The sequence below is a fragment of the Mytilus trossulus genome, chromosome 3 (assembly GCF_036588685.1).
Source record: "Mytilus trossulus isolate FHL-02 chromosome 3, PNRI_Mtr1.1.1.hap1, whole genome shotgun sequence".
Taxonomy (NCBI): Eukaryota; Metazoa; Mollusca; class Bivalvia; order Mytilida; family Mytilidae; genus Mytilus; species Mytilus trossulus.
Window position 1 is genome coordinate 81,053,542 of NC_086375.1, and position 144,179 is coordinate 81,197,720.

General features: G+C 31.5%; 5 protein-coding genes across 9 annotated transcripts in view; 1 reads left to right on the top strand and 4 right to left on the bottom strand.

Moving 5' to 3' along the window:
* Window positions 1-2,122: 2,122 nt before the first annotated feature.
* On the bottom strand, window positions 2,123-20,975 carry LOC134712581 (uncharacterized). The gene is made up of 7 exons (XM_063574289.1): window positions 20,738-20,975; window positions 14,406-17,396; window positions 13,233-13,376; window positions 12,917-13,031; window positions 10,364-10,482; window positions 4,084-8,890; window positions 2,123-3,518 (listed from the first exon to the last, which is right to left on the bottom strand). The coding sequence occupies exons 1-7, from the start codon at window positions 20,906-20,908 to the stop codon at window positions 3,439-3,441; spliced, it is 8,427 nt and encodes a 2,808-aa protein (XP_063430359.1). The 5' UTR covers window positions 20,909-20,975; the 3' UTR covers window positions 2,123-3,438.
* Window positions 20,976-21,138: 163 nt separating this feature from the next.
* On the top strand, window positions 21,139-119,380 carry LOC134712582 (myosin-VIIa-like). Of its 4 annotated transcripts, XM_063574290.1 has the most exons (43): window positions 21,139-21,338; window positions 24,431-24,537; window positions 29,711-29,773; window positions 35,051-35,194; window positions 37,529-37,637; window positions 48,805-49,379; window positions 50,789-50,938; window positions 55,539-55,631; window positions 58,846-58,920; window positions 59,681-59,731; window positions 61,292-61,528; window positions 61,845-61,984; window positions 63,291-63,408; window positions 63,972-64,127; window positions 65,322-65,433; window positions 65,827-65,933; window positions 66,149-66,306; window positions 82,079-82,298; window positions 86,027-86,815; window positions 87,695-87,811; window positions 88,116-88,337; window positions 88,592-88,723; window positions 89,198-89,427; window positions 89,745-89,934; window positions 90,470-90,564; window positions 90,727-90,814; window positions 91,904-92,311; window positions 92,852-92,988; window positions 94,857-94,871; window positions 98,461-98,660; window positions 103,467-103,592; window positions 105,825-105,991; window positions 106,487-106,563; window positions 108,254-108,335; window positions 108,600-108,681; window positions 109,370-109,387; window positions 110,580-110,677; window positions 110,976-111,095; window positions 112,020-112,087; window positions 112,586-112,754; window positions 113,540-113,623; window positions 113,948-114,067; window positions 115,472-119,380. In XM_063574290.1, exons 1-43 carry the CDS (start codon window positions 21,299-21,301, stop codon window positions 115,628-115,630), a joined length of 6,648 nt encoding a protein of 2,215 aa, XP_063430360.1. In that variant the 5' UTR covers window positions 21,139-21,298; the 3' UTR covers window positions 115,631-119,380. The 4 variants fall into 4 exon arrangements, with proteins under 4 accessions (XP_063430360.1, XP_063430362.1, XP_063430361.1 ...); XM_063574292.1 differs by lacking the exon at window positions 109,370-109,387; XM_063574291.1 differs by lacking the exon at window positions 94,857-94,871.
* A 5,674-nt stretch (window positions 119,381-125,054) lies between these two features.
* On the bottom strand, window positions 125,055-126,717 carry LOC134712585 (alpha-2A adrenergic receptor-like). Its single transcript, XM_063574295.1, has one exon. The coding sequence runs from the start codon at window positions 126,607-126,609 to the stop codon at window positions 125,353-125,355; it is 1,257 nt and encodes a 418-aa protein (XP_063430365.1). The 5' UTR covers window positions 126,610-126,717; the 3' UTR covers window positions 125,055-125,352.
* A 9,979-nt stretch (window positions 126,718-136,696) lies between these two features.
* On the bottom strand, window positions 136,697-138,134 carry LOC134709767 (alpha-2 adrenergic receptor-like). Its single transcript, XM_063569915.1, has one exon. The coding sequence runs from the start codon at window positions 138,022-138,024 to the stop codon at window positions 136,762-136,764; it is 1,263 nt and encodes a 420-aa protein (XP_063425985.1). The 5' UTR covers window positions 138,025-138,134; the 3' UTR covers window positions 136,697-136,761.
* Window positions 138,135-142,831: 4,697 nt separating this feature from the next.
* The window catches only part of LOC134712586 (serine/threonine-protein phosphatase 5-like), a 14,971-nt gene continuing 13,623 nt past the window's right edge, over window positions 142,832-144,179 (bottom strand). For both annotated transcript variants that reach the window (XM_063574297.1, XM_063574298.1), the window contains 3 exons: window positions 143,952-144,171; window positions 143,545-143,626; window positions 142,832-142,973 (listed from right to left, as the gene is read on the bottom strand). In XM_063574297.1, the coding sequence (XP_063430367.1) occupies window positions 142,917-142,973; window positions 143,545-143,626; window positions 143,952-144,171 (359 nt within the window). In that variant the 3' untranslated portion in view covers window positions 142,832-142,916. The remainder of the gene's footprint in view (window positions 142,974-143,544; window positions 143,627-143,951; window positions 144,172-144,179) is intronic.

Genomic DNA, 144,179 nt, shown 5'->3' on the forward strand with positions numbered 1-144,179 from the left:
TATTCAATCTGAAACCATCATTACCCAGATATCAAAGAACCTGGGATGTTGAAGTAGTGCTTAAATATTTGAAAACATTATCACCAGTTTATATGTTATCTTTGCGTGTTTTAACTTATAAGCTAGTTACACTGCTATTATTGTTAACAGGTCAAAGGTTACAAACCATTCATAGCTTAGATTTAGATGATATCACTGTTACAGATAGTAACATATATATAGATGTGAGAAGTTTATTAAAATGTTCAAAGCCAGGGAGGCATTTACAACCAATAGAGTTGCCAGCTTTTATTGAGGATAAAAGTCTGTGTATTGTAACTGTTCTAAAAGAGTATTTAGCTAGAACATCATGTTTTCGGAAAACTCAAAAGTTAATTTTGAGCTGTATAAAACCATACTCGCATGTGTCTAAAGACACGCTTGGACGTTGGGTTAAAATTGTATTGCAATCGGCTGGTGTAGACATAACTATATATAAACCACATACTACTAGATCAGCAAGTACATCTGCAGCACTACGGTGTTCTACTTCAATTGATACAATTTTAAAAGCGGCAGGTTGGTCAAATGAATCAACATTCAGAAAATTTTATGATAAACCTGTATCAAAACAAAATTATAATGATAATTATAGTGTGAAGGTTTTGAGAAGTCATATTTTATCAAATGCTGATAAGTCTCATGTATAACATAATTATGATAATACATATGTTAGATTTACTATCAATGACATTTTGAAATTTAGCATAACGTGCATTATATGTCAATGTGGTTTGATTTAATTTACTTTTGTACTTTGATAGAATACAAAGTTGATACAACATCTTGTGTTTTTTAAGCCTATAATAAATCATGATTGATAAGGCTGTAAATGAACTTGAGTAACAGATCACATATCTCTGAAATCTCATGGTACTCTCAGCATATAGGTTCAATAAAATTGTACAATTAAATGAGACTTACCTTAAGTCGAAATTTGATTGTAATTTTGTTGAACCTATTTATGCTGAGAGTTAACATGCCCTCCCTATCACTCGTATTCCCACCCAGTTTTCTTTCGGTGTATCATGTGCTTATGTGCTCTGTTACATTCTCTGAAAAGTGACCTCTACGATCTGCGTGCGCATCTCATGTTAACTCTCAGCATAAATAGGTTCAACAAAATTACAATCAAATTTCGACTTAAGGTAAGTCTCATTTAATTGTACAATTATGAAGTTTCGTGGTTGAAGATTAAATCAGATTTACCATGCATTTTTAAAATATAAAATAAATATATATCAATTCTGATATAAGCCCTCGAGAAAATTTGAGTTAAATGAATAACATATGGATATATTTAACATTGACTAATGCACAAGAATGTGCATAATCGTTATTATTCATCACAGTATTATTTCTTAAGGTTAACACCTGTTGTCATAGACTTTAAATGAAATTCCTTGGTATGAACAATCATGGTATGAGTGTTATAATCCACAATCTATTGTGCAGAATGATTTTTTAATAAAAGTAAACATGTATAACAATGGTACGTGCACTGAATGTCTTGATGTGAATGATAATCGTCTACACATAACATTCAAATTTTTAAGATTTGGAGGCATGAATATGAATTGGATGTTTTCTACTGGCATAAGATTCTTCCATTCTAGAGGCATCAAAGAACCTTTAACATTCACACACTTTCAAAGCATAATATTGACTAATGTAGATTGGAAATTTGACCAAAGGCATTGAGCTAATGACTGATTGGGCCTTAAAGTTGCACACATAAAACTTGTTGATTTTTTTCAGAAAACATTGAGGGTTTCCCCCCAAATCTTGTGCATTGAGAAAAGAATCTAAAGACAATTGCTAACAGGAGCCAAGTGATAGCAAGAGCTCACTCACACTTATGCTTTGTATGATGGATGAAATGAATGAAAAGCTAGAAAGTGAATTTATTCCTTATGCATAAGTAAATGTGAGACAGTTCTAGCTACTATTCAAACCTGAATGTGTAAATTTCTGCAAATTACACATGCTTTTACAATTGGGACAGAGAATTGCATATCTTTAAATTTATTCTCATGGTTTGGTTTAATGAAATTGGGCTTCATTGAAATTGAGAAAGAAAATCAAAAATAACACAATAAATTTATTGCAAAGAATGTTTGCTCGAACTTGAACTAGAACCCATCATGCAATAGGCCATTATGAGTTTCAAGTAATTTTTTCTTGTATCCAATGTCTCAGCAGAACTTCTAAGGGAATACCATGTATAAAAGTGATTGGTGTAGGAATTTCATGAATATTTATTCACTGTATCTTTTGTATTATTGTAAGAAATTTTATTTGGTAGAGTTAAGATATCATAGTTTTGTCTCTAAATATGATTTCCGGATATAAATAACTTAAGTTTCTTAAAGAAAACATTTTGTGGATGTTTAATGTTGGATAATATCTATCCATGAAATAACCCCAAAATAATATGAAAACTTCAGGGATTTTAGAGATTTTTCAAATGTGCAATATTAAAGAAGGGGTTTATGATTTAAATAAACACTTAGAACACAATTAAGTATCCAATAAGCATGGATTTACTTGGCAAACAATATTTTAAAAACCTTGTAAACTTTAATGTGAACACTATGTAGATCAAATTTGTTTACTTACATTTTACATGGAATTCCATACAATAACAAGCATCTTTAACAACTAACAACATATTTCAAGTAAACTTGTATGTACCCATTGCTTTATTATTTAACATTTAGTAATAGAAATATATTTGGTGGCCAAAGTTTCTGCACATTACATATCTCACTTAGTTATCTGCTAGTAACACTCAGGAAAGAAGCATTTACAACTTATATGAGAAATGGAAATTCTTTTGTAAGCATTGTAACTTGTGAATATGATCACCTATCCAGAATATATAACTAAAATGATGTAAATATTTTCACATGATAAATAATCAAGTTCAGTACTTGCCGATAACAGTGAGGAAAGAAGTATTGACAGTGGAATGGTTCTTAAATTGTGAATAGGATATTTTATAAAGCAATGGGTACTGTAACATGCATTTTATCTCAACAAAAGTTAAAAGTTAATATTTACAACAAATTAAAATTTTCTCTGGTATCCTGTTAAAGACATTTTAAGAAATTTCTTACACTTTAATGTACAGTAAATACTATATAGTCAACTTATGTCTGTCCATATTTAGATTGGTCAATAATTTTCCACAGAGAATCAGGAACATGCAGAGAACTTCCAGATAAGTGTGTATGGTCTATAATCCTAATCAGAATAAACAAAGCACTCTTTTTATAAAACTTAACTTTTTCAAACTTTATTTACACTAAGCATCTTTTGATTGCTGAAAAGTTATAATCCACTTTGATGAAATCTAAATTCACTTTTCTATATGAATCACTTAATTTCCAGAATTTGTCAGTCTGACTCACATTCATCTAACACTTCAAAATCACTTCCCATATCCATGCTTATACCGCTCCCTACACTGGCAGCATCTGAAATATTTATTTTTAAAATGAGTACAAACATTTGAATCTAAACAGGCTATCACAGGCAACAATTAATTTACTATCATAATTATTATACTTTTTATCTATGAATACTTCAATACTTTATAAAATAATGCATAAAATCTCATTAAAAAATGTACCAATTTAAAACAAAATAAAAACTGCCCTATGAACCAAGCAATTTTTTTCAGCTTACAAAAACATGATATATTCACAGCGTGATTGAAATCTTTAAGGTAAAGCTCATGAAAATAATAACCTTGTTACGTCAGGGCCTTAAAATGAACAATTCTAATATAATCTAATGAAAAGAATGTATAAATATGGATTTAGAATGATTATGATTGAACAGGTGTAAATAGAACAAAGGACAAAGATGTGAACCAAAATACTAACAGGTCACTCTAAATCAATATATATATATTTACCCCACAAGTATTTACTTTTATTCCATTGTGTGTTTGCCCAAAATATATGTAATTGAGGAATTCTACCATTTTTCAAAGAAACCAGATCAATTTAAAACAACATTTACATAAAAAATACTCACCCTCATGTTCTAAATCATGTATTTCTTCATTATCAGTCTCATTTCCATCCAATGTTGGCATTACAGCCAAATCCTGATTTAAGCTACTTTCACTGGTGTGTACAGTTAAACTGATTTCAATACTTTCACTGCTATCCTTCATATCAACATCCTTTCCAAGGTCATCTTTTTCAACAACCTTTACAAGGTCATCTATTTCAACAACCTTTCCAAGGTCATCTTTTTCTACATCCTTTCCAAGGTCATCCTTTTCTACATCCTTTCCAAGGTCATCTTTTTCAATAATCTCCTGGCTGCTTGATTGGTCATTTCCTTCAACATTCACATGGCTGCTTAATTCAATGTCATCCTTCACTACTTTTACTTCAGTGAAAATTTCTGTGTCATCCTGTTTAGTTTTAGTTTCTCCACATTTTTTTTGCATGGAATGAACAGTTTTTTCAGGCGATTCAAATCGACACAGACTGTCAATTGCCTCAAGCACAACATCTATTTTAATTTCACTAGTAGAACTTCCATTGTCTGAGTCTCTAGTATGATCTTCTTGCAAGATTGGTAAATGATCGATATTGCCCAATTCTAAATGAACTAAATCAGAAACACTGCTATTTTTATTGCTTTCAAATGAGTCAATTGATACAGATAAATCAGATTTCATATTTAAATTGAATGTTTCTAAATTGTCAATGTTTAATTCAAGACATACTGGTGTCTTTGACTGATTGTTTTCACTCGTCAAGTTAGAGCTATCAGATATTGCAACCATCTGCCCATCAGCAATGTTCTTATCAGGGTGGTTAATGTCAGAGGTTTTCTCTATTTCTATTTTCTTAACCTCAAGTTGATTAACATTTTCTTGCACTTCTTTATTGTCCAAGTCCAAAGGTTTGTTGTTGTCTACTTCATTAGTACTTTCTTCTATTGATTCACTTAAACTTTGTAGAGGAACTAGCTCCTCCATTTCTAAAGGTATAATGTCACTATCATCAATATTAGATTCTGTGCTAGTTTCCATTGCTATTTCTGATGATGTTTGTTCTTCGTTTGCAGAAACAATAATTGCATTCTGGTCATTTTCATCATCTTGTAAGACTTCAAATCCCGAGATAAGCTGATCTTTTTTTGCATTAGCCACATGCACAGTATCAACTATTTCTGATGTTTTCTGATGTTCAAGTAATAGTAATTCAGGTTTTGTTTCTTGTTCAGGATTTTCAGTACTCTGTGTCTTATCGATTCTACCAGAAATGCTGTCAATTTCGTCTGTATGTAATGACTCGGCGGGGATATTGTTTTCATTTTCAGTCTCGTCATCACTGTCTAAATCAATGATTTCAGGCTCAATTGTTTTCTCATCACAGCTTATAATTTCTTTTAGCACACTTTCAATTTCACTTGTATTATCTGCAGATAAATTAATGTCAGTTTCCTTAGTTTCAACCATAACTTTCTCACAAGCCAATGTTTCTGTTTGCAATATAACGCTTGATTGTTCAATGTTTGCTGATTTTGTGTCATTTTCTGTCACAATAGTTAAAGTAGTTGTTTCTTCTCTACTTTGTTGGTTAACAATATCAGCTCTTTCTTCTTCATTTAGCACTAATTCATCTTTAACTACTTCTTCCTCATTGTTACCAGTTTGTTTTTCAGGACCTGATTCCTTGCTCAGATCAATTATCACAACTACAGGTTTTTCTTGGTTTTCAGTTTGTGAAATGACAGTATTATCTATCATAATTTCTGGAGCATTTGAAGGAATAGATAATGTTGTGTTTTCTTCATCTTCTTTACTTTCACTATGTGTTTTAGCAGCTGACCTTCCCCTTCTTCGGGTTGTCTTTAAAGTATCTGGTTCTGCTTCATCGATCTTTTCATCAGATTCATTCTGATCTTTATTGTCAATTAATTCTTCCATATTTTGAATGTTACTTGAAACATCCATAGTTTCCTGGCTTTCCTCAGCTTCTCTTTGCTCTGTATGAATATTCTCCTCTATTTCATTTTGTTTTTTAGCACTTGATCTTCCTCTTCTTGCACCTCTCCTTGATCCACCTCGTCCACGCCCTCTCCCCCTTTTACGCCCTCTTGTTGTTTTGGCTGGAATGTTGTCCTCATCCAACGATGAAATGTCAGTTTTAGAAATTTCTTCTGATGTATCATTACTGTCTTCAACCTTTTGTGAAATATCAATTGTAATGTTTTCAGATTCAGATAGGATTTCATGTTTTGATGTTGTATCTTTATTTTCGTTGATTTGAGTTTCAGAATCTTTATGGATTTCTTCTACATTTTTATTAGACAAATCATCACCAGCCTTAGTTGCTTCAACTGTTGACTTGCTTTCATTACCAATTTCTTGTAGTTTTGGTTTTATTTCAATCTCCTTAGTTTTTACTTCCTCTCCTGTCAACTTACTATCTGTAGATACATTTTCAACATTCTCTGAGCTAGGTTTTAAATCAACTTGATCTTCTTTATGTATGTCAGTGCCTTTTTCACCTTCCTTAGTTTTGTCAGTGATATTATGTTCATCTTTTTTCTCATCATCATCTTTGTTAAAATCACCATCTTCAGTATCAGAAATAATTTCTAGTTCCATTTTCTGCATTGTCCTATTCCCCTGGTTAACTTTAACTTCCATTTCCTCATCAGAATCACCAACTTGGTCTAAAACATTTGCATCATCATTAAAGTCAAAATCAGCAAAATCATCAACTTCACCAACTTCATCAACCATCATTAAATTACTTTCCATTTCATCACTGGATATATTTTCTAGATCATCATCATTGTTATCTATTTCAGAGTCACTGGAGACATTTTCTAAATGTTCATTAATATCTGAAACAAATTTCTCAGATGAGCTTGAAATATTTTCTAATTCTGGATCAGAAAAATCAGATGCACTGTCTACATTTTCATACTTTGCATTTCGTTCTTCATCATCTGATATAGAGACGATATCAACTTGTAAGTGTCTTTTAGGGACATACTTAGTTCTTTCAGACTGTTTTTTATCCATGGACTTCTTTCTATATGATCTAGTTTTCTTAAGTGTGCGTTTTTCTGGTTTAACTTTTTTCTTAATACTTTTAGTTGCAATCTTGGATGTATCTTTTATTTCCTCAATTTCCTCAACTTGTTCTGGATTAACATCATGTAAATTACTTAACTCCCTTGTTCTCGGTATTGCTTTTGGTGCTGGTATCTGAGATATTCTATGTGTCTGAACTACTTCTATTACATTTTCAGGTTTTTTCTCAGTAGTGTCTTTTGCACCCATCACTACTTCAATCATGTTTCCTTCATTTTCATCAATTATTGTTACTTCAGTCATATTTTTTGCATCAGCTTTTTGAGGTCTCCTGCGACCTTTATTTGAAACATTTTGACTAACGGATAAGACTTCTATTTGAGATGCTTGAACTGTATCAACACTAGTGGAGTCGGATTTTTCATTTGTTGATTTCCCATCTATTACCACAGATAAATGTTGTATTTCTGCTGATTCATCATTTTCTTTCACAGCTAAAGGATCAGTTTTAAGTTCAGTCTCTTTATCAACTCCCTCTCCAGTAACTTTTTCAACCTTTGTTTCAGACATTTCTGTCTGTTCATCTGTCTTACTTTCTATTGTTTCTCTTGTCTTGGTAGTGTCCTCATCACAACTCTCATCAGACTGAGAGTCAATGGAAATGACAACAACATCAGAATCCTTTGCCAGTTCAAGTGGAACTGGTTGTTTCTCCTCTATCTTTATGATACTCTTGTTATTGCTATCTTCCTCATCAGACATATATGTGACATTGGCTTGTGCATCAATTTCAACCAAGTCATCAGCTTTAGTTTTTACAATCTGCTTTTCATCAGTTGCTACAATAATTTGTTTATCTTCTGAGAAAAACAATGTACACATTTCCTCAGAAGTGATCGTAGCCATTTTCTCATTCTTTTCCGTAGGTAAAGATAGATTTTGAGTTGGAGGAGGTGGAGGCTTGATCTCCTCAACAGGTATGGAATCATCACTTGTAATGGCCAACATATCTAAATCTTTCTTTTCCTCACTGATAATGATTGGATTTTCTTCTTTGTCTATTTCTTTCTTTTCATCTATTTCAGCATTTTTATTTTCCTCTGCCTTGCTTTCTTTTTTCTCCTCAGCCTCTTTTTCAATCTGATCTAGTGTTTCTTGTTTCTTTGCTTGTACTTTATCAATCAAACTTTGTGCAAGAATCATTTTCCTTTTTTCTGAAACAACTGGTATTTTTTGGTTTTCACCAACAGTTATAAAGTCATCAAGAGAAGGGGGTTCATCATTAATTTCTACAGAAGCTTTTCTCACTGGTTCTACTTTTGCTGCTTGCTTTTTTTGTTCTTTTGAAACAGGGTTCCATGGTGGTAAAACAGGATTTTTCTTTGGAGGAGGGGTGGCTTGTTTAGGTTTGAATCCAGTTTTATTAAGAATGTTTATTTGTATTTTTCCTTTCTCTTTCTCCTTTTCTTCTTCATTTTGTCCATTTTTATTTTGTGTACTGGTAGTTTTCTCTTGTTGTTTGCTATTAATATGTTTATCCCATATGGCTTGCATTTTTTTCTTTTGCTCAACTTTTCTTGCTTCTGCAGCAGGATCCTTTTCCTTGGGTTCTTCAACTTTTATAGGTACATTTTTTACATCTTGTTTTTTCACTTCCTCTTTCTTTGGTAAGTTTTTTTGCATTTTTTTCTCCTCTTCTTTCATTAGTGACATTCCAGCAGCCTTATCAAGATTAAATCTTTGTTCATAAAATGGATTTTCTTTCAGGTAATCCTAAAGATAGAAACACATAATAATTTAATCAATCATATGTAATTATCTCATAAGTTCAGGTTTCCATTTGCATTAAGGTAGCACAATACAAAGATTTTTTTACTTCCAATCACTAACCTTTGAAATGCTGTAACTTTCTTATGAATGCATAGAAAATAATAAAAGAGGTATATATAGATAGATAAAAGATTAATCTTTTAAATGAATGCAATATTTTTATTATGCAATTATTATGTAATTAATTATTATGTAATTAATGGCAATATCTGGGTAAGTTCACTTAAATGAATTTAGCTCTAACATCTCTTTAACTATACAGAAAATTTTAATCAACACACCATGGGCTTCAAAAGGGTGTCTCAGATTGTCTCTATGGTATTCCATTCTCTCATAAATCTCTAATTAGTGTAAACATCCTAACCACATAAAAGAAGATGATGTTTAATTAGGTGTAAAGTTTGTTCTATACAGTCTATCTGAAATCTGAGACACCCTTTTGTAGATAATGGCCATAGGAACAACATATAATAAAATCAACCCTCTAGGGATACCTATGCAGAAGCTAATTTCATTTGAAAGTGGAAATTTGGTGAAAAATATTTTAGACTCGGTCAACATTATAATCCTAACATTGCATTTATTTGATAGAGTAATCTGTTAGCTATCCAAAACTACCACTTTTATAAATTTTCAAGCATTATTAAGAAAGTTACAGCATTTTAAAACTTTGAAGTTGGAGTTATAAAATCTTTGTATTGTGCTACCTTAAGTTTTCATTTCTAACAATGTGCAAATTATTGAATTATATATATATAATTTATTAAAATTTTGGTGATATGTCAATAAAAAGACAAACAAGCAACATAATTACCCTGATTCATGATCTCACTACTTATTCTAAATGGATATAAAAAAGATTGTGACCCAGGAGAATTCTCACGTCATTGTGTTACTTAAAAAATCTACAAGTCACATGAGTAGACAACAGAACAATCATAGACATTTCTGACTAGGGACAACCAAATAAACATTGCCAACAAAATGATAAAATTTAAAATAAATATTTAAATGAAATATGAATTTAACCATTAACCTCTCACATAGAATGTGGATATTTTAGGTTATATACTGTTATTTAACTTCGGCTTCTTGATTAAAATATTAAGAAAGACAGATGCAAAAATATTTTCACCATAACTTGGACTATTAGTATGACTCCAAAGACCCCATAAATGTGTTTTTGATTATCTCCATAAATTATAACTATTAGAATCCTTATAGAGATTGAAATGTTAAACTTACCTTTGATAGATAACTGTACATACTTAACTTCAGTTGCTCAAACATAATTTCATCAAACATCATTGGTAACGGAGCTACATATGTAGTAACATGAATTGAAATTAATAATGAATGTAACAGTGTGGTAAGCATGTAATCAAGCAACTGAAGTTAAAGTATATTCAGCCTTACCTGATACTTAAGATAATGGTTCTCAGTTTTAATGTGATGCTCAGCACTGATATCATCTCCAGCATGTTCTTTACACAAAGTACAATAATAACCTTTTGTAGCCATGAAGAACTCTTGTCCTGAAGTTAAAAACACAATGATTTAAATCTAAAATTCAATATATGTCTATGGATGAAAATGGGGTGCTTTGGTGTAAAATAAAAAGAAATCAGAAATATAAAATTCACCATTGCTGCAGAGTCTTGTATTCTTAAGGACTGCTGCAGAGTCATGTATTCTTAAGGACTGCTGCAGAGTCATGTATTCTTAAGGACCATTTGAATGGCTCATGATTGAATCAGGCATTCGAAAGGACATTTTGAAATATTGAAATGATTGAATCAGCAGGTCTTCTAATTTATAAGGGACTATATGAATGATTGAAATGGTTACTCAGGATACTCTATAAGACCCTTTTAATGACTCTTATGATTGATTCAGGAAGCTATACAACCATTTAGATGGCTTCTGTCTTGACATACTCTGGCGCATTTATCCAACATAATGATACAATAATACCTATGAATATTGTTCATAACCAAAACATTCATTTATATCTTTGTTAAAAAGAAAATATATAACATGAGTATGTAGTTAGTAGAATTTCTTTGCTAAGCCTAAGCTATCCACAAATTAAATCCTTTGACATGTAAGAAACCCTTCACAACTAGAATAACAAACTTAATTTGGTTTAAGCCAACAAGAACAAAATCTAAAGTATAATTAAGGTATGTGTCTGGGACACTAAGTCACACTATGGCCCCAAACAATATCAAATTTTCAGTTTGTCTGATTAAAAAAATGGACAAAAAACAGAGTGTTAACTTGACACCAAAGTCATCTTTATACACTAACATTCCAAATAAAAGCATCAAATCTTATCTTCAGGCATAACAAAAAAATCTGGATGAGTAAAATTTTTAAGGACTGTAAATAAGCCAAAAGAAGGTCCACTGGGTTAAAAATCAAACTTTGTCAGTAGGCCATCATTATTTTCTTAAGTTACTAAGACCAAATTTATGTCACATAAAACATTAAGGCAGCTGTGTACAATACTTAAACAGACACTGTCAACACTATATGCTGTTTCAACTCATTGGAAAGTGCATTTGGTGCAATCAAAAATAAAAGCAAACTAAAGGGAAGTATTAGATGTAAGTATTGGTGAATATGTATATAACCAGCTGTTTACATCCTGTTGACACAGTCACATCTCATTGTTTATGATTGGAAATTTGACAATACCTCAGAATAGCAGTTTAAACTAATTTTAATGTTAATGTTCAAAAATAAAACCTTCAATAATGTAAAAATAAAATAAAGAGCTGATGAGTAACATATTGAGGAAAATTTCATTCAAGAAATTGCATGTTTGTATTTATATGAATCAAATGGGTGTGTCATTTGAATTTATTTTGTTTACAATAGATCCTCCTTTAATATAAAAAGGAAGATGTGGTATGATTGTCGAGTTGAGAGAGGGAGTTTTCCCATCTGACAACCATTTGAAGAGTTTTAATCTTCTTAGACTCATCCAAAAATACCCATACACTATAAATAAGAAGCCTTAAGCAATAATAAGTTTTTCATTTACCAGTATAAAACATTGATCAACTATATAAACATGTACTTTTTTTTAACAAATAGCAAAGTTTCAAAATAAAAAAAATACTGTAAATTCAGAAATTATTGTGAGGCTTTATTTAATATAAATATTGCAACTGGGTGAGTATCACAATAAAAAGAACCTGCATTCTGATATTTAAAACCTATATCTGTATGCAGTATTTCCAGAAATTGCAATAATTAATCTCACATTTTTTTTCAATCTTCAAAATATTGCATTGACAAATACACACAATAATATCTGAATTCACAGTATTCTGATACCAATTTGTCAAGGCACAAACCTGCACAGTCCATTTCAATCTTGATATGGTCAACGTATGTGAATATGTCAGTCCATGTGTAAAAATCAAATTATGGATTAATTTCCAATTCCTTGAAAATTAAGCATTTGAATTTTCTCCAATTTTAGTTTATCACTAAAACAATATTGGATCAAACTGATGTGCTAATGAAATAAATATTTTTTGAAGAAAAGGGAAGAACACACATAATCATAAGGGGAGCTGAATGTTTTTACTCTACATATAAATATGTACAGATTGTAGTGTTCCTGTGCAGTTTTTAAGACTGTCTAACTGAGTGTCAAATATGATTAAAGTTTAAGGTCTGATGATTTTCTTACTATCTTCTTACTTCTTTATATACAATTAATGAATGTATTTACTCTTATTCAGTATAATTTTTATTACTTAGTTGTAAGAATGTCTCTGGTGTCATGTCAAATGTGAGAAGTCTAAGGTGTCAGTCTGTCTGTGCCCACTCTGCTGTTCACAAGATAAGGACAAATGTTTACACAAAGATGTAACCCAGTTATACTGACACCCACACAACCATTGACTATGTAGGTGACAGTACAGAGGTTGTACAATGGAGATTCTGTGAGACCTTTTATTGGAGTAACTTCTACTTTGATATCTTCCTTGTTGTCTGTTTTCTCATTGTTTGGTTTTTGGGTCTTCAACTCTTCTGGCAGCCATGGCCTGTCATACTTGTTTACCAACTGGAAAAAATAATACAAATCAGCAATTTTTTTAAATTACATGTAATAATAATTATTTATTTATAATAGCAAAAGAAAAATACAGATGCATATTTATTTAAATTCTATCTGCTTTCTTTTTATCAAAATGTTTACATGCTATCCTAAAATTTGACTTTTAACGGATAAAAAATAATATTGTGAAAAAAAAGAGTAACTTACATTTTGATGTTTTTTTCCATGAAGATGTTGCATTAAAGATGTCAAACTAGAGCATACAACATTACAGGTACGACACCAATGATTTCCTGGATCAAAGAACTCATACTTTATCTTCTTTACTGGTTTTATAGGTTTGTATGTATCCTAAAAAGATATTGGTTAAGACTTTAACAAAAATCATACATTTATGTACATGATGTATGTGGATTTTAAAATCCTTCTGCATCTAATATTCCAAATCTGATCATGTTACAAATTGATACAAGATTAAATGTTAATATTTTACCATAACTGCATAACTGTGTATAAGTAATAAATGAAATTGTGAAATAGCAAAATCTTAGGCATATCACAGGAGCTTCCAAAAATGTATATATATATGTGGATTGATATCCTTTACTTTTAATGTAAGCCCCAATATACTAACACATTGATATCCTTTACTTTAATGTAAGCCCCAATATACTTACACCTATAAATATCAGAGCAGTATCATACTAAAATATCCACTACAATGTTCTACTGAAATAACTTATTTGGTTTATGATAAGATTTACAACTATTTATTCAGATAACCTAACATCTGAAGATATTTACAGCTGATTGCTTTTCGTGAGTGTGTAGCCAGTAGGCATGGTAGGTAAAGGTAATATCTTTGTTTAGCTTGCTTACTAGCTTAATCGTGAAGTTATCATCAGATAAGGTATACTAGCCTCCTTTCGAAGTAGTCTAGTCCTACAGACAGGTAGATTGGTTATATGTCAGACTAATCTACACACACTGTCATAAAGGAGGGTAGTTTACCTAACCTAATAATGACTTCACAGTTCAGCTAGCAAGCAAGATAACAAAGAAATTTCCTTTACCTACACACTCAATGCAGTCAGCCGTAAATTCTATGCTCCATATTCTACTTGAGTACAATGAACCAATTATATACCAATGACCTTGTACAAGTTATTCTTAAAACACAGATCACTAAAAAAATCTTTACTCTAGAAATTAAATAAAAGATAAACTTTTTAAAACATATGATAATGATGTAAATACTTGACTTTCAATACAACCTCTCATTTTATTATCATGATTCAAGTAATTTCATTGTAATTTACAATTGGAACTGCTAGGCTGACATAAAGAATATCAATGTATATGTATAACACTACTACTCACCTTTCCTGGAGTTGATTCAGGTGCAACAGTCTTAGGTTTTTGTTCCTCTACCTTTGGTTTCTCTTTTTTTTCTGTTGATGATTTAGTAACAGATGAAGATCGACGGTCATCTTGCTTAAGTTTTTCTCTTGAACCAATGTCATCTTTTCTTTTTGGTGTATCTAATTTTTGTTTTTCTCTGCTGCGATCATTATATCTTTTGTCTGTTCTTGGTTTTTTAGCAGATGATTCAGTTGCCAATGGAGATTGCCTAGAAGCTGATGATTCACGAGACCTTTTAGGGGTTGAGGGTGTGTCTTCAACTGAAGCCTCACTCAAAAGTTTTGTTTTCTCTTCTACTTCCTGTTTCAGTTTGGTAATTTGCTTAGCGATTTCATCCTGTAGAATGCTGTTTTGCATTAGTATTGGATCTTTATGTCCATCCTTTTGTCTTCTTCTCTTCCTCATTAGTTCATTCTGTTGTTTACGTAAGGAGGCTAACTCTTGTTCTAATATTTTTAATCTCTGTTGAACATGTTCCTTGTCTTTGACTAATTTCTCTTTCTCTTTTGATGTAAGGATTACTTTAGTGATAGTTATTTTCTGTTTTTCACTAGTAGCCTTTGGACTTGATTTCTCAGGTTTTTTCATTAGAGTTTTTGTTTTAGGTGGCAATACAGTTCTATTTGAAGATGTGGTTGTAGAACTGACTATATTCTCTTTTGATTTTCCCTTTTCTCCTTTTTTCACTTTTCTTATGACTGTTACAGTCTTTGTTTCACTTCTCTTAGGAGGGTCATCCATATTCTTAAGTTCTACAGTCTTCAAATTAGACTGTTTCTTGGGTAGTGATTTTGTTGTTGTTGTAAAAGTGTCTTTCCCTTTGGATGTTTCTACTGATTTGAAGGAATCCTTATATGATGTTGAAGTAGGTGGGGGAGGTCTGTATGGGGAATATCCAGGTGGGTATCCTGGAGGATAACCTGGAGGTGGTCCACCATAGGGAGGAATAAATCTAGTTCCATAGTTTGGTTGACCAGGCGGTGGTCCCCACATACCAGGATGACCAGGGGGAGGCATCCCATATGGTGGTGGCCCTGTGTAAGCTGCAGGTTGGGAAGCATAAGAGGAAAACCCAGATACAGCATATGGTGCTGTTGAGACTGCAGTACTTGTTGCTGGATACGTGCTAGCCACTGTAGACACAGCATATGTAGATGCTGGTGGGTATGAGCTAGCTGGGACTGCATAAGGTGGTGATGGTTGCTGGGAGGCTGGTACAACTGCAGGTCTACTTCTATCATCACTATACACCTCTCTTACAGGTGCATGTCTACTTCTATCATCACTGTAAGACTCCCTTGTATAACCCCTGTCACCTGAAGGTACAGAGTCCCTTCTTTCCCTAGAAGACACAGTATCTATCCTTAATTTTAGTTTGTCACTTGTAGGTGATGTCATTTTTGCTTCTCTTAACAAAACATCAACCATTGATTCTTTTTCAATTTTATTTTTCATGGGGAAAAATTCTTTTTTAATATCATCAGACAGTTCCCCTCCAAGAAATGTTGATGCTTGATCAATACCATAGTGATGAATTTCTTCTTTTGGTTTCATTGGGGTTGGATGTGCCTTTTCCTGCATTCGCTTTGACATTTCAAAATCAAAACCAATGGACTTCAGTATGTTTTCTATAGTGGGATCATATTTGGCTTTCTTTTCTGCTGGGGATGTGCTTTGTGACTGATGTCCTGAAAAAGATGTACTTGTTGTGGGATTTGTCTGTCCTCTTTGACTTGTAAAAATACTCAGGAGATCTGATTCTTTTGGAGGCAATTGCTGTGGAGTACCATGCCCCCTGTAATCTCTTTCTGGGGGATAATCAGATTTGTGTTGATCAAATCGTGGAGGGTATCTATCATCTGATCTAAACCCTGGTTCAGAGGGTCTTTCCTCCTTTGGATAATGTGTATGTTCATTAGGTTCTCTTCTGTCATAGTAGTTTTTAAGTTTAGCTTCTTTTTTAGCTTTGTCCTCACCATCATCACCATACAGAAATCTCTCCTCATCTTCAATATCCATATATGAGGACATTCCTGGGAGACTAGATAACGATTTTGTTGATGGTTTTTGGTATCCTTTTTTACCACTGGCTGTTTGCCCTATTGGAAATATTTGCTTAGGAACTCCATATGGATTTGATGGGAATGGTACATTTTTGTCTGAAGTGAAAGCTGGTTGATCAGGTGCACTTTTCTTCAAAATAGATTTTAATGGTTTATTATCACCAGATCCTGGTGCAGTCTGTTGTGATTGCAAAGAACTGTATGGATTTGGGGATGAGTAAGCTCCTGAATATGCATGTGAAGAATGAGAATCTGGAATTCTGTATCTATTTATAGATTCACCTTGAGAATGTGTGTCCTGTGAAAATTCTTCTCTGACAAAGGATGGTTTGTCTCTTTCATGTTCATTTCTTCTTTGATGATCATATGAATCACTTCTTCGTGAATGGTCATCATATCTATCAACCTTATCTCTACTTCCATGATCTCGCCGATCTCTTTCACTACTATATTCTTTTCTTTCGCTACTGTATTCTCGTCTATCACTGTGGCGATCATGTGAGTCATGTCTTCCACGTTCACGATCTTTTCTATCTCGGTCACGTGATGATGATCGTCTATCACGGTCACGATCATAAGAACTGGGCTTCCAATCACGGTCAAAAGAATCAGATTGACCATGATCATGAGAACCTCTATGAGGTGAGCGGGGACTTTCATACCTATCTCTCCTAGTTTGTCTTTTGTCACGATCATCACCAGATCCACCACCATACAACTCATCATATCTTTCATCTGAATGCTGCTTCATGTCATCATATGACTCATGTTTTTTGGGTGGTGGTCCAAGCCTACTTGAGAGTGGACTTTTGGATTTCCCTTCTTTATATATTTCATTTCCAACTGTGATCCTTAGAGACTCATGTGAAGGTGACATCTCATCTCGCTGAAAACAAAACAAAAATTTAATAACCATGCTCAAGTCATAATGAACTTAAATGTACTATTGTTTTTTGCTTTTAAGCTGGTCTCTGTATTAAATGAGGTATGTATACATTGTATTCTACCATTTTCTAAAACGTACAATGTAAGTTGACAATGAAAAAAAGCCGATGATAACAGGATCACATATTTTTTAATTTACACATGAATACCGACAGGTGTTGTGACTAACAACTCTTAATAATGATCATAATATATATATATAACTTTCAGAAATAAAAGATAGATGCTGTCTAATTCATTTGATGACACAATTCACCTGACATTCATTTGCCTTGAAAGTGTTATTGATATCACTAGTAAAAAGTAGCTGTGTTACATGTTTTGAGTAGATTGAAGATGCTTCTGTCATCCATTCATCATTTTGTAGTAAGTTTGGGATTCAAAACGTTTTGTACATAAGCTTATGCATCACTTACAACTATCTATTTAATTTTACAAATGTACATTTGATGCATTTCAAGTTTTCAGTGCTACACAAAATTTAAATGCATGTTTGCCTAAACTAGGAAAAACACTCTAATTTCTTTAAAGTTTTAGGTTTTTTTTCAAACAATTTTCAATGACATTGGGTTATTTTAATTTGAATGAGTTTAGATTAGTTCTCATGGTTCAATAGAAATATTTGTTTGTGAAAATAAAATAAACTTAACATGATTGCCATTTATAATTTCATTTTCCTCTGTCATCTTGTAAATATAAAAATTAGTAAGGCTTCTGGGGAACCAAATGTCTTGCCTACTCTTGCTGTTAATCACAGGCTCAACAAAAATGAGGAAAAAACAATAAAAATATTCCTCTCCATACTATCTTTTGATTGTAAGAAGCTTCTGTCCACAGTTGGTAAAACTCTGTGATAGTTTATGAATCTTATAAATGTTTTAAAAACTTTAATTTCAGAAAGATTGTATGTGATGTTAACTGAAAGAAAAACCAGTCCATTTATAAGTAAAATACAGGAAAACAGCTACAAAATTTGAACAAAACTTTCTTCTAGATAATTGCTTTTGATCATAAACAAGCTGCTGTCCAAGTTTGGTACAAATCCAGGTTTATTATCGATAGTATAAGAAAGTATTAAAATTTTAAAAACTTTAACCGTAGAGTGAATGTATCTTGTTTCCTGGCAGAAAAAGTACATTTGTAAATAGATATAAGAAGATGTGGTGTGAGTGCCAATGAGACAACTCTCCATCCAAACAACAATTTTAAAAGTAAACCATTATAGGTTAAAGTACGGCCTTCAACACGGAGCCTTGGCTCACTCCGAACAACAAGCTATAAAGTCCATTTATAAGTACATTTTTTTTACAGAAAAATTGTTGTTTTTAACATAATTTACTTCTGGGTACTATTTTATGATCACAAACAAACTTCTGTTCAACTTTAGTAGTAATCCTGCAGGATAGTTTAAGAAAGTTGTCAAAATTTAAAAATCTATAACCACAGAGTGAATATTAGTGGCCAACGCCACCAGAATGTAGGATTGCTATGTATTGCTTTTTCTACTTAAGTTCAACTTTGATGACCTTTTGTGGTCATAAACCTTGTGTTAATTTCATAGATTTCCATTTACTAATTATACTAAAGTTATTGTGCAAAAAACGAAAAAAAAATGCTTATTTGGGACCTGTTTTTGGTCCCTAATTCCTAAACTGTTGGGACTAAAACTCACAAAATCAATCCCAACCTTCCTTTTGTCGTCATTGACCTTATGTTAAAATTTCATAGATTTCTGTTTACTTATACTTAAATTATTGTGCGAAAACCAAGAAAAATGCTTATTTGGGCCCTTTTTGGCCCCCTTATTCCTACATTGTTGAGACCAAAACCCCCTATATCAATCCCAACCTTTCTTTTATGGTCATAAACCTTGTGTTTAAATTTCATAGATTTCTATTTACTTTTACTGAAGTTAGAGTGTGAAAACAAAATGTCTTCAGACGACGGAGACACCAACATGATAGCAATATACGACCAAAAAACTTTTGCAGTCTTACAAAAATCAATTCAAAATCTGGAGGCATATAGAAAATAGTCTGTATAACTTTGATTTTCAACAATTTATCCATAAGTCCATAGCCCATAATTTCCGCAAAAAATAGGCTAGCAGAACAAAACTTAAATTTGATATGTAACTCATCTAGGTTAACTCAGACTCACATGCCAAAAATCATCCCAATATCTGAAAGCGTTTAGAAAAAAAGTCTGTACAACTGTGATTTTCAACAATTTATCAAAGTCAATAGCCTGTTATTTCGGCAGATATTGGCCTACATGTAGCATAACAAAATTTAAACTTGATCTGTAACTCATCTTGGTTAACTCACATGCCAAAAATTATCCCAATATCTGAAAGCGTTTTAAAAAAACTATATGTAATGGTTTGTTGCGGAATGAGGGAATTACAGACAAGGGTAAAACTACATGTATATGGCACAGACAACTTCATTGCAGGGCCATAAAAATACATGTAAAAGACCGATACCTTGAATGACCTTTAAACACCGCTATTATCTGAATAACACAGATGAGGGAATACCACTTGAAATTTTAATATTAGCATATATTCCTTGGTTGCTATGTTATAATTTAATATTTATATAAGTGATTTATATAATTCCAAGGCCGTCAGTCGGCTCCAGAGGCAACGAATCTATTGTGAACGGGCATGCAAATATCCACTTTTTTACATGGGACAAACTTCGACGTTCCACGACCCCAGCTTGTCTGTCAAAACAGGCGTTGGACATTAGAGTTATCTTGGACTAAAAATACACTCACAATATTAATATAAATGTTATATTATTTAATAATTAACATGATCAATGATTAAAAGTAACAAATATGTGCTAATGATGAGACTCCTGGTTTCTTATGATTTTTGCGAGATTGCAGTAATGATAATCATCCCTGTTTGTGGCTGCAGAACCGTAGTTCCTAGGTCCTTATGTTATTTTTTGACTATTTGTGGACCATAAGTTAAGGCATAAGGACCTTAAGAGCTACAGTCCCGCAGCTAGCTAGCCGGTTACCACACAGGCACATGTTTCTATCCATTGGAAAAACCACTATCAACGTATATTTACACGTTGATAGTGGTTCTTCCAATGGATAGAAACAAGTGCCTGTGGGTTACCATCATCCCAAACTAGAAAAGCTATTCAAAGAGTAATTAATATACAACAGATTTTAGGGAAAACTCAAATGTGTTGTGGTCGACTTAAATACTGAGCTGTGGAATGGAAAATTGGATTTTGAAAGGGCGTATATATAATTATGAACCTGCGGTCCAAGACGTTCCAACACAGGCCTCTTCGATACAGGGGAGCGGGAACGATCTCGATCGTAATCATCTTGTTGTCTTTTCTCTTTGCGAGTTGTAGCAGATATGCCTCCACCTTTGCTGCTAAATTGACTCCCTCCTCTACCTCTACCTTTTCCCATAAATACCATTATAGATCAGAATAATTTGCTTGCAATGGAAAGTAACTCGCACTTCATTGTATTTTTGTAGAGCGCATGCGTGTATCGTAAACTGCAATGTCGTAAAATTTCATTGTTATTATCTATTTTTTTGAAATATCTCGCAAAATTTCTATTGAATCTTTCGGTTACATTGTTTTTCATTTCATTGTGGTATGAATAGGTAATCAACAAAAATTTAAAAAATCTTTTGATTGACAACAACCATCAAATGGTCGTGAGAAATGTTGCCTTCTGGGAGTGGCGGTGAAGTTAAAAGCAGTAGACTCATTGTCTGAGTCAGTGTTGTGTATTGATGCTGTTCAATAAAGGATGTAAATAGTGATAGTAGATACACTCGTTGTTAATTGAATTCCAGCAATGTCCTCGGCTTTAGGTGGCCCTGGAATGTCCCACCGTGGTAAGAATTGCCAATTGTTGGTTTTTAATTTTATTCCATTTAAAATAATTAAAAATATTTAATTAATTAAGAATTACAACCAATTTTATTTTTAAACACTGCTGCAGATGTCATGTGTTCCAGAGTTTGGGTTGAACATATTGAAATACATGTTATCATTCCAATTAAAATTTTATTTTGCTTTCTTTGAACATGGTGAATAGATATTAATTTTCTCATTTATCACGTTTTTCCTAATGATGGGAGGGGAGAGGCAGAGGGGTCCTGATCCACGTAATCCTGGGTATAAGAACATGGAATCCTGCGGTCCCAAATTTTAAGAAATGTCAAACCTGATATCCTGAAATTTGAAAAAAGAATTCCTGAATCCCTAACCGACAGTGTAAGGGCTGTATAGCCAGCCAATGTCGTTTAAAACTTCCATTTGTTGTTGAATCCCTAAATCGCAAGCTTAAAAACACAGGATCCCGGAGTCCCAATAAAGGTCCTACTTAATGATGACTTTCTTTGTTTTTATGGAAACTATAGAAGATAGAAGGAATGAAAGAGAAACTGTGTAAAAAACAAGTTATCAGTAAATTGAGAAAATTACAATTAAAAATCAACACTGAACAGTAACCAATATCATCAGACAACCTCTTAAACTTTTATGATATTGAAGGATGATACTTACACATTTTTTTTAAGCAATAGAAAGATAAATATAGATCAAACTGTAGCAAAATTAACAATCACCAAAATAAGATATATACACATTTATCATTTATAACCATGATAAGTTAAATTACTAAAATTATAAGTCTACATTTGTACGTTGATATTGCCCTTGAAAGACAATTTTATCCACTCAACATTATCTGTAAATAGCAAATTGTATTTTTTTATTAGCTCACATGGTCCGAAGGGCCAAGTGAGCTTTTCCCATCACTTTGCGTCCGTCGTCGTCGTTAACTTTTACAAAAATCTTTTCCTCTGAAACTACTGGGCCAAATTAAACCAAACTTGGCCACACTCATCATAAGGGTATCTAGTTTAAAAATTGTGTCTGGTGACCCGGTCAACCATCCAAGATGGCCGCCATAGCTAAAAATAGAACATAGGGGTAAAATGCAGTTTTTGGCTAATAACTCAAAAACCAAAGCATTTAGAGCAAATCTGAAAAGGTGTAAAATTGTTTATCAGGTCAAGATCTAACTGTTGTAAAATTTTAATATGAATCAAACAACCCATTGTTGGGTTGCTGCCCCTTAATTGGTAATTTTAAGGAAATTTTGCTGTTTTTGGTTATTATCTTGTATAGATAGAGATAAACTGTAAAAGGCAAAATGTTCAGCAAAATAAGATTTACAAATAAGTCAACATGACCAAAATGTTCAGTTGACCCCTTTAGGAGTTATTGCCTTAATAGTTAATAGTCAATTTTTAACCATTTTTCGTAAATCTTAGTTATCTTTTACAAAAATTTTCTTCTCTGAAGCTGCTGGGCCAAATTAAACCAAACTTGCCTACAATCATTATTGGGGTATCTAGTTTAAAAATTGTGTCCGTTGACCTGGTCAACCAACCAAGATGGGTGCCATGGCTAAAAATAGAACATAAGGGTAAAATGCAGTTTTTGGCTTATAACTCAAAAACCAAAGCATAAAGAGCAAATCTGGCATGGCGTTAAATTGTTTATCAGGTTAAGATCTATCTGCCCTGAGAGTTTCAGATGAATCTAACTACCGGTTGTTGGGTTGCTGCCCCTGAATTAGTAATTTTAAGGAAATTTTGCTGTTTTTGGTTATTATCTTGAATAATATTATAGATAAAGATAAACTGTGAACTGCAATAATGTTCAGCAAAATAAGATTTACAAATAAGTCAACATGACCAAAATGGTCAGTTGACCCCTTTAGGAGTTATTGCCCTTTTTAGAATTTTTTTTACATTTTTCATAAATTTTTGGTAGATTTTTAGAAAATATTTTCCACTGTAATTACTGGGCCACTTCATTATAGATAAAGATAATTGTAGCAACAAGAATGTTCAGTGAAGTAAGATCTACGAACACATCACCATCACCAAAACACAATTTTGTTATGAATTTATCTGTGTCTTACTCCATTGTTTAATATGCACATAAACCAAGGTAAGCGACACAGGCTCTTGGGAGCCTCTAGTTTTTATTTCCAACAATAAAAAAGGGAACTTGCCATACCTACATTGTAATAAAAGACAGGTGTTACCTGATGACCCCATGAAGGTTGTTGGTGCATGTTCTCACTAATTACAGTTATCTGTAATATCATCATATTTTTCAGTAACGAGTTACATAAATTTGCAGGAAATTGTATCATATGCTTCCCAGATGCAAATTGACAGGAAATCCTATGCTAAGTTACTTATCATGTGTCAGAAAAAATCCTGAAAGAACCAAAAAAAATTCTTACTCTCTCACTCCAGATCATGTCATGATGATGATGTGACATGAGGTTTATTGTCGCCAGGTTGTTAAAACTATTTTTTTTAAAGTACCTCTGGTGCCACCAATGGGAGACTTGCATGTATATTGAAAAGAAGATATGGTATAATTGCCAATGAGACAAAACTCCACAAGAGAGCAAATGAAACATAAATTAACAGCTATAGGTCACCATACTGCCTTTAACAAAGAGTGTAGCCCATACCATATATGCTTCATTTGGGGGTTTATTTATTAAAGTGGGTAGTATTTTTGTAAGGTATGTGGACCAGCAGATAATTGAACAGCAGCTGATTTTTTTCTCGATTTGATTGTTTCCTATTTCTTTAATGATTGAGGGACATTTACATGTTAGAATTAAGTACATACATTGTATATTTGTATACAAGAATTTGCCTAGTATGCTCAAAGAGGATTAAGAAGAAAAGATAACATGAAAATGGCATTCTTTAAGTATATCTAGATGTGTTACAACCATTACCCTTTTTAACTATCTTTTTAAACAAAACAAACTCTGAAAGTAAGCAACAAACATAGTGTGGGTTAAAGATCTCAAAATAGTTTTTACTGTATACAAAGTTTTCCATCATTTAACCATGCATCATGTAACTTCTTGTTTTACTTACAGGGGCCAGGCCTGAGGATGGTGTGCGTGATATGATTATTATTAGTGATATTGATGAAAATGGGATTAATATCAATTTAAAGACAAGATACAAAGAAGATAAAATATATGTATCCTTTTCAAATCTTAATGTTTCATCTCAAACATGTCAGCAAATTAAACAGGAACTTTTGTGTGATATCTTTAATTTCTAGCCATGAGAAACAACAAGTCAAACATTTAGATACATGTATGATTAACATTGAGTTAAGCTTTTTAGAATGATTTTCATATTGGATGTTTGATATATATGTATTGCATATCATAAGATGAAAGTCTTATGTACAAATGTATCTGCATCCAACATGTCCAATCGGATTAAAAGACTGACTTTCACACTTTACCGTAATTTTATAATTATCTTGATCTAAATATAAGTTACATCTCTCTGAAATTCTTAGTCTAAATCTGAGTTCACAATGTTTGTATCAAAAATACCCACACCTAACAAGGTCTGTACAACTATTTAGGTCTGAAGTTTTCCAACAAAAAAGACTACCATCTACTTTAGTTCATGTCTTTTTAATTTTACCTCACCTCCTAATTATTTTGATATACTTTTAAGTCTAAAATATATCATTTTATGAGATTGCTGGCTTTGTAAAGTAGAAAGGTTTTAAAGATATTGGACTTTTGTTTAGAGCATTTAAAAAATCTAAGGGTATACCGTATTTTCCTCTCAAATTTTCCTACATCTGTAACCCATATCCATCTCCATAGTTGTAAACACTATCAAAGAGGGGGGACATGCCTTGGGGTAAATTATTACAATAGTTGTCAGATTATTCTGATCCTCTCTAAAAATAATTGTGTAAAGATTTTATATCTGCAAAGTATTAATTTGTTTATAACATTCCTGATTGAATAAATGGAGATGAACATTTGTATATATATATGTTACTAGGTTGTTTACAATAGTAAAGTTCACTAACATAAAGAATTTAACATCTGTTGGCCTCCTTGATGAAGATTGATAAAGTCAGCAGGAAAGCACCTGCTTGATTCATAACAAAAATACTAAATATTGGCTTAAAAGTCTTATCTGTAAGAGTATTCACAATAGGCTTGATTCATAAAAAAATACTAAATATTGGCTTAAAAGTCCTATCTGTAAGAGTATTCACAATAGGCTTGATTCATAAAAAAATACTAAATATTGGCTTAAAAGTCCTATCTGTCATGTCTGGAAGAGTATTCACAATAGGCTAAACACATTGCGTCGTCGTACAGATATATATATATTTATTACATACACAATAAATTGTCCATTTAAAAGTTAAGAAGGGACTTATAAGTAATAGAATTACTTAAGAATTATACTGAATTCCTTATTATAGTATATTTGTGTAACTTTAATTTCTTAATGTGTCTATGTCACCCACAATAAATACCTGTGTACTTATTTGACAGTCACAATTGTAATTAGTTGTAATATTATAAGAATTTGTAATTGAGAGTCAATAATTTGTTATAAGACCCTTAAAATATGTCAAGTTCAATTTGTTGACCTTAAATAAGTATTTACATGTAGCATATATAGGTCTGTATGTCAGACTGATGTGTTCAAATGAGTAATTGGATAATTATAGTGTACAGAAACACCAAAATTCATAACATATTTGTAAAAAACAAATTGGCTTTTTCTAGATGTTCTCTCTTTTTCTAAAAACATTTTAAAAACAGTGGGTGTACACAAACTCAAACCAGTTAACATTTGTTTTTCTCAAGACCCCCCCCTTTTTTAAGGCTGCCAGTGTATAACTTGAGTAACAAATCAAGCATTGTAACTTAACACAATGTTTTGTACTTAATTCTACATAATCTATGATGTACATCACCAGTTAAATAGATAATCTGATTATATCTTTTCAATGCCAGATTTTACATGTGATACAGATGAAGTGTATAAAAATAATTAAATCCTGAAATCATAGTTATTTTGTTTATCCTGAGATTAAAATTTGTCAAGATGGCATGACTCTGAAGTACAAACAGTGAAACTCTCTTGTCAGAGTTCACCAGATGCAGGAGCAAATCTTTTGATATAGCTAGGCTCCTTCATGTAGCCCAAATTCTGTTCAAAGTTTGATACAAGTTAAATTTTCTTAAACTGTTTGATGCAATGACTTTATTTGGGCCATAATAATTTTGGTTTGTTTATTATTATATAGTCATCTAAGCCTTAATTATTTTGTACATATGTATCACATTGAGCTGTTTTCTACAGTGTTTGGGGGCCAGTTTATGGGCCAGCTGAAGGACGCCTTCGGGTGTGGGAATTTCTCGTTACATTGAAGACCTGTTGGCGACCTTCTGCTGTTGTTTTTTCTATGGTCGGGTTGTTGTCTCTTTGATACATTCTCCATTTCCATTCTCAATTTCATTTGGTTTTTTTTCTCAGTACATTTACATGTACATTGTACAACTATTAGCTGAACTTTAATTTCTATATTGTATAAATATAAATGACTGGATTTCAAAACTTATGTTTGATCCTAATTACATTTTACCCTCTTTCTTTCTTTTTCTCAAATAAAAGTAATCTAGAAAACTATTGTTGATGTTATTTTAAATAGATACATATACAAACAAGTACATATATAGGAAAAAAGCTTTAACATTTGTGGTAATCTAAATGTCTAATCTCCTGACCTGTTTAAGGAAATAAACATTTTTTATTATCCTTTTACAGTAAAACTTTTATTAATATCAGGATGTGAAATTATGTGTAAATTATAAATCTGATTTTTTTCTTTTGGTGGAGTATGCTATCTTTTCTTTAAATTAATTTGTAACTCAGTTAAAAATTGAAGCCCTTGTTACAATTTAGATAGTGCCAGTCTTGAGGTTACTTATTTAACAGAGTGTTTACTTAGACTTCTGAAATAAATGTTCCATTACATAATTTGCAATAAAGATTAAAAGATATGGTAAAATTGTCAGAGAGACAACAAGTTTAAATGTGCACACATTAATGATATAAATCTAACAAATAGTTCCATTTCAACATCATTCATACTTAATGAATACAATTGTGTTCTTTGTACAAGTACAAGAGTCACATTATGAATCTACAGTAATTACTATGTAAAAATTGGTGATATAGCTTAATCATTTAAATAAATAATAAGCATAAAGCAATACCTATATAATGTAAATTAGGAAAGAACCACAATTTTACTTTAACCATTTTTTTTTCATTTCTATTTTTTTTTATCCAGCTCAGATGCTGTAAATTCAAAAAAATGATTAATTAGATAAAAAAAAACAACACTGTGTATTGTGTAAGTTGAAGTATGTTCTTAAAGCAGACTAAAAGTTGAGATGTTTATCAAAAATATCAAGAATTATTTTCTCAAAAAGGCATAATATTACAACATTGAGATAAATGCTTCAATTTACACAAACATTTTGTACAAACATCATTGTTAGGCCTCCTGTTAAGGGTTTATTTACAAAAGTGATCTAAAAATCAGTACAGATTGAAACAGTCAATGCCATGCCAATGAACGCTAGAACTTTATAGGGACATGCAATATCAATTTTTTATAAAGCTTGATAAGTACCCAGGTGCTTCTTTATGATTTGAAATAAAATTCAGAATTTACATTTATTCATGACAATAGACATGACAGAGTATGCTTTCCTTTCTACATATATTGTTTTGATATGACTTGTGTAGTAAAGTTAGATATCACCATTTTAGACCCAAAGGTTATGTTTATCATAAGGATTAAATAAATATGTTTAAATTGACATTAGAATTTAAATTGTAACACTGTTCCTTAAATATTTTCGTTTGCTTCATTAGAGCCCATTGACTAAGAATATGAATGGAATAATTTTGTTTTGTCATAGAATATTCATTTCCTGATGTTTGTTGCTCTTGAGGTTCAGCCTTTTCCTCAATATGCATGTATTTCCTTTCGGTAATTATTGCTGTCAGTCATAATATTGCAATGCTTAAAGAAAACATGTAAATTATGGTTTATAGCCTTGACATAAATCTGAAACACAATTGATCACATCACTTGCAAAGTGGAAGTTTAATTATTTGTCACTTAACTTTTTTCTATAGGGTAGAAACAGAATCTTTTGCAAAAATATCAATAATTAGGTTATCAGGAAATTGGCATTATGACTCATGTGTTGTTACCTGACCAGGTAAATCAATGTCATAAAGCTGATAGCTATTTTCATGCTGTCCTTTTATTTGTAAATCAACTCAACAGTTTTTTCATGTTACCAGATGGCAGATAGAATGCAAAGCTTTATTTGTATAAGTGGATTATTCCATTGGCAGTCTATTTAAATAGGCAAAATTAAAGAAGACCTTTAAATTTATTCAGTCTATTTGAAATCTGCAAAAAAGGTACATAGTAATTTGCCTCAATGCTATGACTTTTATCACAGCTTTCTGAAGTTCAAGGTCTAGATAATTGAATACTTCTTGTGCATGCATTTGGTTATTAGAGTGCAATTATTTGTTTACATTTAACATAAGATGGTACTTATTATAATCTTGAGCAGCATCTGCTTGGGTGATATAGAATTTGGAAAACTTTAATGGAAAGCTTGTCAATTTTGGTTTAAAAATCCAAGGGAATAAAATACAAAGTATAAAAAATATATTCAATTTGATGTACATGAAGTATCAATAAAAAAAATCCTTTTTCATTAATCAATTGAAATATACATTTTTCAGCTACTTTTTTGGTCAATTTTTGCCTTATGACTATATATTTACTTTTTGGGGCTTTTATACAACGCTTACATTTCTAGTTACAGAAACCACATTTATTTCTAGTTGGCATAGTCTTAAAGAAATAAAATAAGGAACACCACTGGTACATATGGAAAATGCATAATAAATAGTTGTACTCGTGAACAAAATGTAACCTGGTAATACTCATGAAGTCAATCAGTAGCCACTGCTAAATCAATGATGGATCTATTAGAAATCTGAAGAAGTCTTATTAAGATAAAATAAAAATTTATATTCATGAATTCAAAAAATGATTAATTTGTTATACTCAAATATATAAGTTTAAAAAACAAATGACACCTCTGCCTACTACTTCCTTCAAATGTTTATCAGTGTTGTTGTTTTTGTGTGAGAGAACATTAAATGTTGACACATTATGATCAACAACGAATTAGCATTTTTTATTATCAATTGCAGACTGTTTTATACTTTAAACTTGTTTATTTGTACTTTTGATATTTTCCTTAACCTGATAAAAGACTTTTACAGGGTCTATATTGGTAGCAGTTAACCCATATAAACAGTTGTTAATATATGAACAGGTGAGGAGACATATACAGAATTATTTTCATACATATGTCATATTTATGAGAAGTCTTGTTATTTATGAGAACCAAGAATCGGTGTATGTTGTGTCCTTTTATATAGTAGACAGTATATGAACCTTGTCTATTTAGTAATAAACCATTAAATGGACAGAGTTTTGACAATTCAATGTATGGCAATCTGTCACCTCATCCCAAATATTTGGAAGCTAAATTGGTCTTATTCACTTCAAAGTGTATTTCATTAATTTTTTTTTACATAAATAAGGCCATTAGTTTTCTCGTTTGAATTGTTTTACATTGTCTTATCTGGGCCTTTTAAAGCTGACTAGCGGTATGGGCTTTGCTCATTGTTGAAGGCTGTACGGTGACCTATAGTTGTTAATGTTTGTGTCATTTTGGTCTTTTGTGGATAGTTGTCTCATTGGCAATCATACCACATCTTCTTTTTTATATTTGTAAACTTTTTGAGAGATTTGTGGTTTGAATCATGAAATCTTTTAACATGTTCATGTAATGGCAATAACCATTGAAAAATATTTGTTAACCTCACTTCAAGACACTTGGCCTTTATCATATCAGAAGTTAAAATCATTTGTATTATATGTCTTGTTTTAAGTGAAATAGAAGCCTTTTTTATTCATGATTATACTGTACTTGTACTGAGTAGGGTTGAAATACAAATATTGATCTATTTCGCTGCAAGATCAAGATCTGGTAGGGTATAAGTAAAAATAGTTTACAGGAAAGACAATTAAGCCTTCTTGGTATTTATCTATATTTTGCATATATGATTTTATGATGCAGAAATATTGTAGGAGTGCAAACAAAGGTAGCTGTGTATTGTCCAACATATTGGAAAGTACACTAAAAAAATGTTCTTTCTGGAGTCAAGTTAAAAAATAATATACTGGCACATAAAATCAAGTGCATTTATGTAAAACCTAGGTCATGTATACAAAAGTTAGGAGGGTACTTGTAACAATATATGCATATCCTGTCTGTATACATAAAATATAAGGTTGTTAGACTTGTGTCAATCTCATTCAGATTTTACTCCAGTTTCAAAATTAAAAATACTCTGATTGAATAGTTTGTTTGCTTTGTTCCGCTAAATACTACAAGTGCTTATGGACTTTAATAGAAATTGTAATTGTTTAATTTGTTATCAAGTGTAAGCTTACAAAGTTATATTGTGTAAACAGGAAATAAATAAAGGTGTCCTTTTAGCATCAAAATACTACAAAGGAAATTATATTAATCATAATGAACTGAATGGTCTTTCCGATGAAAATATTAATAAGCACACACTTTCAAAAAATAATTGCAAATCAATTATAGATTTAGTTAATTTGTATTTCTCTTGTATTATATTATTGGGTAGAACTAATCACATTAATGATGTATTATTTATTTGTCATATGTCTCCATCTGTGTTGACAAGAGTTTTCATGTCGCCACTGGTATGGTCACATTGATTTCTTATCTTGGTCTGGTATCACATTGATTACTTCAGGGTACCAGTATTGATGATGCAATTAATAATTATATTATCAACACTTATTGATGTTATAATTAATAGCATGTAATTCAAAATTTATGGGGGAAAAATACAGAGAAGTGTATAACTGATATATAAACAAATAAGCCAATGTATAAGTCATGTATTAGCAGTCTGACCAATTTTATGTGGTCCTGACAGTATTAGATTTTCTTTAAAGTTATAATATATTATCAGCCCAAAAGTCTTTCCGAAGGCAGCATACTGTAAACCAACATATTTTGCGGATTTATTTTGCATTTTATCCTTTCTAGTCCACTTCACGATTTTCTAATGAACTTGATGTACTTTGATATTAAGGAAAGATACAATTCTGAAATATTCGTGATGATTTATATTTGGTGTTATTTTTTTTAAACCCAAAAATCATGAAAATAAGTTGGTTTACAGTATGGCTTAGAGGTCAAAATCTATAACCCCCTACTGATTTTTACCTTAGAATAGTTTCTGCTGAAACAAATTTTAAAATGCTGGTTTTATAAACAGCAAGATTAAGGGATTTGATATTCTGGGGGGGGGGGGGGGGGGGGGCAGGAGGATTTGTTTTTGATCGGTTATTTATTTTTGTAAACTGAGAGGAAAGATTATTCATTTTCTGCACTATTGAAGCAAGATTTTTCATTTTCATTAAAGCAAGGGACTGATTATTCATTTTCACAACTATATTTATGATAGTCGAAAACATACATTTTTTTTAAATATTTGTTAATTATGAATAATACATGTAAAGTCAAGTCATTATGTACCATTTAATCAGAAAAGATCAGTATCCCCTGCAGAAATTTTAAGATTCAAGATTTATTTCATAACCTCAGACACATACTTGCATGACTTGTGTACAAGAGGACAATATATATACAAATATACTAAGATAATACATAGCGAGACAGGACTAACGAAACACAAATACATAGTAATAAGTATATTATAAAAGACAATTGGTATAATTAGATTAAGTATTTTATAATTTTCTTCACAAAATGAATCATTTATATTCCCAAGCAATATACATGTATTGCATATAACATACATACATAGTGTTAAAGTTAATTTAGTTTGGTTTTATCTAGCCTTTTTCAAAAGTATTGTTAAACATATTTTGCCGAGCGGAGCTATTTTTTTAAGGGTTTTGATACCGCTGAAGGCCCAAGAAGCTATAGACCTGCTAAGTTATTTACAATCCACTAAATTTAGAAATTAAGTGGATGTAATATTAATAATTATAGGCAACCAAACAGCCTCCAACAATGAAAATACCCATACCATATAATCATTTACACAGGCCTGTAGCCAGGAATTTCCAGGGGGGGGGGGGGGCTTATTTGGAATCATGAACTCGACTTTAACAGTCACACTTTGAGCAGAACGTTGACATTAACGGTGCTTATTTGGTTTCAAGGGGGGGTTCTGTTTGTCCGAACCCCCCTGGCTAAGGGTATGTTTATATAAGGCATCAACATGAAACAATATTATTTAGAAAAGTAATGGCCTTATTTATAACTAAATTATTTACAAAACACAAATTATGACAGATATCCACCACAAAACATGTATTTGGTACAAGGTTAGCTACATCTTGCAAAGCACAAATACTATAGTTTGCAATATATCAGAGCTACGAAGCTAGTTAGTCATTGTTTCTAGTCTTTATTCCAAATAATTTACATATAAGGCAAATAATGCAGTTCCAATTAATCCAGGTTGATGGAATAAAATGTAAAACTTGACATTTGTTTCTGTCAAGCTAATCTGAAAAAGACATCTGAAACTGACAAGAAATAATATGATTTCATAGGATTTTATAGCTAGGATAACAGTCATCAAACTAAGGATCAAATGATTAACATGAAATATGACAAGGCTAATGTTATAAATCAGTTGAGGAATTATAAATGACAGATGTCTTTCATCTGTAGAATACCATTTTAAATTGTATGTTTTAGACAATAGCAATCAATTCAATAGTAAACATTATTGGAATAGCTAAAGGATGTGTAATTGTGTACAATTTGGAATCAAGTTAGGGCTTTTTTTAAACCCCTTGGAGGAAATATCACCATAAACAAAGCTGAAGATGTTGAAGTTTAGGGAATATTCCTGTAGTGCATTTTCTCATATCTTAATATATTGTACTTGATAACTGCATGTTCCATGATAGTATTTTGAGGTACAGATTTTTGGATAATTCACAACGATTTATTCCCTAATGGTTGAGGCCTGTTATCTATTTTTTGGATGAATAGATTTCTCATATTATACTGAATGGAGTGGGATATATGAATAATTGATACTAAAAATGCTTTCTCAATAAAATACAAAACTTTACAGCTACTCTATTTGCAAGAAGCCTTATGATTAAAATTAATTGTGTACTGAAATGCTCCTGATGTAAAAAAAAATTACTTTTAAGATTATTGGTGAAAAGAACCTTGATTAGTTTTCCTGTTTGAATGGTCTTACACTATTAATTTTTTGGTCCCTTTATTATAAGCATGCTGTTCGGTGTGAGCTAATGCTCTGTTTTGAAGACTGAACTTTGACCTATAATCAATGGTTTTTCTGTTGCAAATTTATTCTTTGGATGGAGAGTTGTCTCATTGGGCTTATACCACATCTTCTAAAATCTGCAAAAGACAAGAGTAAATTATATATTTTAGAGGTCCAGAACTGTTAGATGTTCTCTTAAAAGCGTCTCAGATCATTTTTGAAATGAAAACTCTATGCTTCACATCTATTACATCGCTCAATACATGTAATTGTTATCAGAATCTTTAAGTATTAAGTATGCAAACATTTAGCTGTTATGGTATTGATGTAGATTGTCTGTAGGGAAATTGATTTGCAAATGCAGTAATAGAGAAATGCACTATAGAGTAAATTGGAGAGAGATAACATTTCATTCATAATGTCAGTACGTTCATAAAATACAATAAAGGGATTCCAAATTCCTCAGTATTACAAAACTCTGTACTTAACATGATATTTGTGTGGAATGACATATCCAGTTTCATATTTTCAACTGTTTTGATCGCACCTTTGTGCATCTATGATATCATGGACAGAATGTTAACAGCCCTTTCTTTTTATGCTTATACAAAGTAAGGAGTATTTTGCATAGTTGCATTTTTTATACCTCACTGTAAATGACTAGGGGAAGTGGGCTATATCAATAATCTGTTAAAAAAGAATATGCTCCTGCTGTATGAAGTGATACCTATATCAGTCATGTCTCTGTTTGTCCAGAATATAAAAAAAAAATGGTTTCTGTTCTCCAACTTAAGTTTGTCTCACCAAATAGACGAAAAACTTCATGACATTGACTGAAAATGGCTAAATGTGAAAATCAGATAGTTTATTGTATCTCAATGTAAAATTCCCCATAGACGTAACTGAAAGTTTGTATGCAATATTGTAGTGCAAATAAAAACTTCATATTATTGACATCTTCAGTGACCAAAATATATATTTTCAACAGTTTTTGAAGCATTTCTGTACAATAAAAGGGTAATGGCATGAATATTAGTTAATATCATCATCCCTGGTAGAATTTAGATTGAATTCACAAGCTTCTGCAATATAGAAATCTATTCTGGATGATTTTTTTTTAAATTACCCATATATTTATGCAATAAGTTTTACTCTGGTCTTTATTAAACAAAAATTAAACTACATCAATCCATAATATACAATCTTATCTTATGAACATTTTATAGAAAGACATAGAAGAATATAGTGGAAAGAAAATAAGCCAAGTGGAACCACATGTGTTCGCTGTTAGTGAGGAAGCCTTCCAGAACTTAAAGAACTCTGGTGTGAACCAGTCATGTATCATAAGTGGTGAGAGTGGAGCTGGAAAAGTAAGCTGCTTATATTTTATAATTCAACAATATATCATGTTGGGATAGTGTGTATAAAGCTTCAAATTAGTACCGTGTTGTCATTGACAAAAATAGTTTTAAAGAGATTGTCAAGCTATGCTTTACAATGAAATGGTTATTGCATGTAATCTGAATTTAAATATCAGTATATATTATCCCTTGTATATATATTCATGCGACAACTCTTTATTATATATCAAAAATATGAATCAATGCCTTGGGGTAAATATGTGAACTCAACACGAGTCAAGCGACTTAGTCAGACTTACAGATCTTGGCAAAGATACATCAAGAAATGGAATGCAACAATGATGAACACAGGACCTATATTAGATATACTGTTTGAAGGATTTTTATGCCCCACCTACGATAGTAGAGGGGCATTATGTTTTCTGGTCTGTGGCTCCGTTTGTGCGTCCGTCTGTCCCACTTCAGGTTAAAGTTTTTGGTCAAGGTAGTTTTTGATGAAGCTGAAGTCCAATCAACTTAAAACTTAGTACACATAAAATTGAGAATGGAAATGGGGAATGTGTCAAAGAGACAACAATGTTCCTTATGATATGATCTTTTCTAATTTTAAAGCCAAATTAAACTTTTGACCCCAATTTCACGGTCCACTGAACATAGAAGATGAAAGTGCGAGTTTCAGGTTAAAGTTTTTGGTCAAGGTAGTGTTTGATGAAATTGAAGTCCAATCAACTTGAAACTTAGTACACATGTTCCCTATAGTATAATCTTTCTAATTTTAATGCTAAATTACATTTTTACCCAATTTTACTGTCCATGGAACATGGAAAATGATAGTGCAAGTGGGGCATCCATGTACTTTGGACACATTCTTGTTATAAGTTAACTATGCCTTACACTGGACAAATTTGGTGAGTTTCATGTGTATACACATGTACAGCTGAATTTTAAAAGTTAATTGATATTTTAATTGGTTGCATAATGTTTGTATTGAAGTTTGCCATCAACCTTAACCTTTAAATTCAAATTAAACTTCTGTGCTAAATAAAACTTTTCACTTCAAATGGGTTGCAACAATTTGCTAAGGAAGTCATTTCTCTGATAATGTGTATTTTTTTTTAATTGATTATATCTTAATTATTTCCTTTCATAGTAATTATATTAATGTAAGGTAGTTTAACCTTCGTGAGAATTAGAGGAAATCTGAATTTAAACATTACATCCTGTATACGATTGTGGTCATGTGCATAACACTTCATAAAGATAATATGAAATGGACTAAATTCTGAAGGTTTTCATTCCACTAATTTCTTAGTAGACTTAAATTAATTAATAGAATCATATGTTTCATTTTCAATTTATTTTTACAAGTATGATTATGTCATGCTCTATCCTTAACATGATATTTTCAAAGCATGTTAGATTATTTTTTTAACTTTAGTTGATTTTTGCCTTTTGTAGTATGATATCATTTGATATGGGACACGATATTCATAATTTGTGACTAAACAAGGATGAGTGAAATTTAACATCAAAGACAAGGAAAAGTATGTCACTAAAGAGTTATTGAACTGAACGAAAGTGACATCTCCAATAAGGAAATATTTATTAAAGAAATATTTATTGACTAAATTGTTGTAATTCATTGAACCCCAAACAAATATTTATCCAGCCCGTGCATTAAGTGTAACAATATTTATATCCAGAGTAATGTAATGCATTAGAATAGTTAGACAGATGGTTATATATAAAGGATCAATACTTGTGGAGTAGTTTGTCCAGAGTTACTCATCCTTCAGGGAACCATTATCTTATCAAATATGCATGACCATTTGTTTTTATCATTATCATATTCTATAATTCCTTATGCAACTATATAATTCCTCTCAGTCTGTGATTTTATCAGTCATTAAGATTTTTTGAAGTTCTTGTTGTTTTAATGCCAAGATATAAAGATTAGGCAAAAGATGAAAAGTTAAACATTGAAAAAAAACCTGAAGTTGTTTGAGGGTCATGCATATGTTAGACATGTAAATTAAATTTATGTTTTTGCAAAAAGTGTTAAAATATTAATGTTTAGTGTCAGTTTTTCAGGTTAAGAAAATTCCCCAAACGACTCTTGCTGTCATGCTATGTTTATAATTTTTTTACAACACGAACTTGAAACTAATTATTAAACTTAAGTATGTACTTAATAAGATTATGATAAATTACTCTGTGAAAGTGAGCCATGCTATGGATAGTTTATAAGATGTATATGAACACATGTGTATTTTAGCATATGCTGTCTGCCAACATACTTAGCAATATTATTTGTTTTTTTTAACAGTTTTAATTTACTTTCAGACAGAGACCACAAAGTTTATACTACAGTATCTATGTTCTGTGACAAACCATACATCGTTCTGGGTGGAGCAGCAAATTCTGGAAGCCAATACAGTTCTTGAAGCTTTTGGTAATATTAACTTGAAAGTTGAATTTTTGAAAGATTTGGAAAGAGAGCTTGTCTATGTTGTTTTTTTATGAAATCAACCTTGTTCATGGTCATAAAAACACATTAAATTCAAACTCCAGTGTAAGTGTGATCCTTAAAACATCCTGTTTATAAAATCAGAATTGTATAAGTTGATGTAAACATTGAATGGAGATAAATAGAAATGAGAATATTATTTTTATTACTATGAGTACTGAGCAGTAAACTTTTTAATGTCGCTTGTCACCCGTCCTAATCAAGGCTTGATTATATACTCTCAGAATTTATGTCTCCATTGCTTTTTTGTTGCAATAGTTGATGAATTCAACTGGATTAGCAATACAATAAAACTGTTGAATTCCTGTGTATTAATAAATCCCTATGGAGAAGAGCAGTCTAGAGTCCTAATGACTTCTGTATATTGATAGGATTCTATAAAGCTTGTTCTTTTATCTGGATTGTGTCCTGAATGTTCTTTTGTTTAATTCATCAGTTTCTGAAATTGACTAGTATACATGTTGCGTGTTGCGTGTTGCATGTTGCGTGTTGCGTGTTGCGTGTTGCATGATGCATGTTGCTTGATCTTGGATCATTTATTTTACAGTTTTTGTAAAATTAGAAGAATTTTTAATTACAAATACTTTTGATAATTTTTGTTATCAGTCATTGTATTTTCACCGTTATGTCTATGACATACATCATGCAGTCTGCACGTTTATTTAAAGTTAAAAATACTGTTCTTGAGCTTAAGTTTGTAAACTATATCTTATCTCTAATCAGTATTTAATTGCTTACAATAACTGATCATAACTTAGTATTTTCAGAAGTTTTGAGATTACTAATTAATTGTTATCATGTAATTTTGCTGTATGAACCATTGACTGTTAATTTGATGTATGGTGCAGCTGTCATGGTTGTATTTCTACTCTAATCATCTCTCATTACAACCCATTTTACGAGTTTTTTTATTTTTATATCCTGTTCCTCAAGTTGTGTGATCTGGAACGGAATGCTACTTTTAGATTGATACATTTCAAAAAGTATCATAGCCCTGGGGCCGTGTCAACGAAGCTGTCCTAGGACTAAGACATGTCTCAGGATGGTCTTAGGACACGTCTTAGTCCTAAGCCAGGTTAACGAAAGTCTCCTAAAATAGGATATGTCCTAGATTTGGTCCTAAAGTTAGGATATACAATTACGTGTCTTAGGATAGTCCTAAAGGTTACATCGTCCTAAAACGTAATAAAAACAACAAATATAGCATTAACTCAATACTAAAAATACTAATACAATATTAAACTTTCATTAGATAAAATTAATTAAAAAAATAACAGTGTTTGATGTTTGATAAAGATTTAATTGTATTATATTAAATTATTTCGTGCTGCCTTTTTTGAAGCCTTAACAATACTATCATCATAAGCAACATATTTTATAATTCAAATATGGGAAAAAGTTTACTTCTTTTTTTACCTAATCCTGATTCGATACATGTAATGAAATCGAGTGGACCTAAGGACCAAACTAGTCGATGTACTAAAATTGCAGCACGAATATCACAAAGTTTTGTGACCATTTACTTTTGTTTTCGTATTAAATTCATTTATATCTTTTATCATATTTAATAACGTATTTATTAGTATTCCGTAAAAAAATAACTTTTATTTTGCGTTAATTGTTTTCTATATTAGAGTCAATCATCCTCCCTCTCTTTACATATAGGTTCTAAAATACAATTCAATCTTTGTCATACAAATCTCTACATATATTTTCAATTAAATAAATGTGTTAGGATGGTCCTAGGACCATCGTACGTAGGACAGTCCTAAGACAGCTTTGTTTTACATCATAAGACATGTCTCAGACACGCCCTAAGACCATCCTAAATAATGTCCTAAGACCTATCTTAGGACATATCCTAGGATACTTCCATTGACACGGCCCCTGGTTAATATAAACAATAAGTTTTAAATATTAAAATGTAAAGAAGTTGAGTATGTAAAGTGACGATTTTCCAAAAAAGGGAAAGGTGGCTGGGATTTGCCCGATAAATTTTTTAACTGTAAGTTGGAAGTTGGCAGAATCTAAATAATTCAAATATGGGGAAAAGTTTACTTCTTTTTTTACCTAATAATACATGTAATGAAATCGAGTGGACTTTGCAGCACAAATATCACAAAGTTTTGTGACCATTTACTTTTGTTTTCGTATAATTAAATTCATTTATATTTTATATCATATTTAATAACGTATTTATTAGTATTCCCTATAAACTTTAACTTTTATTTTGCATGAATTGTTTTCTATATAAGAGTCATCCTCCCTCTCTTTATATATAGGTTCTAAAATACAATTCAATCTATGTCATACAAATCTCTACATACATTCAATTAAATAAATGTGATAGGAGAGTCCAAGGACCATCGTAGTTCAGACTGTCCTAAGACAGCTTTGTTTTTCATACTAAGTAAAATTGAGAATGGAAATGGGGATGTTAGTGAATTACATAATAAAGGAGCAAAGATTGGCGTCCAGAATATGAACCAGCATACAATAATTTAAGTTATGTAAAATTGATAAATGTGTTCTGCTGAAAATGTCAAACGCCATCAGTATAAATTACCCGAAAAAGATAGTGTATATCAGGGTAGGACTGATGGCTGACTAAATAGTAGAATGGGGCTGAATATTGAAATACTACTTTTTGATAAATATTCCTAAAGTAATGAACTAGAGCAGTTCTCGCTCGGACACACACTCCATAATCTAGTATATTATAAGAGCATAAACCTGAAGCACGGGGAGGCACTCTACTGCCTCCACACGGCACTAAAGACAAACTCTGTAAAAAATAAAATTGAGAATGGAAATGGGGAATAGAGAATATCTCAGACATGTCCTAAGGCAGCAATCATTTGATTTTCGGGGGGTATGTTTTTTTTTCTGTGCAAACTTCTTTCAATTTTAGCATTACATACACATACAGTGGCAGCTGAGGTTGAAACAAACACATTTTTTTTATCAGGGTCCAAAACAAATTATTTTTTTCACCAAAACCAGGAAACAAACTTTTTTTCTCCAAAAAAAAAACATACCCCCCCCCCCCCCCGAAAATCAAATGGTTACTGCCTAAGACCATCCTAAATAATGTCCCAAGACCTATCTTAGGACATATCCTAGGATACTTTCATTGACACGGCCCCTGGATGTCTACCAAACTTTGACACAAGTTTGTTTATGATGATAAGAAAGTATCCAGAAGTAAATTTTGTTAAAATAAAATTCCTTTTTTCCCGTATTTTAGTTATAAATTGACTTAGTTTTTTTACATTCACTCTGTGTTTAAGTTTTTAGAATTTTAGTAACTTTCTTAATTAAACTATCCTGGATTTCTATCAAACTTGGATATAAGCTTGTTTATGATCATAAGATAGTATCCCGAAGTAAATTTGTAGAAAAAAAAATCCATTTTTTCGAATTTTACTTATAATTGGACTTTGTTTTTCTGCCAGGAAATATCACATTCACTCTGTGGTTAAAGTTTTTAAAATTTTAATATCTTTCTTAAACTATCCTGGATATGTACCAAACTTGGACATAGACTTGTTTATGATCAAAAGCTAGAATCAAGAAGATTTTTTTTTCAAATTTTGTACCTGTATATACGTAATTTACTTGGTTTTTCTTCTAGAAAACAATTTACTTACAGTCTGCAATTAAAGTTTTAGAAATATTTATCAGATTCAGGAACTATCCTGGATTTTTACCAAACTTGGACAGAAACTTCTTATAATCAAAAGACATGCAGTATCGAGAGGATAACTTTTATCATTGTTTTTTTCTCATTTGGTAAAAAAATAAAATTATAATTTAAACCATTTACGTGTCCTTATTTCCAGTATAAGAACAATTATAATTTGTACAAACTTACATCTTCACTCACAACATATATATGTATATTGCACATTTGGACGCAGCATTGTATCATACTTGCTCAATCCAATAAAGTATTTGATATTTCATAAATTATCTCTAATTAGCTAATTTTTTTTGTAATAATGAAAAACATAAAAAATCTAACAGGTTAATTAAAACTTACCCTTTTGTCTTCCTTTCTCTCTTCTTCTTATAAAATAAACCGTTTCACATGGGCATTCCTTAATTTTAATTGTTTTAATTGTTGTATGGGGTCACTTTAAGTGATCATTTCACCTTCAGCTTGATAAGTTGTTTATTTATTTTAGCTGAATATAAAAATCTCTATGTTGAGAGAAAATCTCTGTCATTGAAAATAATTAACAGGTCATAAACTTCTATCAAATTTTCCCATAGCATCTAATTAATACTATAGATCAGTCTCCAGAATCCAAGTTTTAGTGACTTTTGTTGATAGATTAATTATAAATTTCAGATGAATTAAAGGTTACAGATAGTTTCATGTTGGCCCTTTTTATGTTACCATGCATAATATAGTGCAGAATAAAATTGACTCCTATACATTTAGTTATAACATTAAGGCAGCAACCCTTTGATTATTGTTTTCATATTTTGGAGAAAAAAATAATTTGTTTTTGATTCTGAGAAAAAAAATTGTTTGTTTCACCCTCAGCTGCCACTATATGTAATGCTAAAATTGAAAGAAAAAAATTGTTTTCGACTTGTCGCGAACAAAATTAATTTGTCCAGAAAAAAAACTCATAGCCCCCCCCCCCCCCCGCCAGAAAATCAAAAAGTTGCTGCCTTACCTAAACATTCAACCTGTGTAAAATTAACAAATGAAAATTTAAAAGATTTAGCTATTATTTTTCAGATTCTGTTACTTCAAAATAAAAAGAAGTAAAATTTACAGTCATGCGTTAAAAACTTAAAATACACAAATTTGTTCTGATGGTAATTAATAAAACATCCTTTAAATCCTAGCCATCATTCATCTATCATGTAATGAAGGGTTATATAATCTGAGTGACGCCATTGAAACAGCAATCAAACACTACCAACAAAAAGAAAGAATTTACTTCCCTAATGTACAAAAAAATAATCATTTTAATTTGTCCTTTAAGTCAACATTCAACCCGCAACCCGCAACCCGCAACATGCAACACGCAACATGCAAAATAGCAGTACCCTAAAAATAAGTGATAAAATTATGCAATAGCACAAAACAATTTTAGCTCACCTTGGTCATATTGCATGTGAGTTTGTTATGTTTTGTAAACAGTTTTCCTTTCGTTGCTGAAACCGTATAAAAGATTTCATCCATAATCAAGGCTGAATAATGCTTTGGACACCAATATGAAAAAGTATAATAGACAACCAACATCCCCCTCTGTTGCTATGAAAAGAACTGAGTGTAAAATCAACAAAATATTTTTATCAATTTATTTTTGAATATGATTGGCCTTTCCATCAAACATCATGCATAATCCAAAAGTATTTGAATTTTAGACTCCTCTATGCAACTGTTCCTACAAATTTAGATTGTACCCATCACTGGTAATATCAAGGTTGAGCTTCAATTTATATTCACATTGATTGAAGGATTGTTGGCATTTAACGCCACTTCCTGTGCTACTAGCTATATCACAATGTTCAGTGTTTATTAGTGGTTGAAGCAGAAGTACCCAGGGAGAACCACCCACCTTGGGTAGGTAAACTTGAAATCCTATTTAATTAAGATTGAAGCTTGACACCCTTCCCTGAGCAGATTTAGAACCCACAACCTTGTGTTGACATGCTAGTCATTGCTGAAGACAGACTACTAACACCACTCAGGTACCAAGTCCTACACAGTTTGGGTGACTTCTTTTTAGATTGACATCAGATAGCATAGATCTATGACCTTATTATAAAAAAGTGTGTTTATTCTGTTCACACAAAAAGTTTGCTCAAATTTTATAGAAGACTAGACATTCTGTAGTACTTTTTAAGATTTTTTTATAGTGCTAATAAGTGATTTTGACCTTTAAAATTTGTATTGAATAGAATTCAACTTATTCTCATGGGAAATCATTAAAACAACTTTGATGAGAATTCAATGCAAGAGGCTGACTCTGTCACCTATAAGTTTTGGTATTTATGCTATCCGCTGCTCTTAACCTTTGATTTTTTTACCTTGCATTTAAATAGAGAAAGAAAATAACCACACTCAAACACAAGAAATAATAATAATGGGGAAATGATCTGAAATGGATCAATCATTTATAATTCTGTGGAGATTTTCAAGTTTTGGTGGGACTGCACTTTGGTACTAACTTAGATAACAATATTTTTAATAGTTTTTAGTTGTTCATTACCAGAAAGGACCTCCTGAGTAAACTTGGATACCATATTCCAATAAAGATCCTTACCCCTGAAGTGTGACACTCTTTAATAATGACAAGCAATGATAATGGGCATGGCTTTTCATGTAAATTGTAAGGTTTTATGGTGTTGCAAATAGACAGATTTGTGTATTGACATATATATACACATTAATAGATGTCACATAAGAAGTTAGACCCAGTTAACACATGCCACTGTTTGGGTTTGGTTCAATACAAATAATAAAAAGACATTATTTTTTAGCTAATACTTCAGGAAGGAAACAAAAAAGCTACTTATACTTACATATTGACTCATTTCACAAGTGCATTTATATATAAAGTACTAACTTTTACACTGAATACAGCAGTCATCTAAAAAAAATGACATTTGGTTTATGCAATTGGCAGTTTCAGAATCTAAAGGACTATGGGTAATTTCATTGTTCGTACCCCAAAATAAAGATAACCTCACATCATTGGTTGAATTTCCATTGTTTAGAAAGCTTTTAACCCAGAATGCATTAGATTCTGAAATGGTGTATTAAAGCTTTATGAACTACTCAATTTACATATAATTTTGATATTTTATGTATATTTGCTGTGTTTATATGATGTTGAAAGTCAATATATAAAACTACCTAAAAAGGGTTTTATTGTAAAAAAAAAAAAAGGTTGTAATAATAGGGAGAGATTATCCACTAAGCACTTCCAAGAGACAAAATGAATAAAGGGGGTGTTGTGGGCTATTAAGGTTGTGGGTATAATCAGTGAGACAGCAACTGATCAACAGAATAAGACACTATATTAAAAGATTGATTGAACATTTTATGCTTAACCTTTTGTTTGAAATTAAATACAAGTTTACATGTTACACACTGTTTCATAGTTTAAAGTAGATATCAGTTAGTTGTAACACAATATTCTACTTAAGTTTACATAATAACAATTTCCGCCACAACATCCTCAGACTGTTTAACCTCTTTTAAGTCTACTTTTACTTATCTCTCAATTTGTATATTTTTCTTCCTTTCTTGCAAGTAATTTACTGTAGATCAGTTTTGTTTATTGGGTTCTAATTTTCATTGTTTTCATTGCCAAAGGGTTAAGTTTAATGTTAACCAAAATACAAGGTTGTAGTATATGGTCTCTTTTAATTGCAAACATAGTTAATTATTTCATTCCTTTAGATTTATGTAAATTCTTTTCAAAGATGATTTTTTTTTAAATTGACACTTAAGTGAACAATTGTCAGTTTTATTGTCACTTTGCTGTCATAAAAATATATATATATATATGGAAATTTACATATATATTAGACCACAAAAAATAGTTTCTTTTGAAAATTGAAAAAAAGACATCTTGTAATGGCAACATATCTAAATTAATCTATTTTGGTATTTTTTGCAATCTGGCATTATGATTAAACAAGAGAAGTATGAACCTAAAAAGTAAATTGCAGGGGAAAATTAAAAAAATATATACTGAAACTCTGAGTTATGTCTTGTGAACATCTTACTGATTTTATTGAATTCACTGTGCCAATAAAGTGAAGTTAATCATCATTAGGTTTATAGCCCTATAAATGGTGATCCTTTGAAAAAGCTTTTGATTGTTTTGTAAAATTAAATGATTCCAAATTAGTGAATTGAAAATAGGAAAGAAAATTATGCATCACAGTTTAGTAGGGAAAAAAGGACATCAGTCAGCAAGAGGCCAACAAATGGTCCTCATTGATTGAAAAAAAATCATACTTATGTTGTTTCTAAATGATCCAGTCCAGATAAGCTGTCTGTGATTTCAAATGAGATAACCATACAGTCATAAAAATCAAATTCTGAATATAGATTATTTAAAAAACACCCAAGAGATGTAATGGCAACAACTGGAGAAGGTTTCCATGTTTTGAAAGGTACTCTAATATCAGCAAGGTGAAAAGTTTGGGGAGTACTCCATCCTTTACTATAATTTATACAGATAGAAATTCAAACAAATATATTTATTACTCAACATTTGTCTTTATCTTCTATTCTTTAGATTTTGATTATTTTTTGAAAGGCTAGTTAAAGAATTATAACTTATCACAGTGAAGACCGGTGTTGGTTGGGAGTATAAACACCAGTAAAGTTGACATTATTAAAAATTGATGTTTATATTGTCTGACCGGATGTTACACTTGTAGGATTGAAGAAGGAAGTTTCTCTCCCCGGAAATACTAACAAGTTCACACTTTAATACATTTACTCATTAACTGCAGAACAACCTCTCTCTAACAGATTTTCATTGTTAGCAATTGATCATGGTTCATTACCATTTGAAATCTTGTTTGAAGAACAGGGTGCAATAACTTTTTACTGATATTTGAACTTGTCAAGTCCCAAAGTGACTTGTGGTGTAAGGTGGTGTTGTGAAAATGGGTGGGTTTTGGATGTGCAGGGAAAAGTGGGTACTTTAATAGGTGTAATCAACTACTCCTTTTGGTTTTATTACAGATCCCTGAAACTTCACTTTAAATAGAAAGATTGCAAAAATGTTGGAAGTTGTTGAATTGTTTGAGGAATTTTTACATTTCATATTTCATAAATTTAAATGTCAGTATAGAACATTCACCATTGTTTTTTAATATAAAAAAAAACATACTATGCAATATGGCCATGTGTCTTTTATTTTTTTTTTACATAGTTTTGGACATTCAAATTCTTAATGATATGGCATGAGGGTACAAACTAAATAATTTACCACTTGTTTGTCTTTATTTACTACAACTTTAAGCAAATATCTAGGTGGTACTTGCATGTATACATTAAATATTTTCAATAACAAATGTGTGTGAAAATATGCAAATTTGTTCTTTCTTGTAAAAAAAAGTTGGAAATTTGCTATCTCTAGACTAGTGTGTCAAAAACAAACCAAAATAGGCTTACATCTAAAGTGCACCATACCTTTACTGAAAAAAAAGTTAACACTCAACACCAATATATATGATTAAGAAGAACTTATGATTCCATGAAGTTTATTAAATCATATGATTTCCTTTTTCCTATGATATCATTGTTGTACAGGAAAGTATTATGTGATTTTTATTGAAAATAGAGCATCCTGTATATATTTATATGCATCAGGATATTATTAATTAGATCAAGTTCACAAACTAGGAACTTAGTTTTACAAGAGCCAAAAACTCACCATCTATAAGGATAGGAAATTTATATTGGTATAAAAGAGATATTTCTGGTAAAAAAAGATAATCTAAGTCTTTCTGAAGGCTTGTGAAAGTTCAGCTTAACATCCGTTTACATGCTATTTGTAAACAGTATTATTTGAAAGACATTTGTGTATGATATGTAATGATATAAGTATATGTCCTTATTGGTTTAAAAATAATCCACTAAAAGATCACCAGTGGTCTTGCAATCATACAATGATGCTGGTTAACAACTCAAATGGATAAATTGGTCATCTTTAAAGTATGAGATGGTTTTGAAAAGATTTGATATAACCACTCAAAGAAAAAAATAGTTATACTTGAATTTTGTTTGTCTCAATATACATGTAACTCATCCAATTAATAGACTTTGATAAACATATCTTTAGATTGATAAAATCTTTGTTCCATTCCTAAAAAAATATTGGTGATGCATATCCTTGGTTTCATTAATGCTGGTAATTATCCAAATTTAAGGCCTTGGTAGATACAATATTTGGTGTAAAAAAGCTTGAATATATCTAATTAAAGATCCTTGGAAACAAGAGTATGGTGGAAAAATCTGTGTACATGTATACACGATAACACCCAATTAACATATTCAAAGGACCTTTATAATTTTAGGATTAACAAATCTTATTATCAACCAAAGCAAATGATTTTGGTAAATTTGTTCTCAGATCAATAAATGCTTTTTCTCAAGCCAATTACAAGTCCTTGATATAAATTTCTTTGGGTTGATGAATCCTTTGGTCTATACACCCTATCAGATGTCCTCAGAAGAATTACCTTTGGGTTAATATATTGTACACACCCAATCAGATGTCGTAGGTAAATAATGAAAGAAGTCCATAGTTGACATATCCTTTGGTAAAAATCCTATACACCCAATGAGATGTCCTACTCCTAGGTAAATGCTGAAAGAAATCCTTGGTAGATATATTGCATAGACTTGTCTGTTGTTACACAGTGTATGATGACCTCTACATGGCTTTTGGATAATTTTGTTGTTGGTTTGATGTCTCATTGATGTATATCTAGCACCTTTTTATGCCCCACCTATGATAGTAGAAGGGCATTGTGTTTTCTGGTTTGCGTCCGTCTGTTCGTCCATCTGTCTGGCTTCAGGTTGAAGTTTTTGGTCACCATAGTTTTTGATGAAGTTGAAGTACAATCAACTTTAAACTTAGTACACATGTTCCCTATGATATGACCTTTCTAATTATAATGCTGAATAAGATCATTTTACCTCAATTTCACGGTCCACTGAACAAAGAAAATGGTAGTGAGAGTTTTTAGTCAAGTTTGTTTTTGATAAAGTTGAAATTCAAATCAACTTGAAACTTAAAACACATGTTCCCTATGGTATGATCTTTCTCATTTTAGTTCTAAATTAGATGTTTTACCCCAATTTCACGGTCCACTGAACATGGAAAATGATCCATGTACTTTGGACATATTCTTGTTTTGTATACATTTCAAAATTACAAATAAAGTTGATCAGATACTGTAGGTTAACTCCTGTTTTTCTGATGTTTGGTTAACTACTATACCATGTATACTAGAGTAAGCAATTGAATGAACAACAGCAGCAAGGACCATGTTTTGAGGCTAGTAGACATTTATTAATTTTTTATCTTTATAGGTAATGCCAAAACAGTAAGAAATGACAACTCAAGTCGTTTTGGAAAATTTATGCAAGTGTGTTTTGACGATTCTCAACAAATTAAAGGATGTATTGTACAAGACTACTTACTGGAACAGTCCAGGATTACATTCCAATCTAAAAATGAACGTAACTACCATGTCTTTTATCAGTTTATTGCTGGTGCTGATGCTAGTGCTGAATTCAGGGAACAGTTTTTTGTTCAGCCAATAAATACTTATTATTATTTAAGTCAGAGTGGATGTACAACCTTAAATGGTGTTAATGATACAAAAATGTTTGATAGACTACGTTTAGCTATGAATGTGTTAAAAATTCCAGATCAGATGGTGGATGGAATATTTTCTGTGATTTCCGCAATATTGCATTTAGGTAATTTAACGTTTGAAGATGTAGAAGGAGAAAAAAGTGATTTGACATCTAAGGATAAGGAGATATTAGACATGATTTGTATGTTATTAGGATTTGAAGCAGAACCGCTAATAGATTCTCTTTTATATAGACAAATTCAGGTTCGGGGAACAGTCACAAGCATTCCGTTTAAAGTGCAAGAGGTATGTATTTAAACTACTGGATAGTACTTAAAACTAACTTATTTGGTGTACAAAATACTGGAATGATGTGAATGTTTGTTAGACAAGGCTTTTGTAAGCTTAACCTTAAATTGACAATACCTTAGTCAGTGTTCTGTTTTTGAGATTTGGTCAGTTTCTCAGATATTGCTGTTAATAGTTCAGCCCTATTAGATGCAAATGAATGTCTGTTCAGAATTCAGTTTGCAGGATTCACTAGTCATGGCTAAGTTTTCTTGTTAAGGTCACTTTCTATGATTTTGTAGGAAATAGGTCATGACCAGTGCCACATGAGTCTTGAATTTGCGATGATATGAGAGGTTTTGCACTGAGAAAAATGTCCCAGTGACTTTGACGAAGAACAGCAATAACAGTACTATTCTTTTGATTTTTATTATTTATTTATGTGAGCCTTGGGATTGTATCCAGAAAGAGTTCTTTTCTATGATTCCAACAAGAGTACATAATGATTTAAAGGTGTACATGTCTTTCTGACAGGATTCATCTGACATTTACATCATTTTCATGTAGATTCACTAGTAGACACTAAGATTTTATGATTAGGGTTCCAGGTAATATTTCCAATATATATATGGTGTATTAAATGAGGGTGTACATGTCTGTCTGACAGAGATTGTCTAACCTTGACCTCATTTATGTCAGGTTTTCAGTAATCTCAGAAGCCAATTGAACTAAGTAGTTCATCTGCACTAAGGTTGTGATTTCAAACCCCACATGTGAAAAAGAAAGAATGTAAGGGTTATATATAAAAAAGATGTGGACTGGTATGGTTGCCAATGAGAAAAGTCTCAACAAGATGACACACCAATAGTTTATCTAGCAGCATACGTCATTTTCAGTGATCTTTGATAATGAGCTTAGCCTTACTCTTGTTGAATTTTGAATTTCTTAATTACTTCATCTAAAAATTAAAGTAGACTGTATAGCTAGTTACAACAAGGAGGATTCAGGCTGTTCAGCATTCATTTTAATTTTCTCCCTCAACAAAGCCTATAGACTTATCATTCTAATTATCATGATTATTGTAAATGAATCACTTCATAAAAGCTAAATTTATAAAAATTGAGAATGGAAATGGGGAATATGTCAAAGAGACAACAACCCAACCAAAGAGCAGACAACAGCCAAAGGCCACCAATGGGTGTTCAAGGCAGAAAGAAACATGCACCCGAGGTGGCCCCCATTTGGCCCTAAATATAATTGTGTACTAGTTCAATGAAAATGGATGTCACACAAAACTTCAAAACATATAAATGAAGTGATACGTTTCTATGAATCTCACAGAAACAACATAATAGTATGGGTATTGAATCCCATACTGTAAAAAAACTTGTTATTCATTGTTAAATAATGTCTTATTTTCATTTTAGGCGAGTGAAAATCGTCATGCAATGGCCAAAGCCTTATACTCGAGATCATTTGCCTGGCTTGTAGATGCTATCAATAAATGTACAAATCCAGGGCAACATGAATCAAGATTTTTAGGTGTTTTGGACATATTTGGATTTGAGAACTTTGAGGTATATTTCTTTTTTACAGTTTATAGAAATTAGTAATACATTTTTGTAGATATAAACATTTCATAGATATCAGAAAATGTGGTATGAGTGCCAATGAGACAACTCTCCATCCAAGTCACAATTTGTAAAAGGAAAACCATTATAGGTCAAGTAAAGTCTTCAACATAGCGCATTGGCTCACACTGAACAGCAAGCTATAAAGCCCCCCCCCCCAAACAAATTCATGTACCCTATAGGTTATTATTTAATCTTTTCTTTTGTCATGTTTGTAGGTAAAATTTCCTTGCTATTGAGTATCCAAAATTTGTGTCAAATTCTACTTTCTACAAAAGGGGTTAAAAAACATGTTGAATTATTCATTTTTAAAAAGGACAGGTATTGTTCCCTTAGACCCTAGCATGACAAGATACTGATCATAAGGCATTACACTAGGAGTAGTCTTCAAACTTTTTAAGTACAGAATGAATAGTATCTGGTACATTAAAATTGTAGTACAGTTACGCATAATTTGTTGTGAACACATCAATCAGAGGTTATTAATTAGGTCATAAATTGTCAAGTATATGACATCTTTATTTTAAGGTTACACATTTCAAGTATGTTGTGTAGCATAAAAGGAAAGTGTCCTTAAAAATACTTAGTGATAATTTGCTTACATAGCTGGATTTGCAGTTGTGAGCTTCTGGCTTGACTTTATTCTTTCAAAAAAATATAACTAAAAAACCATAAGGTAAATTGGACCAAAAACTTGGCCATTTTCACTCATTTGTATGTCTCTTGCTACAAAAAAAAATCATCATATTTTTAATGAAATAATTGTTTTTGGAAATCTGATTCATCTATGTTAATTATTTCATCTATCCCAAAATATAATCATAACTTTTTTTTCATGTGATAATTATGAATAATATGACACTTCATTATCCCATATCATCTCGGGAAATCTTACTTTCATTGAACAAAACTTATTTCTGATGAGAATTAAAAGGTTAACAGTCATACATTTTAGAGTTTTTTAACCAGTTCAATTCTTAAAGGGGCACTAGCTGTCAAATTTCTGTTCACCAATTTTTATCAAATTCTCATATTTGATTTATAACAATGTAAAACATTTATCCAAATTATTAAAAGTCTGAAATAAACAATTGACAGGGCAGGGCATGAAAATACATAGTTTCTTTCATGTGTATTTTAGTCTAGACGCCAACTTATTAACTATCCAGTCATCTGATGACCATATAAGCGATGTAAAAATAAATAGATGAGGCAAACTCATGCTGTTGGATTTTTCTTGGTCTATTTAATATGATATTATTGATGAAAAATAAATGTTTATCAATGCTGTTACCTGTATAAGAAAGATTTTTTGTTAACCGAACTAGTCAATCAAATGATTTACCTTTTTTCCACTTTCAATGTTGACATTCTTTTTCTTTAAATAACTTTACACATACAATTCATGTGTTATCCATCTGAAGCTATTGGGTTAAATTGAAGTTCACATTAATACTTGAAATATTGACTTGCAAGTAAATAATTCATAATCAATGTTGTTTAGCTTATTTTGACAAAATAGAACTGTACTGGCTGCTAAAAGTGAATTATTATTGCATTATTTGTATTTTATAAATTAAATGATTGAGCAAAATTAAATAATATTTTATTTTTTAAATATTTCGTAGCTAGTGTTCCTTTAATTTTAAATGCGAAAAAATATGTCCAGAAGTTGGACAGAAAAATGTTTATTTAGTTCATAGTGTGTTGGTTCATAAGATCTTTCCATGTCTGGAATTGGACAATATAGTTGTTATTTTTTGTTGAACACTCTTAGGGAAAAAAACATCGATGAAAACCATGAAAATTTAAACCCTGCAAATAAAAGTATATTCTCAGTGAGTATAAGATACACCTGGAGGGTGTAAGCCCAAACATGCCAAAGGTGACACTTATCTACATCCAAGATATTATTGTCAATGCAGAATGATACTTTATTATAATTTATGAGGGGGGTCTTTCAGCTTTTTGACCATTTGTTATATAAAAACATGATATATGTAGGGTTTCCAATTTCGTTTCAGCAATATTTTGGCATCTATCTTTGCTTTGAAAATTAAATGTAAACAAGATTTGAATGATTGTCTGAAGAGCTTTCCAGGCTCCTTCATTGATGGATTGATTGATGTTTTCTTTAAACCACATCAGTGCAAAATGGCTGGAAAAGTAAAGTCCCCGATATACTGAACTCCGAGGAAAATTCAAAACGGAAAGTCCCTAATCAAATGGCAAAATCAGATGACAAAACACATAAAATGAACGGACAACAACTGTCATATTCCTGACTTGGTACAGGCATTTTCAAATGTAGAAAAATGGTAGATTGAACCTGGTTTTGTAGTGTTAAACATCTTCACTTGTATGACAGTCGCATTAAACTCAATTATAATTAGTACTTGAAGTCAAACCTTTTGTCAAGTCACTCTATTAATAAAAATAACTTTTTAATTATTATAGATTATTTTCTAAGGGCATGGATTATTATTTCAAATATGTCAATGTTTCTTAACTTTGTGACACAGGTTTCCGCCTATATCTTTCCTTTGGATTTTGTTTAAATATTATCAGAGGATGCAGTAACAGGAAAGAACAGATAGAGATTCATTTAGAACTCTCATGTACTTAACTTAGAACAAGAATCACAGCATGACACCAATACAATGTTCTAGTCTGATAAGTTAAAATTTATATCAGTTTTATCAGATGATTGATAAACCAGCAAGGAAACATTTTTATCCATGATATGTATCTGAACAAAATATTTATTCACAGCAAGAAATTCAGCAGTGGTTAGGGGGTATTCACTGTTTAATTGTTTATATTTAATTACTTTAATACTTTATTTATTAAAATATTTACTAATTGCAAAAATTATGTCAGCAGATCTTCTTTGGAAAATGTGTTTTAGTTATCACTCATCAGAAGTAATCTTGAAAATGAAAAGAATTTGCACCAGAGTTTTCCTATCAGATATTTAGCTCATACTTTATCCCTAAAGTATGTTTCTGTCTTTAATTAGTTGACTTTAGTTTACAGGTATCATATATCTTACCTGTATAATTAAAGTAACTGACAGATAACATGTGAAATATAAAAAATAAAAATTCGTTAAAACAATGTTTAAGTTTTAGTAAGTTGTAAGTTTACCAATGTTGACGTAAATCATATCTAGAGGGGATGAATAGAGCCATGGGACATTTTTGTTATTTTCTATTTTTCTTTAATTTTCTGTATTTTTTTTTGTAAGAAACAAAGGTAATTAGACATTAGCATGTAAATAATGCATGTAATTCATCTGTGGTCTGATAAACATATGAAAGAATAATTAACTTGAGATTTCTACGGGGGTCTCATTGGGGGGTTCCGATCCCGGATCCCGCTTACTGGTTTGTCAGATTCCTGTATCCCGCTTACACTATGTACGTAAGCAATTCTCATTTTTAAGTCATTTCCCGGGTCCTGCAAGATCTCATTTCCCATTTATTTTCACGCAACAATAGTTTGACTATCACGTGTCACGCTTACAAAAAATCGACAATCCCGCGTCACGCTTAGAACCCAATGAGACCCACTTCTATATGACTTTCAATAGCAGTTGTTACTTGTTAGTAATTTTATTTGCAAATTACAGCTATATGGGTCATGTTTAAAACACAAAATATAACACAATATATTATCAGTCAAGAATTGTAAGTTTAACCATTACGGTAACCAAAAACAAAGTAATATTAAGTAAGTTATAATGGACATGGACCTCATTTTCAAATCTCTACTAAAGATTGCTTTTAAAAGGCACCAACTGCTGTCAAAAGTTCAGATCCAGGATTTTAGAGCTATTTTTGTTGACAAATGTAAAACCAGGTTTTATAAAGTAACTGATGTCTTAAAGTTGATTGATTCATTGGTGTTAGATGCCACTTTCAGCACTTTACATATAGTGTGCTATTTCTTGACAATCAGTTTTTATTTGGGAAATATATTTAGAACCAAACTATACTGACTATGATTGAATTTTACAGTACCGTATTTATAATGAATATTTCATGACAAAATTTATCTTCTAAAGACAAAGATTATCAGTGTTTTCATATCGCTCTAAACCTGGTTTATACACCTGTCAAATGTACAGTTTGACAAAAAATTCCAAATATGTCAAGTGTTCTTATACATTATAGTACTACAATGTATGTATCACTTTACAAATTTTAAATTATCATAGAATGTTTTTAATGTCTAATTTGCATGTATATTGTCATATTATTCTCATTAAAGGTTATTGAGATTTTATTAAAAACATCAGTCCAAAACTAAACCTTATTTTACCAAGAACTTATTATCACCTCTATTTTAGATAACAGTTAAACAGTAACACATTGTGTTTGGTTTTTTAATAAACATTTTTCATAAATATTAGTTGTATATTTAATATTAATTTAATTTATAGGTTATTGATATGGTGATTAGCAACAAGAGTAAAGTTCTGGCTAATACCTTAGCATATTTATATAGCAGTAATTAAGCAGGTGTACCTTTTATCTCATTACAGATAAACAGTTTTGAACAGCTCTGTATCAACTATACAAACGAGAAGTTGCACAGATTCTTCAATCACTATGTGTTTGCTATAGAACAGGAAATAGTAAGTGAAGAGATAAGGTGTAACTTTCATCTCCTGATAAATGTAAAATACATGTATGTACTGTCAAATAAAAACCACAGGTTGTACAGGGCTGTGGTTTTATGATGTAAATAAATATACCCAAATATACTTTTAAGCCATAGCAGACAAAATTTGTTATCAATAACAATAAAACAATATCTTAGGTGATTTTTTTGGCACACCTGTATTGAAAAAAAGGTGTTTCCTCTTTAAATAATATTAGTTTAGAAATGCACATTTTTTTGGTTGATTTCTTCTATTACTAACAAACTAGAGTATCAAGTAAGAAAAGTAAAAAATTACAAGAATTATTCATGACAAAATATTGATTTTTAGCTTCCTATAAATGTTTAAATGAAAGGTTGAAAAGTTCAAAATCTTAAGCACAGTAGAGTTATTCCTCTTTGAATCATATACTGTAAAACTTGAGCTTCTTTGTTCATTATAACAAAAATTCCTCTCTAATCCTCTCACCATAACTTTCTGTATTATTTGAATACAGACTCAGCTTATTGGGTATAATGCGGGTGGTAAAATTGGCTATATTTTTTTCTATCAAATTTGCAGAATGAAACTTAATCTTTGTAGTTAATAAAACAGTGAACAAAATGGTGAGGGGATTGTTTAAAAAGAGTTTCCTTTTAATGGATTTTACAGCCTTGAAATGAGATTGAATTCGTTAAAATTGTAAATTGTTTAGCTTAAAACAGTCACTTCCTTATGACATGTACTTTCATTTTCTGAAAAAAAAACAATAATTGTTTTGTATCTGGTGAATTAGCAGAAAGCATGACCATATAAGCCTTAAAATATAACCTTCTCCTTTGTATAACTGTTTGACTCAAGACACTTTTCAATAATCACATTCATGATGTCCTCAAATGTTTTAATTTTAGAAAATTTTGTGCAAATAATGTTAAAAAAAATCCCATTTGCCTCCCATTACAAGGAAAAATGGACTTCCCAATATATTATGTTTTAAAGTAATTAATAATAAAATAAATATGAAGTATTCTGAAAACAAAGTCAAGTAAGGGAAAGCAGGTTAATGTTTACAAATAAAAAAGAATACTTGTATCAGTTGTAAAGTAATCGGTTTCCCATACATACATGTTTGCATCCGTCCCTTACAAATTATGTTAGGTCTCTAATTTTCAAACCCCTTAAAGTATAGGACTGAAACTTGGCATTTTTATTCTCAACTACTACTAGGAAAAAGGCTGTACAGTGATAGTCATTGTTAAACATTAGTTTAACTTTAAGTCACCCTTGTGCATACATGTAATTTACAAAAAAACAGTTCCACTCTCCAACTTTCAAACCCTTTTAGTTGGGAAATGAAACTTTGCATGATTATTCACCACTTCTTAAAGGTGTGTGGTAAAATGAAGAAATTTATATAATTAAATCCATGGTCAAAAACCTAATTCAGCTGAGCCAACCCTGTGCATTTGTACAAAAATTGTTTCCTTTGAAATCCCTTGAGGTTTGGTGATGAACTAGTGGTGCATCAGAAAATTCTTCTGTCCATGAGTCTTAGCTATAAATTTGAGAATGGAAATGAGGAATGTGTCAAAGAGACAACAACCCGACCAAATAAAAAACAACAGCAGAAGGTCACCAACAGGTCTTCAATGTAGCGAGATTTTCTTGCACCCGGAGGCGTCCTTCAGCTGGACCTAAAACTAAAACTAAAATTAAAATAATACAAGACTAACAAATTAAAATAATACAAGACTAACAAATTAAAATAATACAAGACTAACAAATTAAAATAATACAAGACTAACAAATTAAAATAATACAAGACTAACAAAGGCCAGAGGCTCCTGACTTGGGACAGGCGCAGAAATGCGGCAGGGTTAAACATGTTTGTGAGATCTCAACCCTCCCCCTATACCTCTAACCAATGTAGAAAAGTAAACGCTTAACAATACGCACATTAAAATTCAGTTCAAGAGAAGTCCTAGTCTGATGTCAGAAGATGTAACCAAAGAAAATAAAAAAAATGACAATAATACATAAATAACAACAGACTACTAGCAGTTAACTGACATGCCAGCTCCAGACTTCAATTAAACTGACTGAAAGATTATGATTTCATCATATGAACATCAGGCACAATCCTTCCCGTTAGGGGTTTAGTATCATACCATCATAACATATATGAGAAGAACATAACCCGTGTCATGCCAACAACTGTTTTTAGAATAAATGTGTTTAGTTCCGATGCATGGACCTTATCAGTGAATCAATATTAACGCCAAAATATGCAATCTTTAATGACTTGACAACAGTATCGTAATTATATCCCTTCTTAATAAGTCTATTCAAAGGTTTTGTAAGTTTCTGAGGTGAATACTGACACCTTTGTGCTTTATAAAGAATATTTCCATAAAAAATTGGATGTGAAATACCTGAACGTATTAGAAGTCAGCATGTTGAGCTATATTTACGAATGATGTCTTTATACCGATGATAAAATTTAGTAAATGTTTTGACTAGTTTGTGATATCGAAAATCCAATGTATAAAACCTTATGTTTATATTGAATAACAATTCTGAGAAAAATGTTCTATCCTCTGTCATTGTATGTTAACTTTTGTTATCATTGTAAGTGAACTTTTGCAAACAAAGACCTCCCTCAAAACTACCGTACAGATTATAACCAAACTTGGCCACAATCAACCTCTGTGTCTCTTGTTTATGTGTTTGAAGATCCTGTCTGCTAACCACTATGACTGTTATGTATACTTAAAATAGTGTCATACCATGCAAGTAAATCTTCCTACTGTCTTTTTTACCAAACTTGTTGCCAAATTCTTATCATTTTTTGTCCTTAATTAATATTTGACAAATTTTGTTTTTTTGCACAAACCATATATATAAGTAAGAGTAAAATTGTACATAGCAAAAAGGATCAACAAAATAAGATCTACAAATAAGTGAAATAGCTGAAATAGAAGTTATTGTCTTTGAACTATGATTTAAACCAATTGTTGTGTTTTCTTGTTGAAAACTTACAAATCAACAAACAAAAGATTTTATTCATGAATTGTATTCTAGTCTGCAATGTTGGAGGATGGCCATTGCTACAGATTTACATAGATCCAGGTGAGCGACATAAGCATTTTAGAACTTCTATTTATAGCTTTCTTTTTATTTACTTAAAGGTTTACTATTTCCTTTTCAGTATAAAGAAGAAGAAATAGAATTTGCACACATCACATTCACTGATAATTCACCATGTCTAGAGCTCATTGAAAAGGTTGGTTTTATTGTATGCAAATTAGCATTCTTACAGAATAAATTGATTTATAAATAGTTATCAAAGGTACCAGGATTATAATTTAGTACGCCAGACGTGCGTTCGTCTAAATAAGACTCAATGTCTTATAAAATGTAGACATTTCTAAATTAAAATAAACTGTTTAAGCCTTATTCCAATTATGTAAGGACCAAATACACATCACTCCTGTTATACATTGTACCAAGATATTTTTGAAATGGACAAAAGAATATACTGAAATTAAGAAAACCTAATTAGGCATAAAAATAGACCCAACATTAAATCAAAGCATATTTTTTTAATGCCCCAGGGCATTATGTTTTTTTTGTCCAGTGCATCTGTTTGTTTGTTTGTCCATCCATTCATCTGTCAGGCTTCCGGTTCCAGTTTTTTGGTTCAACTGTTGGTCAAGGTAGTTTTCGATGAAGTTGAAGTCCAATCAACTCAAAACTAAGTACACATGGTCCCTTTAATATTACATACCTGCCAACTGTCACTGTTTGTGGGGGATTTTCCCCATGGAGGCATCCAAATGGAAATTTTGAAAGAGCAATTTTGTCCACAATTTTAAACAGCAATTAATTTTACAATGGCTATGGGCTTGTAAAAGTATGAAGAAACCAAAACAATATCAAAATATATTTGAAGGCCCCCTTGAAGGTTTTAAAAAGTTGGCAGGTAAGATTTTTATGTATGCATCATATATAACAAATTAAAAGGTATAATTTTTTTTTTACAGTCTCCAAGATGTATCTTAAAAAGTGTAGATGAAGAATGTAGATTTCCTCAGGTAAGAACAAATATTTGGGGTTTTAATACATTAGATGTAAACTGCAATTTGTTGAATGTCTTTTGCCCATCTACATACATATTAGTTTTGTCTTTTTCAGTCAAGAGAAAATATTCCATTTGCCTCCTGTTACACGGGAAAATGGACCGATATATTATGTTTTAAAGCAATTGATAATAATAAAAATATGAATTATTCTGAAGACAAAGTCAACTTAGGGAAAGCGGCTTACCAGGTTAATGTTAACAAAAAAAGAATACTTTTATCAGTTGTAAAGTTATCAATTTCCCATACATATATGTTTGCATCTGTCCCTAACAAATTATGTCTTTTTCAGTTAAGAAAAATATTCAAAGTAAAATATTGATAATTTATTCTAAAGTTTGACTTTGACAAAGAACAAGATTTCATTTATGTTAATTTGCTCCCTACATAATTAAAGAAACATATGCAAGTTATCCCCATCATATATTTATGGGAATTTAAAATACTTAATCATAATATGTATGAAAATCTTAGAAAAGTAACAAATATATGAACATCTAAATCTTAACTGGCCATAATGAGAGCAATTTGGACTCCACAGAAACCCCATGATTTGTTTAAAGAGATTGATGAAAAGACAGGGTTGAAAATCTCCTGTCTTTTGCATAAGTAAAATACTGTTTGTCATTAAAACCCAGAGATGTGTAAAACTGCAGACCTTTAAAAATGAATAAAAGCAATACCTTGCACTAGAATAAAACCAATACCTTGCACTAGAAAAAATAGTAAAAACAATACCTTGCACTACAAAAATGAGTAAAACCAATACCTTGCACTAAGCTGTTACATGCATTATTGTTATTAAGGATGTACTTAGGTGCAGTTAAATGAAAATCAATAAATTAAGAAGTTAAAATTTATACTATAAGCTGGTAGAGCATCAATTAAGGATAAAAATAAGCTAAAAATATTGATAGGTCATGGACCTCCTTTTCGAAATATTTGAGATTTAGAATATGGCGGGAAAAGACTGACTCGGTCTTTTACCTTATATTTGCATTGGTGTTATTGGGTCTCTAAACAAAAGAAAGAAAATTAGGAATCTTCTAAAATTTTGCTAAATGAGCTTTCATAAGGTATTTAATCTTATATGAAAAAATAAATGGGTGTTATGGGGCAAAATATTTTACATTGTGTTGTATGGAAAAACACCAAGGAGTCCGAACATTTGACACACATTTCCAAACCTCACCTAAGTACATCCTTAAGCAAAATTTTAAACCATCTAAAAAGAAAACCAACAGCCTAGTATATTCTTTGACAATTATTACAGAGAGTGACCAACAACAACCACTGGATTGATGGCTCTTTCTTGAGACAGGCATTAAAAAATGTGACTTGATTAAACATGTTTGTGCCCACTGAATCCTTCCTTAATCTGATACAGTGATACAACTGCACAACTTAACAGCAAAAGCACAATCAGTTTTTATAGGGCTTAACTCATTTGATAGGTGCTTTTAAGTATGTACTTGATAGAAAGATTAAAGATATTGGAATATATTCTCTTTTTAGGGTACTGACAAATCGTATATAACAAAACAACATGAAGCTTTTGAGAGCCATCCATGCTACATCAAAGGAGACCGACGGATGTGGGAAATAGAGTTTGGTATACAACATTATGCTGGTGCTGTTACATATAAAGTCAAGGGCTTCCTAGATAAAAACAAAGACACACAACAAGATATGCTGTTTGAAATGATGCATAATTCTGTTAATGTTTTTGTTCAAGATTTAACCAGATTCCAGGTATGAGATTTATTTGTTTATACATTTAAAGTTAAGATACACATGGTGTTGGTAGGTTTATGTAAAATTAAAGTAAATTCAGCTGTTTAGAATTTTGTTTTTGTTTTATGGATATGAATTATTTTTTAGAGTTTTTGAAATTCAAATATTTTAACAATATTTAGTGAGAAACCTAAAAAAAAACAACATTAGGGCCAAGGTATTTGAAGCAGGAATACATAACTAGAAATTCCAAATAAGACTTGAAAATGAAGCAATCTAATAACCACACTCAAACAAAGTTACCTGACTTAAATCTTTTTGTCTACTTTTATAGGATTTACTTGGAGTAAAATTAGAAGATATGGGAGGAAGACAAACTATTTCTAGGACAACCAGTAAGAAACCAACTGTTGGTGATACATTTAAACATCAACTGAATGCTCTTGTTGATATTCTGACCACTACAAATCCTTGGTTAGTAGTTTGTCTCTTATAGTTTCATGCATACACTTTTCTTGAAACATTGAAATTGATATTAGATACTCAAATTATAAAATTTGGGACCTTTAAAATGCACATTTGGTTTATTTGTTTCACCTGCCAGACTGCTAGGGATTACAATTGGGTGTTATACAGGTTTCATTCCTTGTATGCAGATACCTTATGGTATAAAGTTTTGTCTGTCACATGTCCATTGACATTGACCTCAATTTTGTGGTTTAGTGACTGCTTGATTATGAGTAATAGGTTAACTATGTTTGGTAAATGGATTCCTTGCAAGGTCTACCTGGCTGTCACACAGGGTAAACCTGACCTTAACCTCATTTCAGAGATCAGTGATGAAGGTTAAATTTGTGTGGTCAAGTCTGTATCTTAGATTCTATAATCAATAGATATACTGTATATGGTGTACTGTGGATTCATTTATTTTCTTGGGTACCAATTTTCGTGGATTGAGAAAAATTAACTTGTCCGTGGATATTTAATTTTGTGGTTTTGCCAAAATCTGCATACAAGCCTATAGAAAATTCGGTGTTCATTGAACATTTAATTTCGTGGTTCACCTGTTCCCACGAAATTCACAAAAATTGGTATCCAACGAATAATAATGAATCCACAGTATGTACTGATTGTAAGATGTACATTTCCAAGTTGCTTGTTTCATCTAACCTTGACTTCAATTTCATGGTTCATTGGATAATGTGTAGCTTTTGTAGTTTTGTCTATTTCTCAGATACTATAAGCAATAGGGGCACTATATTTTTGTGTATGGAAGAATTTTAAGGTGTACATGTCTGTCTGGGAGGTTTTAGCTGACCAAATCCTAAATGATTTGACTGTTTAATTTGTTACATTACAAGTTGTCTTTCTGACACATTATCTTTATGTGTGGAGTACCTTCCTAGGTGAAATAACTTTTTTTAACCAACAACAGCACACAACAAACAGACAAATTAGAACACATATATATATTTATTCTGCCAGTTTTTGGATGAAACAAGGAAGCATAAGTATTGGACAATCCTGAGAATGTTAGTGTAGATTAAAAAGAAAGATTTTACAGCATACACAAATAAGGATATAACACACAAGACAGTCAAGTGTAAAGATGTTCCATTTGCTAAAAAAATAATAAAAAAAAATGAAAGAATATCTACAAACTTAGAAAATTTATGACAGCAATCATTTTAATTATAAAACGACACATATTTTCATTTCATATCAAAATTATACATTAATTAAATGTTTTATATGAAGGAAATATATCTTGTTTTATTAGGTATGTAAGGTGCCTTAAATCTAACACAGACAAAAAAGCCAATGTATATAATGACAAAGAGGTTCTTACTCAGCTCAGCTATTCTGGAATGTTGGATATTATTAGGATCAAAAGAGAGGTAACTTATACTATAGCTTGAACTTTTCCTTTTGATTCAATTTACCAAAGTCAACCTTTGATATTCAGAATATTACAAATTAAAAACTCTAGTGTATTTAGTATTTTGTATCTCTCATCACTCAACAGTATTGCAATTCAATATAGAGATCATTATATTTGATTTATAATATGATCAAAATACACACATAAATGCTGTAAATCCAGAAATTTTGGTGGTGTTTTTATTATTGCAAATATTGCAACTGGAAAGGAGTAACAAAAAATAAACACTCGCATTTTGAATTTTGATAGCATTATTTTTGCTGCTTTTCCTTAAATTTCAATAACAGTCATGCATTTTTGTACATTGTTCAAGACAAGTGGAAGATGTCATCCAGGGATATTTGAAGTCAAAAGTCAAAAATGAATGATAAGGCCATTGCAAAAAAGAACTAACAATAGTATAATTAACACTACAAAAAACTGAAGATTGAGCAACATTATCCCCACTCAAAAGCCTTAGGTGATCTCACCAGTCTCACTTAATCTTGATTTTGTATGGATTGTTCATTTTCATTTTAGGGATATCCTATCCATGTGCCTCATGAAAACTTTCTAGAGAAATACAAGTGTTTAACACCAAACTTGAGTCCTGGAGATGAACCAAAAACTCTCTCAACAAAAATATTAAACTTATTAGATCTTCCAAAAACAGAATGGCAAGTTGGAAAAAATCAGGTGAGAATACTGTATATTCAAAATCTACATGGTGATGACACCCTTTTAAACAAGTTTTATTTTAGACATAAAAAGAAAAAGATTACAATTTTACTAGAAGGAATGTGCTTTAAAAGTAAAAAATCTAAAGATAGATGCTGATCAAGAACTGTAGTTAATGCAAATAATTAAGTGGAACAAAAGCTTTGTACATAGTCCATTACTGTGACACTTTCTGCTTTTTTTCTAATAACTCCATTAAATTATACTTCTTTTGATCAGTGAAAAAGATTTATACGAATGTGATTAACCACATTATCGATTTTTTTGCTCCATTTATGGGCATTATGTTTTCTGGTCTGTTCGTCCCTCTGTTCTGCTTTATGTTAAAGTTTTTGGTCGAGGTAGTTTTGATGAAGTTGAAGTCCAATCAACTTAAAACTTAGTACACATGTTCCCTATGATATGATCTTTCTAGTTTTAATGCCAAATTAGAGATTTTCCCCCATTTTCACGGTCCACTGAACATAGAAAATGATAGTGCGAATGGGGCAGTCATGTACTTGGGACACATTCTTTTTTTAAATCAGTTCCCAAAAGGAGATAATAATGAAAATTTATAAGTAAGATATACAAGTTTACTTTTTGTTTGTCTTTTTCCTTGTATCAGACATTGTTTATTGTGAATAATTGCAATATACATGGCATCAAATGATGTTTTGTTTTTCTCAGAAATAAAATACAAATTATCCATCATCAAGTTTTAAAGGCAAAATAAAACATGTCAAAATAGAATAATAAAACTATGCACAAAAAAGATGACCCAATGTTTAGTCCAAAAGAATATTTAACAAAGAATAATAAATGTCATGATAAATTAGGGGCAGAACTTTGTCCCAAACCCATGCTACAGAATATTCAGTAGTGCTAAACATAACAAAAGAAAATAAATGTTAAAAGCACAGTGACTTTGATAATAGAATTATATATTATCACACAACAAACCATAATACATAAAGCTAAGTAGCCAATGTTCTATTGTTGTATCAAATGTTTACAAGTAATCAGTCAGTTGTAATGAGAAATGTTTAAAAGGAAACTTTGATTTTCTGTTCTCTGTTGAGACAATAATATGGAATCTTGATGTTTGTAGGAATCAAAGTTATTTTTTATTAGACCTTCTTGTACTATCCTTATATCAATGATGATTTTCAGATTTTCATGAGGAACTCAGTATTTGAACCACTGGAAGAGAGAAGATTTGTTTTCATAACAAAGAAAGCTATACTTATACAGAGGACATGGAAGGGATTTGCTTGTAGACATAGTAAGTCACATAATTTGGTTCTTTAGTGTAAAAGAAAACCCTTTTTTATGCCCCATTTAAGGGGCATTATATTTTCGGTCTGTGTTCTGTTCTTTTGTCTGTCTGTCCTGCTTAAGAAGAGAGTTATTGGTCAAAATAGTTTTTGGTGAAGTTGAAGTCCCATCAACTTGAAACTAAGTACATATGTTCCATATGATACAATCTTTCTAAATTTTTTGCCAAATTAGAGTTTTTACCCCAATCTTACGATTCATTGAACATAGAAATGATAGTAAATCCATCTGGATTTAGTAGAGACTATCTTTCTATGTTTAATTTTTGAATAATTTTATTTGTTTTACTCCAAGTCTTATACAAGTGATAACTGACTTTCTTGTCTGATAATAATTACAGAATATCTAAGGATGAGAGAAGCAGTGATGATATTACAAGCCTACTTCAGAGCCTGCAGATCTAGGTTACTGTTTAAGAGACAGAGAAGATCTGCTGTTGTTATTCAGGTATGTGTTGAAGGCAAAATCTCTAAAGGTTTTAATTTTTCCTAGTTTAAGATAGTAAGTTCTAGATAAATTTGAATGTTTAATACTTTAGATCAGGTTATTAAGTGTATCGAGGAATGTTCAAATTATTGTTTTCAGCCCTTTAGCAGATAAATGAATACATATTATTATTTCTTAAAGTACATATATTTAACCTTAAAATTTCTTTTCATAAGCGTCATGTAAGAGGATTCCTTGCAAGAAAGTTAGCTACTCGAATGAAAGAACAAAAGAGGAAAGAAGAAGAACGAAAACGAAAAGAAGAAATGGAAAGAGAAAAACGAGACAGGGAGAAAGAAGCTGCAGATAATGAAGCTATTGAAAATATGATCAAGTTAGTACTGCATCATCTTTTACTTCATTTGTCATCGAGATCATTCCATGCTTTTATCAGCTTATTCATTTCACATTAATAAAGTATTCATTTAAATTTAAATTCAACTACATTCTGTAATCAGTAGATCCAAATGACATAGAAGTCATTTTTTTTTTCTCTGAAACTTATTATATTTTATAGATTTTAAAATTGTAACATATATATCAAGAAAATTAAGAGTTTATTTTGATGTAAATCACTATATAGTTTCAGTAATATGACCAGATCAGAACTAATCAGACAACTAAAGTATGTTAAAAATGTGTTGTGCTTTCGTGTGATGTTGTGTGTATAACTGAAAGTGTCTTTTTTTATTGTTGTGTTTTTCTAAAAAAAAATTCATTCCTGCTCTTCATGTAAAATGCCTGGTACAGAAAATCTAATACTATCAGTTTTGTAACGTTCAATGGCAGAAGATTCCTTAAGTTGTGAAGCTTTAAAGACATTAACTTATCAACAACTTTTCAAATTAAGCTTCCATCCCATGAACAAAAATGTTTTGTTAGTATTGAAGTCATGATTTACCCAACACAAACAATAAATTGCTGAATTTAGAATTTGCCCTTTTTGATACATGCAATTCTATCAAGTGAACCAACACTTGAAGCGGTGTTTGTGTGGTAGGGTAAAATGTATAATTGTATTTAGTTTCTTTTTTATCATGTTGTAATGTTTTGTGTTTTAGTAATATGAATTAGCTGTCGTTTAAATTATGATTATCTCCCTTTACACATTAATACTAAAACAGGACAAAATACATTTCAAAACAGAGAATAATTTTCAAGTTTCTTATTTATTCAGCTTAATAGCTTTGATAATTTAGAAATATCCTTTATTTTCATGTCATATGTATTTCATAGATATAAGAAGATGTGGTATGAGTGCCGCTGAGGCAACTCTCCATCCAAATAACAATTTGTGAAAGTAAACCCTTATAGGTCAAGGAACTGCCTTCAACACGGAGCCTTGGCTCACACCAAACAACAAGCTATAAAGGGCCCCAAAAATGACTAGTGTTAAACCATTCAATCAGGAAAAGCAACAGTCTAATCTATACATTAAAATGGGGAACACTTATAAACCACATCAACCAACTATAACCACTGAACAACAGGTTCCTGACTTAGGACAGGGGCAAACAAATGGAACCTGTTTCAGGTTAATTGAGATTGATGAGTTATCTTGCATATTAATCTACAAATTCTATAAACTAATCAGTAGGCCCTTCAACAAGATTAGACTCATGATCAACTTCTTATTTTACCAAAAATTATAATTAATCGATTCAAATCTGTTTACAGGAATCCGAGGTATTGTGGTTTGTTCAGATATTTTAAAAATCCTAAAATATTGCATTTATTTTATAGAAATTCTTTGCACGATTATTTTTTAATCTAAAAGTTCATTTCTTTGAAAGATTTTACAGTCATTACAAATTTCATTTTATCTTATCACTTTCACTATCATATCACTTATAACATAATCATAATAATTGAAGATATTCATATGCATAAATGATTAAGTAAACACTTCATAAACATGTACATGTAGTTTCATATTTAAAAGTAGTATAAAAAAGATTATGCATTTCATTTATCATATAGTGTATATACTTATGTGTAAGTCAGAATCTCCAATTAAAATATCTAAGGGTGAAAGGTGAAATCCAGGGTAGGGAACTATGTATTGCCATGCAATACTCTAAGAATGCTTGTTCTATTTGTCTTTTCTGTGGTAATTGTTGATGTCTTTTAAAGGCTTAGATTTCAACTGCCCTATGCAAAAGTCAGAGTTCAATAAAATTCTAGTAATTTCAGGCTAACACATATTACTTATATAGAATCTGACTACAGTATTAAACATGATTGTCTTCTTAATCTATGTACTTTACATCATAAATATATGTATTACACAATCATAGATTACAAATAAATTGATTTCAACCAATCAGACATATTTTATTGCAATCATTCATGGTATTTTTGATTTTAAGATTTTATATATTGAAAACATTGCCAAATCAATAAAGTTTATATTACTTTGAGCAGAATTTAGAGATGACATTACAATAATGAACCTATTCCAAATTTTGGTGAAATCACTGAGCATTGGAAAATTATTTTCACAATTCCAATGTTGATAAGCATTAGCTTTAAGTTTTTCTCTCCAATAAAGATGATGATTATTAGTTTAAATAGATTATGGGGGGGAAACTGACACACAGATATTATGTTGACTATTTCATAAGTCATTACAGATTTTTCAGGAGCTTCTTGATAGATATTTGAACACATAGAACTGCAAGCCTCATTATTGGTTCTTACGGGAATATAATGTATATAACAAAAATATGACTTTGTAGACATAGATAATGCTGACATTTTTTACTCTCTACTGAGCTGGTTTTCAATAACTTGACTTTTGCATCCTCCTGCAAATACTGGTTTTATCAATAATCATTCTTTAGAATCATACTAAAACAAATGTTGATCATACTTATGTATCAATAATTCAGTTCAGAAACACTATATTATTGGAAAATTCTCATTAACAAAATTACTGTAAAAAAATGAAGGGACAAAAAAAGGCTGATTTATATTTATATTATAGTGCATGTAAACTTTGTGTTGCTACATGTTTTTATAAAAAAATCTAATTTAGTTTTCCTTTCAAAGGTCGTGGTTTCTCCCGGCTATCAAAGCTTCCTTTGCCCATAAAAACTGACTGCCACAAAATAGCCTAAAAGTGACGCTTATAACTGACTTTTGAACACCAACAATCAATCAATCAATTCACTCAAGAAAATTGATGACATTATACTTGTAACTTTAAACTGATTGATTCAAAATAGTCAGTTGTACAAAATTTTAGGTTATACTTTCTGAATATTACTGTTCCTGTACACCTGTACATACTAACTCATGCATCTCAGTATTTTAACTGCCATAATATTTTTCCGGCAGATATCAAATTATTCCTACATGGCATTTCCAATTTATTTCTTTAAATGGGAATTTTGATTGGTTAAAAAAAAAAGTTATTTATTTCCTAGGAATATTGAAAAGAGGAGTTTATGCCATATTAGAATGATGTATTTAATAATATTCCATTACAAGCATTCTACATCAATGATTACATTGGGATTTAATGTTTGATTCTAGATAATGGTCACATTTACTATAATGAAATATTTGTTTACTCACAAAATTCTACTGAGTATTTACAATTAGTCTTATTGATCATATACAAATTAATATATAAATTATTTGATGACATATTTTGATAAAGATCCATTATTGTTTATAAATGCCATCACATGGAACAAATTTATGTGGATAAAACATTTATGACGTATTGGAAAATTTTCCATTGATCGGTTTACCCTGATATTACATACTATAAATCTGCAATTTCTTGGATCAACATAAAAAAGCACCTGCCCTGGGCTGTAAATTTTACCCTCAATTGTTCATTCACTTTAACAAATGTACTCTTGATACATGTTCTCAAGACTGCAGAGTTCTTTTGTACTTTCGATACTGTTGCTAGAGTTCACTTGTTCTCTCGACTCTCTAAAGTGCTTTTGTACTCTTGATACTGTAACTGGGGAATGATTTGTGCAAATGTCTGATCACCAGGTGTCACTAGTAGAAGATACGGGAACTTCTTTCCTTTTGAGAACGCTTCAATTCAACCCTAGTGTTTATGAGTTTTGTGTTGCATAATTATCTGTCTTTCTGTGTGGTGTTAAGTTAGCACTTTTATATTTTGTCTTTTGCTGTCTCTCCTATGTTTTACGAGTCTGTCGCTTAGTTAAGTTGGAATTCAAGGATTTTTTGCTTTTGTCTTATGAAACATTTACACATGTGTTTAGAGAAATGTGTTCTTTAAAAATGTTTATGTAGATCTATATTATAAAAGATTTTAAAATGAAGAAAATGTATATTATCAGCTATCTTTTTGTTCTGTTTCTACTGGTAAATATATTAAAAGCACTTATTCGCTAAACATAACCAGTTGATTGATTATATTTAGATATTGCTGTTAAAATTTACAGGTTAACTTGCATGTTGCAATCACTTTATGAGGTATATATTGTAAGTTTCCCCCTTGACATTAAGGCTAACAATTTGATATTGAAAGATAAGGCTAGTATTTATGGGAAAAATCTCAATTATATTATATTTATTTGCCTTTGTGGTACAGGTTATTTTATTTATCACAAGGTAATATTAAGGAATTCTAATTGTTTGTCAGCTTGATATAATTTTAACAGGGATAAAACATCTAGAGTAAGGGGTAGTCAGTTAATTCTTTAAAAAAACTATTTTTACACCCATCTTTGATTTGGCTGCATTCAGATAAAAGAGGGACAAAAGATACCCGAGGGACATCCCAACTCATAAGTCTAAAATAAACTGATGTCATCATGGCTTAAAAAGAAAAAGACATACAATAGTACACAAAACACAACATGCAACAAGAACCCCAACATAAACTGGAGGTGATCTCAGGTGTTCTAGAAGGTTAAGCAGATCTTGCTCCACATGGCACCTGTCATGTTGATCATGTTAGTAAACACCTAGTAATAATTCTAATTTGGTAGGTCACATTTGTAAAAAAAGGAAGAGGATTGTAGTTACAACATAAGGTGCATATCTGCTAGCATCTGTGAAATGGATTTATACCAACTTTTATTATTTAGACATTAGATATTTATGAGGAACTTTGATTTTGTTGCCTTGTTTAAATAACGTACAATTCAGGTCAATATCTCTGTAAACTGATCACTAAGCATGAAATTATGAATAACTTGAAGCAAACTTAAAGATCCTCCTTCATAAAGTGTCAAGCTGATCAGGTTGGGAATTGTAGAATGTACGCTTCATAAAATTTGAATGCTTTCCTACATTCCATCGATAGTCTGATGAGTGTTATTTTTTAAAACCAATTTTGCGCTGTAATTTGTGGCATTGATTAAGTAATGGATCTGTCCCTCCAACAGAATGATTATCCTGGATCAGATAATGGAAATAGATTGTCCATCAAGTACTCTATAATTACATTTCATTCCATCATATCACTTTAACTTGCTACAGTGAGAAGGATAAAATCTATGCACTATATGTTAACAAGTTGTCGGAATCACAGCTTTCAAAGCTTATCTTATTTGGTTACCCTAAGCTTGGCAGTATTGACTTGTAAAAGAAAAACACAGATTTTTTTGTTTTTGAAAAATTTATTATCCCTATCCCAAAAAAGATTGTTGCCAACATGTGGGTTTTAATTTTTTTGGTTTTTAATGTATTAGGGTCTAAATTAGCTTCAGAACCATAGCTAATAAGGCTTTTTTCAATATTATTTTTATAAGTTGAGGATGTCTGCAGATTGTCAAAAAGATTTGAGTAAGACCTATGAGCACAGGCACTTGTCTCAGAAAAAAAATCCTATATACCTTATTATAACACAAGGTACTTAACTTGCATTTTAGAAACATGTTGGGTGGTGACGAAGTTCCGTTATATGCCGCTTTATAGGCTGTCAACCCCACTAAAGCTTGTTATATCGTAAATCTAAATTGATTTATCTATACAATGGTGTATAACATGCCTACATTAGTTGTCGGAATCATCCGTAGCAATCCTACCAAAGTATGTCAATCGTTATAATTTTGCAAACCGCTGAAGAATTGGCAATAAACGGCCGCAGTAAATGATTTATTATAAAAATCGTTTTAAAAAAACCTGTTAGTTTTCGTATGAATAGAACTCATCATACAGTAAGTAAAATTGTATGATATACCGTGAAAAAAATCTAACAAGCGTTGTTTGTGGTATGTCTAATAAGTTACAAATTTTCCCATGACGTCAATGTCTTTCAGACTCTCTCTTGACTTTACGTATGAAATGAAACAAGATCAGATTACTCCGAGAATCATTTAGACTTTCCCATAGAATTGACCAATCGGAAACCGAGATATACAAGGAGCATGACGCGTTTATTGCCAATTCTTCAGCGGTTTGCAAAATTATAACGATTGACATACTTTGGTAGGATTGCTACGGATGATTCCGACAATAAATGTAAGCATGTTATACACCATTGTAAAGATAAATCAATTTAGATTTACGTTAAAATAAGCTTTAGTGGGATTAATAGCCTATAAAGCGGTATATAACGGAACTTCATCACCACCCAACATTTTTCTAAAATGCAAGTTAAGTACCTTGTGTTATAATAAGGTATATAGGAACAAAAATCTGAGACAAGTGCCTGTGCCTATGAGCTACGATTCAGCAGCATATCCAAATCCAAGCAATTACAATCCATCCAGGAGTAAAGTAAGGGCCATGGAAATGTAATCATACTGAATAATACAGTACAGGCCTTTAATGTTTTTGTAAGAAATATTTTTTTACACAACATAACTTTTTTTGGTAAGTTAAGAATATTTCTTTACATTTTCCATCACAGATTGAGTTTTGTGAATTGCCTAATAATTAAAGGATACAGTAAATTCAGAAATTAGAGTAAACTGTTAAACAGGCCATATTTGAATTTAAACCTCCATTCTTTTTAGCTCACCTGGCCCGAAGGGCCAAGTGAGCTTTTCTCATCACTTGGCGTCCGTCGTCTGTCGTCGTTAACTTTTACAAAAATCTTCTCCTCTGAAACTACTGGGCCAAATTAAATCAAACTTGGCCATAATCATCATTGGGGTATCTAGTTTAAAAAATGTGTGGCGTGACCCGCCAAACCAACCAAGATGACTGCCATGGCTAAAAATAGAACATAGGGGTAAAATGCAGTTTTTGGCTTATAACTCAAAAACCAAAGCATTTAGAGCAAATCTGACATGGGGTAAAATTGTTAATCAGGTTAAGATCTATCTGCCCTGAAATTTTCAGATGAATCGGACAACCTGTTGTTGGGTTGCTGCCCCTGAATTCGTAATTTTAAGGAAATTTTGCTGTTTTTGGTTATTATCTTGAATATTATTATAGATAGAGATAAACTGTAAACAGCAATAATGTTCAGCAAAGTAAGATTTACAAATAAGTCAACATGACCAAAATGGTCAGTTGACCCCTTTAGGAGTTATTGCCCTTTAAAGTCAATTTTTAACCATTTTTATACGACCGCAAATTTTAAAAATTTTCGTCGTATATTGCTATCACGTTGGCGTCGTCGTCGTCGTCCTCGTCGTCGTCGTTGTCGTCGTCCGAATACTTTTAGTTTTCGCACTCTAACTTTAGTAAAAGTGAATAGAAATCTATGAAATTTTAACACAAGGTTTATGACCATAAAAGGAAGACTGGTATTGATTTTGGGAGTTTTGGTCCCAACATTTTAGGAATTAGGGGCCAAAAAGGGCCCAAATAAGCATTTCTTGGTTTTCGCACTATAACTTTAGTTTAAGTTAATAGAAATCTATGAAATTTTGACACAAGGTTTATGACCACAAAAGAAAGGTTGGGATTGATTTTGGGAGTTTTGGTTTCAACAGTTTAGGAATTAGGGGCCAAAAAAGGGCCCAAATAAGCATTTTTCTTGGTTTTCGCACCATAGCGTTAGTATAAGTAAATAGAAATCTATGAAATTTAAACACAAGGTTTATGACTATAAAAGGAAGGTTGGTATTGATTTTGGGAGTTTTGGTCCCAACAGTTAAGGAAAAAGGGGCCCAAAGGGTCCAAAATTAAACTTTGTTTGATTTCATCAAAATTGAATAATTGGGGTTCTTTAATATGCAGATTCTAACTGTGTATGTAGATTCTTAATTTTTGGTCCCGTTTTCAAATTGGTCTACATTAAGGTCCAAAGGGTCCAAAATTAAACTTAGTTTGATTTTAACAAAAATTGAAACCTTGGAGTTCTTTGATATGCTGAATCTAAAAATGTACTTAGATTTTTGATTATTGGCCCAGTTTTCAAGTTGGCCCAAATCGAGGTCCAAAATTAAACATTGTTTGATTTCATCAAAAATTGAATAATTAGGGTTCTTTGATATGCCAAATCTAACTGTGTATGTAGATTCTTAATTTTTGGTCCAGTTTTAAAATTGGTCTAAATTAAAGTGCAAAGGGTCCAAAATTAAACTAAGTTTGATTTTAACAAAAATTAAATTCTTGGGCCTCTTTGATATGCTGAATCTAAACATGTACTTAGATTTTTGATTATGGGCCCAGTTTTCAAGTTGGTCCAAATCAGGATCTAAAATTATTATATTAAGTATTGTGCAATAGCAAGTCTTTTCAATTGCACAGTATTGTGCAATGGCAAGAAATATCTAATTTCACAATATTGTGAAATAGCAAATTTTTTTTTAATTAAGAGTTATCTTTCTTTGTCCAGTATAGTAAGCAAGAAATATCTGCAAGAATTTTTTTTAATTGGAGTTATCTTTCTTTGTCCAGAATCAACTTAAATCTTTGTTATATACAATATACAATTTATATTCACTTTTTACTACCAGCTGATAAATTTAAATAATCTTTACCATTCAGTGATAACAAGCAGTTTTTTTACATCTTAATATTTTATGATGTATTTAAATGAGTAGTAATTGTTGCAAACTCCATTAGAATATTTTAATTGAAATTAGTTTTGGAATAAGGGAAAGGGGGATGTGATTAAAAAATTGGGTTCAATTTTTCTCATTTGAAATTTCATAAATAAAAAGAAAATTTCTTCAAACATTTTTTTGAGAGGATTAATATTCAACAGCATAGTGAATTGCTCTAAGAGAAAACAAAAATTTTAAGTTCATTTGAATACATTCATTCTGTGTCAGAAACCTATGCTGTGTCAACTATTTAATCACAATCCAAATTTAGAGCGGAATCCAGCTTGAATGTTGTGTCCATACTTGCCCCAACCGTTCAGGGTTCAACCTCTGCGGTTGTATAAAGCTACGCCCTGCGGAGCATCTGGTTGTAAATTTTAGTGATCTTTTACAAAAATCTTCTCCTCTGAAACTGCGGGGCCAAATTAATCCAAACTTGGCCACAATCATCTTTGAGGTATGTAGTTTAAAAAATGTGTGGCGTGACCCGCCAAACCAACCAAGAAGGCCGCCATGGCTAAAAATAGAACATATGGGGTAAAACACAGTTTTTGGCTTATAACTCAAAAACCAAAGCATTTAGAGCAAATTTGACAGTTGTTAAAATGTTTATCTGGTCAAAATCTATCTGCCCTGAAATTTTCAGATGAATCAGAGAACCTGTTGTGGGGTTGCTGTCCCTGAATTGGTAATTTTAAGGAAATTTTGCTGTTTTTGGTTATTATCTTGAATACTATAATAGATAGAGATAAACTGTAAACAGCAAAAATGTTCAGCAAAGTAAGATCTACAAACAAGTCAACTTGACCAAAATGGTCAATTGACCCTCCAAGGAGTTATAGCCCTTTTCACTCAATTTTTAAAAAAAAATCCTAAAATTTGTAAATTTTCACTTACATTTCCTCTGAAGCTATTGGACCAAGTTCATTATAGATAGAGATAATTGTAAGCAGCAAGAATGTTTAGAAAAGAAAGATCTGCAAACACATCCCGATCACCAAAACACAATTTTGTCATAAATCCATCAGTCTCCATTGTTAAATATTCACATATCCCAAGGTGAGCGACACAGGCTCTTTGGAGCCTCTAGTTTTTTAACCTCATTATTGTATGTGGGCATCATGCTTTAGGGTCTGTGCATCTCTGCCGTATTGGGTTCAAGTTCAGGTTTCAGATAGGTACTTTAATATTTGTGGTCACATCAACTTGAAATTATCTTTCCAAAATGTAATAAAATGTACTTATATACACTCTATCTTGTTTGGCATTTGTATTTCCTTCAACTCCAAAGCAAGTATGGTGTATCATCAGTGATCTGCAGCTCATAGGACTTATTTCACTAGATGAGGATTATCAGTTGATTGTTTCCTGTTGTTTCTAATCATTAAAATGGAGATCATTTATTATTGATGACATAAATGATAGTATGAAATGGGTCTCCCATTTTGCAATTTAAATGCTACAATACCCTTCATAAATAGTAATGAAACCGATGCTTTGTTTTTGTTCAAGCATCATGTTACAATACAGTGAGTACTGAAGTAGTATAATAAAGCTGTAGTAAGGAAAATGTGAACGGATATGGAAACAATAGAAGATGCATTCTTCAAAGACTTATATCAAACCTAGAAAAATCTATAGGTTAAAATAATAGATAAATTCTCGATCTATATTCTGGGAGGTTTTCTCTTTTATATTGAAAATAATGTCAATAATTCTGAAAATAGGTTCAAAATCGTATTTTATAATTGTGAAAAAGCTGTTTGAAATTTTCTTTATTTACTTATAATTATTGAATAAAATAATTATCGAATAAAACTTTGTGTTTGAGAAGTTGTATATATGACCATTAGTTTTTCCCATGTAGAAACTGTTTGTATCATATTTGTTATTGCCCATATTGGAACCTTTAAGTAGGATTTATTAAATCTATTCTCATTGGGTTTTGCTGAAATCTTTGAGAAGGATATTTTTTCAAGCATCATTTGAAAAAATAGATACATGATCCCTTCTGGAAATACAAATTAAAATTTATTGATAAAATGTTTCTGTTTCACAGTGCTGATGAGAAAAATGTTTTGAGATGATGGTACAGTTAATAGAATGATTTAAATGATAGAGAGAAAATGAGCTCAATGTCATAAAGGAGATTTTTTCCAGTAAAATTAAATAAGTCGTGATTTTCCACAGGGATTTCAGTTGGTAGTAAGATAGTGACATTGCAGACATATTTAGGATATATACTTCTGTAAAGGAAGTATTCAGTGAGGTTCATATTTTATTTTATGAGGTTTCAGGCTTGTAAGGAATCACCCTCTATTATGGATATAAGATGTGAATAAAACTTTGCTTTAATTCTTAAAATAGCAGGGAAAATTATATAAACTGCATGGAAATCTAATGTAAAATGGTAAGTATACAATAACTTAATAATTCAGATTGTTTATGAGCTCATTGATATTGTATTTTAAAGATTGGTTAGTACATTATTGGATAATAATACTTGTGATATAGATTAAGTTTTAAAAAATGTTCTGGTTGGTCTACTTTGCAGAATTATTTATAATGCTGACTATCAACTAGATTTTTTTTTTTTTTCTGGTTAACTGATTTTTTTTACAGATAATGTAAAAAAGAAGATGTGGTATGATTGCCAATGAGACAACTTTCCACAAAAGACCAAAATGACACAAACATTAACAATTATAGGTCACCATACAGCCTTCAACAATGAGCAAAGCCCATACCGCATATAGTCAGCTATAAAAGGCCCCGATAAGACAAAAGTAAAACAATTCAAGCGAGAAAACTAACGGCCTTAATTATGTAAAAAAATGAACGAAAAACAAATATGTAACACATAAACAAACGACAACCACTGAATTACAGGCTCCTGACTTGGGACAGGCACATACAGAAATAATGTGGCGGGGTTAAACATGTTAGCAGGATCCCAACCCTCCCCCTAACCTGGGACAGTGGTATAACAGTACAACATAAGAACGAACTATAAAAATCAGTTGAAAAAGGCTTAACTCATCAGATAGGCAAAAAATAAAAATGGATGTGGATACAGCCCTTTAACATACTGTGGATCCATTTATTTTCATGGGTACCAATTTTTGTGGATAGAAGAAAAATTACATGTTCGTTATTATTTAATTTCATGGTTTTGGCAAAGTCTGCATACAAACCTATAGAAAATATGTTATTCGTTGAACATTTAATTTCGTGGTTCACCTGTACCAACAAAATCCACGAAAATTGGTATCCAATGAATAATAATGAATCCACAGTAGAAAATGTCTTGAAAATTGTAGTGTTCTAGACTCTTTATATCCCCTGGCTCCCTTTCTGTGGTTAGTCAACTTTGACAAAAATATTTTCCTTAAAACTACAGTTCAAAGTTTATCCAACTTGACCACAATCATCATTGGGGTATCTAGATTATCTTGAAAACAATATAAGATAAAGAGAAACTTTTAAATACAAAAATAATCAGCAAGGCATGTTATACAGATAAGTCTGCAAGGTGATATCGACTCCTCATTAGATTCATTTTCCTTTGATGATGTTTTTACCACTTTTTTGTATCTTGTAAAAAAATAATAGATAGATGAAATCTAAAATAATTTGAAATAATCAGCAAAACAAGATCTACAATTACGATTTATGATTGAAATTGTTTGATAGCTCCATTATCATAATTATTGAAGTTATTGTCTTTTAATGACATTTTCACCATTTTTCTTTTTTGCATTTTGTCTTTATAATAAAAATTATAATAGATACATTTTAAACCTCAAAAATGCAAGGCAAGATCTACTTACAAGTCAAATTTTGCTAAAAAAGTTAGTTGACTATCACTATTTTTAGAAGTGATTGTCCTTATATGGGGACTTTTTTTGCAAACTCCTCAAATTTATGACAAAAGTTTTTAAATAACAATGAATAAAGTGTAAGAATCAAAACTCTCAGACAGATAACTATGAAGAGTTTTAGTCTGATGAGTCTTTGGATAACTAGTTTCTTGTCTAATTCTTGTTATATAGTGTAATCAATCAAATTTCTAATGGATTAAAATGTTGTGGAATTAGCAGGATTAGTGGCATTGGTATGTTGTCACTCTAGAAATTTCATCAGACCAAAAACATCTCAGTTATTGAAGTTCATGGCATCAATATTAAAGTAGTAAAAACTTGAAAATATAATTTGCATGGGAAATTGCTTTGTTTTAAGTGGGAATATTATTAGATTATAGAACCTATCGTTATCAATAAAAAGTAAAATAATAAAAATACCAAACTGCAATGGAAATTCAAAACAGAAAATCCTTAAAAAATGGCAAAATCTCAATCACATCCAACAAATGGAAAAACAACTGTTTTCCTGACTTAGTACAGGCATTTCCTTATGTAGAAAATGGGGAATAAAACCTGTTTTTATAGAGTCTGAGATGAATGTCAATGAGACAGCAACCCTATCATAAATATGATTGACAGAAATCTTGTGGGGCAACATAAAGTCTTCAACAAATGGCAGGTGCCCTATACAATATATGTTTTGCCACTGGACAAAAGTTTAAACAACGATCAATCAATCAATGCAATATGTTGATCTCTAAATTGTCTTGTGTTTATATAAGTAATGACTGAAGCAAACAAAAGCAATCAAAGACCTCCAACAGCACCAAGTTCTCTGAATTATAAAAAAAAATAATGATATGACATTACATTTTGTACATATATTTGAATATAAAATGGAAAGTTCATGAGTGTTTATTGTATCTCATTCAAACAGACAAAATGTCCACCTTCGTGACAATGAAATAAAAAAATCCATTTTGTTGACAATGGTTTGTCCTTTCAGTGAGTATTCCCAAGTGGTAAAGTTGTTCTCAAGTCATTCGACACTTGTTTAATGTCATATTATTTTGTACTTAAAATCAATACCAAAAAGAATAGTGGCTGTCTAAATTTGATTACTAAGTATTCAGTTTTGTCATGATGATATTTTTTCAATGTTTTTGTTTGTTTCTGGCACACTTTATATTTATTTGTTATTATTTGGTTTGAATTGAGTAAGCTTTAGAGAAATCCTTTGTTAAAATCACAGCTTAAAGCAATATTTTGGAGTGAATCGAAGAAAAAAAACTTAATTATAGTGTTCTATGAGAGAATGATTTGAATTTACATCAGTTATCAGATGATTAACAGAAGTTATATTCCAGTCATGTTCTTTATTGTCTAAAAACAAGATTAAAGTGCCGTAATATGTACAACTATCGGCAAGGTTTTAGCTTTAATGTATATCAAAAATCTCTTTCTCTCCAAATATGACAATTGATTTCAGATTACAGGACGGAGAAATAAATTGCAATTACAGAATATTGTCTTTACACTACTTTGTCAGAGATGGGTATTCAATCATAGTAAATTGTCAGTTGGTGAAATTGAAGTTGAGTGCTGCTTGGTATTAAATGATATAGCTTTACCATAATTGGATTCCAGCATCACTTCTAATACTTTTTATATTTCTTTCAAAAATTTACTTCATAATTATTCATTGTCAGGCTTCCTAGTCAGACCGTTTTAATATGCACTTATACTTTTTACGTCTTTGTGAAAGGGGTAAAAAAAAAAATAAGGTACATGTAAAAGCTCAGTCAAAGCAGTTTTGATTTGAATATAGTTCAGAGTTTTCACCCACAGTGTATTATACACAGCAAGGAATGTTATGTGATTAAAGGGTCTGTCTGTCTGTTATACTTTCTCTTCAGTTACTTGAGAAAAATAATACTCCTACAGATTTGTATGAAAGAAACCCTCAAGCAGACTAAGCTTATCTCTGTCTTGACAAATCTTTTATTCTTATCATTCTGTAAAAAATAGGACTAGCCTTGCCAAAAGGAAAAAAAAATATATGTATGAAAGTGTCCTGTTTAGTTCCCAAATTAAAGATTAATGTTAAAAATAATTTTGGGATTAGCCTGTTAAGCTCAATCAAAGTTAGGAAAGTTCCTTAATTTACTTAACGTTTGATGATGGACATTACATTATAACAGTTAGGAGAAAAGCCTGAGCAGTTCACTAATGTATATAAGAAAGTAGACAACCCTTTGAACTAACAAAACCTATTAGCCTGACAAGATAACATTGATTTTCTACTGTATACGATGATTTAACTGTCCTTAACATTTATTTCCATTACCTTTGACAGTACCTTTTGTCTTGTCAGACATTTATACTTCCTTGTTGGAAACTAATCATTCAAAAACTAAACAGTATCTTCTGTATTTTCAACTTACTAGTTATCCCATTTCAAACTCTTATTGAAATTTTTAACAATTTACTGATAAAATGAATATTTAAAAATATTTATCTTAATTTTTTTTACATTAAATAATTTTGTGACTGGAATTTTCATCTATATTTAATGTATATTTAATATTTAATTTGCTTGCCCTAGTTTATAGAAAGATGCATGCATTAATGAAATTTATAAGAATATTTCAGTTAGTGTATCCCATTTATTGCTGGTTCTTATGACATTAAAGAAGAGAACAAAAATGTGTGTGTGGGAGGGGGTGGTCACTTTGGAACAGTTACTCTGAAGTTCCTGTACACTAATAAATTAAGAAAGACAATATAAACTTTAACCTAATAATCTAAAAACCAAACAGTCTAACTATTGTAGTATCTTCTTACTGAAAATGTTGTTTAAATTCAATAAAGTGCACAGCATGTAAACGTCATTGTATTCCATATACTAGTATATAGATGTATTGATATTTTTTTTAAATTTGGTTTTCTTTATATTCAGAGTTGTTTATGTACTGTAAGATCAGTCAATTTGCTCTTGACACATAATAGAGCAATAAAAGAATTTGCATTCTTGACAAGTTTTTTTAAACTGGGTTAGCCTTAACCTATTCTGTGGCCAACCCTTCAAACGTGTTTATAAATTAGGTTTATGTAAATATGTAAAGAGGATAGTACAGACAGGAGAACGAGTAGATATGCTATGAAATATTCATTTGTGTTCAAAGGATTTGTTTTAGTTTTGTTTTGTTTTTTAGACATCTCCATAATTTTTGAAAACTTTTTGCAAATTTGACAGGCTATGAATGAAAAAATAATGAATTTTGTATTTGTTTACTTTCAGATCCTCCCAGGCCGAGTTAGATTCCTTGACCAACCTTATAGGTTCTATGTGGACACAGTACAAGCCACAGGCCTCCCCAACTAACCTCGATCTAGATGATATGTTTAGTTTTCTTGTCCAGGAAGAAAACAACTTGAACTCAGCCAAATCATCCAATCAAGTACTAGACGATATATACAAACAGTTTGAAGATTTAGGAGACAAATTAGAGGAAGATATGGTAATGATTAATAAATATTCCTGTATTTTAAAAAGTAGATATGATGTGTAGGTGTTGAAACCTTCTGACAATCTTCGCCGTCCCATGTTGTGTCAGTGTGCTACACAAAGACAGTATTTACTGCTGCACATCCTTATAGCAGTGGAAGTGATAGACATTATGTTTAATCAGTCTTTACATGCCACTTAATATTAAGCAAGCAACAATCAATCAATCAATTTTATATGAAAACAGTCAAAAGATAAGTATGCAGTGATAAAGAAAATCATCATTTACAGAATTGGTTGTCCATAAGAGTGTGAATACCCCTATATTTAATTCATCGTGAAATTGCCATTATATAATTATTTCCTGTTCTTTCGAGCACATATTCCTTTTTAAGACCCTTTTTGGAATAAGAAAGAGGAAAAGAAAAAGAAAAACAATTTGCTGACTTTGAACACACACCACATAAATACAAAGCTGGCCTCCCCTTTTTTGTCACTTTTTTATTTATCTGTGATACTGCAGTTTGTATAGCCAAACTATTGCAGTATCTGCATACACAGTATAGTGAAGCATTGATTTTGCTTAAACTTGTAAAGTTTTAAAAGACATAGATCTTAACCTTGTGAAGTTTAAAAAGACATTGGTCTTAACCTTGTAAAGTTTTAAAAGACAAAGATCTTAACCTTGTGAAGTTTTAAAAGACATTGGTCTTAACCTTGTAAAGTTTTAAAAGACATTGGTCTTAACCTTGTAAAGTTTAAAAGACAGATCTTAACCTTGTAAAGTTTTAAAAGACATTGGTCTTAACCTTTTTAAGTTTAATTGACAGATCTTAACCCTGTAAAGTTTTTAGACATTGATCTTAACCTTGTAAAGTTTTAAAAGACATTGGTCTTAACCTTTTTAAGTTTAATTGACAGATCTTAACCTTGTAAAGTTTTTAGACATTGATCTTAACCTTGTGAAGTTTTAAAAGACATTGGTCTTAACCTTTTTAAGTTTAATTGACAGATCTTAACCCTGTAAAGTTTTTAGACATTGATCTTAACCTTGTAAAGTTTTAAAAAACAGATCTTAACCTTGTAAAGTTTTTAGACATTGCTCTTAACCTTGTAAAGTTTTAAAAGACATAGATCTTAAATTTGTTATGTTTTAAAAGTCATTGATCTTAACCTTGTAAAGTTTTAAAAGACATAGATCATAACCTTGTAAAGGTTTAAAAGACATAGATCTTAACCTTGTTATGTTTTAAAAGACATAGATTTTGAAAGTCATTGATCTTAACCTTGTAAAGTTTTAAAAGTCATAGATCTTAAACTTTTTAAGGTTTAAAAGACATAGATCATAACCTTGTAAAGGTTTAAAAGACATAGATCTTAACCTTGTTATGTTTTAAAAGATATAGATTTTAAAAGTCATTGATCTTAACCTTGTAAAGTTTTAAAAGTCATAGATCTTAAACTTTTTAAGGTTTAAAAGACATAGATCATAACCTTGTAAAGGTTTAAAAGACATAGATCTTAACCTTGTAAAGTTTTAAAAGACATAGATCTTAACCTTGTAAAGTTTTAAAAGTCATTGATCTTAACCTTGTAAAGTTTTAAAAGTCATTGATCTTAACCTTGTAAAGTTTTAAAAGACATAGATCATAACCTTGTAAAGGTTTAAAAGACATAGATCTTAACCTTGTTATGTTTTAAAAGACATAGATTTTAAAAGTCATTGATCTTAACCTTGTAAAGTTTTAAAAGTCATAGATCTTAAACTTTTTAAGGTTTAAAAGACATAGATCATAACCTTGTAAAGGTTTAAAAGACATAGATCTTAACCTTGTAAAGTTTTAAAAGACATAGATCTTAACCTTGTAAAGTTTTAAAAGTCATTGATCTTAACCTTGTAAAGTTTTAAAAGTCATTGATCTTAACCTTGTAAAGTTTTAAAAGTCATTGATCTTAACCTTGTAAAGTTTTAAAAGACATAGATCTTAACCTTGTAAAGTTTTAAAAGTCATATAGATCTTGATGTTTATAGTCTTATTATATCATAATGTAGATGAGTACAACACTCAATGTGTTATTCTAATTTTATGCCCCACCTACGATAGTAGAGGGGCATTATGTGGTGGGCTGTGCCTCCGTTCGTTCGTCCGTCTGTCTGTGCGTCTGTTCGTCCCGCTTCAGGTTAAAGTTTTTGGTCGAGGTAGTTTTTGATGAAGTTGAAGTCCAATCAATTTGAAACTTAGTACACATGTTCCCCATGATATGATCTTTCTAATTTTAATGCCAAATTATAGTTTTGACCCCAATTACATGGTCCACTGAACATAGAAAATGATAGTGCGAAGTTCAGGTTAAAGTTTTTGGTCAAGGTAGTTTTTGATGAAGTTAAAGTTACATCAACTTGAAACTTAGTACACATGTTCCCTATGACATGATTTTTCTAATTTTAATTCCAAATTAAAGTTCTGACCCCAATTTGCATGGTCTACTGAACACAGAAAATGATAGTGCGAGTGGGGCATCCGTGTACTATGGACACATTCTTGTTTGTCAATAATTTTGAACCAATGAAGTGGTTTGCAAATTAAATGCAATTGAACACAGGTTTGACAAAGCATATATTCAAAGTAATGCGTGAAGCATAGATTTACTTATAAAACATGGTCAATAGACATCTGTGTAAGCCAAGGTTATATTTTTGAGTGACCTGATGGGGTGTCTCATCACAATTCACAAGTTGATTGTTTTGTCAATCATGATTCACAGAAAATAAATTTCCATGATCACGGATCATGAAAATATGAAGGAAAAAAATCTGTAGAAAAACAGATCATGATAGCGAAAATGTGCTGATCACGAAGAACGGAAATAACCCATCAGGCCCCTCATCTTTATTAAATGGCTAAAGAGACTAATTGGACTGTATTCCTAACTGTCTGTTTGAAAAAAAATATAATCCATGTATTAGTTGCCCTTAAAAAAAAGTCAGGCTTTCAGTTTAATCTAGATTTTGAATACTATATACATGATATATGCACACAATTATGTTCAGAACATTTCTTTTACTTCAGAACATTTCTTTTACTGCTAGCTTAATCTTGGTAATATTTCACGGAAGTGATGTCATTATGAAAGCTTTTATCTTGACTTATTTCAATTATTATATCTGAAAAGTCAAGTTATATATAGTAACTATATAGAAATCTTATTATGGCTATTATCTGAACACAAACATTTTAGATCCAATATATACTTCACTCATCATTTACCAAAGACCAAATTATTTTCAAGACTCTTAGCCCAGTTCATATATGATGGAATGAATAAAGCAATATTTAGAAGAAGAAAAATCTTCCTTTTTTCTGTATTCATGGATAGATGGACTTGTTATTAGTGCACTTCACATTTACATAGTCTTAGGTTAAATTTTTTTATAGTGAAGTTTGAAGTTAAAGGTTTTTTTTGGAAAAAGTAACTTAGTCAAACCTTCATTGAATGTTGAGTCTTCTTTATGATCCAAGAATTGAATCTGAAAAAAAAAAAAAATTATTTAGTTTTACTTTATTTTTTCGCATGATTGGACTTGATTTTTAGCAGTCAACATTATACTTTTAAACTGACAGCAGCAATGCAAACACAGGGACCCTGTATAAACTCTTACTTTTGTTCAATTTCTAACTTTAATTCATTGTTGTCTTTAGTATTGTTTTGAATGATGAGCCTATATTGTACTTTTTCCAGGAAACTGAAGATGTACTCAATGACCTTGACAGATCAATTGAAGAAGGAGAAGACCCATTACCTCCACCTCCAATGATGAATGCATCTGGTGAAGGTCTGGATGAAAATATACCATTGCCTCCCCCACCTCCTCCAGGAAGTGGGGTCCAGTCATCACCCCCAAGACCACCATCAGCCTCTCTCAAGCCACCTCATCCTCCTAACTCAGACTCCTATGATGAGAACATGGCAGAGATAGCAGGCATAGAGGATTTCTTGTCACAGTTTGAGACAACAGCAGGTGAAATGATGGGATCCGGAGTCCCCCCTCCACCACCCCCTCCTGGTGGGTCAGGAATCCCTCCACCACCACCACCACCAGGGGGAGCAGGAATACCTCCACCACCACCAGGGGGAGTACCACCACCTCCTCCACCCCCAGGGGGAGCAAATATTAATCGTCCACTTCCACCAAGACCAACCTCTGTGGCTGTTCCTCCAGTACTACCACCACCACCGACAATCCCAGCTCCTCCGTTACCAGATCATATCAACCAAGAACCTACAACACCGACAGCCATAGAATCTCTGTCACCAACCATAGAGAAGAACTTACACAACCTAATGAACTTTGACATGGAATCACAACCAGAGATGAATGGTCATGCTGTACCAGTTAAAGATTTGGGAGAGGATGAACATGTGTATTATGATATGATGGAGTATGCTGAGAAGTATTACAACGACCATCCTAAAGAAGTGGGTGGGACCATCATGAAAAGTTTGAGAAAGAGACCTGGATCTGGAGAGGTATTGATCATATGTTTATAGATTTATTGTTTGTGTTTGTATTGTTAAATTCTTACTTAAATGTTAAAAAAAAAGTGGATTGTAAAATACTTTATTTGATATAAGACATGTTTACGTCAGAACCTTAATTGTTAAGAAAAAAACATGTTATTGATAATCAATTCGTTAGTGTAACTGAACTCTACAATTTTGTATTTAAAGTAGATTTAAAAGATATAAAAAATCAAGATTAATTTTTCACAGTATCATATTTTGTTAAAAACACATACAATATTTAAAGGTTATTGTTTCATAGTAAACAATGGATGTACATTTGACAAAACACTGAATGAAATAATAAATAAACCCAACATATATCTAATCTAATTTATCATCATGATATTTGCTGAAACTAAAAATAAAATCCTCAACCCCTATAGACCAGCTGTTGACTGCAGCAGTGTTAATCTATTGATAAGGGCTATAGATGTTATTGGAGGGACATACACAAGAGGAATTAACTGTAGTCAAACTGGTGGAGTTATACAACAAATTCATATCTTTTTACTTCATTGCTGACCTATAAGACTGATTTAATTTGATGAAGCAAAAAACTTTAAAACACCAACCACTTCATGGTTAAGAAATGAACAGATACATGTAGACTTACTTTCAAAATGATTGATTGAATTTCCTAGCGAGCAACACCAACAAAAATGTCCATTTGATCTTGGGCATTGATCAAAAGAAAACTGATATCAAGCATATGTGCATGTTTAATTGAATTACATTATGACTTTGCTTACAAAGCAAAAGTAGAGTTTATTATTAGAATTCAAAATACATTTTAGAAAAACATATTGTTGTATAGGATAAAACTTACCTATATTTATATTACAGAAGGGGTATTTAACCAAGGAGGAAATGTTGAAGTTTTGTAAGAATGGAAATATACCAACATCACATGTTCATATCCATGACTTAGAGAGTGTACATTTAGCATGTACTTCATTTAAGGTACAAATTAAAAACAGATTTCTTATTAAAGTTTATTTTTCAAGTTTTACCATGTTTTGTAATATAAAAGATTGCAGAAGTCCTTGATCATTAAGGTAGTGACTATTTTTTAACCAAATTTTAAAATTTTCTTTTTGTGCATGTTTTGGACTGAAAAAGCTGATTGTATTCATAACTTGAAACAAATAACATTTCTCCTTCCTGCAGATATAATATAACTGAGAAATAGAAGTGTTGTAAATATGAGTTGTAGTTATTTGCATTAGTCAAGGCATTTAGAATTATCATTTTATAATTTTTGCAGGATATAACTAAGTATATAAAAGATGAGTCTAAAGACGATGTTTTGAAAGTAGTTCAGAACTATGTAGGTGCTGGTATACAGCATGTGGAGTTACGAGATGAGATTTATTGTCAAATGATGAGACAATGTACGGATTGTCCTGAACAAAGTTATCAAGTACAAGCTTGGTCATTAATGTGTTTGATTACAGCCTCATTCTCACCAAGTAAAAATCTGCACAAGGTAAAATTTCCTAGGAAAACTATCAAATATTATTTATTTTATGAAATATTTGTATTATGGTTGTTAGCTTGTTGGTAGTGGATTTGATTGTAAGGAATGAAATGATTAAATCAAAAATAATAATATTTAAAGTCTCTATTTTTCAAACAGAGAAAAAGTATTATAAGCATCTCATAGTACTTTGGAAATGATTTCATCTATGTACATGTATATACATATGATTATGTAAATTTTAATATCTTTTTCTTTTTCAGTATTTGCTGTCTTTTGTGAAGAAGAATTGTAGTGATAGTATGATAGGGAAATACTCTCTACAATGTCATAAACATCTGACAATGCCCAGAGCCAAGGCAAGAAATCTACCACCATCTACAGCAGAAATTATGGTATGTCTTCTTGAAAAAAAGTAATTATTAGTGTCTTATAAGTTCCATAATTGTAACTTTAAGTCTAGTAAAGGTGTGTATAAATTTAAAAGAGACGGAACACAAGTTATTGAGGTTTTTTAGCACAAAATAACGTTTTTGAACATCGAGATACCATTTTTAGAAAAATGGACTTTCCATTATTTTTCCGATAGAATTGAAAATTTAAGTTTCAATATTTATTTGAAATTTAATTTTCATCAAAAGAATTAGAACCTGCTATATATTCCACAGAATGAGCAGATATTTTCACCCTTTGGTTATCGTTAACTTGGTTATAATTTCAATGTTTATGCAACATCGTAAATTTTTTTTACAACAGAAGTAAAATCATCTTAAAACAAGTTGCAAGATTAAATTCCTTCATTAAGAAGACTTCATTGAATTATGGAATCATTTCTTTGTGTAAAATATTATATATCACTTTATTTACAGAGTATGCAGATGCTGAGCCCATTGATATGTAAGGTATACTTTATGGATGGTAAGACGAAGGCTATCAGTATGATGCCTATAGATACAGCTGCTGAGGTACTAGATAGTGTGGCGAGGAAGATAGGTTTACGATCGGTTGAAGGATGGGCTCTGTTTGAGATGACATCAGACTATGAGAGATATATCAGAGGTTATGAATATATAGCTGATGTTTTAACACAATGGGAATTGTAAGTCAGATAATCAACTTGTAGATACAAATGTCACTGTTTAAAATTAGATATTGGTTATATGTAAATGAAACAGCAGTGCAACAAATAAAAAAGGGAAAAAGGAAAAAGATGAAGAATTAAATTCTAAATAAAGGAAGTAATAAAGTTTTGCACACATTACAATTGTAAGGCACTATTGCCTCCTTAAATACATATGAAATGAGACTGCTCTGATTGTAAGGTATTTACTTGTATTTACATGTGAAAATTCAACACTCCTCCCTGCTTTTATTTTTCAATATTACGTCTAAAATAATAATTTTACACTTTTTCAGACAAGAAAGAAAATCAGCTCAATTATCTAAATATGACACTGTATCTAAGAAGGGACCAAAGATGGCTCTAGGAGGATCCGATGCCAGACTTATATTTAGGAAGCGTGTGTATAAACATATTAAAGACATTCCAAATGATCCAGTTGAATACCAGCTACTGTATGCTGAATGTGTGGCCAAAGTTGTTAGGGTAATTAACTGACATTAGTTTAAACAATATTTTATTTTTTCAAAAGTGCACAAAATACAATTATACAATAGAAAAACTTGGATTCAGAAACAAGAAGAACTTATATAAATATGTCTCCCTGACATTGATACCTTTATAATTATTGTTCACAAAATTCTAATAACTTTAGTTAGACAAGTTTACATCATATAGGAAATTTTCAATAACTTATATTCTAATCAAGAGTATAAAGTATTTTAGAATACTGTGGATTCATTTATTTTCGTGGGTACCAATTTTCGTGGATTGAGGAAAACTTACATGTTCGTGGATATTTTAAATCTGCAATAATGCCTATTGAAAATTTGTCATTTGTTGAACATTTAATTTCGTGGTTTAACTGTATCCATGAAATCCACGAAAAGTTGGTATCCAACGAATAATAATGAATCCACAGTATTAAATTTGATTTTGAAAGCTTTAAAAGGAGTTGTTAAATTGCTATGTGAAACTTTGTATAAATGTCCTTTATAATAATAGCTGATGACTTTTGCAGGATGAGTTTCCAGTATCAGATAAGGTAGCATTACAGTTAGCTGGTTTACAAGCTAGAGTTACCTTTGGACAGTATGAAGAAGGCAAAGACTTTAGGTAAGTTTTTGAAAAATAGTATGTTTGATATATTTGCATTTGATGTAAAGCCTGTCAAATCTACATGTTACACACTATTCATTTTCAAAATCATAACAGCAAAATAAATATACTTGTATACTTATTGGAAAAAAATAACCCTTTACTTATATTTAACCATAGATACAAAGAAGCCGAGCAGTTCTTAAGTAAGAGGATATTAGCTATGCCTGGACGTGACTGGAATGAAGAAGTAGCTGCATCTCATAGTGTAAGTATTAACATATAGTATGTTTCAAATATAAGTAAAAATGTTGTGAAAAAAACAAGATTATTACATTAAAACACAACTAACCAAAATTAATATTATGACCTTGTGCAGTTTACAAAAAATAGGCAACTAACATCAGAAAGATTATTTGTATGACTGGTTACACCCCTTTTTGTCGAGCCTTCAACTTTTGTCGAAAAAGCGAGACTAAGCTATCCTACATTCTGTTGGTGGCGGCGGCGTCCACAAATATTCACTCTGTGGTTAAAGTTTTTGAAATTTTAATAACTTTCTTAAACTGTACTGGATTACTACCAAACATGGACAGAATCTTGTTTATGATCATAAGATAGTATGCTAAAGTAAGTTTTGTAAAAATAAAATTCCATTTTTTCCATATTTTACTTTTAAATGGACTTAGATTAATTTTCTGCCAGGAAACAACACATTCACTCTGTGGTTAAATTTTAAAAAAATATAATAACTTTCTGATACTAATTTTAATTTGTACAAAACTTAAACAGAAGCTTGTTTATGACCAAATAAAATTGAGAATGGAAAAGCTAGTATCTAGAAGGAAATTTTGTTAATATTTAATTTTGTACCTGTGTATCTGTATTTTACTTATAAATGGACTTAGTTTTTCTTTCAGTTAACATTACATACCATGTGCAGTTAAAGTTTTTAAAACATTTATTAGGTTCATAAACTATCCTGGATTTGTACAAAACTTGGACAGAAGCTCCTTAAAATCAAAAGATAGTATCAAGAGGAATATTTTTATTGATTTTTTCCTCATTTTAGTTGAGCCTGCGTATTCAGGAAAAGTAGGCGAGACACTTGGTTCCGCGGAACCCTTACAAATTTTTTACCTTAATTAAGATCTTTACAAGCAAATAACTGATTTTTCAGATAAGAAAATTTGTAAATTTTTGGTTTAAAACATTGTTGGTAGAGCCATCTTGTGCAATGAACTCGTGTAGATTTCATACCAGAAACTTCTTCAACTTACTAGAATATGTGTGTAACCATTAAAGTGAAATATTCAGAACATGCTCAGAAGACCTAACCTATTATATTATTTTACAGCATTATGGTAAAGGGAAGACAGAACTAGAAGCCCAAGTGTGGTATTTAACAGCAGTGAGACAGTTTCCGTTGTATGGATGTACTTTGTTCCCTATTGTTCATAAAGGATTGTGGTCTCATACAGGAGATGCTTTAATTGCTATCAATATGGATGGAATTAAATTTATCAAAGCTAGAGACAAAAATGTGATAAATCAGTTTAATTATACTGAAATAGAGTCAATAACAATTGACCCTAATGATAATTATGTGACATTAGAATTGAAGAACACAGCTGATGTAAACTGTCAACAGAGATGTTTTATGTTTGAGACCGAGTGTAAGGAAGATATAGGTTCTCTCATTGCTAGCTATTCTCCAAATCATGCCTCATGGCTCAATCCGGAATATGAAAGTTTGAAGAAAAAGGTAGGTTCTTAAAAAATGTATTTGCATTTAATTTGTATGTCAAACCTGCTTTTACTGTCACCTCATTTCACCCGTCAACTGCCTCTAACAGTCACCTTCAAACCCCCGAAATGTCTCCTTTATAATTTTTGGAACCTCATTTCACAGGTCATCTCACTTGAGTGGTCACATTTGATACTTTTATGAGTTACTGCTTAAGACAGATTTGAAGGTATACATTGTTTGATTTTAGTAGTAATGGAAGATTTTTAAAATATCCAAACACAATCATATCAATTTTAAACCTTTTAGTTTTTTAGCTCACCTGGTCTAAAAACCATTTTAAGGGGGAGATAAATTTTATGAATATTTTTATGAAATAAATGGTATTGTTGATTTCCTTTTTCCTTATACTCTGAGCTAAATAAGAAATAGACAATTAGTGAATCTAAAGATTTCTTCTTTTGTCTAAGAAATTTAATGCCCACTAACTATATAAAGTGATTAGAATAAATACTCTTTATTAATCTGTTATGTTGGATATTTCTTTTGTTCATTCAGTCTAAGATGACAGATGAAGAAAAACTGAAATTATATGAGGAAATAGTTCGGTGTAGAAGAGCTTTATCTGATAGTCGACTACTTCAAAAACCAACGGGTCATGGAAATGCTGGTTTCCTTAGACAGTCTATTAGAAGGTTTGTACAATTGTTTTTAAATTTCTATTCTAGTTTTGTTTGCCTTATAAAAAAGTGAGTGAATCTAAACCTGATGCTTGTTCAGATATTCTGTAATTATTGCAGAGGAAATCGTATTGGTGCCATACACTATACAGAACAAATGTTCAAGTAGATGGTCAAAAACCTGAAATACTCCTTTTTAAATGTTTCAATGCAAGCAAGGTGATAATACTGACTATAAAATTAAGTTAAGACTAATTCAGATATTCTGGTATGTTATCTTTAATAATGTTTTGGTGCTAAAATTTATAATACTCATATATTATCACTCTGTGGAATGAATACTTCTTGTTCTTAACCTTAGATATTTACCATTGATTTAAATGAGAATTATACTATAATACTAATGACATAATTTTCTCTTGACTTTGATTATCTATCACCTATCACACTGTTGAGACAAAATGTTCATTCAGCATATGGTGTGTAGGGAATGATGTGAAGTTTCAAGCAATCATTATGAAACTTTACATAAAAATTGAACAGATTTTTGGTTAGGATTAATCCCCATTTATATTAAGTTAAGTTTGTATTATATGAAATGAATGATGTTTTCAAGAGAAACTATTTATCATAGTTACTTATCTCAGTAAGAAAATAGAAAGTAGTTGTTATTTATGTATTTGATTTTTATGCAGACTTTTAGTATTCAGGTATAATAGTTCATTGTTTTGAATATTGTATTTCTCCTTACCTCAACTTGGATTAGGTTAAGAGTTACCCTGGTGAATCCCATCCACACCTTCTCATTATAAGAAGGCTTAAACATTGTCACTCTCATCCACTCATTATAATAGTTACAAACCAAACATTCTGTACTTTAATGGCTTACAAAACAAATAAAACTTTTGGTCTGAGGTAAAAACATCTTGTTTATAATTACTTCATACCTTATGTCATTTTATGTGGTTAGTGTTCCCTTATAAAACTGTTCCTTACCTGATGTAATATTTCTTATCCTACCAGTAATTGATAAGCATGCCAATATACCAACTACTTCTAACCAGTTGTGATAGGAGTTTTCTTCCATCACTACTCCTTACACATTGTGGAAGGAATCTCCATTCATGGCTACATCTCACCTTAGAGGGTAATGGTTCTCCAAATTTTATATCAATATCTTTTTAGGAAGACTTTAAATCATATCTACCGTATATATCAGAGTCTAAATCACAACGTAAAATTGAGAGTGGAAATGGGGAATGTGCCAAAGAGACAACAACCTGACCATAGAACAGACAACAACTAATGACTTTATTTTGTCAGGTTTTATTTTGCAGCTTTGCATAAAAAGCTACAACTTCAAGCCACAGTTTAAAAATATTATTTATGATTTTGACAGACTATTTATTTTATGTCATTTATTTTTATTTTTATGCAACACCTAGGGGCATGATGTTTTTTGGTCTGTAAGTCCCTTCATTCTTCCTTCTGTCCCACTTCAGGTTAAATTTTTTGGTCGAGGTAGTTTTTGATGAAGTTGAAGTCTAGTTAACTTGAAACTTATTACACATGTTCCCTATGAAATGATCTTTCTAATTTTCATGTCAAATAAGAGTATTGAAACCCCCCCCCCCCTTTTTTCCATTTCACGGTCCACTGAACATATAAATGATAGTGCAAGTGGGGCATTCATGTACAATGGACACATTAATTTTTTTAGTTTCAAATTCGAAAAGCTTAGAATTAGCTGTATTGTACATAACTTCTCCTCTGATGGACTCCTGATTGCTTTTGACTAATCTTGTACAATTACAGACAATTGAACCTATTTAAAATCAACACAGTTAGATGTTGTGAAATGTTGTAACCCTTATATTTTACAGTATTGTTAAAGATAAGTAAGTGTAGTAAAAGCAAGGCATGACCAGTAGCAAAGGACCCTACACCATACTAACATGTGTGTTATACATCAAGCCCTTACTAACATGTCTGTATGATTCATACTAAAATGTATATTGAATGTATACAAAATGAAGACACAGAGATGTTTAGACATTTTAATTTAACTGTATTATTGCATATAATTGAAGACAAGAGTTTGACTCCTTATAGATCTTCAAAAATAAATAATAGTTTAGAAATTACCAACTGCATAGTCACAATATTGTAATTCTGTTGTTTTGAATACATGTTAAACCCACAGAATACTTCTTCATTTTAATATCAACTTATGTTCTTTATAAAAACGACAATGGTACACTGAAAACGACATATTTGATTATAATCCTTCTTTTTTATTCAATCAGTTTGATAACTTAATCCCTACGATGACACATCTGTTTTACTAAAGAGACATAATAGGCCAATTATTGGAGATATTTTCCTCGAAATAATTGCCCAAGTTTGTATAATCAATAGAAAAATATTGAAATTTTGATAAATAATGATTTTTAAAGATTTTTAGGAGCCAAATGGACTGATTTTGTGCATGAATTATATTGAGATTAATGAATGATCCATTCACTCATTTAGAAGTTTCCAAATAGTAATATTTTGGAAAAATGCAGTTTTTTTGCCTATTTAAAAAGAGGTCTATTTCTTGCAGCTTATGTGTATTACTCATTGAGCCCCTCCACATCAAATTTATACTGTGAATGTCTTGCCGCTTAGTTATACTACTGATTGAGTCCCTCCCACATCACATTTATAGTGTGATACCAATCACTATTGATTAACATGCATGATATTACTTTATTTGGAACAGGTTGAATTGTATGGCTGGTATATTTAGGTATGACTGGTGTGTGTCATTGTTTTAATACTAACACTTCAACAGAGCTTACATATAAAAGTTAAATCTGCTTATATATAGCCATGAAACAGAGAAAATCAATTGTAAACCTAAACATATATTTATTAGATCTAAAGCTAGCATTGTTTTTATGAATTAATTGATACATGACGATTGCTTGTAGTAAAAGGAATTATTTCTCTGTGGAGGTTGTTATTTGGTGTGATTTTGCTCTAGGTTTTCCCATAACTATGTATTGAAGTGATTGAATCTAAATTTGATGTGATTGATAGATTGAACAAAATGCCTTTATAGATGAACACTTAAAAGACTGAGAGGGTGGCTTATAGGCTCTTAATTTTGAAAAAAATTGAACTTAAATGAAAAAAAGAATCATATCTCAATAAAAAGAAATACTTACTTAAATTTGTTTTTAGCTCACCTGGCCCGAAGGGCCAAGTGAGCTTTTCCCATCACTTTGCGTCCGGCGTCCGTCGTCCGTCGTCGTTAACTTTTACAAAAATCTTCTCCTCTGAAACTACTGGGCCAAATTGAACCAAACTTGGCCACAATCATCATTGGGGTATCTAGTTTAAAAAATGTGTGGCGTGACCCGGTCAACCAACCAAGATGGCCGCCACGGCTAAAAATAGAACATAGGGGTAAAATGCAGTTTTTGGCTTATAACTCAAAAACCAAAGCATTTAGAGGAAATCTGACAAGAGGTAAAAATGTTTATCAGGTCAAGATCTATCTGCCCTGAAATTTTCAGACGAATCAGACAATCCGTTGTTGGGTTGCTGCCCCTGAATTTGTAATTTTGAGGAAATTTTGCTGTTTTTGGTTATTATCTTGAATATTATTATAGATAGAGATAAACTGTAAACAGCAATTATGTTCAGCAAAGTAAGATTTACAAATAAGTCAACATGACCGAAATGGTCAGTTGACCCCTTTAGGAGTTATTGCCCTTTATAGTCAATTTTTTACCATTTTTCGTAAATCTTAGTTATCTTTTACAAAAATCTTCTCCTCTGAAACTACTTGGCCAAATGAATCCAATCTTGGCCACAATCATCTTTGGGGTATCTAGTTTAAAAAATGTGTGGCGTGACCCGGTCAACCAACCAAGATGGCCGCCACGGCTAAAAATAGAACATAGGGGTAAAATGCAATTTTTGGCTTATAACTCAAAAACCAAAGCATTTAGTGGAAATCTGACATGGGGGTAAAAATGTTTATCAGGTCAAGAGCTATCTGCCCTGAAATTTTCAGACGAATCGGACAACCCGTTGTTGGGTTGCTGCCCCTGAATTAGTAATTTTGAGGAAATTTTGATGTTTTTGGTTATTATCTTGAATATTATTATAGATAGAGATAAACTGTAAACAGCAATTATGTTCAGCAAAGTAAGATTTACAAATAAGTCAACATGACCGAAATGGTCAGTTGACCCCTTTAGGAGTTATTGCCCTTTATAGTCAATTTTTAACAATTTTTCGTAAATCTTAGTTATCTTTTACAAAAATCTTCTCCCCTGAAACTACTTGGCCAAATAAATCCAAACTTGGCCACAATCATCTTTTGGGTATCTAGTTTAAAAAATGTGTGGCGTGACCCGGTCAACCAACCAAGATGGCCGCCACGGCTAAAAATAGAATATGGGGGTAAAATGCAGTTTTTGGCTTATAACTCAAAAAACAAAGCAATTAGAGCAAATCTGAAAATGGTCAATTGACCCACTAAGGAGTAATTGTCCTTTATAGTCAATTTTTAACAATTTTCATAAAATTTGTAAATTTTTATTAACATTTTCCACTGAAACTACTGGGCCAAGTTCATTATAGATAGAGATAATTCTAAGCAGCAAGACTGTTTAGTAAAGTAAGATTTACAAACACATCACCATCACCAAAACACAATTTTGTCATGAATCCATCTGCTTCCTTTGTTTAATATTCACATAGACCAAGGTGAGCGACACAGGCTCTTTAGAGCCTCTAGTTTTTAACAAAATCATTTTTGTTTGAACAATTATAGGAAGTTTTTTTCATTGGTATGTACTAAGTACTTAAATGTCTTACTCCCAACCTAAGCCCCCCTCCTTTCCTCTTATATTAAAAGTTTAGATATTGATATATTTATTCCACTATCGTCTATGGTTTCCCTAAGTTAGTGAAGATACATGTTGCCCTCAATATGGTTCCTCAAAATCGTTTTGTTTGGTTTAACGTAGTCTTGTCTAAATAACTTTAAACACATATCTTTTTTATGTAGTTTCAGCCTCAGTTATCTTCTTAAGTCGATATCATTTAGTCTCTTTCTATTTTTTCTACCATTATGTCAATATTTGTGAATGTGATGTGTAATAAAATTACAAAAAAAAACAACCCAAATATACAATGCCAACTTAAAGAGACCAATATGGCCAAAATAGACCAAAGGTTACTATAGATACAATAAATAAAATACATTTTCTGATAGAAAATGTATTTGACAAATATTTTATGTACACATTGAAGCAATAGTTCTTTAAACAACCAGGGAGAACTGTAATTTGGGATCTTGGTACTCACTGAAATTATATGAGGTGCACTATTTTTTTGGAATGCTATTTGTACTTAAAAGAAAGATTAGCATTTGGAACGTACTTGTTAGTGTTTATATTATAAGGGTTTATTTGTCTTTTTTTTCAGACTTACAAAATCTAAGATGGAGAGAATGAGAAAATCAACTATTGGAGGAGGGAGTGGAAACTTTGATGATAGTTACTGGTCTTACAGTAAATCATGTATTAAACATCCACTGACAGTTTCTTTGACTGATCCACAGATGGAAGAGAAAGCTATCAGAATGTTCCATTGTATACTAATGTATTGTGGGGTAGAGGAGGCAGGTAAGTTATCAGAATGTTCCATTGTGTACTGTATTGTGGGGTAGAGGAGGAAGGTTAGTTATCAGAATGTTCCATTGTATACCTATGTATTGTGGGGTAGAGGAGGCTGGTTAGTTATCAGAATATTCCATTGTATAACTATGTATTGTGGGGTAGAGGAGGCTGGTTAGTTATCAGAATGTTCCATTGTATACTTATGTATTGTGGGGTAGAGGAGGCTGGTTAGTTATCAGAATGTTCCATTGTATACTTATGTATTGTGGGGTAGAGGAGGCAGGTTAGTTATCAGAATGTTCCATTGTATACTTATGTATTGTGGGGTAGAGGAGGCTGGTTAGTTATCAGAATGTTCCATTGTATACCTATGTATTGTGGGGTAGAGGAGGCAGGTTAGTTATCAGAATGTTCCATTGTATACCTATGTATTGTGGGGTAGAGGAGGCAGGTTAGTTATCAGAATGTTCCATTGTATACCTATGTATTGTGGGGTAGAGGAGGCAGGTTAGTTATCAGAATGTTCCATTGTATACTTATGTATTGTGGGGTAGAGGAGGCTGGTTAGTTATCAGAATGTTCCATTGTATACCTATGTATTGTGGGGTAGAGGAGGCAGGTTAGTTATCAGAATGTTCCATTGTATACCTATGTATTGTGGGGTAGGGGAGGCTGGTTAGTTATCAGAATGTTCCATTGTATACCTATGTATTGTGGGGTAGAGGAGGCAGGTTAGTTATCAGAATGTTCCATTGTATACCTATGTATTGTGGGGTAGAGGAGGCTGGTTAGTTATCAGAATGTTCCATTGTATACCTATGTATTGTGGGGTAGAGGAGGCAGTTTAGTTATCAGAATGTTCCATTGTATACCTATGTATTGTGGGGTAGAGGAGGCTGGTTAGTTATCAGAATGTTCCATTGTATACCTATGTATTGTGGGGTAGAGGAGGCAGGTTAGTTATCAGAATGTTCCATTGTATACCTATGTATTGTGGGTTAGAGGAGGCAGGTTAGTTATCAGAATGTTCCATTGTATACTTATGTATTGTGGGGTAGAGGAGGCAGGTTGGTTATCAGAATGTTCCATTGTATACCTATGTATTGTGGGATAGAGGAGGCAGGTTAGTTATCAGAATGTTCCATTGTATACCTATGTATTGTGGGGTAGAGGAGGCTGGTTAGTTATCAGAATGTTCCATTGTATACCTATGTATTGTGGGGTAGAGGAGGCAGGTTAGTTATCAGAATGTTCCATTGTATACCTATGTATTGTGGGGTAGAGGAGGCAGGTTAGTTATCAGAATGTTCCATTGTATACCTATGTATTGTGGGGTAGAGGAGGCTGGTTAGTTATCAGAATGTTCCATTGTATACCTATGTATTGTGGGGTAGAGGAGGCAGGTAGGTCATGCAACTAAAATTTTTGAATAATGCTCCCAATCAATTATGATATACTGTAAACTGAATTATTTTCTCGAGATTTATTTTTCCTAATTTCATCAGTAGAAAAAATAACCTAAAAATGAATAGCCTCCCCCCAAAATTAACACTTGAATCTTTCCTTATCTTATTACATCAGGTAAATTTGAAAATCACAAAATTAAATCACAGCAAAAGAGATTAGAAAGAGCAAAACAAAACTAAGTTAGTTTACAGTGTTATGAACTAAAAAAAAATCTACTGATAAAATTATATTTATCTATAAAGAGAAAGAGATGCCAAATTAGCTTTCTTTATAGGAATATGTTAGAATGTTTTATATTGAAGCCAAGTAAGTTGTCTTCATATAAAGTAATATGTGATGAAGCCAAGTAAGGTATCTATAGAGAAATCTAGGAAAATGTTCCATAATTTGATAATATATAAAACTTAAGAAATGAGAGAGAAGCCTAGAATAATCTACTATGATGTTATGTCCTGTAATGATATGTATATCAATTTGTAAAAGAGAAGCCAAGTAATTTATCCACATAGACATCTATCGTAAATTTTCATCATGTAATTATATATTAACAAGGGAAAAAGTGGAAACAAGATGTCCTCTGAAAATTAAGAACATTTTCTAAATAGCAGTCATAATGTTGCACACTACATGTCTAATGATGGGCCTATTGCATTTTCGCTAATTTTTCAAAACCCCAATACTACGTTTCAGCAGATTTAAAGTATACATTTCCGCAATTTGTTTTAATTACTTTTTACGGAAATTTACCTTGTATATTATTAATATTTGAATATATTAAATACATTATTTGAGTGTCGATTACATAGACAAAGATTCAGACTTTGTTAAATTGCTAACACATTTCTTTGGTTTGGCTTACTTTCAAACTGACATGATTGAAGAATGCTTTGTTGAATTAATAGCCGATGCTCCATCTTGCGATACATGCATGAAGTTTGCCGATTATATATTGGAAGTTTGTATAAGATGACAAGACGAGATTACTACCAACCATATGGGCTTCATCTCCTGACCAAAGGATAAGAGAACAACGAATGGTGTCGAGCCTTTAATGCCCACTGGAACGACCAGTTTTACGCTACCCATCTTAACAATTTTGTCTTTGTCGATGTGTTATTGAAACTACAAACAACTTGTACATAAAGATGAGAACTCTAACTGTAAAAACATTCATTGGGAAATATGAAAAGGAGAAGATGGACTTCTTTCTCGAACACAATTCAAAATTTGTAAACGGTGAATGTACTACTGTGGACTTTGTAACACGTGTTGGCTACACTGAAATATTCTGCCAGAACTGACTTATGAACTCATATCAAGCTATATCTGATAAGTGCTAACTTTTGAACATACGCTTTGATATATATACATTTTAATGATGAATTTTACTTGCATGTAATGAAGACCTTTAACTTATAAATATTTTTCAGGCGCGTAGCTGCCTTTACGCAAACAATCATTTGCTTGCACATGTTTTTCACAAAAAAAAATTTTAAAAAAATCCTGAAATTGAATTTCGGATAGTCTTTAGTCTTTCCGGATTATCGTGTCTGGCGGTGTCTGTACTTGCAACTAACGACAATCACGACACAAAGTTTAACCCCGATAGAAATAAAAATGAAGAAGCTAGATTTTTATTTTAGCAAGGAGGCAGCGGATAACGAAAGCCAAAACGTTTTATCTAATTCGCCCAGCAAAGATGTAAATGAGCCATGTACATCGTTTTCACAAGACGTTACTGCAAAGAAAATAACATTGTTTGACCCCCCTTATCCTGATATGTCTAACCTAACAAATGATGAGTTGTCAAAACATGAAACAAAAGTCAACCTACTGCAGCAAGAATGGGTTCAGATATACATGTATATAAAAAGAATTAACATTTTGCACATGAACACGAGGGTCTTCATTTTCACAGGACGATTTGAAAAAGAAAATATGATGCATCCGTGCAGAATAATCATATATAATTGCATATGAAATGCAGAACACCCCCGGGTCATATACAAGAGAGTGATACAATTGGGGAGGGGGTACATACACGATCGGAAGAACGTTAAAAAATGCCAATCACCAATGAACGGGAAACTTTTTTTTGCAAAATATAATAAATCTTGCAGGACTAAACGTTAAACAACAGAACATAACAAAAACTGTCGTAACTGTTGCACAAAAAAACCTATACCACCCAATAAATGTGTTTTATTTGGATCAATGGTGATTTAAACATTTTTGTCATTTTTATACCCACCACTTGTAAAGTAGGAGGTACTGTATATTGTGAAGGGGAAGTCCGTCCCTCTGTTCGTTTGTTCGTTCGTCCATATGTTTGTCTATTCGTTCGTTCTCTCATTACACTTTTGTATCAGCAACGCTTTCAGCTCCTAAAAGCCTAATCAGATTTACTGAAAAATTTCTCAGAATATTAGCAATATAATGTCATTGTGCACCTCGTATTTTTTTAAAAGTAGCCGTTCGATTTCGTATTCCCATTGTCATTTCGTCCAAAAGACTATTGATTCACCTAGGGTATCTGTGTTACAAATGACCTTCTACCATTGTCGTAGAAACCTCTCATTTGATTTTAAAATGACCCTCGTGAGAAACACCACGGGTGTCTTGCAAGAAGCAGGACCTGCTTACCTGCGGAGCACCGGAGGTCGCCGACATTTTTTTCGGGGTCCGTGTTTTTCATCTGTAGTTAGTTTTCAATGTTGAAAGTTTTTGCTTGTCATTTTGTGTCTTATCTGTTCCCGGGTTTCCAAATTAAGAAACCCACTAGGATGTTACTATCGTTTCTTGAAATATGGTATAGTAAGAAACAGATAGGGTATTTATCATTTTCATCATAAAATGGTCCAAATTTTTTTTCAATATATGCTTGCACTTTATTTTAACTCAGCTACGCCCCTGTTTTTCATTATGGCTTTGCTTTCATCAACAGATTACTTTTAATATTATTTACGGAAAAGTAATAATTTATTTTTCCGGAAAAGTAAGATATTTATTTGCGGAATCGTAATTTTTTTTTTCCGGAAACGTCATATTTTTTTCCCGGAACAGTAATGTCAATTTGTGGAAACGTAAAACGCCGCTAATGATATATTGTTGAGTTTTTGAGAAGCACAATAAGCTTTTCTCTAATTCTGTTCTCATGGGTTCACTTGTAACATTCAAAATATGTCACACAAAAAAAAGTTTCTTTTTTAACTGTTTATAAGTGTGGTCACAAGTCTGGGATCTCACTAGTGGTTTTCTTTAGCAATATTTACTTTATAAAGTTTTGTCCTTTGGTGATTGTGTTGTTTGATAGTTGTTGTTAAAGTTATTGACACATTATTTTAGGTAAAGGCGATGAGAAGCCAGACTTGATGAGTTTAGTTCAGAGTTTGATGAACACATGTCTAGACAATGATCAGCTGTGTAATGAATTCTATCTACAACTAGCAAAACAGACCACAGACCATCCTGGTAAGTATCTCTCAGATAAGGACTGGTTTATATTTATTTGTTTGTATGGTGAGAGGGTCTGTGTCGGGCATGATCGATTTTGAACTGACAAAGTAACGAAAATCTTTGGTTTGTTTTATCAACATTCAGTGCACATTTCTCAACATCTGAATTTGCTGCTCCAAAATAATTTTCGCATTGATTGTTTCCTATTTATAAGACAACTTTGATATTTTTATAAGAACAACTATTACTTATAAATGCGCAAATAGTTGTAAGTGTCAGCACCAACTTCCAATTTCGATACAATTGTTGAGACATTTGCATGTTTTATCTAAAAGAAAGCTAATACAGGGCAAAAGTAATAGTTACCAATCATAAACCTACCTGTAATTACTCATTCCTTGAATCTGTTTGGGTAATAAACCAGTATGAAAATTTGGTTTTTGTGTACGGTGTACAGCAACTTAACTATGCACTGTACATAAGGATTTTTGTGGTCAGCTAAACACCGTACACAACGCTTCTTTTCAGAATAAAATATCAAAAAAAACATATGCATGAAAGATTTCAATGCCAATTATTGATACAACTATACTTATTACACACACACAGTGGCCTATCAGAAAAAGAGTTGCAATGAATATAGAATTATATCGGATGAGACGAGTGCCAACTACTTTGACCAGTATTTGCACATGTTTTTAGTAATCGTTCTTGTTTTGGGAAAATAATGAGACATCTCTAATCATCAAACTACGACCAAATCATTTCTTTAAACAACAGTTATTGTCGAGCCTGCAACTTTTGTTGCAGAAAGCTCAACATAGGGATAGTGATCCGGCGGCGGCGGTGTTAGCTCACTTCTTAAAAGCTTTATATTTTAGAAGGTAGAAGACCTGGATGCTTCATACTTTGTATATAGATGCCTCATGATACGAACTTTCCGTCAATCACATGTCCAATGTCCTCGACCTAATTTTCATGGTTTAGTGACTACTTGAAAAAAAAGTTCATATTTTTTGTAATGTTAAATTCTCTCTTATTATAAGTAATTGGATAACTATATTTGGTATGTGTGTACCTTGCAAGGTCCTTATGCCTGTCAGACCGTTTTCACTTGACCTCGACCTCATTTCATGGATCAGTGAACAAGGTTAAGTTTTCGTGGTCAAGTCCATATCTCAGATACTATGAGCAATAGGTCTAGTATATTCGGTGTATGGAAGAACTGTAAGGTGTACATGTCCAACTGGCAGGTGTCATCTGACCTTGACCTCATTTTCATGGTTCAGTGGTTATAGTTAAGTTTTTGTGTTTTGGTCTGTTTTTCTTATACTATATGCAATATGTCTACTATAATTGGTGTATGGAATGATTGTAAAGTGTACATGTCTAGCTGACAGATGTCATCTGACCTTGACCTCATTTTCATGGTTCAGTGGTCAAAGTTAAGTTTTTTAGTTTTGGTCTATTTTTCTAATACTTTATGCATTGGGTCAACTATATTTTGTGTATGGGAATATTTTATGATGTATATGTCGGTTACGCAGGTTTTATTTGACCTTGACCTCATTTTCACGGTCCATTGCTAAGTTTTAAGTGTTTGTGTTTTGGTCTGTTTTTCTTTATTTATAAGCAATAAGTCAACTATATTTGTTTTATTGAAGAATTGTGAGCTGTACATGTCTGCCTGGCATGGTTCATCTGTCCTTGACCTTATTTTCATGGTTCATTGATCAATGTTTCATTTTCTTGGTTAATGTTGAGTTTATGTGACAGTTGTAATAAAGCTTTATATTTAGGTCTATCAAGATAGTATCAAGGATTAGTAAAGAAGGCGAGACATTTCAGTGTTTGCACTCTTGTGTTTAGATAGAGGTACACATTGATATTATGTGAACAAAACAAAGATGTTCTTTACCGTGTGAGGTCAAAATCTATCACACCCACTTGGTTAGTACTTATATCCGGTGTACTGATGATACACAGTGGTTATAAGTGAATGAATTGACCACCAGTTTGATAATCAAAGGCTTCAAAGAAACAGTTATATATAACCAATGATATACCTTTTTCCTAAACATAAATAACTTATACAGGCTAACATGTACATTGGAATCTACACAGAGTCACGTTTTTTTTTATATATATCAGGACTATGCTGATACACATTTTCACTATCATTAAACTATATTTATTTGTTTGCTTCAAAAGTAAAATCTAAAAAATTTCTATGATTTAATTGTTCAGATCCTAACAGTCAAGTAAACAAGAGAAACTGGCAGTTAATGGCAGTAACCACAAGTTGTACCTTCCCTTCCAATACACGTGTACAAAAGTACATACAGTGTCATCTAAGGAAGTGTTCTTTAGATGCTGCTAGTGATGAAGGAAGATATGCAAGGTTTTGTCACAAGGTACAGTACATAGTGTTGTTTGTTTTGTTTGGTATTTTGGGGAAGTGCTTAAGAGTAATTGGTGTTATCATATAATGCACTCTATGAATATTGCATTTATGATTTTTTTCCTACATTTATACTCTCTGTTTAGAATGGGAAAGGAATCTCCCTAATTTGGAAGATTTTTAAGTGTTATAGAAATCCTCAATAACTTTGAACATCTCTGTCATACAATAAATCAGGATTTTCAAAATAAATTTGCATGTATTATTAAACTCTGCATTTCAGAAACTGATTGGCTAGTTCTTAGTTCTTCATTCTAGAATCATTTACATAAAAAAAATATATATTTTTTGATATACCATAGATGTCCTGAACAGAAATAAACTTTAAATGGCTTGAGGTTCATCAAAGAATAGGGGAAATGCTTTTCGGAATAATTTCTTTGGGAAAAAGAGAATATATATTAAATACTTAATATTCCTACTATACAAAATTTTGTTACATTTTCAGTGCTTCAACAGAACATTGGAACATAGGAAGAGAAAGTTCCCACCATCTAGGAAGGAAATTAAATGTCTTATAGATAGGTTTGTAGATTTATTTTCTTTCGTATGTTGTTGCTCCATAATCAGATCATTTCTACTAGTATACGTCTGTCATCTTTAGTCTCATTGCATGGTTCAAAGGCTGCATAAAAATGCTATGTGGTCATCACTTGCTTTCATCGTTCCAAATAAACTTTCAAAGACTGTCTCCTCTATAGTTAAAATGCTAATGAGGACAAACCCTGTTATAAATTACCCTTCATTGCTCTTCATAAAATTTATTCATTACTAGAACACACCCGCGAAATTGCGGGCATACAGAGCGTACATAAAGTATGTGAAGAGTTGTTGGAAGAATTTTGTAAAATATTGAATGACTGGAGAATTTCATTAGTCATAGGTTATTGGGGACAGGACAATGCTTTTTTTTTTATCCCTCCTCCTTTATTTCCAATATTCCCATTTTTTGGTTTTCTATCAATATCAATATGAACATACATTAAGTATGTTATGAACATTCAAGTAAGGAGCTTGTAATTCAGTGGTTGTTGTTTGTTTATGTGTTACATATTTGTTTTTCGTTCATTTTTTTGTACATAAATAAGGACGCTAGTTTTCTGGTTTGTATTGTTTTACATTGTCAGTTCGGGGCCTTTTAAAGCTGAGTATGCAGTATGGGCTTTGCTCGTTGTGGAAGGTCGTACGGTAACCTTTAGTTGTTAATATCTGTGTCATATTGGTCTCTTGTGGAGAGTTGTCTCAATATGGCAGTCATACCACATCTTCTTTTTTTTGTAATCAATGAATTTTGTAAAAGATTTAATGACTGGAGAATTTCAGAAAAGGTATCAAAAGTTCACATGAATATTTTTAGCGCTTATCTGTATATTATGAACATTCATTACTTTATAAATATAGTGTATTTACTTTCAATTCTAATTTTTTTACTAATCGATCCATAGTGGTCATTGATATAGTATACAGAACCTCTCTATTTAAAAAAACTCTATGACTGCCGTGGATAGTAAACTAGAAAATGATAGCAGAAAAAATTCTGAAAATACACTTTATTCTTTGTATATGTATGTTCAAAGTATACAGAAAAACGCAAACCGGAAGTCTAATCTGACTTAAAATTTCGCCCAATGACGGGACAATATCCGGATGCCTTTTTTCTCGTTTTTCTCCAAAAAATAACTCAATCTGAATAATCATATAAATGAATGACAAATGGCAATATGCACTGTACCTATAGGACACAGAGGCGTGTTGATTAATTTATTGTGGAAAGAAGAGAAGCGACACCCAAAATGAGGTCTTCTCTTTTGATATTAAAAACAATATTATACTTATACTGACAAGGTTATATATGAAAACTAAATCATTTAAACAGCATGCATGTAGTTGTTTAAAAAAAAATAAAGGGTGAGGGGAGATAAATTCATCAAATTTTATCTGAAAATCTGTAAAAGGGTCCAATAGCTATCTGACTTTGCAGACATTACATATGTGTGATTCCCTATAAGAATTATTGTTAATTACATATTGAAGATATTGAAAACATTTTAAAGATTTCATCGATGAGGAAAATATAAGCAACATTTGTTAAACAACAGATATACAACAATGTATCACTAAGTTAAGTTTAGCTTCACAGGCATGAGATATATACATGATAGAGAGTGTTTGCTTACTAGGGACAAGAGTGACCATATATATTTTATATTTACAGACGACAGATTTATGACAGAGTATATTTTATGAATGGTGAGAACAGGAGTATAGAATTTGATTCAGCAGCAACTTGTGAAGAGGTAAAATAAAAAACAATGAAGGAGGGCAATAAGATACTACTTTTATATCAGGTTATAAGGCCTAAAGTTTCAAACAGTTTAAATAAAAGAAAACAGTCTTGAACATGATTTGTATCAATAATGGGAGGATGGAATAACAATGAAGCTCTTAAGTTATGAGTTTATAAATGAAATGAAAAACATTGAATTTTTCATAATTGTACTTGGTAAACTTCCCGCTTAACATTGATTTAAATGTGTAATTCTGTTCTTTTTAAATTGTAGGTTATAAAAACAGTAAAAGCTAAGATTGGAATGAGGTCTGATGCTGATTGTTTTGCTCTTTATGAACAGATTGGTGGGTCTGGTGAGTTTATTTGAAAGATAATGGCAGAAGTGAATATCTGTCTTCAAAAGTCAAACAAATCATATGCTTATTATATTAAAAGACAGTAATTGTTTTATTCCATGAGAAAAGAAATATTGAATATCAATTATTTCACCGTTATGATACAGGTAAAGGCATGTGATATTTAGCAACGTTAATATCACTTTATTCCAATGAATCTGTTGTTTCATTCAAAATCGTATTCTATAGAAAACCCTACTAAAATTATACCAATACAAAATTAATCTTATTATTAGATTTTAAAACAGGACAGTTATGATTAAAGGTTGCATTTCTGTAAATATCTATAATGCAATTTCACAAGTTATGTCTCTATGAATATTATATATCTCCCCTAAAGAGGCATGGTTTGAGAAAAAGCTGTATTTAGAAAGTGCAATCTAATGAAGATGAAGTATGTTCACTTAAAACATATATGATATACATTTTCAAAACTTTGAAGATGATCTTTTTATTATATTTTATTTTTAAAATCAAATCAAAGGCAAAAACTCATTATTCAGTATTTATTGTGGTTTAGACAACAAGAATTCTTCCAAATTGAGCTTGTAAAAATTCCATAAACCATTATAAAATTATGGTTTAGATATTAATATGAGTATTAATTATATTCAGTATTGAGAAATCCACAAATTTTGTTTTCCAGACTTGTATGATATCAAAGGTATGAGGATTCCCTACCATATATATCTATAATCAATGGATCCTCAATCTAGAGGGTCTTTCAGGGCTAGTTACTCTTCAAAGGGCAACAGCTTTGAGAAGAAATGTAGACGAGAAAAAACCTAGAGTTTAAAAGACCATTGATAATCTTTTTACCGCTATTTTCCTCTGCTTATAATGTCATACATACTCTATCTTCTTGACAGAAAATCAAATATCACTTGAGTAGAGTGATATAGAAAATGATCATGGAATGATCAAAGGAATATAGCAATACTTTGTATTTATATATTATATAAAAGGTTTTATGCATGTATAGTATAAAGGAGGAACAAAACTTGACCATTATTTAATCTTGCTTAAAAAATATCCTAGGGCAGTTATTCGTTCCAATTTTTTTTTAAAAAGATACCAATTTTCATGTTTTAGTTTGACCCAGCAAATACATGTAGATCAATCCCACAATCACCATACTCAGGATATCATTTGGGAGGTTTTAAAAATAGATGCAATGATATATAAAGTGTAATCTGAAACTTTTTTGCATTTCAGTTATAATCTGCAATATTTATATTTATTGTATAGCAATATAATATTTCCCACAGAACGTAACCAAAAGTTAGTGTGCAATAAATTCTAATATTGCACTAGTGCAATAAATCTTCAAAATTCATGACGTCATCAACGACAAAACGTCTGTTTATACCAATTTATATTTTCAAATATTATATTGCTATACAATAAAAGGGTTATTGTATGAATATTGGGGAATATTGTCCCTCGTAGAACATATATTGCACTCGCAAGCTTGTGCAATATAAAATTCTACTCTGGACAATATTCCCCAATATTCATGCAATAACCCTATAATATTAGTCTATATATAGAAATGTATGAGAGAAAAAAAAATATTATGTACTGAAGGATAATTTAATTCCAAACTTTTGAATTGACACAGTGGAAATACATGATTTTAACCTGTTCAGATCAAGAAAAAGGAGTGCTTCATTTTGAGTTTGTTTTGTTAAAGGAAACGTTAAAAAAAAAAATGGCATATGAACATTTTCAAAATGACAAAGAATTATATCTTATTTTCTATCATTCCATCTCTCTTTACAGTAGTTCAATAAAAAAAAATGTAAACTCTTACAACTTCAAGTGATATTTTCATATAAATGCTAAATTTGTTTCAGAACGCTGTATGAATTTGGATGAGAAATTATCAGATACCTTAAGTAAATGGGAAAGACTTTCCAGAGGTGCTGTTAGGGATAATAGATTAATTTTCAAGGTAAGGTACAAAAAGGATAGTCTGTCATGTCTTTTGAGATTATAAATTAGTGCTCATTTTAAAATTGTAATAGTAAAGACTTTCCAGTGATGATGTTAGACATACGATTTATAGATTTAGTGTTCAACTTTCAATATTGTTATGTACTCAAGGTGAAGTTTTGAAGAAAAAAAATAATCCATCTTATCTATTAGAATGTAAAGTATCAGCATATTGCTCTTTCAATTATGACATTTTCAGGTACATAAAGCAACAATTTTGAATAGAGTGTAATGTTTCAATATTTTTTATTTTTCAGAAAAGATTGTTTATTTCTCCCTACATTAATCCACTTGACCCAGTGGAATGTGATCTTGTCTTCCATCAACTTATAGAAGATATGTTTGAACAGAGAGTACCACTAACTGTAGAGGATGCTGTAAGTCATGTCTATATAGTGTATAACTTCAATTAATATACATCTGAAAAAGTGGGGGGGGGCTATACTTTTTTACCCCTGGGCCCTCTGTCCATACCCTATTTCTGTCGGTTTGAACAGAGAGTACCACTAACTGTAGAGGGTGCTGTAAGTTATATCTGTATAGTGTATAACGTCAATTTATATACATCTGAAAAAGTGGGGGGGGGGGGGGGGCTATACTTCTTTACCCCTGGTCCCTCTGTCCATACCATATTTCTGTCGGTTTGAACAGAGAGTACCACTAACTGTAGAGGATGCTGTAAGTCATGTTTGTATATAAAAGTCTGATCAATTAATATACATCTGAAAATGGGGTTTTACTTGTTTATCCTGTACATACTTTATACCATATTTCCGTTTATTGAACAGAGAGCGATATCACTAACTATAGAGGATGCTGTAAGTTATATCTGTATAACTTCAATTAATTGACATCTGAAAGGCTGGCAAGTGTACTCGGTTACCAATGTCCTTCTGTCCATAGCATATTTCTGTCACATTTTTTCTCAATAAATATATGCCTATTGCAATAAGATTCATACTTTTTATGCCCCATTTATGGGCATTATGTTTTCTGGTCTGTTGGTTGGTTCGTCTGTCTGTCCCCCTTCAGGTTTAAGTTTTTGGACGAGTTAATTTTGATGAAGTTGAAGTTCAATCAACAAGAAACATAGTACACATATTCCTGATGATATGATCTTTTTAATTTTAATGCCAAATTAGAGATTTTCTCCAATTTTCAAGGTCCACTGAAAATAGAAAATGATAGTACAGAGGGGGCATCGGTGTACTTGGGACACATTCTTGTTGACAAATTTTTAGTTCCATCAAACTTCTTGCTATAAGAATACATACATGACATTTTACTTGTTTTCAATTTAGGTTCATCTTTGTGCCTTAAAGATTCAATCTGAGATGGATGAACTGAAGACAGCAGATATAGACTACAGGTAATATATGATATGCATACCAGATAGTATAGTTATAAAGCATTCCATCAATGGTTAAACAATCTGTCATACTTTACTTCAGACTTGATACTCTGGTTTATAATAATCAATTTCTTGCATTAATGCTGTTTATTTGCAGAATCTGATTAATTTTGGAAAATAGCTCCTTCAAATCAAGAAATACCATCTGAAGAAAAAAAAATCTTTTATTTTGCTGAAAAGGTTTTAGTGATGAACATTACACTTCTGCACTAACAGCAGCAAGCACAGGCTAGACACACGGTTCTGTAGAAATCTTTACAATATATTTTGTTGTTTTAAACATCTACAAAACCTTATAAAACGAAGGCTGATTTTTTTTATATCAGTTGTAGTAATAGAGGCTGTATAAAGGAATTTTAAAAATATATAAAAAAAAAAAAGTTATGCAGCAACCTTCTGATACAGTAAAACCACTTATCATACTTGAAATTTTACAATTTATAATTTCTATTTCAGTTCTGTAGTTAGAATTTTGCCACGTAGCATGAGGGCCAATATAAAAGTGGAAGATATAGTTTCAGCTCACCAAAACCTTTTAGACATGACACCAAACCAAGCAATCCTCACCTTTATAGAAATGCTCAAATCATGGCCATTGTTTGGATCAACATTGTTTGAAGTTTCGGTGAGTATTTTAGTCCAGAAATAAGTTCCTGCTTATGTTTTAATTTGATAATTTATGTCTGCAACATTCTTCCCTTCTGCTAATATTGGTAAGTAGACATTTATAAGTGATTGCTTTCCTTACAGGGAACTTGTGTTTATTTTAGTTATTTAATCAAACAAATAGGTTCACAAAAGATTTTTATTAGGCTTATGAATTTAATTTTTTTTTACAACACATGATGGGTATGTTCATCCGATACTATGTAAGTCCTTACTGTTTCAATAGAACATCAGTACTGTAGAAGAGTTGTCACCATCAATTGATAATTCAACTGTTAGTTAAGAAAGTTTACTGGCATCTCTCTAAATACAGTGTAGTTATTACTATTTGAATCTTGTACTCATAAAATGTTGATATTGAAATATTCAAAATATACTCTAAACCTGGTGTTTATGCAACATTGTGGTATAATACCATGAATACATTGTATATATATATAGTAACTCTCACCATCATCCACGTTATGATAGTGTCATTCTAATGATAACTTCTAATATAACATTAGAATTGGTAGTGGCAAACATAAGTTTCATGGAATAACCACATAAATATTTAAGGCAGGTCAGGTGAGGTCCATATTTCAAGATGCATTTGTAAATTATCCTGCAAAAGCTCGCACTAACTCTTGATGTAAGCTACCAAAAATGCAGGTTTTAAAATATGAATAAAATGTATGAATTTCAGCCAAAATTTTGGACCCATAAATGTATTGCAGTATGTTTATTTATCATCTTTTGTTTCAGCAATCTTATACAACATCACTTCCCAAGTTACTGTTCCTAGCTATCAATCAGAAAGGGGTTTCATTACTGGAGATGAAAACATTTGTAAGTTTGAATGGAAAATTATATGAAATAATTATATGTTTTATTTTAATAAGTCATATTAAATAATAAACAATATAATGCAATGTAAAGTTATAGAGAAAACTGTGATTTAAACTTGATCATGATCCAAGTGAAAGAACATGATGTTCATAATTTAATTTAATTTTGAATATCAACTAAAACAGTGTGATGAGAAAATGCATCTTTTATCAAAATATTACATAGTTCTTACAATCTGTTTTTTTCTCACAGTATAAGAGTCTTAAATAAACAAACTTTTTCTAGAGTGCTGTTTTACAGAAAACAATTTATGACCTTTTTCAGGACATATTAGAATCTCATGATTTCACAGAAGTTGTCCATTCCAGTCCAGCTATAAAAAGTATCATGATAGTAGTAGGTCACATGGCTACGGGATCAAAGTACATGTTTAATTCAAATCAGGTAAGTAATCACAAAGTAATCATGTAAATAAAGTCTCATGGCTACGGGATCAAAGTACATGTTTAATTCAAATCTGGTTAGTATTCACAAAGTAATCATGTAAATAAAGTCACATGGCTACGGGATCAAAGTACATGTTTAATTCAAATCAGGTAAGTAATCACAAAGTAATCATGTAAATAAAGTCTCATGGCTACGGGATCAAAGTACATGTTTAATTCAAATCTGGTTAGTATTCACAAAGTAATCATGTAAATAAAGTCACATGGCTACGGGATCAAAGTACATGTTTAATTCAAATCAGGTAAGTAATCACAAAGTAATCATGTAAATAAAGTCACATGGCTACGGGATCAAAGTACATGTTTAATTCAAATCAGGTTAGTAATCACAAAGTAATCATGTAAATAAAGTCACATGGCTACGGGATCAAAGTACATGTTTAATTCAAATCTGGTTAGTATTCACAAAGTAATCATGTAAATAAAGTCTCATGGCTACGGGATCAAAGTACATTTTTAATTCAAATCAGGTTAGTAATCACAAAGTAATCATGTAAATAAAGTCACATGGCTACGGGATCAAAGTACATGTTTAATTCAAATCAGGTTAGTAATCACAAAGTAATCATGTAAATAAAGTCACATGGCTACGGGATCAAAGTACATGTTTAATCCAAATCAGGTTAGTAATCACAAAGTAATCGTGTAAATAAAGTCACATGGCTACGGGATCAAAGTACATGTTTAATTCAAATCAGGTTAGTAATCACAAAGTAATCATGTAAAAAAAAAACACCCAAACATATTAATTTGTCATTTCATTCTCAGTAAATTACATTTTGACATAGCTATGTTACACATTGAATGAAGTGCGATTCTACTTGAAACATTTATATAAGTGAAAAAAAAAAACCAGATGTTTTTTTGTGGGTGTGAGAAAAAAGTTATGTCAATTGTTTATAAGAAAACAGTTTAAGAATTAGAAAAAAAAAATCAAAATTCCCAGGGTTCAATTGCATGCTGAAACAAAATATATATTCAAAACAAACCACAATTCAAAAATTTCCTATTTGGAGTTTGAAAAAAAAAGATATACTGTATATCACAAATAAACAATGATTTAAATTGCTATAATTTTGTGATCAGTGCTGCTCATGGTTTACCTGGGGAAAAAAAGAAGAGAATAATGTAGATAATTGCCTTTGTCCAGAAATACAAAGTTATGAGTACTGAAATAGTTCGTTGATAAACAAATGTTAAAGTATTTTTATGTACATCATTATAGAAAACAACGACAATGCCATTTCAGAGGAAATAAATTTTAAACATTCAGCCTTGTTTTATAATTTTATCTTATAAAATCTATAGATGAATTACAACTGTTCTTTTTATATAATTTTAGGCTTATGAGATAGCACATCTAATCAAAGACTACATAGATGAATTACAAGCTAGATGTGTTATACCACGGGCTCGACCAGAAAGTCTATACCAAAGTAATCGTGTGTCTTCTGTTTACATTGATGACCATACATTTGAAACCTTACAAACACTTGTATAATACTTTATTTAGATTCATACAACCTTTATATATAAGATTAGCAAAAGCAGCAGTATTTAATCTAAATGGCAGATCAGCTTTTGTAATCTAATATCAAGTGTAATTTGGCTTCCAAGCTTTGAATTTTAAAGGGCATAGTTTCTTCAAAAAATTGCTAATAAATTATATCAGAAGAAAATTGATGTGAATATATTGATCAGTCTGAAAATTATAGAGGACCCTTACAGAAATACATGGGAGCAATATGGTTTTATATCACAATATTTTTGTGAGTTGATTAGTGATGAAATGTATAAATTATGTTAAACTATTTGTCTAGTTTTTTTTTTAAAGAAATACTCTAGACTATAAACAAAGTGCAATATTTTACTTTCTAAGTCATTTCTAATGGAATTTTGTGATGACTATTGTTTTTGTACAGTGAAACCTGTTTAAACTAAGATTGGAATATATAGATAATTAAAGTTACATTTTGATGTCATTTATTGTCATGTTGGTATTATATTAAATAGATAATTTATTTGAAATAAGAGAATGAGAAAGGAACATTGTAAATATTATGCTAAAAAAGAAAGGCAAATGATATACCATTTTAATCAAAAAGAAATAATCTATTTTTCAGTTGTTTTGCATATTGAAGAAAAGTATTCTTAGTGCCTTCTAGATTCATGCTATAAAGTATTTAATAAATTACTGGGTATTTGCTAAGAATTAACTAAAGCATTCATAGATATCATACAGATATATTCCCTTTTCCAAAAAGTGTCATATTACTTTTTTGTATACATTATTACTAGTTTTTTATATACTTTATACCTTATGTTGAACAATAGGCAAAATTCCTTATTTTTTTAATATGAAATGATGATTTTGCATTCTTCACTTCCCTTTTGCTGTTTCCCCCCCAGATTGCTTAAGTTTCAAACATCATATTTTTTATGAAACAAGACCAAAGTACAATTTTTCATTACAATCATCATCATCTCATGGTACAATATTTTATTTCTTATCCACATATTATACATGTGCAAAAAAAAACTTTATAACAAGTTTTTCAGACATGGAGTTTATATGACTTATTTTGTGGGAGACTAATAACCTTTTTATACTGTTATTTATGGGTTTTTTTTCAAATGAGTCACAAAAATGGTATTGAATTGCTGATTTGATATCATTTTATGGTGTGTGGTTGTCATGGCCAGTCACTGAGCTTTGATGTGAGTACAAAGAACAAAATAAACACAAAGTTTGATTATTGAGTACGGTGACAACATCAATGATTTGTAAGATGAAATAACTTTTGTATTTTTACTTTGCTGAACAAATGTGTAATTTCAGGTAAACAAATCATTCTTTATATTATTACTTTTGAATCAGATTTTCCTTATGTGTGTAACATTTGTTTATTTCCTGCTGACAAATGGAAATTAATAAACTACCTCTATTCTGGTGGTTAAAGGTCATATGCAATATTTATTTTACTGTTAGAGCTGTTTTATATCCGGAATGATGTCATAAGGGCCATGAAGGCAAACATAGAATCTAATTGAGGCTATTGTGAAAGACTAGTATTTTATTGTTCAGCACCACCATCACACATAGTGCCATAAAGTTCAGTAGGTATAGATGTACATGTAAGGCGCTTGAAACAATGTTTTTAATAGTAATTGTGTAGTAAAGGATACAATTGACTGTGATTGGTTTTAAATATTGATTTAATTTAAATTTCCAAATGATTCCATCTTTCAGGACCATAATGTAGATTGTTTGAAACCCTTTCTTTCCAACAAGTCTTTTATCCTTAACAACTTGAGGCAAAATGTTTTTCCAAAATGAAACAGATGGAGTTGGATGATTGTACATTAACAAATTCCATATCTGACTTTAAAAAAATGTTGCATGTGACCTGTTAAAGGTGTTGGAATCAAGTTGCACTAACTCATGCTGTAGAAATATATCGACTTCTGTTTAAAGGAGAGAATACAACAAGAACCAGAAAAAAACCTATATATTTCATACTTGTATATTTATTTTGATTTACTATCTAGTCTACACAGGTTAACTATTTTTTTTTGTACTAACTTATTTTATATCTATTGTCAAGTTAGTTATCTTTCCCTATTTGGTGATATATTAATTTACTGGTTACAGATTACATTACTGGTCTAATTGATAGTGTATTTATTTATGTAAAGGAAACAAACTTTGTTCTTTAATCTTTCAAAATCATTCAGCAGATTGAATATGTACAAGCACTGTGGGACTTCAGTGAATTAAGCAGGCATCAGTTGAAAAGCGATCTTTTCCTTAACAAAAATATATTATCTAAATCCAGTGCTTATTGGGTGTTTTTTTCTTATTGTATAAAGTTTTCCATTAATAGAAATAATAGAATTATCTTTGAAATGATATGAATCAGCAAATAATAGAGGTTTTCTAATCTTTAATTCAAAAGAGGGCCCCAAGTATTGAGGCTGTGATTAAATGGTTGTCATTGGTAGCTGTCAGTCATGTTTGTTTGTTGTTCACTGATTTAAGCATAGATCCGGCCATTGATTTTCTCTTTTGAATTGTTTCATATTTTGTCAGCAAAGAGCCTATTTTGTAGCTAACTAGACAGTATTGGTTTTGCTCATTGTTGAAGGCCATAAGTTGTTTACATCTCTGTTGGATAATTGTTTCATTGTGATATTTAATACAATGGAGGACTTTTGTCTTTTATTTTGACCAAAAGTAGTTTGCACTCTTCTCAGTTCAAAATTGTTGAAGGAAGTGAAGAATGAACAAATAATCAATAACTAGGAAGTCCTTGAAACAATTGAATTAAAGTTTCCGTCTTAATTGTTATATGTTTTTCAACATTTCACATTTTTTTATTTAATGAACTTAAATATAACTCTATATTCTGGTTGCTTTTTTCAGATTCATGACTTATGTTTTAGACAAATTTCAGTTAGATATGTTTTTGTTATATTTGTATTGTTATTTACCAATATGTATGTAATTATTTATTAATGTGTTCATTTTATTACACAATCTATGCAATTTTTATGCATATTTATCAAATTTTACACTTGCATAATTTTTTTAACTTTGTAGAATAATTTCTTTGTTTTTGAATTAGAAATTTTATTTTGAATGATTTATTTTGGTCTGCATATCAGAAGAATTCATATAGATATTAAAACATTAATTATTTATTCAAATATTGGGGATTTCAGCATATAAACATAGAATGTTTATATTTGGTCAGACACTTGTCAGTGAAAGGAATAATGCATATGATATTATAATTGTTGACTCAATACTCAATTTAGATTTGAGGAAGGAGAATGAAGCAAAAATTATATCTTTCATAATAATAAATTTTATGGTGATGTTAATGATGCAATCTTAGAACTTCTTAACTTTAATTTAGGTACTGATTGCAGGCTTCAAGTGTCATCACTATTTTTTTTCCTCAGAATTTAATTCTTTAAATAGACATATTTTAGTTGTCACAAAAGACTCACGATACTTGAATGAAGTGTTAATGGAAAATGAATAAAACCACATGACCATTTTTATGAAGTATTAATCATATACACAATTTTAAGTGCTAAATGATGAATTATAAGTATTACATATACTTTGTCAACATTTTGTATTGTAATCTCTATAAGCTTTGAATCTCTTTCATTTATAGTGTACAATGTGCAATGTTTTACTAATGTGATGTAACAATCTTGTCAATAAATTTATTTTCATATAGTAGTAGTACTTTGTTAATTGTAGTTAAGTGCAGTAGGGTGTATACCTAAAGAAAATAATTTATCAACATATTTTAAGTAAGAATTTAAGATCGATTGGGCTGGGCTATATTTGGTTAAATACTATGCATATCTAATATATATTATCAAAAAAAAATTGTATGCAGTATTAGGGAAAAAGCTACAAATCTGGGCAAAAGATTACACTGCTTATTTTCAGTAAAAAAACTATTTCATTTTATTTAAGATGAGATAAAATCCTAAATAAGTCACTTTGAATCAAATTTTTATAATGGTAAATATTAAAGACTTTTGCCAGGTGATATGATCAGCACAAATGAAAACAGTTATGACATTTTATTAGAATTCAATGGCTTTCAATTATAAACTTCGCTTTCTGTGTACATATATATCTTACAGAATTGAATCATTGAGAAAAACAATTGTGAGATCATCACACAAGTTGCTCATTCAAATCAAATCATCAAACATTATCTACTTCAATGAAACAGTTGACCAATATGCAAATAAATCTGCCTCTGTATAGAAACCTTAATAAAATAATATGGGGTGCAATTAGAAAAGTGAAAGAGTCAAAATAGGAAGTTATTGATATAATAGGTTGAGGAAATCTAATTCTTGATCATCTGATTAAGTCAGATTAAACAAATAAGACATGCAGTCAATAAATGTAATGACCATGGTGGAACAATAGTTGTCAAAGGTACCAGGGTTTGAATTAAATACGCCAGATGCACGTTTGGTTTACATAAAACTCATCAATAACACTCAGATCAAAATAATTATAAAGCCAAACAAGTACAAATTTTGAGAACCAAAAATTCCAAAAATTTGTGGCAAATACGGCTAAGGTGTTTAATCTATTCCAGAGAGACATTTTAAGTGGCAGATCAGAACATTCCCCTCCCTTCTCGCCATCTTTTAAGTGGCAGATCAGAACATTCCCCTCCATTCTCGCCATCTTTTAAGTGGCAGATCAGAACATTCCCCTCCATTCTCGCCATTTTTTAAGTGGCAGATCAGAATATTCCCCTCCATTCTCGCCATCTTTTAAGTGGCAGATCAGAACATTCCCCTCCATTCTCGCCATCTTTTAAGTGTCAGATCAGAACATTCCCCTCCATTCTCGCCATCTTTTAAGTGGCAGATCAGAACATTCCCCTCCATTCTCGCCATCTTTTTAGTGGCAGATCAGAACATTCCCCTCTATTCTCGCCATCTTTTAAGTGGCAGATCAGAACGTTCCCCTCCATTCTCGCCATCTTTTAAGTGGCAGATCAGAACATTCCCCTCCATTCTCACCATCTTTTAAGTGGCAGATCGGAACATTCCCCTCCATTCTCACCATCTTTTAAGTGGCAGATCAGAACATTCCCCCCCATTCTCACCATCTTTTAAGTGGCAGATCAGAACGTTCCCCTCCATTCTCACCATCCACTCGACCAACCACAATGAGATAAATCTAATAACATTTAGCATATTAGTACATGGAACTAGACACAGTCTTACAGATCACATGATACAACTTCTCGTGCTCAAAAATCTATAAATGGGATTTTGAGAAATGGGAATTTGAAGAATTATTCCCAGGATAAAATATTTAATGATAAATTCTTAAGACTATATCAAAGCACCGAGGAAACGGATTGCATCACCAGTGTATGGTCAATGGCAAGGAAGGATTTTGATATGGTTTTTTGTCGAGCCTTCGACTTTAGTCGAAAAAGCGAGACTAAGCGATCCTACTTTCCGTCGGCGTCGGCGTCGCCGTCGGCGGCGTCCACAAATATTCACTCTGTGGTTAAAGTTTTTGAAATTTTAATAACTTTCTTAAACTATACTGGATTTCTACCAAACTTGGTCAGAAGCTTGTTTATGATCATAAGATAGTATCCAGAAGTAAATTTTGTAAAAATAAAATTCTATTTTTTCTGTATTTTACTTATAAATGGACTTAGTTTTTTCTGCGGGGAAACATTACATTCACTCTGAGGTTAAAGTTTTTAGAATTTTAATAACTTTCTTAAACTATCCTTGGTTTGTTCCAAACTTGGACAGAAACTGGTTTATGATCATAAGATAGTATCCAGAAGTAAATTTTGTAAACAAATAAATCCATTTTTTCTGTATTTTACTTTTAAATGGACTTAGTTTTTCTGCGGGAAACATAACATTCACTCTGTGGTAAAAGTTTTTAAAATTTTAATAACTTTCTCAAACTATCCTGGGTTTGTACTAAACTTGGACAAAAGCTTATTTATGATCATTAGATAGTATCCAGAAGTAAATTTTGTAAAAAGACAACTCCATTTTTTCTGTATTTTACTTTTAAATGGACTTAGATTTTCTTCCAGTGAACATTACATACAGTCTGCAGTTAAAGTTTTCAAAACATTTATTAGATTCATTAATTATTCTAGATTTTTACCAAACTTGGACAGAAGCTTCTTACAATCATAAGATAGTATCAAGAGGAATATTTTAATTGATTTTTTTCCTCATTTTTGTTTAGCCTGTGATTTACAGCAATTGTAGGCGAGACACTGGGTTCCACGGAACCCTTACAATTTTTTTTATCAGAGATCCCTGAATGAAATATTGCTTTATCTTTTCAAAGCAGTGGTTAACAAATCTGATTTACCTAGCATATTTACCCATTAGGAATTTGAATTCGAAAAGAATATATTGGGAAATAGTATGATAAACTTTTATGTGAAGTTTTGTTATAACTATTGTTAGAACTCTTAATAATTCCAACATCAACCAACACGCTGAAATATTAAAAAGATTTGTTCAGGATAGTAGATTCCATCAGATGGATGTTATACAGTCTTCCTTCCATCATAAGGGGAAATCTTCATCAAAACTTGATTATATACACTTGAGCTCAGAAATGAGAGATAGGACTAAACGTATAACAAAAATATAATCAAGTTTTTACAAAAGAGTTATGCATATAAAATATGGAAATTTGTCTCAAGCGTTATCAGTGAAGCAATGACAATAGCAATTTGTCAAAATACAAATTATCTAAAGAACCTACTACTGAAGAAAACGCGACGTTTGTCATGGAGATCACAAAAAATGATAAGCTGCAACAAAATATTTTAACACAATTTCTAATATCGCTGTTTTAAGAATGAATGTATAACAAAACCAAATAATTTTCAAATATAAGAAAAACAAAACTTATGAAATGAGATTTATTTAGACAAAATAAAGACAAGGAGGACCAGAGAAATTTCTCAGAATTGTAAAAGCAACCTAACTAGGTCAACAAGAAGTAACTTGTATTAAAAAACATTAAAAAGAAGTACTCAAAATGTAATCTATAATCCTGATATCATCCAGAACAAACTCAATTTCAATTTATGACTTGCCCAACTCATATACCAAATTATAACTCAAAGCAATTAAACCTTACTGATGATTGTTCTTGAAATGTTCTATACCAAGTCAGGAATATTGCAGTTGTTATCTAAATTATAATTATAATTCTGGTACATTTGATAAGTATTGACACCACTGAGTCGACGCCACTGCTGATGGACGTTTCGTCCCCGAGGGTATCACCAGCCCAGTAGTTAGCACTTCGGTGTTGAAATGAATATCAATTATATGGTCATTTTTATAAATTTCCTGTTACAAAACTTTGAATTTTTGGAAAAACTAAGGATTTTCTTAACCCAGAAATTGATTACCTTTGCCGTATTTGACACAACATTTTGGAATTTGGGTCCTCAATGCTCTTCAACTTTGTACTTGTTTGGCTTTATAACTTGTTTTATTAGAGCATCTCTGATGAGTCTTTAGTAGACAAAACGCGCGATTGGCGAATTAAATTATAGTCCTGGTACATTTGATAACTATTTATACCACTGGGTCGACGCCACTGCTGGTGGACGTTTTGCCCCCGAGGGTATCACCAGCCTAGCAGTCAGCACTTCGGTGTTACCCTGAATATCAATTACATGGTCATTTTTATAAATTTCCTGTTTTAAAACTTTGAACTTTTGGAAAAACTAAGGATTGTCTGATCCCAGGAATAGATTACCTTAGCCGTATTTGGCACAACATTTTGGAATTTTGGGTCATCAATGCTACTTTGTACTTGTTTGGCTTTATAACTTTTTTATTAGAGCGTCACTGATGAGTCTTATGTAGACTAAACGCGCGTCTGGCGATTCAAATCATAATCCTGGTACATTTGACAACTATTATCTAATAGTTCGTTTTCTATTTATGTTGTATTGTCGTTTGTTTTTTGTTGCACTGCAGTGTTTCTGTTGTTTCGTTGGCTTCCTTTTATAAATGTTGTGTTTCCATCGGTTTAAGTTTGTATACTCCTAATTTCATGTCTTACGGAGAACTTGTCCGACCTCCAATTGAGTATCTATTAATTTAAAAAAAAATAGTCTGTTTTTTAAGGCTTATTCAGTCAGGTAATACTAGTTTTTAGGGGATAAATCATGCAAAGTCTATTTTTGATAACACGGAACTCAGCTATGTATGGACTCTGCAATTTCCAGTTAATTCAGTCCAATTGAAAGTTACTGTAAAGCAAAGTCTCGTAGATCAATTCATCCAAAAATGGTATACTTGTAGCCAAATAGGAAATTCACCAAGAAGAAAATTTTATGGTCAATTTAAATGAGAATTTAATCTGGAAAACTACCTTCTAAAATTATTTCCAAGAGAACGACAATTATTAACAAAATTGAGGTGTTGTAATTTAAAAGTACCAATAGGAACCGGAAGGTGGACAAACATTCCAAAAGAAGAAAGAATATGCCATTGTTATATAGGAATTGGCTCTGAATTTCATTACCTTTTTGAGTGTCAGTTTCAGACAGTCGTAAAGATACAAAACAAACACATTCCTATTTACTTAGATATCCATGTTATCAAAATATGAAAGGCTATCACTTTTTATTAGTAAACTTAAGAAAAGTTTGTTTAGAAATTATTTTTTTATGTTTTTTTCCTTTGTTATACCCACCATTGTTTTGTATTGTTTAAATATATGTAAATATTGTATTGATGTTTATTTCATTTACTAGCCAATTGTCGATATGATTGCTGGTGGACCGTTAGTCTCTTTTCAAGGGTATCATCAAATTAGTATTCCGTACTTAATTGGTTCTTGCATGATTCAAACATACATTTAAAATGTCCCGTTTACATGATCAGAAATTATTAAGACAAAGTTGACCTTAAAAGAATTTTATTATTAATTTCATGTCTATTTCGGTCATATAGTTCCTTATGTTTCGACGTCCTTTTACATCACTGGCGTTCATATAATTACGATTATAGGAAAATACTGAAAAGCGGTGTTGACGCACGAAATTTGTGAGTTGAATTCTAATTGCGAAAATGGTTTGTTGGAAATAGTAAGCTACTTCAATTTTTGCATATTTTTTTTATATTCATAAAGTCGTATACCTATTCGAATACAACCGACCCAAGAGTAAGTATGATACGAGACTGTTTTTTGGGGGGACCGAAATTGAAAAGAGTAAACTCCTTCAAATGAGCTGAATATGGCAAAACTTCTTGGAATGATGGATCATCAATCATTTTTTTCTTATTCGAGCGTCATTAATGAGTGTTCTGTAAACGAATCGTGCGTCTGGCGTACATAATCTTGAGCGTAGTATATATGGTCAGTTTATTATGTAAATTAATGTTGAATTCATTGATTCACATACAGACACAAAGTAGGACAATCATATATACGACACATCTTCATAGAATTTTTCTGGAATCAGGTTTTTATACTACCATAGACATCATGTTATAAGAGGTGTAGATTTTTGTTTTTTATTTTAGCAATGTATACACCAGTATCAGTCAGGCCAGTTATTTCATTAGTATTAAATGCATGTTAAATGTACAATAGATAAAGAGCAAATCATGAACAACGAGCAGTTCGAAAATTAAATATGTTCATTATACATCATGCTCCTCTCTTCTGCACACTTTTGATTTCAATTTCCTAGCTACACTTTTACACGCGTTTCTAAATCTCCTATCAAATATACTATATATGATTGGGTTTGCAGTTGCACCGAGGAAATATGATCGCAAGAAAAACCTATAAACGACCTTACCACCTGCATTCATATCTAACACGAAGTTGTCAATGATTCTGTTCAGAATTATAAGAATTAAATGAGGCAGACCTGCAATAATAAATGAAAACGTTACAATGAACATCAGATATGTTGTATTTCGTGCAAGCTTTCTTCTACGTTTTATCTGATCCAGTTGGGTAGTAGATGGTTGATGCACAAATCGTTTCTTTCTCTCAATTGTCCCGATTTCAGTGGTATGTGAATCCATGGATTTCAAAGTATCCGTGTTAACATTGCTATAACTGTCTTTGAACACAGTGTCTTTACTGTTACTTTGTGACATGTTAACATACTCGTTCTTTTCTGCAGCGTTAGAATTCTCAACTCGCTGTAATCTCTTTAGATTAGGAACATCGTCTAAGTGATCGTCGCTATCCAATGTATTAGACTGACTACGTCGTCGTTCATGTTTAAAAGCAAAGAATCTTACTTTTCTCCCTATCATAGTATACATAACAATCATAATGCATAACGACGCAGCGAACAAAATGAAAATTAAAATCTGAAAAACTGTTGGATAAACGGAATCTTGATAGAAATCTGATATCGAACATTCCGTTCCATTCAGTCCTTCACCCTGGATAACGGTGGTTCTCAAGCCGTACATAACAAATGCAGGCCAAACTAGAACAACTGTACCACAAAACAAGACAATACAGAGTAATTTGGCAGTCCTGTTCGAAATCTGAAATCCTGTCGGTCGACATATTTTCAAATATCTGTCAACTCCAATTGCAAGCAATACTGCACTACCATACAGAGTGGTAAATGAATTTCCTGTTCTTGAAAATTTACATAGCAACGACTCTTGGAAATTATATTGGTTAAGTACTGTTATAATTTCCAATGGAATATCTATGACGCAAGTGCACAAGTCTATTACAGCTAGACAAAGCAAGAAAATTCTGGAATTTGATTGGGTATAGACTGATCCATAAATATAACACACTATTAAATTTCCAATACATCCCGTGAATCCTACTAAACCAAGATACACGGCTATCGGTATATGTCGCAACGTATCGGCATGATTAAGTTCGGCTAGACGTGATGACGTGTTATCAAAATCCATTGCTTTGTTTGCTTTGTAAATCACGATAATTGTTTCTTTCTTTAACCCGAAGACATTTTTCAGTACTTCCTGACTACTTACAAATTATATATTACAATATGATGTACGTGTTAAGATTTGTAATATCCGGAATTTACTTATGAAATGTATCTACTTATAACTTACAACTGGATTATTGATATATGAAACCAGGTCCGGTGAAGTTAACTGTATGAAGGGTCCAATTCCTGAACCAGTATACGTACATGTATACATGTATATATATGTTCCGGACCATATGAGTATCTGGACAATACGCGTATGGTCATGACCATATGCGTATACTCATATGGTCCGACCATACGCGTATGGTCCGACCGTACGCGTATGGTCGGACCATATGAGTATATACTCGTTTGGTTATAAACGGGCTGGACCATATGAGTATTTGGACCATACAGGTATTTTTTTCAATTATATACATTAGAAAACTTAATAAAAAAAACAATGATTACTACATGCAATTGTATTATTTACAATTCAGATAACATTAAATATCGATGCTAAAGTTAGTTTTCATGGCTAAGTTGTATATTCTTGCATGTATGCGTAGGGTGACATTTACTTCCACACGGTACATGTACCATAGCTTTTCTTGGGGCCTGGATCATTCCGATGTGTCTACGGTGATTTTAAAAAGCTCTAGATGTCCAATATCGTAACATGACTGAAGTACATCATATCACCAGACATCTTCAAAAAATAAACTAGTGTCCTTGACGTCATTCATTAAAAAAAACACAAAAAAAAAACACGTACAAGTATAAAAATTCTGAATATTGCACTTCTAATGCTTATTATATTATATTATATTACTGTCGACTTTTACGTCAGGTTATAGTAAAACAGTTGACTTCTTGTGTAACAGTTCATTAAAAAAAGGTTATCTTCCCAGGTCGACATTTTGCCATTCACTCGTAATATTAAACATAATTTATTATCGGTAATGAAAAAAAAAAGTGTTTACTATAGTTTTGACTAGTGATAAAATTTACTGTGTGAAACTGCTTATTTTTTTTTTGTTAATCTTGTTATTATTAATTTTTTATAGATCTATGATAAAATGACTTTTGGTAGTGTCTTTTTAATAAAGTGATATCTAGAAGGGTTATATGAAGAGTTAAGCATATTATACATGTACCTGTTAATTACCCCGACCATACGCGTACGGTCCGACCATACGCGTATGGTCGGACCATATGAGTATTTACCCATATGGTCATGACCATACGCGTATGGTCCAAATACTCATATGGTCCGGAACATATATATATATATATATATATAACGTGAATCGTCAAGAGATGACCGAGTAAGACAATTCAATACAATTTGTATCTACCGAACTGTAGCAGGAACTTATTTGTACAGTAAGAAGGGCATATTTGAACAAGTACATATAGGCAAGTGTGCCTAAATAAGGTTACAGGTCAAAATTGATACGCACGTTACAAAAAACAAACAATCAAAAAAACAATAAACAGTTAACGTGAGTGTACCCAAATTGCACCGAGTACCATTATTGCACGTCTTCAAAACGTCATCTTTTTGAAATAAGAAAATACTATGTTACAAGTATCGAATTCTTTAAAAATGAAGAGTAAGCACGAACTAATATCCAATTATTCAAAATGTTTGAAGAAATTAAACAAAAGCTCTGTTAATAGACTTTTGGCAATGCGAATTTTAAGTATGAATGTAATTTGGCTACTCCTCATTACAGAATCATTGATGGTTTGAAGGTTAGTTCAGACAAATTTTTATATGATTCCATATGAATTCAAAATTAAATTGGTTAAAGTAATGATACATCTTCAAAATAAACACATAATGAAAACTTTTGTCTGAAGCATATATACACAGCTACTTTTGCATAGGTACTATTTATGTACCACAGATCTGTAGTACTGGAAATCTACTTTTAATATTCAGTACTATTGTGTTACTTACGAACAATTGTAATATTTAAATACCTGTATTTTACAGTACTTGATTTGTACTTGAAATTTAAGTACTACAGATTTTTGGTCGCATGGTTACATTTTCAGCATTTTGAACGTTTGTCTTTTTCAAATCTCATGAAGTTATGATGTGCAAACATGGAATACTGTGATCATTGTTGGTATCATTTTTGTACCAATATTTTGAGTACAAATCAACACTGGAAAATACAAGTACCTAAATATTACAACAATATTTAAGTAAAGAAATAGTACTAAATATTATAAGTAAATTTCCACTACTACAGGTTTTAAGTACAGAAATAGTACCTATGAAAAAGTAGCTGTGTAGGTTAAAAAAAACTGTCAAAATAGGTGCAATTTGGGCACTCTCAAGTTAACAATAAAAAACCCATCAAATCACTCGACATACATTCGTAATAATGTAAATGATCTCTCAAATAAACACATTATAGATACCAGGAATAAAATTTAATATATACGCCAGACGCGCGTTTTCGTCTACAAAAGACTCATCAGTGACGCTCGAATCATAAAATGTTTAAAAGGCCAAATGAAGTGCGAAGTTGAAGAGCATTGAGGACTAAAAATTCCTCAACGAACTGTTTTGAATGGTAATTAATAATTAAATGATGGAATTTCAAAACAGTAATAAAACCAGAATAACTATATACTTTCATCATTTTCCTCTAAAAAAGAACAAATAAAAACCCATCTGGTTAAAGCAGTGATTACGCAATACGACCTCAATGTTTGCTTGTGAATATATTTTTTTAAATGTTTTATAAGTGTCACAGAAATCGTTATTTTCGTAGTTAGACCAAACATACTGACAAAATCTGCCGATCTGCGATCTAGATGAACTTTAAAATTTTAATAATGTTTGGAAACGCAATATATCACTGAGAAATATAAATAAATCACTGAAATTGTTGATCTTACGAGGACACAATAACATCATGATATGCACCATTTTCATGTAGAAAAAATTAAAAATGTCTGGTTTGTCGCAGCAGGGTATGGGAGATTTGTGTAAAAAATAGATTTCAAATTTGGCTATGCGAATGTATTACTGGTGAACCAACTTCTATTTATTTTCAGTTGGCTTTATACCTCTCTGGACTTTGCTAAATATCTGTATATGTGTGTATAAAAATAGGAACAAAAAATTCTAAAAACTTATAGATTGATATGAAGCAAATAAAACATTTTTGAAACACTAAGCAAATTCAGACGGAGCTTATTACCATGTGAGCATGTCATGCGAATCTTTTGAGAAGGCTGCAAAAGCATGTACAATAATCGAAACAATCTTTTCTTAGAATTAAAAATATTAAAAATTCTTTTAATAACAGATAAACTACTATATAAAATATTTATCTTTAATTTTCGAACCTGCAAAGACACAACTTTGAATTGTTATATTCACGAGATGATAAAATAAGGCAGCATACTGGATGGTTTACTAGACCACGTAGACGTGAAAACATGATAAGAACTATGTGGAATCTCAACAAATTATGACCTGAAAGATCTTCTAGCTTTTGCACGTACATGTTTTTTTCAAATTTTGTTAACAAATTTTGTGTGACAAAGGCCAACATTTTTAAATTTCAGATTCACAATCTTCTTATGCAATTATCTCACTTGATAATGAACATAAAACATCGTACATTTACATGTTTATTTCTAATAACACATTTCGGTGTTGACATGGATATCAATAATGTGGTCCTTTTGATAAATTTCCTACTTACAAAACTTTGAATATTACGAAAAAATTAGGATTTTCTTATCCGAGGCATAGATTTTTTTAACCGTATTTGGGACAACTTTATGAATTTTGGATCCTCAATGCTCTTCAACTTTGTACTTGTTTGGCTTTATAAATATTTTGATATGAGCCTCACTGATGAGTCTTATGTAGACGAAACGCGCGTCTGGCGTACTAAATTATAACCCTGGTACCTTTGATAACTACATTGTAATTAAACACATTTTTGTAATGTACAAGTGTTGTTTAAACATAATCATAACTTCATCGGCATTAAATTTCCTATTGATTTTGTCGACGTTTGCATACGAAGGTGACCATTCAATTGTTCTTGCGTCATTTGTTCTGCCTCTGAAAAATGACACTTTTATGACAACACCAGTATGGCAAAATGAACAAACGGTCTGATGTATACCACACCAATGACAAAACAAATATTACAACCAACAAAAATACAGCTAAACGAGTTTCTGATTTTGAGAAAGACACACAAAGAATGTGCCGGGGATTTATATGGTTGTGAGATATTAGTTCAGATCCTTAACAAGGGGCAGTGGTGCTAAAACACCCAACAAGACTCAAGACAAAAACTACTTATAAACATGTTACTGCAAACTATCTACAAATATCAATTTAATTAAAGAATTAATAAATATACTGATAAAAAGGTGAACTTGTGTAATGTCAAAAGTTTCTACACGGTGTAGTCACATAAGTGTTAATACCTGGAGAGCAAATAGTTTTATTTTAAATTAAAAAAAAAAGAATTGTCACAAATATATAAACGTTATAATAATGTCTTAAGCATTTACAATGTTTGTCTATCAGTGAGATTTTCGTTATTCGACAATTCAGCATGAAATGTTTCATTTTTCGTCAAAGATTCTTCACCGATGCTAGCCTTTGTCATGGAATCAGCACTATAAGCACATCTTCTTATCGAGTTATTGCCTACTGTTTTAGATGATATACTTTTGATAGAATTAGTGTCCGACCGTCTAGATGACATATCTAAATCTTCGGACCAACAACAGAACGTTCTTTTAACTCCGTTCCTGAATCTTATGTCACGCCAGTAATATATTATAGGATTAGAGACATGATTTATACAGTGTGAAAGAGAAAATAACATAAAAGCAGACCCTTCTATATATCCACTTTGACAATTCAGATATTTATTGACGGTCTCTGTAACGATACGTAGACTCAAAGAGATTATAGTAGAAATCGAGAAGACTGCTGTAATAGCTATATATATCATGATTGTCCTCCGACGTTTGCTGAAACCAATCGACGACCTCTGGGCATGGATTTTAATTTTTGACCATATACCACCGTATGCCAACGAGAAAAACGATGCTTGCAATAATGAGCACGCTAAAAGTATGTAGTTGTTAATATATGATAGTTTGTGAACAGATGTACACTGTGATATATTTTGTTTCACAATTTGAATATTGCTGTTCGATCGTTCGTTAACTCCATATATTAAAAAGCTGTACCAAGATAGTGTTCCCGAGAGTAGCAAAGCGATAATGCAGCTTTTCAATGCGTGAACTTCTCCTATCTTTTTCTGCAAAGGTTTACGAACAACGATATATCTGTCTACAGCGATTATCACCAAAATAATTAACGATGCCAATGACAAAAATATCGTCATAAAGCATCCCAACTTGCAGACGATATTTAGTGACTTACGCCAAAGTTCCTCAATATTAAAGTTCCAATAGTAAAGAATATTGAAGACATAAAACGGTATCACTGTAAAACAGAAAACTATGTCTATGCCAGATAGGAATAGCACATATACTCTGTAATTTGATTGTTTGAATTGTTTGTAGAATATATAGAGTACAAATGTATTCCCGGTTACACCAATCACAAAACATATCGCAAGGAAAATACACGATGGCACATGTTGCTTGAGAAATAATAATTCAGTAGTAAATCTGCCCGACTCGTTTTGCAACAGAAAGCAATGATGGTCAACGTTTAGTTCAGTCATATTGCCAATTCGTAGAGGACGTTGTGAAGGGAGAACAGGAAGTTTTTGACCACAATGAATTAGACTTGGGAATGATTTCCTAAAACACTTAAAACTAACATCTAATTTTAAAAATGTGTAACAAACAAAAAATACAATGTAGTCGCGCTGTCTTTTTTCTGAAAAGCCCTCGTCACAGTTTTTAGATTAGATAAATCCAATCTTAGGTATTCTCATAGTTATTGTAGAAATATGATTTTTCATTTGAACGCCAAACTTTTCAAAATTAAAGTTATTTTCATGAAAAACAATTTATTGTGTAAGTCATTCTTACGTGGTTTATTTGATCAACAGAAAGACGTTTCTGAAGAACATTCAAATTTCCATTGTTCAGTAGACCAAAACAACTTAAACAATCGGATTGCACAGTTCATCATGGGTTCAAAATTCAATAGGTACAATAGGAATGTGACTGGAAACATGTGTAGATGGAAGCCTAATGCAATTCAGAATGATATAAGACTTGATAATTTATTTATACTAGCAAATAGCATTCTGTGCTTTTGGCAGATTTTTTTTAATTTATTTTTTATTAATTGGGTTGTTCAAAATTAGTTATCATGGTTATGGTGCAAATACTTTATTTAGTTTAAACAATGTTATTTAAAGACTCCAGTGAAGTTGAATAAAACTGTTCTTTAGCTGAAAATAATAGGTTCCAACGTATGTCAAAAATGAAATAATTCGAGAAAGTTGACGTCAAAGTTTCAATGAATATGTAGGAAAATTCGAGTACACAAAATTGGTACCGTCTTTAATATGTTTTCTTAAAAATTACAATTTTCTTAAATTAGAAACAATCCTTCAAAATAATTTCACTATAGTAGGTGGACTGTGCTAATTGTGTGCAATCTTTCTGTGAAGGACCAGGGATCAATGTTGAAAATATTATAATTAATGAGGAAAAAAATCGATTTGCCAAATTGACCGGCCAATCCGCCCGACTTTAAAATTCATGAACTCGGCAAAAATGCTTTGAATTATATTCTTGATAATATCATGGTTTGGGGGTGTGGGGTTTGAGGCACAACCAAAGAAGTAATCGATGTTATAAGTGTCATATTACAGATTGGTACCGTTTGAGTAAATTAAACATGATAAACGAAAAAATATAAGCATGAAAATAAATGATGCCCGGCACGAAAGTGCTTCAACGGTAAAGTGTTTCTATAAGCTATCAGTTATTTGAAGCATTAACAGACACATCACAAATGTGTTGTAATAACTAATTTCAATGATCTCCAAATATTATAAACCATTTACCCATTATAAAACATTTTAATCTTGTTTCATAATTTATAGATGCAAACTGGTTCATTAAAGCTAATGTATAATCATGATACCATTTTTTTATACTCTCCTTTTTTCCCGGCTTTATTTTCAAAATTGATCGCCTTGGAATGATGAATTTTTGCCAAGTCTGTAACTTCAACTTTGAACTATTCCTGGTCGATGACATTTTGACTTGAGTGTGGATTAGCTATGCGATGACGAATGCATCTACTATTGCTCGTGCAGTTTCGAATATTACCTTCATTCGTTTCGATTTAATATAAGAATTGAACATCGGTTAACTAAGCTTGCCTCAATTTAAACTCTAAATTCGCAAACATTTTGCAATTTCTTGCAAATTAACGTTCAATCATTTTTGATATTAGTGCCCTAATAGTGTATTAGTTTGCAAGAAATCTCATTATACATTAAAGTGGGTCCAGTTAAAGCATTTAAGGCATACATGTCATTACACATCAAAACATTCATTTTTAAAACCTCAATCCCAATTGTATATTCTATTTTACGTCATTTCTTGTGGCGTTGATACATTCGAATGACATACAGTTCATAATTCAATTGTGATGTACAGGTATAATATCGTTAATTCATTGGAGGTAATGTCCATAGTTATTCGGCAGTTTACATGTTGTACTTTTATATATTCCTCTGTTATGAGTGTTCTAGCGTTTACTTATACTATATTCCTGTCGTGTAAAAAGTAAAAACACAAAAATACTGAACTCCGAGGAAAATTCAAAAAGGAAAATCAAAAATCAAAAGGCAAAATCAAAAGTCCCCAAACACATCAAACGAATGGATAACAACTGTCATATTCCTGACTTGGTATAGGCATATTCTAATATTGTCATCTAAACGGTATTTTTAACAAAACCATATAAACGTGAGTTTTCACTAGCCATGAAATCAGGTTCAACCCGCCATTTTTTATCAAAATATTCTGTACTAAGTAAAGAATATGGCATTTGTTTTCAAATAGACCGTTTCTCTGGCGTTTGTTATTGTAACGTTTAGCGTTTCTGTTGTTCCGTTGTTTTTCCTCTTATTGTTGATGAGTTTTCCTCAGTTTTTTTTGTGACCCGGATTTGTTTTCGCTTATTCGTTTTCTGACTATTCAACAGTGATATTCTACTTTTGCCTTTATTTCATACAATACGAGAAGATATAACTCGCATATTCTTTTACATTCTTAATGATAAAGAACAAACGTAAAGGGGAGTAGACAACCAGTACAAAGAGTGATAGCTTCTTTTTTTTTGAGACTCATCAAGTATACAAGGCTAATATTTTGTTTCTCCAAACGCGTTTGTTGTCTACATAAGACCCACCAGTGTTGTATAAATACGTAGAATCGCTACGAACAATATGGGACTCTGTCCAAAATGTACATAAAAACAATAGCCAAACTGAATTTAAGTTCTTAATTTATATCAACGTTAATAAGTTGTATAAACAGTTTCTAAATGTCATCTTATCTGGACAGCAGCTCTAGTTAGTTGACGTTTATATATCCAAGTGTCTACTCTCAAGCTTATGTATTTCGCCTAAATGAAGTGAACAATGTTCACTGGTTAAATTAGGACAAACTATCAATCGATAATGAAGATTTGCTAAGGTAACAAGGGGAAACTGAGGGAATCACATGAACATGAAAAGAAGTGCGACCGGGGTAGTCAACAGCCAGGAAAAGCGTCTCTTGCAATGTATACATTAAACGCCATGCGAATCCACACTTAGAAAAGCACTGATCACAGATAACAACTACTAGTATCATAAAAAAAATCATTAAACACACAAAACCGATAGAAGAGTAATCGCAGTTCTCCATGCTTTCAACAGAAATACGTTAGTACCCATGTTTTCACTGTAATAATGTATGTGTTAATACAATTAATATATATGGAAGAGAGGTTGAAACGATTGAAAGGCAACATAAAATAAGAAAATACACGTCCGTCAGTTATATCGAAATTAATAAAGAATACACGATCATATACATTCAGCTGAATGATAAAGACTTTAAAGAACTCCAAAAACACTGCTTAGTAACAAAAGTCCCGAATACCATAACCGCTAAGAAACTTCTGATGGTATGCCCGAAGTATTACATATCTATATTTGTCAGTTATTAGATATAGGAAGATGTGGTGTGAGTGCCAATGAGACAACTCTCCATCCAAATAACAATTTAAAAATTAAACCATTATAGGTTAAAGTACGGCCTTCAACACGGAGCCTTGGCTCACACCGAACAACAAGCTATAAAGGGCCCCAAAATTACTAGTGTAAAACCATTCAAACGGGAAAACCAACGGTCTAATCTATATAAACAAAACGAAAAACGAGAAACACGTATATATTACATAAACAAACGACAACTACTGTACATCAGATTCCTGACTTAGGACAGGTGCAAACATTTGCAGCGGGATTAAACGTTTTAATGGGCCCAAACCTTCTCCCTTTTTCTGAAACAATAGCATAACATCACAACATATAAAAACATACGATAAAATATCAATTAGCAGACTTAACTCAATCAAAAAACGTATGATTACACAAAGAACGAATAAATTTGATCTGCGATATCTGAATACAAATGCACAGTTTATTTGTTCATATATGTAGATTTTATATACGAATGTCAATAAATAGTGTAGGGAACAAATTACACTTTGTTGTGGAAAATTCATGGAAAATTCAAATGAAGAAAAGGAAAAAGAAATGTTACAGCCTGTGAATACATATGTTCAACTCCATCTATTTTTGTGCTTGAATATGTTGAATATATTTCTATTATTTTCATTTAGCGTCATCTTTGATAATTCACAAAATCTTATCTTCAAAATAGGAGGAACGAACATCCACAATTCATTAAAAAACTTAAGACAGGAATATAACACTGTCCCATTTAAGTAATGTGTATATTGTATACATAAGATCTGATTAAGCCTACCAATCTAACCATTTTAATATCATAAATATCACCTTACAAAGAAACAAATAAATATAAGCGTCAAATGTTTGATGAAATATGCTTACTAGATATCCAGCTTATCTGTTCGGCAGACCTTTAATTTCAATTTTCTCGCTAATCCTCTACATGCGTGTCTGAATCTCCTATCAAATATACTATAAATTATAGGGTTTACGGCAGCACCAAGGAAATACGATCGCAAGAAGAAACTATATACGACCCTACCACTTGGATTCATATTCAACACAAAGTTGTCGATGATATTGCTCAGAATTATGAGAATCAAATAAGGCAGACCTGCAATGATAAATGAAGACGTTACAATAAACATAAGATATGTTGTATTTCGTGCTAAAGTTCTTCTACGTTTTATCTGATCCAGTTGGGTAGTAGATAGTTGGATTTTAAAAGGTTTCTTTCTCTCAATTGTCGCGATCTCAGATGTTTGTGAATCCATAGATTTTAAATCATCTATACTGTCATTGCTGTTGTAAGTCGTGTCCACGTTATCTTTAGTGTAACTCATTGACACATGAACATACTCGTTCATGGCAGCGGCGTTATAGTTCTCAGTACGCTGTAACCCCTTTAAATTAGAAGCATCGTCTAAGTTTTCGGTGCTATCCAACGTATAAGTCTTAGACAGGCTGCCACGCCTTTCCTTTTTGTAGGCAAAGAATCTAACTTTTCTCCCAATAAGACAATACATGACAATCATTATTGACAACGATGCAGTGAATAGAATAAAAATGATAAACTTGAAGACCGTCGGATATGCTGAATTTTGATAATCATCCTTGACCGAACAGTCCGTCCCATTTAATCCTTCACCTTTGATCACAACAGTTTTCAAGCCATTCATAACGAATTCAGGCCATATGAGAAGGAGTGTCACAAAAAACAACGCAATACAGAGAAATTTGGCCGTCCTGTTTGAAATTTGAAATCCCACTGGGCGACATATTTTCAAATATCTGTCAACTGCAATTGCAAGCAACACTCCACCAGCATAAAGGGTTGTTAATGCGTTTCCTGTTCTGGAAAATTTACAAAGCAACGTATCTTGGAAATTGTATTCGTTAAGTACAATAACTATTTCCAATGGAATATCTATGACACAAGTGCTCCAATCTATTGCAGCAAGAAAAAGTAAGAAAGTTCTTGAATTTAATTTTGTATAAATTGATGCATATATGTAAAACACTAAAGAATTTCCAATACATCCCGTGATTCCAACTAATCCAAGATACACGACTATCGGAATGTTTCGTAACGCTTGAGCATGGTTTAGGTCTTCAAGACGTAATGTCGTGTTATCAAATTCCATTGCCTACTTTACTCAGTCAATCTAAATAATTGCTATTTTTTTCATGATCTTTAGACATCGTACTAGATGTTTACTACTCAAACACTTATTTTGAATATGGAGTTGTAAGATTTAAAACATCCGGAGATTTAGTTAAGAAATTTAGCCATTTATACATTACAAAGGGATTAATAATATCATGCAAGATCCGGGATTGTCATACGAATTCACACACAAGTATGCAAATACAAACTTGTATGTATGAATCCAAGTAATTAACTGTTTCAAAAAGTAAAAAAAAAAAAATTAACTCCGAGGAAAATTCAAAACGGAAAGTCGCTAGTCATATGGCAAAATTAAAAGATAAAACACATCAAACGAATGGATAACAACTGTCACATTCCTGACTTGTACAGACATTTTATTTTTATGTAGAAAATAGTGGAATGAACCTGATTTCTCAGCTAGCTAAACCTCCAGGTCTTGTCCTGATTAAAACGTGCTTCACAAGCTTTATTCCATTTAAGAGTGTTACATAAAACAATTTGCAAATTATTTAACTATAATAAAATTGGATGCTAGTATTTGATGCATGTATATAAGCACCAGTCAAAAGCGACACAAAAGCTGAAAGTAAAAAAAAATCATATATGAACAAACACCAAAATAAGCCCCAAAAAAACCCAAACGGAAGTAATTGTTAAAGCGGGATATGGCTTCCAAATAAAACATGGTTCAACAACCATTCTAATGCAATTTGGATGTAACAATTGTTTTCATTGGCTAAAATTTGCCGTCAAATCCACAGTTGACTAGGCGTAACTAAGGAGGGACCAGCCATTTTGAATTGGTGAATCAACAAATGTTCGATTACTACTATATAATCGAAAATAAAACAACACCTACCTCGAATTCGCCGTTTTAATGTAATTTTATCCGAATTTGAAGCGTACAGGTAACGTAATACCGTCCACTTTGCAAGTTTTCATTTGTATGACGTCACGTTTAGCCATGACGTCTTTGTGCCAAAATCATTCATGAAGTTTCGCGGATTTTTTTTATTTGACATATTTAGACATTTTTTAAGTTTTATCGGATTTTTTCTTTTTGTAATGCATTAGAATCGGAATAACAGTACTGTAGTTGAAGAGTTGCCACCGTCAATTTTGATTTGACGGTCGCAAATCTCCGTTTTACTGTCTCCGCTACGCGTCGCCAGTAAAACTGCATTTGCGACCGTCAAATCTACAATTGACGGTGGCAACTCTTCAACTACAGTACTGTTATTCCTTAACTGTTTTTCCTTTATATGTCTTGTACCAAGTTAGGGATGTGGTAGCTGTTATCAACCTTGTTTCTATTTATGTTGACGTTTGTTTTTGTTGCACTTCAGTGTTTCTGTTATTCCATTGTATTCCTCTTATAGTTGATGTGTTTATCTTGATATTACTTTGTAACCAGGCTTTGTTTTTTCTCAATAGATTTATGACTTTTGAACAGCGGTATACTACTGTTTCCTTTGTTTACCACATCGCATTATCTATATCATAAGTTAACATTTGGTTCTGATGCATTGTTTAAGCTATTATAAACAGCCCAATTATATTCTGTATTGGACTTGAATAGAAAACCGTTTTGTTTCTTAAAAGTAGGGTAAAAATATTTTTTTTAGGAAAGTAGGAAAACATGTATTTTGAGATCAGATAATTCTTAAGGGCCTGATCCGCTCATCGATATGTATATATAGTATACCATTTTGGCAGAACTTGGGTTTCAAAATCGTTTCGATATTGCCCATTATCCTTTTTGAAGTTGCTAGTATTTCATTGAATCTGAAAAGATGTGTTTGAAATTGCAATACTTTAAGCAAATAAAATTTAAAGATCAATTTTATATTGATGAAATTTCATTCCCCATTAGGCTTTTTTCTGTAGCCTTCGACATCATTTTTGGATGGGTTTGGTGTTGCTCATTCTATAGTTTTCTATGTTGTCCAGTTGTCGTGTCGTCGTTTACGTTTTTTGCACTGAATTTGCATTGAATATCCTTTTGGTATCTTTCATCTCTCTTTAATCATTCAATTGATGGAAGTGGTCAGAAATATCGGTCATAAGCGGGTTTCGGACTCATAGCCTAATGTGTTGACAGGGTAGTGATACTGTATTTCGACAATCTGAAAAAATCTGCCATCAAGGTCCCTTTCATGTATTAACTGATACAGACCGAAAAAAACGTGGCACTTTAACACCTAACCTTACTATAATTTATAAATAACCATTCAACTAGTATATATTTGTTATGGGGCCAGCTGAAGGACGCCTCCGGGTGCGTGAATTTCTCGCTACATTGAAGACCTGTTGGTGACCTTCTGCTGTTGTTTTTTATTTGGTCGGGTTGTTGTCTCTTTGACACATTCCCCATTTCCATTCTCAATTTTATTCAATACTATCACACACATAAAATATTTGTAACTGATCATTAACTATGGTTGATTTTATGTTATTGCTTATCTTGGGCGACATACATATATTACTCCATTAGCATTAATCAGTAGTAATGCTATACTTTCTGGCAATATTTGGTTTATATTGCATAAATGGCCAGGTTAGATGATTAACTAAAACACATTTTAGCTGCACCTTTAAAGTATTTTCATTAAATATTAGATTTGCGGATGATGTAGTGTTCACTAGTAATGGTAAAAAATGTTCAAAAAGACAAAACTGAGCAACCAGATAAGCTACTGATAGGTAATGTTAACTATTTTTTAACGGTTATTCAAAGTAAAATTAAACAATCATACAAGGGGTGTGATGTTAAAAACTCAAAAGATTAACATCCCACATACTCATGTGCCGGTCCAGTGAAGATCCTTATAAATGGTCTTTTTATGTCCTATTTTAACGTTTTTCATGGGTTTTTTTCTAAGGATTTGGCTTAGGCAGTCCTGTTTCACAACTTTTCTAGACTTTAGACATTTAAAGATGAACTCATCTTATGTTCCAACCTTTCAAAGTTACCAGGCTTATAAGTTAGAATCAAACATGCCTTTCTTCTTTATAAGACTCAATAGTTATCAAAGGATCATAATTTAATACGCCATACATGCTTTCAACTACATTAGACTTATCAGTGACGCTCAGATCAAAACACATTATAAAGCAAAACAAGTACAGTTGAGGAGCATTGAGGACCCAAAAATCCAAAAAAAAAAATGTGCCAAATACAGTGGCAACTGAATTAATCCCAGTTTTAAAGGCCAAAATCAAATATGAAATCTAAGAGCATTGGAAATCTTTTCATTTCCCCAAAATTAAACCAAATCTGGCTAATTAATGTACATCAGCCTATTTTGTATGATAATTTATCCAATATATCTTACATGAATAAATTGTCAATTGAACAAAATTGACATGACACAAATAACCTTTGGATATCCCAAGGTTTACATACTGTTTTCAGAAATAGACAGATGTACATCATTCAACCAGATTTGGTGATTTCTTGTTGATAAAGGTTCATGTATCATTTTTTTCTCTCCAAATATTAAGATGCATTTGAACTATGCACACAAATTTCATAAATATCAGAAATATTGCCTAATTGCATAACTTTTATATCAAGCACGTTCTAGCTTTAAACACATAAATGAAATGTGACAATGTTAATATATTTGAAAAAAAAATTTCATTGACTTACCACTTCCCTTATTCTAACCTTATAAAAAACTAATACATTGTTAAAACCGCTGCTGCATACAAAAGTTAACTTGAGTCTAAATGTTCTAGTTGGTGGAGGCTTGAAAAAAATACTTTTAAGAGGACATAGACTAAACCTTTGTTGACGACATAGACACTGATAGACACTGATAGACAAAGATTACTATGTAATGGTTTCACATCAAAATGTTGCAATCTTGACAAAAAGTTTTGGTGTTTTATATCACCTGAAACATAACTGCTGATTCATGAAAAATTAACCTAGACACAGAAAAAGTCAATCAAGTGTGGATCATAGGACTCCTACTGTACTTTACAAGAGACTTCAAAGGTGAAATACCAGTATGATAGAAATGGTCAATCATTAAAAATACCTGATGATACAAGGATGGCTGCACAATAGTAACACATAGGTATACATGATCAGTCCCAATCAAATGAAGACTGGGCTCATTGTCTTTTGATACTGCAGAGTTATGGGACTATATTAAGTCCAAAATAGACATTTCAAAAATATAATGCATTTACTCCATTTCAGTTTGTTTGATTTTCAACATACTTTACCAAACTATCCTCAGTACAAGTCTAAAGGTCAATGTAATTTTGGATATTCACTCATCACTAATGAAGAAAAGATTGTTTGCTTGCTAGCTGAACCGTGAAGTCATTAAAATGTCAGGTAAACTACCCTCCTTTAAGAATAGACTAGTCCAATCTATCTGTCTGTAGGACTAGGCTACTTGGAAAGGAGGGTAGTATAACTTAACACTTCAGCTAGCAAGCGACCTTTTCAAAGATATGTTTAGCTAAACACTCAATGAAATCGACTGTAACTTTGACTAGCTGTTAGGAAAGGTGGTATCTGTAGAAACCCACTTCTGAGAGTGTGTGTACCCCTCTTGAGAAATACAACCATACACTTTGTGAAAGCTCTACTAATCATTATATTTGCAGAATTAAAACCTAATCTTTCCCATCTAATTTTGGACAAATGTAAATACACTTATTCAAAAGCCTGGAAACTCCAATTAGTACAAAATACCTGTGTTTTTTACAGGAATACTCTGAATATTCATTTATTTAAGGGCCTCTAGACAAAATAACAGAGAGACAGTGATATTTTGCTCTGTATTTGATACAGATATGATAAAATAATGTTCATGTTTCCTGAGAATCACTACAGTCTTCCATCTGTCAAAATAATCCAAATAATGGGTTTGCATAGGCCATGGGTTTCACATTGGGATGTGGCTGAAATGAACAAACATACAAATATATAGCATTTGAGAAACTTAATACTACATGTAAACATAAAAAATATGAAATGTGCATGACATGTATATAAATCAATAAAGTGAATATTAAATCTATATTGTCAAGTATGTGTTTGTTGATTTAAAGAGGGATGGTTGGGATTATTAACCTCAATAGAATAATAAATGTATCTCTTCACAGTTTGAAAGCCATAGGTCTAGCACATGATTACTGAAAATATAAAATACTTTCTATTGTCAAATTTCCTTTTCTTATTAGGCGGGATGACCATTTTTGAAGAGGAATAAGATTAAATAATCACAATGGTTAAAAAGAATCATTAATGTGTCATGCTTTTCAAATGGAGGTCAAATTAAAGAACTTTATGCCATTCATTTTCCAGTTCAATTTGATATGGTTTGCTGTTCATTCATTTATTCCTGTCTTTCCTATCAATTTAATACTATCCTAATGTAAATATAAATGACTAACTTATAAATAACTGGCAAAAACAAATTATTTTAAAGATTTTTTAATTGATGGTAAATTTTCAGACCATCACACTTACCACTGCTTCAAATGATGTGAATTTGGGGGTCAGGTCATCACCGGTGATATTGATAAAGGCTCCTTTGTTTCCCATCTGATCACTGAAATGAAAATAATGGTTATAGAAACTAAGTCATTTTTTTAAGTTTTACTGAATAACTGAAATGTATTACAGCAACAAATTTATAAAAAATAATGCTTTCTTTATCAAATTCAAATAATGTGCATAACAATTTATTTTACTAATAATGGAAAATGATCTTGGACAAAAGCCAGTCTTTTCTTTTGTCCTTTTCCTCATAGAAATTGGTATATCCATTTGAGAAGAAGATATTACATAAAAACATTAAAGAATAATAATATTGTGCACATCAACTTGTGATTTAGAATTTAAGGCACTTTAAAAAATAATAAATGGTGACATACCAGTAATTAGGAGCTGAGAACACTGTTATACATTTGCCATCATGTATGACTTCATATCCCTCTTGTTTCACTTCATGACTCCTAACAATATAGTCTAATTTATTTTTCTGAAGAAATTTCTTTGTTACATCTGGTCCAAACATGGTCCCTACCCCTCTTTTACTGTCACTTGTCCCACACATCATCTGGGGATCAGACCATAACAGTTCACACATTGCTCCTGTAAAT

Bases quoted from the DNA above. Each gene is read 5' to 3' on its own strand.
- LOC134712581 (XM_063574289.1), bottom strand. From the start codon at position 20,908: ATGGTATTTATGGGAAAAGGTAGAGGTAGAGGAGGGAGTCAATTTAGC. The intron at 13,377-14,405 runs GTGAGTAGTAGT...ATATCTTTTTAG, and splicing joins CTGAATCAACTCCAGGAAAG to GATACATACAAACCTATAAA. The intron at 10,483-12,916 runs GTCTCACAGAAT...TTTTAACTTCAG, and splicing joins AGAAGTTACTCCAATAAAAG to GACAAGAGTTCTTCATGGCT.
- LOC134712582 (XM_063574290.1), top strand. From the start codon at position 21,299: ATGTCCTCGGCTTTAGGTGGCCCTGGAATGTCCCACCGTG. The intron at 61,529-61,844 runs GTATGAGATTTA...CTACTTTTATAG, and splicing joins AAGATTTAACCAGATTCCAG to GATTTACTTGGAGTAAAATT. The intron at 103,593-105,824 runs GTAAGTATCTCT...TTAATTGTTCAG, and splicing joins ACAGACCACAGACCATCCTG to ATCCTAACAGTCAAGTAAAC.
- LOC134712585 (XM_063574295.1), bottom strand. From the start codon at position 126,609: ATGGATTTTGATAACACGTCATCACGTCTAGCCGAACTTAATCATGCC.
- LOC134709767 (XM_063569915.1), bottom strand. From the start codon at position 138,024: ATGGAATTTGATAACACGACATTACGTCTTGAAGACCTAAACCATGCT.